The 144,179-nt window shown below is 34.7% G+C and overlaps 3 protein-coding genes across 3 annotated transcripts; 2 read left to right on the top strand and 1 right to left on the bottom strand.

Moving 5' to 3' along the window:
* The first annotated feature begins 37,269 nt into the window (after positions 1-37,269).
* Positions 37,270-80,026, top strand: LOC142341589 (ephrin type-B receptor 4a-like). Its single transcript, XM_075392639.1, has 16 exons — positions 37,270-38,067; positions 41,994-42,070; positions 46,346-46,488; positions 50,437-51,078; positions 53,012-53,313; positions 55,218-55,427; positions 58,463-58,552; positions 63,164-63,370; positions 65,352-65,486; positions 67,630-67,777; positions 68,381-68,499; positions 73,124-73,253; positions 73,604-73,742; positions 74,259-74,414; positions 76,246-76,439; positions 79,081-80,026. Exons 1-16 carry the CDS (start codon positions 37,986-37,988, stop codon positions 79,556-79,558), a joined length of 3,252 nt encoding a protein of 1,083 aa, XP_075248754.1. The 5' UTR covers positions 37,270-37,985; the 3' UTR covers positions 79,559-80,026.
* A 2,297-nt stretch (positions 80,027-82,323) lies between these two features.
* Positions 82,324-132,940, top strand: LOC142340886 (uncharacterized). The gene is made up of 5 exons (XM_075391654.1): positions 82,324-83,087; positions 84,505-84,679; positions 100,723-101,375; positions 112,393-113,138; positions 131,929-132,940. Exons 1-5 carry the CDS (start codon positions 82,433-82,435, stop codon positions 132,796-132,798), a joined length of 3,099 nt encoding a protein of 1,032 aa, XP_075247769.1. The 5' UTR covers positions 82,324-82,432; the 3' UTR covers positions 132,799-132,940.
* On the bottom strand, positions 116,801-131,402 carry LOC142340632 (uncharacterized). The gene is made up of 8 exons (XM_075391326.1): positions 131,246-131,402; positions 128,931-129,341; positions 126,421-126,572; positions 123,940-124,095; positions 123,213-123,413; positions 122,754-122,910; positions 121,901-122,043; positions 116,801-117,026 (listed from the first exon to the last, which is right to left on the bottom strand). The coding sequence occupies exons 1-8, from the start codon at positions 131,384-131,386 to the stop codon at positions 116,801-116,803; spliced, it is 1,587 nt and encodes a 528-aa protein (XP_075247441.1). The 5' UTR covers positions 131,387-131,402.
* Positions 132,941-144,179: the final 11,239 nt, after the last annotated feature.

The following is a 144,179-nucleotide window of genomic DNA, read 5'->3' as shown; positions in this document are numbered from 1 at the left end:
AGATCTTTAGTTATATCCTTATCTAGATCCTTATCATTTAAACTGCTTCGCAGATCTTTACCCTCAACATTATCCAGATGCATCTTTGTTTTTAAATGTTGGTCAACACTATATTGACTCAGACTTGTCTTACATATCACACAATCAAAATTACTCCCGTTCTTTACCATTTCCCCATTAACCAATCTTACATTATTCCTATGTTTTAATGTTGTTACATGTTTATTAAATGCAGTATTATTATCAAGATTCATATCACAACTATCACAAAACTTTATTCCATCTGGTTCAGAGTACTGCTCATCCAACTTTCGTTCTATATCTTCATCAGTGACTTTTATTCCATCTTCATTGGCACTCTCAATAATTTTATTTCTATTATACAATCGCTCATTCTTTTTATGTTTAAGTGATTGAAAGTGACGGTTATAATACTTTAGAGTTAATTCTTCATTACATTCTTCGCAATTAAACTTATTTGTTTTAGGCTTAGATGTGGTAAAATCTATTGATGAATCTGTATCCGAACCCGAATCCTTATCCTTATCGGAACCTAAATCCTCATTGGTGTAACCACTTAATGGATCTGAATCTACATCTATATATTTAGACTGATCTAAATCTGGATGATATTTACAGCCTCAGCCTCACGCATTATATTTTTCATATCCTCACCCCTTTGTTTTGTTTTAGCAACATATTCATCATATGACTTCTTTGCATCCTCATTTTTAAGATTAAACCTTCTGATTGACTATAAAGGATCTTCTTCTTTTTTATCTACTAGTTTGATTTCTCCCCCTACTATATTTTTATTTTTTAACATTCGGACCGCCTTGCTTGTGGAACTACATTGAATTTCATAAAATTTATCTTGTTCACTTTGAACTTGTTCGCTTTGAGATTGAGCTTGTCCCCCACCAAATTGAAATTGAGATTGAGATTGGACTTGTCCATGGGTTTGGACTTGTCCATTTCCACTCAGAATGTTTCCGTTGTTTTCCTGAGCATTCATTTTTTTGGACAAGTTTTGAATAAAATATTATTTATACAAGTTTTCACCAATATAAATTGATTAGTTCCAAATGCGATAAATGTAAAAATAAAGCTTGGTGTTGGAGTTGTGATGAATGCCAAAGTAAACCTTTATCATGTTTTGTATCTGATGAAATTATAACATATAGAGAAAGACATAATCATATGAGTAAGCATTATAATGATCCAGATCAATATTTAGTATGTAAAAAGTGCAATGTAAATAAACATATCTCTCACTATAGATTCAAACATTACACTTTTAGGATATGCTTATATCTCAATAGATATAGATTTGGTCGCACTAAAGAAAGATTTAAAGAACATGCAAATAAATACAATATCCATGAAGCGGTTCAACGGAGTTGTTTTGCAAATTCACCGATAGTGAAATATCTGCGAAGCAGGTTCCTTGATGGGCGAAGCCCTATCTGCGAAGCAGTTCCCTCTGATTGGGGTCTAATCAGATCAGAATTTCATTCTGAAGTTTAGTACAATGAAACGTTATTTTTATTCCTTATATAATCATTTACCTATGGTAAACCAAGAAGTTTGGGAATTGGCTAAGCCTTTGTTTCACCAACCAAAGATTTTGTCTCCTCCCTGATTATTTAACTATAAAAAATGGCTAAGTTAGATAAACTTATAGAATCAAACAGTCTAGAAAAACAAAACAGAAGAAATAGATTGAAGATAAATTAAAACATTAAGAATATTATGGTGAAAAAGAAGAGTTATTTGATCCTTTAATTAAAACACTAAATGCAATCAATGAACACAATCTAGCATTAATTGAACAAACCTTAAGAGCAATTGATTGGAAAAATCAAGAGTTAGATAAACAAACTAAGATGATAGAGCAAACTAGATACAGGGCATTAATGAAGCCCGATTGGTCCAATGAAGCCGTGGAGGAAACTCAAGATATAGCACCAGTTTATGTTGATACAAAAACAGCCAAACTTCCTCTTGACATTGGGGCTCAAACTAATCCTCAATTAAAATTAAATCTTGTAGATTTGCCTACTAGAAGACATAAAATGATTGATGTTGATATAACCTTAGAGCAAGGTGCATTTTTAGTTAAGGATAATATATATGAATTTTCAGATGGATTTATTAACTTTCTTACTAAATCAAATGTAAGATATGATGATAATATTGAGGAAGATGAAAACAATATTAAAAGATTTTTAAAGGATATTAGATATGATGTAGGAAAACGGGATGAGAAAAGCGCTAGATATAGAACAATAAAACGTATAATGGGGGTAAAAGATGATGTATTTGGCAGTGGTTTTAATAGCAACCCTAACCCAAATAACTTAGTAGAAAGATTAAAATTATTAATACAAGAAACAAAAGCTGGTCATGATGGACTATATGATGAACTGCTAGATATATCTAAGCAACTATTATCTATGAATATTATTAATCAAGAGCAACTAGATAATTTTTTTTTCGCTATGGTAAACAGGTGAAACCATGACTACGTCCATGAGCAAGCTCACAACTTCGTTGATCAGGGAACCTTTTTTGCAGATAGGTGAAACCATGACTACATCCATAAAAAATGTGGAAAAACAACAACAACAACAACAAATTTTAGCTAAAGAAGTATTTAGTCCTCAAATAACAAAGTTTATAAGAGAAAGAACAATACCATCATATAAAGATGAAACATGGTCAGCTGATTTAATTGATAAGTCATCTCTGAGTAAATACAATAATAATTATAAGTTTATATTAACTGTTATAGAAATATTCACAAAATATGCATGGGCTATTCCATTAAAGAATAAATCTGGTTTATCTATAACTAATGGTTTTAAAATCGTTTTAAGTGAACATCCACAAGGTGGCTCTGAACCTAGAAAACCAGAAAAGTTATGGGTAGAAAGAGGTAGCGAGTTGTACAATAAAACATTTAAATCTTTACTTAAAGAATATGAAATAAAACTATATTCTACTTATAGTGATTTAAAAGCTGTGATTATAGAGAGATTCAATAGAACAATATTACATATAATAAATAAACCTATGATCATCAATGGCGATGGTAATTGGGTAAATATATTAAATGATGCTGTTGTAACATATATCAATAACATTTACTCAACAATTAATATGACAACAGCTGACGCTTCTAATAAAATTGATAAAGTTAAATACACTTTTAGTTTTAAGAATATTAAACCTAAAGATAAAGTTGGTGATTATGTTAGAAATGCAGATATCGTAATATCTTCTCTAAGAGATACACTTCTAATTGGAATAGAGAATTGTTTAAAGTTATTGAAGTTCTAAAAACACAACCACCAACATGTAAAATAGAAGATATTAATGGTGAGACAATAGAAGGTAAATATTACAAACAGGAATTATTAAAATTCGAGTTTGATTTTGAATATAATAATTAGGTTTTAGAATCATTAAGTATAAATCTTTCTGTAAACAAATACAAAGACGACAAGAAATAGATTCAATCAAGCTAAACATCAATGGCGAAGCATGACCGGAGGTCCATCAGGGCACCCGCTTCTCGGAATAACATTAACATCAACAAACAACTTAACACTAAGTAAGGCTCGTGGGTTATTCCTAGAAGATAATGATAAAATTGATATGAAGGACACCTATAAAATTACAAATGTACATCCTCTGATAGATGAAAAAGATGTTGTTAATAAAGAGTATTGTGACAATAACTTGTTATCTTCTTCTAATAAAATAGACATTTTACGTAGAAAGATAACTGAACTAAGAAAAGGTGAATTTGATAAAGTCAGAACTGAAACATTACAACTAAATGAAAAACAAGTTAATGATGAACTAATCAATGAGTTTATTGAATCAACAAATGAAGTCACAAATACTGTTAAGTTGTGTAATAAAGTTGCTGCTGATACTATCTCTAAATATAATCAATTAAAACAAGAATTTTATAATAATAAGTTTAATCAGAATATCACTAACTTACAACTAGATGAAATGTTTACTACTGGGCTAAAATAATTTAAAGAAGTTAATAAAAAGACTAATTCTTTTATAGATGAAACCCATTGAAAGAATAAAAGGACAATAGTACAATATATAACTGCTATACTTTTACGAAGTACGTTAGATGATAATAAAGAACAAGAAAAACTAGAGAAGCATTATGGTTTTAAACAAAGAGATATAACGAAAGAAATAGAAAGAATTTTTACTAATTAAAATAACCTAAAATATGACAAACCCAACAGCACCAAGTGAGAGATTACTATATTCCAACTTGTCAACCGTTAATGAACAATACATAAACGAAAAGATTCAAGCTAATAATAAATTTAACAAGAATATTAACTTTCTAAAAGATATTAGAAATTATTATGAAACTGAAACTAATAACTATAATAAGAAGTTAAGTAGATATAAAAATTATATTAACGTAGCTGAGATAACAGAAATACTATTATCATCATTCGCAACAACGGCCACAACAACATCAGTTGCACTAACAGGTATAAGATTACCTTATTCTATACCAACAGCTTTTGCTACAGCAACTGTTTGTGGTTCATTATCACAAACAATTATTACTAAAATAAGAAATAAAATTATAAAGTGTTCACAAATGTATATTTTAAGTAAACAGTTTAGCGACAAGTTTAATAGACTATATACTAAATCAATGAATGATAATAAAATAGATAATGATGAGTATAATGAATTATTTAAGGTATATGAGGATTATAAGAAGAACAAGAAAAACAAGCTGAGTGTTTTTTTAAACTAAAGTTGTTAGTGTTTAGTTATTATAATGTTTTTAGTAATAATAATATTAGTATTAATATTTATCGATAATCATAAACATAATATAAATATAATCATAATCATAATCATAATCATAAATATAATATAATCATAATCATAAACATAATTATAAACATAATATAATCATAATCATAATCAAATATTTATCTCCTTTTAGTACCTAAGTATAACCCTCTTCCTTTTTGTACTAACTTTGTACCTTCACCAGTAGTTGCAAATTTACTTAAATCAGGTGTGGCTGATAAAGCAGCTCTAGGGTTTCTAGATGCAGCTGCACTTCCTATTTTACTTGCTTTTTCAAATGCTCTTACCGGATTATTGGCAACCTTCTTTCCAAAGTTAACTACAGCCCTACCAACACTTTTAAAGAAATCCTTCAATCCCTCTGCTTCTATTGTTGCTTCACTAACAGTCATTGACTTATTTCTCTGACACTTAACACAATTAGCCTTTAACATTTTAGTACCTTTTGAAGTAATTAAACCTCTTATGTTATTAGTACCACAATAATGTCTACCTCGAACACAATATGAATTAGTTTTAAATTTCTGTAAAAGACTCATTTCTATATATAAAAAATAATGGAAGTTAAAAAGTATAATCCTTTTGTTGTTATTAAGCCTAAACCTAAGCCTACGGGTTCCACCCGCGAGCGAAGTTCGAATGCTAGGCCCAAGGCTAAGATTAAGCTTGAAGCTGGAGGCTTATCTCTAGAGAATAAAAAGAAACTAGACATTTTTTATGCAAGGGGTTTTGTTAAGACAAGTAAGAAATAGTTATCAGGAAGAGCTTGGCAGATAATTATAATTATGATATAATATCAACCATATTATTACAATCACTATTCACAGTAATAACCTTCTAATTAATACTAATGCATGACATAAAACATCGGCAGCTGCAGCACTAAATTTAAAATTAAGTTGTATTGGTTGTGGATCTATATGATCACTTTGATATCTAGTATCGAATACATATATTCTATAATGACTTTTGAAGGTTCTATGATTTGTATACGGTTTTATATTATGTGGTAACCCATTATAATCTTTAATAAAGCTAACAATCTCTTTAAAAGCCTCATTATAATTATTAGTACCATAATTAATATTCATTCTATCCTCAGGATAAAACTCGCTACCAATCGTACAATAACATTCAGTAACATTCATTATATCAAATGTACTTGCATTATGAGTTTGTTCATTAACTTTTTTCTTTTCAAATTCAACTATTATATATTGTGGTCTTTCATCGCACTTTCCATACCTAGATCAAACGAGAAGTTAGTTGCATTTGGTACATGCTTATAAAATGTCTATCTTTCATAATAACTAAAGTCTACATTATTCTTTTTACTTAATACTTTCTGTACAATAATCCTATTATCATTACTGGGATCAATACTAGGTACACACCATGATATATCTCTAATTTTTATATTAGCATCATTACCAACTGCACCAGGATTAGCATTAACTCTATATAGAGCATTATCATTATTATTTCTTTTTAATATTAGTTTAAATCTTAAACCATATATAATCTTTTCTAAATCATTTACGAAACCAAATAGATCACTCATCTTAATCATCATATACATATCACCTCACTGTGCATCAATATGGTCACCTTTAAGTTGGCTCTATTACCTGATTTCTAACAAAACTACTCTCATATCCATCATCAGTACTAATTAATAACTTAGACATCAATAGATTAGGATGACAATGATCTATATATTCAATAGTCCTACCACCACTAGTTTCAAGCTTAATTGAACTAAACAATGCCATCATACCATAATTAACTAATCTGATATTAGCATCGTTAGCAAATACACCACCAGCATCATCTGATACAACAAACTCTATCTCTAGATATGAATCATGCAAATTTAAATGATTCTCTTCTCTATTGAGAATGATATTAATGTTAGTATTGATTGTATTCATTGCTGCCAGGTTATTTGGTTTATATTTTATAATCTTACTTTTGTGTATAACATTTTTATAACCATAAGTTGTATCCAAATTAAAATCCATTTTTTTAGATGAAAATTGACAGACAATTTAATCTTAAGGGAACTACAAATTATACATGAAGCTTTAACTGAAACAAAAGAAGAGCATACACTTAACTTTAGAATGATAAAACCAACAGAAAAGTTTAACTTCAGTGAACCTATACTTAACTCATCAAAATTCCGTTTAATTAGATTATCTGTTTATAATTCGGTATTTAATGTGAATAGAAGGGAAAATCAATTCATATATGATATCAAGGGTGAAACATGGTCAGATACCCGTATTTTAGCTATTATACCAGGAGCATATGAATTATTCGAAATAGCAGAGTTAATAAAAGAAGAAACTAATGGTAATGTTATATGAGAAAATGATAAGAATACAATGAAAAGTTTAATGGAAGTAAAACAAGGTGCAGTTAACTTTGACATAGAAAATTCAATGGCCCCATTACTGGGCTTTAGAAAAATGTATATGAACAAGGTAAATATACATCTCAGAAAATTGATGATATTATGGGTTTTAGTGCTATTAACATTCATTGTAATGTGATATCTGGTGTTAAAGGTAATGGGAATAACACAGACATACTATATACGTTTACTCTAACAGAACCACCAGGCCATCTAATAAATATTATACCAACTAATATCTTATATCAGAATATAACTAAAGATAGAATAGAATATATAGAGTTTCATATTAAAGATGAGCATGGAAGAGCTATAGACTTTAATGGTGATGTATTAAGTTTTACTTTACATCTGGTGTAACCAGCAACAACTTCGTTGATCTGACGTAGTCAGCTGACCAAAGGTCCATCTGCTGTAGATATAAACTTAAACTTAAACTAAACTACAAAACTCTCCGATCCCAATTAGTTCTTAGTTTACCATTAATATATTTTTTAGTTATATCAATGACAATATAATTATAAGGCTCTTTCCATACCTTATTACATATATTAGCAAAATCATTATAACTAATTCGACATTATTGAAGAAATTTTGATATATAGATATGAGGATTTTACCTCTTTGTTCAAATAAAATAAATAGATTACAGTTCTCTCTAACACTCTGCCTATCCAGAGAGAACAGGTTTTGATTAAGATATATCATAGGGCAATTATTATGTCTACCTCTACAAAAGTATTCATTAATAACTGGTTTTTTGGCTCTGACATCGTCAAATATCAATAGTTTCTTTAAGTCTTTGGGTAGTTTATCAGGAGATGGTAAATCGTTTATATCTTTAATAAATTCTATAATTGCTTTTTGGGTTTATTCTTTCTAATCATTGTATTGATCACCAGTAGGTCCAATGATGTATAGCTTATCAAAATATATATTAGCTAGAATTAGTTTTTTTAATAAGAATGTCTTACCACATTCATTAGGACCAGATATTATACATCTGATGTTATCTGGGAATGTGGCTTCAGTAATTATATCATCATCATTTAGCCATGATTGTAGATCTTCATTTATATTTAAAGAGATATTGTTAGTAGGACTATTAGGTTTACCCTTTTGATAGGACTGCGTCCATGCTTCGCCATGGGGCTTGGCTTGCCATGTTTCACCATGTTTTTCATCAAATAGATCTGCCAAGCAGGTTCCCTGATATATAAAATTATCTTTATCATCATTATGATTATCTTTATCATTATCATTATCATTAACATTATCATTATCATTATCATTAACATTATCATTATCATTAATTTTACATTATCATTATCATTATCATTAACATTATCTTTATCATTAACTTTATCTTTAACAATATCATTAACAATATCATTAACATTATCATTAACATTATCACTATTAGCAAAGCTACTTCGTAGATCATTAACATTATCATTAAAATTATCATTACAATTAAAAGTATCTTTATCATTATCATTATCATTAACATTATCATTATCATTAGCATTATCATTATTAGCAAAACTACTTCGTAGATCATCTGCGAACGAGCTCTGCTCGTGGCTAGCCAAGCAGATTCACTGATTATGATTATCATTAACATTACAACCTAAACAAAAACACTCATTATATATTCCTGGATATTTACATTGATTAACTAGAATATTCAAAGCACTTTTAGTTCTAAGTCCTCTATCAATAAGATAGATCATATATAAACAATAAGCCACACAATAAGATTGATTTTTCATATTGCTGTATTCTCTCATTAGAGCCTAGATGAACATATTCTTCTAAAAATAATGGTGGGGTCTCAACACCAAAACTACCAAAGTAATACACAGGACCACCTTCTCTTCTTATAACTAAAACCCAATGTGTACCATCAGTTGGATGTAGATTGACAATAATGTTGAAGTTAGGTTCATTAATCAGGTAACCTGCTTCGCAGATACTATCTGGAGTCTCATCTTTCATTACTATTTCAATTGGTGTTAGACTTATATCTCTTCTTTTCCTATATCTTTTATTCTGATATCACTCATAGCATTATTATCAATATTGAATTCCTCGAAGGTCAGGATAAGCATTTTTATATAATAAATTTTATATATAAAAATGGATAAAGGTGGTATATATTTTTTTCTTATTATTATAATTGGATTTTGTTATATAATATATGATTCAATACCGAGTAAATATACAAAACTAGAAGAAAACTTTGGTGGGTTTATGAATAGGAGTCTAGTTAGATTTGAATATGAAAAGTCACCATTACATACTATTGTTTATGGTGGAACTGGAACAGGTAAAACATATTTTATTAGACCATACTTAAAATTATACTCAGTCCAAAACCAGTATCTGCGAACGGACGAAGTCCGTGGCAAGCCAAGCAGTTTGGTAAACCACGAACAGAGCTCGGTCACTGATCAAAACCAAAACCGGGACCAAAATCAAAACCAAGACCAAAACCAAAACCCAGACAAAGCTAAAAATATAGTTATAGTGTGTAAAGATCATAGAGACTGGATAAATCCTGAGTCTAATAAGTTTTATACTGGGTTTAATAAATGTGATATAAATATGATCACAAAAAATAATATGCATAAATTTCAAATTTGTGTAATAGTACTTGATGATATGGGTGATAGGTTAAATAAGGATATAGCTTATTATTTTACTGAAGGTAGACATTATAATATTCAAATGATTGTAATGTGTCATAAACCAGCTCAAATATTTATTACAGCAGAAATGAGTTGTGATACTATTTATTTAACAACTTAAAATGGACCTGATTTATTTAAAAACTTTAATGAGATATATGAATTTGAACATGACTTTAGTAAAAAAAAATTAGTGAGTTAAATAGTAACCCTTATAATCGTACAGATGGAATGTCAGATGAACTCCGTTATGGTATAATTAAAAATAATAAGAAGGAAAATACTTTTATTATTATTAATAGTAATAGAACAATGATATATGATTCAAGAGTTGGTTTCCTTGATTTAAAAGCTCTTAGTTTAAGAGATGAATTAGAAAGAGAAGATATAAATAAACTTATAGCATATATGAAACCACTCATGATAAATGCAACAGATAGAAATGTTATTTATCACGATAACTATATATTCTATTTTAATAAATTTCTTAAATTAAATAATATTAAAATTCAGAATGATGTTCTAACTAAAGAAATGATAGGGTATAAAAAGTTTATCAACTATTGGTGGAATTATAAGCTCTGGTTTAATTATGTTTAGTTATATTTATCCCGATATGATATCAAGAAATGCTGGGAGTGTAGCAATGGGAGCAAGCACAATGTTGAGTATAGTAAATACATTGGTTAACGTTGGATATGGAGAAGAGTTGGATAATGATCTACGAAGTAGCTTTGCTAATAGTGAAACATGGGCAAAGCCCAATCTACGAAATACAATACAAGAAGAATGAAGAGATGGGAATTTTGAATAGAAAGGAGGAAAATTTTAACTAGACTATATGGAAATAATGGAGAATTTAGAGAAGAGATTATAAATTTTGTTAGAGATAAAAAAAAATTAGACCTTGAATTGATTTTAGCAATACGTTAAGAAATAAATATTTAGCACATCTAAAGATAATACTAGAGATTTAATTGGAATCATAGTTAAATATAACCCCGCGAAATGATTAGGTGAATATTAAAGTTTACCCTATTATAAATGTTTTTAAAATGTTTAGAGTGTAACTATAAATATGGAAACATTGCTGTTTTAAGATATCATTATGAATCATATCATAAAGATAAAACTGATAAATGTATGTGTGGTAATATAATACTAAGTGCTATTTGTGCTAATAATTTTTCTCCATGGGGTTGTTCTTTAAAAAATGAATCTAGTTCTAGTTCTAGTTCTAGTTCTAGCTCTAGTTCTAGTTCTGGTTCTGGTTTTAGTTCTATCTATGACTCTATCTCTAACTCAGACCCTAACCCAAACCCTAACCCTAAACTTAACCCTAACCCTAACCCTAACCTTAACCCTAACCTTAGCCCCAACCCTAACCCTAACCCTAACCTTAGCCCAGAAGTCTTAAGTAGAAGTTGTAATAAATTTAATTATATAAAACCACTAACTGATTTTGAAGAGAGTAAGTAAACATGTAGAAGTTGTACTTCAGCTAAAGTTAATTGTCCATATTGTGCTTCTGTTGTGAGATATGATGGGATACGGGCTCATGTAAAGAAACAACATTCAGATGTAGAATTAACTAGAGGATTTAGCAGAAATCTGCTAAACAGGTTCCCTGATTTGAGTGAGAAAACAATTAATGCTAGTTGGCAAAGCAAGACTGTAAGTCCTTTAGTTATTAGCGAAACTGAGGAAAGTTGTTGGTGTAACAAGACCGAAGGTCCTTCATGTAAATATTATAATTTTGTATCATTTCTTGTTAATACTAGGTTAAATATAGAAAAAATAAAAGAAAATATAAATTTATTGAAGAGTATAGATAATTTGAAATAAAAGCATGAAAAAATTTTTAAAAAAACATCAAAAAGAGTGATTCGCTCTTAAAGAGTGAAAAAGAGCAATCTCCCTACTCAGGAATCACCCCGAAAAGAGTGAATCGCTCTTAAAGAGTGATTCGCAAAATAATAGCAAAATTTAGAAAATTATAAAAGAGTAAAGCTGTTTTTTTTATTCAAGTTATCCACAAATTGGTTACAACAATTTTCGCAAGTTGTTTTTACGTGCTTGTTACACGGTCTCACTAGTTTTATACTAGTATCTGGGATACGTCCACTGCAGTCAGTGGGATAGAACCCGAACTCTCCGTCTGATAATGGTTAATTACCAGCATAACTCTGTACTAGTGGCTTGCACTAAGTGAGACAAGAAATGATAGATTTTAAATATAAAAGAAGTGAATATAGAGTAGTGGATATATAAAGGGAATTAGAGTAATGTGTATATGGTGACCGTATCGCGACCCTATGTTGCGGAGGTCACCATATACACATTACTTTCTTCTACGGAAATTTTTAGTTCTTCCATTGTAAACCTTTGATTAACAGCACCTCACAGTACTGGACAATCAGTGACAAAATCTCAAATAAATGCCTTGGTACCTTTGCTTCAAAAGATTGGTGGGTAAATCATATAAAGGACCTACAGTATTGTTGATACAACCAATTTATTGAAAACAAATCTATGAAACTCTACTCATCGGTCTCTTCAACAAGAAACAGCATAATGGTACATTTGTTATTATTATGGTAACGGTGAAAATCATAGTTTCTGTCAAATCAAAGGCTGCTTCATTTTTTACTACACTTTTACCTTTGCAGGTGCAGACGTTGCAGGAAACCTATTTTGTCCACAGACAACATCTTGGATTGCAAATCACTTCTGTTCCAAAATATAAAAATTGAAATTTGTCATAGTAGCCACCCTCATTTCTCATTTCAGAAAGAAATTCATATTTCTTAAGAATACTTGGGTTTGCATCCCTCACAGAAATAATAATCATCGAAAAAACAGCAGCGATCTACAACCGAATTCCAACCTCAATTACAAACGCTAAAAAGGTTTATTAGGTGACAAAATTGCCTCAGACCTGTGACGTCCCTGTTTTCGAATTACGGGATAATCAATTTTTACCCTATATTATTTGACCACAATTTTCCTAACCATGGTTTTTTGTTTTATGCTTCAGAATTGTGTTTCAACTCATTTCTACGTTATATTCTTAATTCAACCAATGCTCCTACTCTGAAATAAGTCAGTTTTTTGTACCACCTCTCATAAATTTGTCGTTTTTTAATCCGAGGCGCCCTTTTAAATTGTATGAAGCATTTTAGACTGGTTTAGGAGAATCAAAAAATTCAATATCTTTTAGAAGTTGCTGTTGTTGTTGTTGTTGTTGTGGCTTGTGAAGGGGATCTTCAGTCCCTTAGTGAACGGTCCCCCCTCTATTGCACAGTCGCGGCTCAGCAACCAACTACATTGGGATGACTCATGATAACCGCTCAAGTTCTTGTACATATGGGTCAGAACGCATTTCTTCAAGATTTGCGAGTTCATAATGTTCACGCTCACCGGATGGTTTTTCACCATTTTCCCCGTTCTAAAGAAGACGGAGGAGCAAGAGGAGGCTGATTTACGCTGGGGCAAAACAAAAATCTCATTGAACACACGACCAGGTTTGTTACTCAGAGATATATAGTCCGAGAATTCGACCACGCATTTCTGAGTGACAAAAGAGGATAGATAAAGAATGTCCAGTAACTGTAGACACATGGGAATAGGCAGTAAGTTTTTTTGAAAAGTTGTTTTTTTGTAGCAGAGCTCATTCTCAAGTATCCATTTGGTAACCCTCAGTCGCTTTTTTTTCTAAAATTCTATAGTCTGTTCTAGACATCATCCAACATGGAAAAACGTAGTTCAAAATTTTCAGGATAATTGACTTGTAGAAACTCAGTTTCACATTATGGCTCAGATAAGGATGACAGTTTCCTTTCAGTTTCCCAGAGACGCTTAGAGTTTTTTTCAGGCGGTTTTTGATAGGTTCAGAAAATTAGTTTTTAAAAAGCTGAGTATTTTATAGTTGTAAGGGTTATTATAAGGGTTTATTGTAAGTTATTGTAAGTTATTGTAAGGGTTTCTATTTATAATACAACTGTTTTCGCTATATCTAGCATCATCAAGTAAAATGTAACTTAATTCAAATTACTATTAAAATGATTTAACTTCACAGTAAACAAAACGGTAATATGACAGGTTTTCGGAAAATAGTTTATTGGTAAAAACAAAAAATTCTGTTTCTTTGTTCTCTAGTTCGTTTTTTAATGAAGATAATTAAATTTAGATATTTTGATGTTCTTTTCTAGCATTTCAGTATCTTTTTGGAATATTTCATTATTTTGTTTTGCTAACATGTAACTTTTGAAATGAGCAACATGAAAACTGTTGACTAGTATTTCAACGTCAACACATGGCTACGGTACTCATCGCGCTTGATCAGCAATGGCTTCTTTTGTGCAATATGTAGCGCTTCGATAGTCAAGAGTTTTTGTTGCATATTGCACTGATCTTTCAAGCGCCAATGAAAGCGCCTGATGTGCCACAACATTCACTTACAAGCTAACCTACTGATGATGCTCTGCCATCCGCTGGGCTATATGATTGCAAGTTTGCCCGACATAGGTGGAATTCCATCCATCATTTCTTATACCACGTGCGGTTTTAGATGCTGGTCAAAACCAGTCAATTTTGATGGTAAACAGTTTTCTAATTTCCGTGTTGTGTAGATCGCTGTAAGATACGTTTTTTTTTGCAGCTTTTCCTAGAGTCTAAAGCTTAATTGGCTCTTATACTGTAAGAAAATTGGGAGTATGTCCCTCAGGTCCAGTTTATTGTTTGAATTGTATTCCGCTGCTGTTTTTGCGGTCTTTTATAGTCACCTAATGTTTCTCCATTTGTGTGATTGACATTACTTCACCACCAACTTTCCGGATATTGATTTTCTCGCCAAAAATTTTCATTAAATGGAAGGTTTTCATCAAAGTAATGCCAGTTGCTTGTAGATCTTGTAGAAAAATCTAAGGATAGCACCCTCTATTGTATTTCTTATATGCTGGAGGCGAGCGCAGCTACGGAAGTTTAGAATTGTTCCAGTAGTCGTTGGCTTCCTGTACTATTTACAAGAGACTTTTTCTTCATAAACGTAGACTGCCATAGCCAGGAGGTCGTTTTCAAGATTTTCATGCCTTTTTTCCCTTTGGATTTTCAAATTTTTATGCAAATTGTTTCCTAGTTGAAGCAAATTATTGGAATCGTATTTTACTGTCCAGATTATGCTTTTCATTATAATCTAAAAGTGTAACATTTTCAAAGAACATCATTGTTTTTTGCATTTCTAGGGCTTTTTCCAATCTATTGATTGAAACATTAGTTGTTAAAAAAAGAAGTTTTTTTTAAAACCTCATGTAGGTTATTCCATTTACTGCATCTCGCTAATTATTAGTAGTTCAATTAAATTAAGTAGTCTAAGAATGTAATAGTTTAAGATTTAACAGTTTAGTGAATGGGTACTTGTCCCACTATTTTAACTTAGAAGTTAACTAATTAGTTACAAAAGAATCGAATATTGTAAAAAAAATACATCCATTCGGCAGAGCAATACACCTACATGAGCTTCAAAAAGTACGATGACCTCTTTTTTTCGTACAGTTTTTGTATATAAACATTCTCTAGCTCAGCTTTCGGCTGCACTGAATCACTTGCTTACAAGACTTGATAAAGCAAAGAGTTGTCGTCTCATATAGAGAAAATCTCTCTCTAAAACTGTTTGCAACATTTAGAGGCAAAATCAAGTTTCGTTTTCGACAGAGCTTAGCGAAGAACATCCACGCCTACGATCTTGTAAATGCTCACAATGAACGCACATTTATACAGAAAGCTTCAAACACGTTGCCCTTTAATGTTGCACAAATCTCCTCTCTAGTAGCGAAAGCAAAAAAATGCCCCCAAACATTGCAAGGTCGGTATAATTACCTATTCAGATGAATGTCTCATCAACCACACGCTAATCATTTTTTTACTCCTACATTTTTTTGGATTTGTAATGACACACATAAAAAATGCAATAAGCATCTCAGTCACTGTTATCAAAAAAGAGTTGTAGCGGACATCTCAATCAATTCGAAAGATGCTGAGAAGAAGGCATTTTTCATTTAAAAATTAAGTTGATTCAAAAAAACAAACGTTTTCGAAAATTGCGTTCATCGTCAAGTTTAACAATCAAATAAAAACAAATTATTCACAAAGTATATAAACTTGTCTTTGACTCTAATTTTAGGAAATGACTTAAAATAACAAAGAATTTTTCGAAATTATATAGAGTTAAAATCAGATTTACAACAGTTTATAAAAACTTGTTGCACAAAAATTACTTCAATCCTTATTCTGGAGTTTTCGAAAATCCTGGTTGTATTGTTTTCTCTTCCTGAAATGCTGTTTTTGTTTTCATTGCTATCTGTTGTTAGTTTTTATTGGTTGGAGTGATGACACTTCAAATTAACTTGCACCAAAACAATTTTCGAATTTCAAAGTTCAAATACGAAGAAATATTTCAACTACAGCTGGACTGAAAACTTACGTCATTAGCGATACTGGCGTAAAATTACACCCTCAGGCCAAAAATCACGCTAAAACAGTTCTTTGTGTCCTGCAAGATAAAGTTGGCGCACAAGACTGGGCCATTATGTGGCACGACGTGATTAATAATACAATCGCAAAACATCCCCACAATACACGAACACCCCTGATTCCCGTTCAACTTCTAAATGAAATACGTGCACTACAAAAAATAACCGGAATTGTCTACTGTAACAGAGAAGGAGCAGCAAACATATTACACGAGCACAAGCGGCTGAGTTTCCCGATGGTTGAAGTAAAAACGAACCTTTTTTCCAGAAAGAAACAACAAACCCGTGAATTTGTTGCCACTTAACAGCATCTACATCAAACGGATTTCTTCGAGCTTCACACTTTAGGAATTGTCATAAACAACAACTGTGATCTGTTTTCGATTTTGGGTGAGAAGAGAAAACAGAAATTGTCACAAAAGCAATGTCAAAAACAGAGAAGAACAAAAAAACACATTGAAAACGAATTCAAATAAGTGAGTGCTTGCAGTAGTAGTGGTAGTAGAGGTAGTAGTGGTAGGACTTGACTTTGTTGTCTACCTATCTGCAATTTCTACTAGCCAACCGTGTTGCTTATATCACCCTTTGCCTTGATGGGTAGAACCCGACTGGGATCTCAGTCAGAGAAGGCTGACAAATGTCCCAAATGTCTGCAAAAGTTCAGCCCAAAAAACACAAACGTCATCGGATGCAGTGGATGCGACCTCTGGCGGCACAATGATTGCACAGAGATAGACACTGCAGACATCAAAGTCTTAGCAAAATACAGAGCAGTCCATTGGTTCTGCGACTCATGCAATATGAAACAGCAATAACGCGGTCAAAACAAGATACTTCAACATGTTGACTAAACGATCAACGAAATTGCGATGCCACTCCAATTCGATTTATCGGGAAAATTACTCAAGATGCAGGAAGACATCGGCGAATTAAGGCAGGATATACCCAAACATCGGAAAACCTCATAAGCAGAAGCAGTTGGTCCCATTCCTTGGGTGGCAGAAAGGGAGCCGATCACCAGTAAACTCACAAAACCGCTTCGCGACCCAGATAAAATAGTAACGCACTGCAAATTACGCGAACAGCATCCAGATCAAAGCAAAACTTGCGAAACATTTTCCACTAAGAAAACTGGTCTACGCATTCAATACTGCAATAGGAAACATCCACTTAGAATTTCTAACAGCCTGAGAAGTCTTTCAGAACTGAAAACCAGAGTGCTTAGGACAAGCTAGCCAAGCCCGAAGGGTTAGTTCAATCAATCAAAGCACCAATGGAAGCGGTACTGATACAGGGGGTACCAACTGATATCGAAGAAAAAGAAATTGAACAAATGCTGTCATCAAACTACGCAGGAATAAAAACGATCAGATTCGTGAAAAAATGGGGGCGATGCCCTCTCCACTATCAATCTAGTTTTCCCTACTGCTGCTAAACGGAGGAGGTACTGACTGCAGGTGTCTTCCTTGACTCTTCCTTCTATCGACCCATACTATTGGAACAACAAGGCATCAAAATTATACAATGCTTCAAATGACGGGGATTGAAAGATTTTTATCAAACAGTCATTGACTGTGTATCAACCTCGAGGTGTCGATCCTCCAAACAAACTGCAGAGAACATCATATAAAACCCAAACAAATTATGGGTGACTCCTCAATTATACAGATCAATACGTGTAGAATCAGTAATCATGCAAAAACTGCCCTCGAAAGATACTTCTATGAAAACTAAACAAAAAAGTTGCATTGAACTAGACCTGAAAAACTTTAGACAACAACCACTTTGAAAATTGTTCCACTGAATATTCTTGTCACAAACTTGGAGTTACGATGCTCATTTAAAAATCAGTTTCAAATGCCCGCATAACAGAGCTAGAAATCAAATTTTTTGATTCTCTGAGGATAGCTATCCTCTTGGATAACACCAAGCTGCTAATGTTGACTGCCTACGTTCAGCCACAATCCAAAGACCGCATGTAGATGTGGATTGAACAAATGAAGAAGGCATTCGGCTATGCAAACAAGAACAAACTTGAAGGCATCATCTTCCCAGGGGAATGCAATGCTCGACATTGGTTCTGGGGAGACTCGAAGTACAATTCCCTTGGCAATTTTTATAAGATAACCTCAACCATCTCGTAACAAACCTCAACGACGGACAACCCACCTTTCTCTTCGAAAATGGGAACAGTGTGATCAACCTATGGTTTCTTCAAGGCAGAATCAGCAACTCAAATAACATATCCTTGACAACAAATGACGAAACACAACTGTTCACCTGTGCCCCCTTGAGGGGATATGTCCCAATAATTGCTACATTACGCAGAAACGTCAAACGAATCCAAACAATTCAAAACCATGGTTTCAAAAAGGCGACTGGAAAATTGGTCACAAGCACTCGAGGCTTTGACAGAAACAGTTCAATTCAAGGGCAACGTTGTCCACACCTTGAACAGCATCAATGAAGCTCTTCAGACTGCAACCAGAGAACTCATACCGACAAAGAAGTTTTGCACACACAATAAACCGTTCTGGAATAAGCTACTCACAGAAATCAGCAAGTATTTACGGAACCTACGTAAAGTATTTAAATACAACTCCTCTATTCGGAATGGCATCGCTCTGGAAAAAGCGATAAAAAACTTTCAAGTATCTGTTACGAGAAACTGCTGCAGTCTGGATGAGTGAACATCTAGGGGATCTAAGTCAACAGAAAGGTAAACGTATCTGGTTTTCCTTCAAGAAAATTGTTGGCAATCAACGAGCTGGAGTTGGACCAGTTAACATCCAGAACGAAGAAGTACTCACTGCAAGGGAGGACATAGCTATGAAACTCAGAAGGACGTTCTTTGAGACGAGGCATCTGCAGAACCAAATTTTTGACAACAACCATTTCATTGAGGTTAATCATGATGCGAAAAACTTCCAGAATGCTCGCAACACGCCTTACTTGAAGATGATATAAAAAAAACGAAATTGATACAGCTCTCCGTAATGGCGCTAAATGCTCCTTAATGGACAATGACGAATTCCATCCTAGAAAGTTCAAGCATATCCCAAATTCAAGAATTTACTTCGGCAGCTTTTTAACGGACGTTGGCAGAAATCTAATTGGCCGTGGATGAAAGCAAGTATATCGTTCATAAGAAAACCGAACAATAAATCTTTTCTTCTGGGATCTAGCTTCAGACCACTGTCTAACGGCAGTCATAATGGTAAATTTTTTGAGAGAAAAGTTGAACAACGAATGAGGAAGTGGCCAGAAGAAAACAATTGAATAAGGCCTACCCAGGAAGGCTTCCGACCCAAGAAAATTACTATGAAGTCACTTTACCGTCTCAATTTTTTGACAAAAAAATTAACTCGGAAACGTAAACTGGCAGCCCTGCTAAACATTGACATAGAGAAAGCGTTCGATAGCGTTTGGATAAACGGAATGATCTAAAAATTGAAAGAGAAGGGAGTGATTGGAAAACTGATCTTGCACAATTTTCTAACAAAAAAAAACAAAATTGCTCTCATACAGATTGATAAAGAGGACACTTTTGAAATCAAGATTGAAACGGCATTACCAAAAGGCAGTGTACTCTCACCTGTGCTATTCGTCCTTTACATTGACCACTTCTTGAAAGACTGGAAATCACACTTCAAAATTGCGCATGACAGTTCGGTACTAATAGAAGCAGAGACAACTGAAAATTTTAACGCTTATCTCAACAATGCCTGTCGTGAAATTGAGAACTGGTGTTCCAAATGGATAATGGCCGTGAACGGCTCAAAGACGGAGCAGCTGATGCTATGATACTGCTCACCAACAGCCATTGATGTACCCACTGTGACAGGTGACAGCAGTGCAGTTAAACAACAGACCAAACCGCTTCGCCTGATTATAGACGACAGACTTGACTACAAAGAGCATGCCAAGTCAATCATCACTGAAACAATGGGGACCTAGAACCACTTCAGAAGCACTTTTCAAAAGAAGTTCCTTCGATCCATACTATAAAATTGCCTTTCACCATTAATTCCAGCAGCCGAGTTTCTCCTCGGTATACTACCGGTGGACATCTTTGGCAAAAGCTTGAAGTTCATGTTCCTCATCAAAGCAAGTCAGAATGGCCCAGACCTGACCTCTACTGCCCATGATGAAGCACTTCAATTACAAGGGAGCACATTTCATATCCTCCAGAGAGATCTAGAAAGATTTCAAGAGTAAATGCCCGCAAACAAGGATCCACTACAATACTCCTCGAAATCAATAACAGATTTTTTCAACAAAGAATAGACCAATCATGGAGGAGTCAATACTCATTGCGATTTTTAAAGAATTTATCGAGATCTGTCCGAGAGATAGGAACAACAAGCCCACTGCTCCTCGGAAATCTATACAAAGCAATCAAGTTTGCTGGACTTTTGTTTTGAAACTCCTTAGAATACAAGGAGATGAATTGGAAATTAAGCTAAGAAGCTTCTCGCAATTGCGAATGTAAAAGTTCAGAGGAAAATGCCTAGCAATTTTTCTTCGTTTGCAAGAAGCACGACCGTGCGCGGTCCTCGCAACCACAGCTACTGGATTTCCGGTCCTATCAGGATTGTCAGCAATTCGACCTTCATCACTAACTCCGGTAATGTATGTATATATATATATATATATATATATATATATATATATATATATCCGAGTATGTTGTCTGTTTCATAACACAAAATTATCCCATCGAAAGATAGAAATTAGAAAGTAAACAAAGTAGTGCCTGAATTTGCTGAAATTTTCAGTCCTTCCATTATATACTTTTTGCCAGTGCACTTCACAGTACGATACAATCAATTACGCAAACTGAAAAACTGCTTTCGTCTCTTTACTTCAAAAGGTGGTTGGTTAAATCATTTTAATTGATAAGGCCAATTTATTGAACACGAAACTCTCCTCTTTGCCCTCGTCAACAGAAAACAGCGACGGTACATGGGTTATTATTATGATAGCGGATCACATCACAATTTGTCAAATCGAAGGCTGCTTCAGTTTCAATTAGTTTTTCCTTTGCAGGTGCAGATGGTGCAATAAACCTATCTTGAACACAGACCCTATCCTGAATTGCAAATCAATTCTAATCCAAAATATCAAATCTTAAATGTCTTTGTAGCAACCCTCATTTCCCGTTTCAGACAAAAATACAGATAAGAAGAATACCTGTGTTTCCATCCCTCACAGAAATAAAAATAATCGAAAAACGACAGCAATCTGCAACAGACACTCAACCTCACTTTCCATCAGGAAGCTGAGTTTTTCGATGACGAAGCTGCATCAGATTTTCTTCAGACAGAAGCTGTACCAAGCATTTAACCAAATTTACTCTGATGAATTAAAAAGACTTCTTCACAGATTTTTTGAGAGGATGTCACCTCTTATCAGATCAACAATTGAAGATAGTTGTCAATATTTGGGAAGGACATTGTCGCTCCGAATTTTTGTATTACGAATCGGATAACAGAAAGAAGTTTTTCCAAGTAGAAAATATCAGCTGGTAAATTTGGGGGCAAGTCGCATGTGAATTTCCGCGAGCACCTGGCTCATAGTCTGACTTCTAGAAGTGCAGATTTAGAAAAGCAAATTTCTTAATAATCCAACACTTGAGACTGCTCAACCTTTGCTGAGAAATTGTAGTAGTTCAATCACAAAGTAAATCACATTCTTGTACCAAACAATAAAGAATAAAGGAACCTATCCTACATATTGGAAAGTAAACCAAGTAAGTCCCATTTTAAAGACGGTAGTAAATCAGATGTAACTTGCTACCGACCCATAAGTCTTTTAAACTACACATCCAAGGTACTCGAGAAAACTATTTTTGATGAAATATACGAACTAGTAAGACAAAAATTCTGTGCAAATCAATTTGGCTTCAGGAAAAATTGATCGGCAACTTTGCAGTTACTACTATTTCTAGACACGGTGTACAAAAAGTTTGATAATGAAGCGATCAACTACCTAAGTATCTTATATCTTGACTTTGCCAAAGCTTTTGGTACTGTACCACATAATATTCTGATACAAAAGCTTTAAAACATTGGCGTTGGAAGGAAATTAATTCAATTGATATCGTCGTATCTAACGAATCGCAAACAATATGTGAAAATCAACAATGAGGTATTTGATTTGATAGAAGTCACCAGTGGTGTCCCACAGGGTTCTAAATTTGGACCTCTTTTCTTCATTATTTTCATCAACGACTTACCTGACCATCTAACTGAAGTAATTTGCTATGGCTTTGCTGACGATATGAAACTGATAAGTGAGAAGCAATGCAATACTGAAACCGCAGTTTCTAGTTTGTCAAGTTGGTGCAAAGAAAACCAAATGAGACTAAATTATAACAAAACTCACCTCCTGAACATCAAGGGAAATATAACGGCGTCTATTGACAACCATGAGCCAGATCAAGTAAAAAATCAGCGAGACCTTGGGCTCCAAGTTTCAGAAAACCTATATTGGAGTGAAAACTGCTCCTTTAGAAAACGAAAAGGTTTGTGCTTTTTTCAATCTTAAAATAAATATTTCTCAAAAATGTGAACAAAAATCTAAACTGAACGCTTATTTAGGTTACGTTGTACCGGTAATTACCTATTCATCACAGGCATGGTTTCCGAATAAGTCGCAAAGGAAAGAAATTGAAAAGGTTTAAAAAATTGTCACAAAATGGATTTTGAGCGGAAAGCAGAGCTAAAAACAGCGATTTGTTACCTTGAATTGGTTGCCTCTCAGCCTTTATATTGAAAAGCACGACTTATTATACCTTATTGCTTTAAAACAAGGTAAATACGACGTTGAACTATCGAACTTAGACAGTATTCAGGAAAGTACCACTCGTCAACATAGCCGAGGAGAACTACAAAAAAACAAAAATCGATTAGTAAGAAGAGACGGAAATTTTTTTTCCACCGGACAAAAATTCTCTACAATTTAGTGCTCAAAGTTTATTCAAATTATGGTAGAAGCTTAAATAAAAATACAGAGTCAAAAGTTTTTTGGCATTATTTCTGCACTTAGTACACAGAGGAAAACAAATGCACTTGGCGCATTGTATGCAAGTGTGGATACTGCAACATTAATCAGAAACTTATGCATCTGGACAATTGAATGGGAGCAATACCCAGAAGAACGAACTTCGAAGCCTAATCTACTACTACTAAATTCATATAAGTAGAATCCTTTTAATTTATTTAAGCAGTTATTTTGGGATAAACCGAGTTCTTCTTGTGGCGTCATTAGTGGTCAGAAAAACAAATTTCTGCCATTTTTGAGTCCTTTTCTGTGGAACTCATGAAGCGTTTCTTTTTCTGCTGATTTCTGACACAATTTCATTAGAATCAAATGATCAAACAATTTTTTTGTTAGTACCCAGTTTCTTGGATGCACCCTAGTTTGTGTTAGACAGGTTTAGAGCAGTCGTTGAAAGATTAGATTTTCTTGTTTGGCAAAAAGTGGCGTTTATTCTGTTTCGGTCCTGCAGCTTAGTAGGCTTATAACTTTCACGCCCCAAGGCACATGTGCTATTTTGGATCTTTTCAGTGTGTGCCCCCTGCTGAGTGGGTGCATATTATTTGCAACCCCAGATGTGCCATATTTTTACATAATTGATTATTATGTAATGACACGTGCTCTGTAATGGGGGGCAAACCGAAAAAAATCCGGTATTTTTTTACAACTTAAGCATTAAATAGTCCAAATAGTAGTTTAAGGAGCCTAATTAATCAATACTTTGTTTAAGAGTGTTTTACGTTTGCAAAGCTGAACGGATCAAAACTATTTCGTCCCGCAGCTTAGTTGGCATATAACGCTCCCCCAGTCACAACAACAATGTGCTAAATAACTACATTTGTAACTGGGGTTTCAAGTCTTTTTTCTCAATAAAGACGTTTTGCAACATCAGCTAAAATCACAAGCGAACGCATCGGCGTCTACAAAGTTGAATGCCAAATTTAATGTGTACGCGCAATACATACGCAACTGAAGCCTGGTTTGCTAACAAAACAGAAGCGAAGTAGGTTGGGAGATTTCAAAAGAAGGCTGCATCTTCGAGTTCTCAGTATCTAGGAAATGCGCTACAAGAAAAGGTTAGATAAACCCAACCTGCTACCTCTCTCGCTCTATGTAGAGCTACACACTCTACTTCTTCTGATTGCTTTTCTCACGGGAAACTAAAATATCAGCATACCAATCAGTAAAAACCAAAATTGTGGTGACCAACCAAATACCAGACAATGTGAGCTAATAAATATAAACCAAGCAAGAACAAAAAAGCAGATAAAATTTTCTGGAGACGTTCCAGTTAACTGTTGAATGTTGTATGTAGAAGCGCAAATACGAAATTAGAAAGCTTGAACAAGAAATACTTCTCTAGGCATTATTCTGAAGCAAATTCTTGTACTTGAACCATTTTGTTCAACTGCAATTCAGTTCAGAAGTTCAAATTAGCCAATCAGTGAGGCGACACAGATCCCAGTGACTTGACACTGAGGCCTAAACTACCACTACTGCTGTTATATGTTTCATAGATAACTATAATATAACCGTTTTTGACTCAATTTTTAGCTGTACAGAATTAATTTAGTGGAGCTAAGCTGTTTGCACGGTAGGGATTTAAAGCAGATTGTAATGAATCAACTGTCATTTCAAGTACTCTAATGAATACTATCCACTGTACTTCAAGTTTTCAATAGCCTTTGAGTTACGAATTTCAACATTTCATCCAGCATTCTACCTGACACCGTTAAGGTAATGTAGATCTGTGAATCTTGGCTCATTCAAAATATTGATCTCTCAGAACTACTGCTCTATAACTTTGACAATTATAAGGTGACTTGAACATGCAAGAAATAGCAATGGAGGAGCTCTATTTGCGTTTAAACGCGGTATAGACGCTGAATTGATATCAAATCAAATAATCATTTGTGGCCCCCCTGAGGGCCACGTGTTCTATGACACGTTTCGCCTCACGGCAAACTCAGGTGTTTGAATCCGCTCACCGTAGTTCGTTCAACTGACTTCGGCTTGTTGAATTTGTCTAATTGCAAATGGTCTTTGACAACAGTTGATCATCGGTTACAAAAAAGATAAGAAAAATTGATTATTTTTGCCATATTATGAGCGCTCATTTTATAAGCGCAATACGCCAAGCAACAAAAACCGATTTTCAATCTTTTCAAGGCATGGCTAAAGACAATCTTTTTTAAAACATTCTAATCTTACTGTGATTGTTTAAATTCCCAATACAAAACGGAGATTTTCTGTTAGCACTGAAAGTGGCGAATAAGTAATTTTAGATTTAATTGAGGTAAATCTTTTCAACATTTGAGTTTCCAAGCTGTTACAAAATTTCTTAGTGGACGCCTTGCATAGAAAACTTAACACTCGCATTAAAAGTTTATTTAGGTTTAACAATATCTTAGACTGTTCATATCAAACGAAAGAATGCCGAAGTACATCTAGCCAAGTACATCTAGCCAAGTACATCTAACCAAGTACATCTAACATAGCAAAGAAATTGGTAGCTCAAGAAATACTTGTAAGCTTACACCTGGTTGACGAAAGAAAAAAAGGACGCAATGAGATTACTGGTTACGGAAACGACTTAAAATGACAAGTTGGATTATTGGGAGGAATGCATAGGATTTCGCATTACTAGCACGATCTTCAAGAATATCAAAAGCCTCAGCAAAAAAATAAAGCCTTTTTGAAAGTTCTCGTTACTAATGTAAAACTATTACAAGCTTCTATCAAAGAGTCAATATGCTTAAAAATCTTCCAAGAAGAGCCCAGTTTTGTTAACTTGAGTGTCTCTAACCCATTACTCAGAGGTATACCTGCTTCGACGAATCCAAGAGAACCTATAGGCGCTGATGGTCTGCATTCCCGATTTTTCCCTAAAACTTAGCTGGACATTGACAGAATTCAGACAGGTGGTTAGACACTACACTCTTGAGTATTGTGAGCAATGTTTTTGATAAATTTCTCCACGCTGCGTTATATTACCAACTTCAACAATACACCAACATTCTTCGCAAACATACTTTCTTTCTTGAAGAATATGAAACGATGATAAAAATTCTTCTGCTGAAATATTAGCGTATGCTCAGATTTTTTCAAGGCATCCGACTTTTTCGTGCATCAAAAATTGTTGAAGAAAATAAGCAGTAATGGAGCATGAGGATGTATCTCTCTGAATTTTTGTTTTACTAATTAGATAACAGAAATTTGTCCGTGGAGACAACCGCTTTGAAAGTCATCATTGAATCTTTACTTAATTTCATCTGCTTTATCTGTCATCAATGATCTGCACGAAGCTCGAGACTTCTGATTGCTATGTGTTTTTCACAAGTGTGCTGCGGTCTAATTTAGTGAAAAACTAGAAGTTTTTGCAAATTAGAGGTGCAAATTGACAAATCTAAATAACGAATAAAATAAAAATAATTATGATGATGTGTAGACATCAATCTTTCTTCGATCACTCTCTTTTAAAACATAATGAAGAAATCAAATGGTGTGTTTTATATTCGCAGCATTACTTAATACTCAATATGTTCGTGAAACTGTCTGTACAATTAAGACGCTGCAACTGCCTGTTTTAACTTGCGGTTTCTCTTGCATTACACTATGTAAATGTGACTTACAGTCCATCTCAAAATGTGGAAACAACAGGAATCCCTTATGCATATCATAGTACCTAATCATAATTGTTAATCTGCTGTCGTTATCAATTTTTTTTGATATAAATGATTTTAATTGCTCTCCAAGAGAAGCTATTATTGTAAACGCGTGTATATTTTACAACTCTAAGAGGAGTATTGAGATTCTACAGGTTTTTAAAGCTAAAGTCATGACTTGAACTTTTGATTTCTGTTTTCGAACATTGACTTCTGTTCTAGAACGTTTACTTACATTTTCGAACATTGGACTTTAAAGCGGTTTAGTTTGTAATTTATATAATAAGAACTGATGGTAATTTTCACGGTGAAAAGGCTATTTTGAGAATTTCAACCCTATATGTCCCAAACTAATCTAACGTAAGCGCTCCCCCCCGAGTAGCCTCCATCACCCAGTTGCCCCACACTTACCCCAAACCCCCCACCACACACACACCTGCCCCCCACCCACACACCTACCCCCCCCCCCCCCCCCACCTACCGCCCCCGACCTACCCCCATCCCCACCTTCCTACCCACATTCTCATTAAAAATTGATTTTCGCGCTCTATATTGCCTTTTAGTTCTTTTATATTTCTGAAATAGTTAGGGCTTGATAAGAGTTTATTGCACGACTCTTCGAGTCGTTTCCGGTGTTCTTTTATTTTTGAGTAATCCTAGTTGCTCGATTTCTGAAATAAAGTTTGTTGCTAAAATAAAAACAATTGCGAGGGAAAGCCGTTTGGGAGTGATTCATCCGACGTCAGTCGGTTAATGTTTTTTCTTTGATATATGTAAAATAGATATGGCTATTGAAGAGATTTTTTCCACGACTCTTGGAGTTGTTTCCGGGGTTCTACCGGCTATGTTTTCTTAAGCTGACGTCATGGCTTGAACTTTTGTTTTTGTAAATTGACTTCTGATGTAGAACGCTGACTTCTGGTTTCTAATTAAGAACTGATGATATAATATTCGAAATTGAAACCTATCGAACCTACCCCCTCCCCCCAACTACCCCACCCACCACACACACACATCCTTACACACCTACCTGCCAACATTTTTTTCTCACTGTGTATTGCTTTTTATTTCTTTCGTCATGTTTCTCAAATAGGTAGGGTTAGATAGGTTTTTATTGCACGACTCTTTGAGTCGTTTGCGGCATTCTGCAGAATTTTTGCTTGACCGTTTTTTGAATTGTCTAGTCATTTTGCGGCCCGTTTCGCGTGATCTAAAGTTCTCTCGGTCACAATTTCAAGAAGCTTGACTCAATTGGCGGCAATTCAATACTAAAAATTGAAAGACAAGTGCGCCGAAACTGGAGCCATTTTTTCACTTGTTGAATATTATTAGTTGTATATATATATTAGCCGCTAATGAGGTTATTTGAAGCCCCCTAGTAAATTTCTTAGTTGCATTGCCCCCCCCCCCACACACACTGAAGCTGGCTGCAATTGATTACAGCTCCCATTAGCCGTTTGAGAGCATTTCGACGTCGTTAGTTGGTTATGTTTGTTTTAAAAAATGCCTTATCGAAAAAATGCAACTTGAAAATATCTCAATAATCAAAGCACAGTAGCACACCTGAATACTTAACTCTCCAGAAACAAAAAAAATGGATAGGTTTGTATTTCGGAGGGCTCGAGTTGTGAATAACTCTAGTCAAAAATTGTTACGGCACTTACTTTATAAGTGCCGAGGCCTCAAAAATGGTATTATTTTTGGAAAATAACGAAGTCTACACATAGAAAATCGACGAAGAAATTTGACTTGCAGATTTTATTTTGTTTTTACTTTTATTTATATTTGCCAGGAATCAGCGTTACTCTCGGAAATCAAGACACAGCATACAGTGATAGCGTAGTAGGTATAGAGTTCAAAAAATAGAATTGTTTTGGAGCTTAAAAACCGTTTTTTTTTCTGTTTTCAGCATCAAAAATATTAGTTATCGTTTTTTCTCTTCTTAACTATTTAAGTTTAGCCAGGGCAGATACTAGGTGGGTTTAATAGCCCCGTCTTTCTGTCGTCTCCGAGATATCTTTTGTTATTATGATGTATAATAATGTTGATAATAATCTAAGTAATTAAATTGTTGATTTAAATTGATTTATCATATAAAGGAGAAATTTATTCTTTCTTTCTTTCTTTCTTTCTTTAATAGAAGTGATAGATTCGTATACCTCTCCAGTGATAGGCTTGAAAAGACAAAATTGCTGACACCTGGAAATATTCCAGCAATCGGTATTCCTTTAGCTGCACATGGCTAATTGTTTGTGACTGCCACGGGTGCAGGTAAACAAAGGTGAAGTTCTTCAGAAACCTAATGGGTGTGAGACCCGTCAGCCTAAACTCTGAATTCACAACACCAACAGAATAGGCATTCCTCAAGAATACGTTCATTGCAGAATGCACGTATTCTCGAGGAATGCGTATTCTGTTGGTGTTATGAATTTGCAGCTTAGGCTGATGGGTCTCACACCCATGCACAACTTGTGACATGAACATAGTGCAGGACATCCTAAAAAACAGAATGTCTACTGATTCAGCGCTGATTTGCTCTGCCACCAACCTCTGGGTGCATACTTAAAATGTCCAGATATGCCTTAGTATGAGAGACTTTAGTTCATCTCTCTTTAAGCAGGGGAGAGGGGACTGGAAACTCAGGTACGGTTTCGGGATTTTTTTTTATCAAAGAGAAATTATCGCGGAGATTGGGTAATGATTGTAGCACATAAACTTCAACCGTAAGATCCTTGTTTGACAGATGCTTTATTCCTGGGCTCCAAGAGTTGTCAGATAGCATGCAGGGTCACCAAAATTTTTCTGCGGCTTCATTTAAGTTTTTCATATGTTTGCTTGGTTGGAATTTTTTGAAAAAAATCAAAAGATGCTCGAATTTTCTACAGGACTGTGTGCAACTGCTCACATAGATTTTTTAGTTTCACAGAACCTGTAAATCAATGTTCGTTTGTTTTTTGTCTCTTAAAATTATACAATGACTCGTTATCAGAAGATGACTTAACAAATTGAAATAGTTCCTGCAATCTTCGATATTTCTTTTCGAATTTGTTGAATTGACTAGCTGTTTGTTCTTTATTACTTAAGGTACTTTAATTTTTTTATAACAGTTGGTATTTCCTTCGATTTATGCAAATCACTCATCCATTTCGTTGATATACTGCAGCTTATCTTGCTTGCTTTTTTAAAAAACTTTATGTGAGAATTTTTTCGATACATCTTTTGTTTGAATGTTCTGTATCAAAATTCTCTGATAACGCAAACTTATTTTGTAGTTAATTATTAATTGCTCTCAAAAGAAGTTTTAGGCAATTATATTACTCCTGTTGGTCTTTTTAATGCAATTTTTTGCTTGACCGATTTTTCATCTGACGTATTTGACTTTTCGTCCTCAAAAACAGGATAAACAGGTAGATAAACTTATGGTATGAAGGGCGGTTCTTAGAGGTTCTTGACCCCCCCCCCCCCCCGTGGCTACTGACGAACAACCGATCGCTAAAAACACGTAATTTTATACTAATTTTCCCATTTTTTCGAACTTTTTGAAATTGTTTGTCATTTTTTTACTTTTAGATGTCAAGGAACCTCCTGTAGGATTTTATAATAGGTTACTGCATAGTTTCTAGTGGAAGTGGAATGGTTTCATTCTTTTAACATCACGAATTTAATTTTTTTAACATTTTTTCTACAAAATTTTTTCATTTTTTTGACATTTGTTTCATTATTCACGTCTTTCCTGACGTTTGGGCCGGAAAACGTCTTTAAGGGTTTGATAATCAGTTACCGAAAGTTTTGCCATGGAATAGCTTTCAATTTTTTAATATGACAAGTTTTTGCAATTTTTTGATTAAATTTGAATTTTTTAAAGTTTTTGGAAAATTTTTGTCGGTTTTTAGGTTTCTTCAGTCTCAAGAGCCGACGAACTTCCTCTAGGGTCTGACAATAGGTTACTGTATAGTTTCTAAATGTAATGGATTGTTTTTCAAGATTTTCACCAAACTTGCGTTTTTTTTTTCATTTTTTTGACATTTATTTTTATTATTCAGGTTTTTCAGCCTAACAGAAAACCTCCGTTAGGTTTTTAAAAATAAGTTATTGGAAAATGTTTTTTGGCCATGGATTAGTTTTCAACTTCTTTATCACAAATTTTAGCAGGTTTTTTATTCAGCAACTCTTTTCAAGTTTTTTTTGAAATTTGGTCATTTTTTAGGTTTCTCCAGCCTCAAGAGCCACATAACCTCCTCTAGGATTTGATTATAGGTGACTGCATAGCTTCTAGATGTAATGGAATGTGTTTCAAGATTTTAATTGCAGCAATTTTAAAAAATATTTGCATTTTTTTCAAGTTTTTTAATTTCTTTTTGAATATTTTTCCGGCACCAGGATTCTAGGCACCTCCTGCAAGGTTTGATGATAAGCTGTCGTATAGTTTCTAGAGTTGATGGAAGGGTTATCAATATTTTAATGACTCCAGCTTTAGAAATTTTTTGATAAAATTCAATTTTTCAGGAATTGTTATCATGTTCCAAGTTTATGGATCTCTATGAGCCAGTGAAACTATTTAAAGCTTGAAGTAGGGATACTAGATGATGGTTTTGAAGATTCTAATATCTTGAATTTTAACAAGTTTTTGTTATAATTTGCGGTTGCTCTCAAAATTTTTGAATTTTTTGTCCTTTTCTGAGTATAACGATCATTACTGGCCAACGAAGCTTTTTAAGTCTTGCAGATGGGTTACTTGAGATAACTCCAGAGACAAAAAATAGTTTTTAACGTTTTCACTGCGAAATTTGGAAGCTTTTCTTCTAAATTTTGCAATATAGCAAATTTTTAAAATATCAGTTTTTTTATTTACTAACAAGGCTAGAAAACTAAAGTTTGCCGAGTTGAATCAAGCTAAAGCTAGCCTCTCTTAACTGTGGCTAGCTACTGACAAAGCCAATCGCTCGCTGGTCGTTTGAGAGCAATTCGTCCGACGTTAGTCTGGTTATGTTTTGTTTGGACCAATTTGTTGGACCAATTTGTCTGTGTGTGTGCGTGCGCGTGCGTGCGTGCTTGTGTGTATGCGTGTGTGTGGGAGCACGCATGTGCTGTTGCGTGCGTATTTCTTTTTCCGTAAAGTAATTTGTTCATTAGATCTGTTAAGATTTAGTTAATAGCTATATCTAAAGGTCTCTTGTAGGAGTTTCCATGGATCTCCCCACATCAAATTTTTGTCAACATGACTCTTCTCAGTTACATTGTGAGCATAACCTCATTTTTTACTCATGACTTACCTGGCTCTCAGACTTATCTTCTTCTATCGGCTTAAATGAGGAGGCATAGAGGTCAACTTATGATCTGTAAATCTAATATGAATGTTACTACTGATCAACTTTGAAAAGTGTTTCACTTTTGAGGCAAACTTTTATAAATTAACTCAGGACATCCCAGTCAATTGTAATTATACAGAAAGGTTCTGATAGGTTCCTTAAGACTTAGTTTTCCAAATTAGTTTTCGAATTAACTGTTGGTCTAAAAACCTTTGGTCTGCGCAAATCTGATCAAAATTTTCAAATAGCTTCAACTAGTAATTACTTTAAAGAATCGTTATCAAACGGCAATTACTCGTTCGCTTTAATTTTTGTTATCGCGCAGTTTTAATTTGTTTTGCAATAGGAGTAAAAAGCTTTTGCTAGGCGAGGGACATTTTTGTTCTTGTGCGCAATTTTAGGACAAATGTTTTAATAATCGAAAAATGTTTTCTCGCTTATGTTTTGCATTTGTTCACACAGAAAAGATGAAAACGTTAATTTTTCATATTTAACTTCTTCCTCTTATTACCAGCTTTTGGGCTCACGGCTTCATCTATTAGTTTCTCTAGTGACAGTTTTGAGGTTATTTGCGTGACTAGATTTGATCACTCGTCACTTACTGCAGTCAATAAAAAAATTTTGAACTTTAAACTAAGTTATTTCAATTTAGTTTGAGGTCCAAGAAACTTTTATTTGTAATAAAGGTCCCTGATTTGTAATGAAGGTCTAATAATTTGAATAAAAAGTATTTGAGGAATAAATTTGAACAGGCCATATCAATTTGTCGCTGAATATTTTTTATAGGTTTTTAGTGACGTCGATAGCTTCATCAACTCATTGCTGTATCTGTTTCTCTGTAGGCTGAGTTTGCAAGTCTATTTCGCTGCTGTTCCGCCAGTTTTCTGTTTTTGTTTTAGATAGTTGTTCCTTTTTGACAATAGGATTTTTAGCTAGCCATAGGGTGAAAAATGTTTTTTTTTGTTTTCTAAACTGCGAGTGCTTACTCCAAAACTATTTTTTGAAAATAATTTGATAATTTTAGGAGTCAAATAGGAGGTCTTGTAGTGGCGCTGAAGTAGTGCGACGTTTTCCGATACTTGGCTGAGCCTTTAGTTGATACTTAACTACTTCCCTCAGTGGTTAATTGAGCACCAATATTTTTAAGTCAATTCTTTGATGATTCAGGTTATAAATGAGTGTTTTGAGCGTTTCAGGAATTTTTGACGCGTTTCAAGAATTAGATATAGCTTTGCGTCAAATTATGGTTGTGATGAGTTTTTAAATTTCGTTATTCAGCTTCTTGAATTGAAATTTTTGAAATATCAGTCTATCAGTTCTTTTTTTTTGGTTTCGAATTCTGACATTTCCCATATTTGAGTTTTTGTCAGCCACTTAAGGATGTTTACGGTTATTCTTGTAGTTTTTAGGTTATGGTACGTTATGCTCAGCATTAAATGTTCCCACCCCCTGGAATGGAAATTAGGGAACTCTATGACCAGCTTTGCTTTTCAATGAGTCAGTAATGGGCAGTTGATAAGTTTTGGGGACATATATCAAGTAGCAGCCTTGGAAAGCTTGTTAACAAATTTCGGTTAGTGCTGGAAGGTATTTTTCTCCGATGGTAAAGTGATTTTCTCCAGACAGAGAAAACACTGTTTGGGGCACTTAAACTTTTTTTTTGCTGTTTATACTAAGTTGTCAGATATTGAAACAAGTTATACATTTTTTTATCGCTTTTCTATATAAAGGGTTTGCCATAACTTTTGTTCCATGAAAACCTTTTGTTCCATGAAAAGTGTGTTAAATTTTTAATATAGAATCAGTTCCCGAATGAATGTTGAAAGCTTTGTTTCCAGCCAGATTCTCAATCATCAACATAAAACGGAATTATCTATAAGAATATGTATCAGTTATTGTTGTTTTTATAATTTTCGCACTTGTGACCAACAATAAACAAATCTGACCAAGAATTTTTGCCTATGGCATGTATGTTTTTACGACTAAAAGTTAAGATTGTTTTCTATCGGTTTTTTTTTCTAATCGAAAGGATTTGGATTGTATTTGGGTGCTCATTTGAATATATTTTCACAATTTTTCGGCTTCTCCTTGACAATAAGAAGTCAAATTACAGTGGAGATTTTCACGCTGAAGTAGTAAAGGAAGTTTGAAAGAGCTAAATTTTTCAATCCGATTTTAAAAGGGGGTGGGAAATTGGTGGTTGGATAAATTTTCGGATTTTGAGAGATTTTTTACGCGCCGCATTTTGTCTTCTGTCACTGTTCTTGCTCTTGAATCCATACATGTTCTCTAAAGGTATTTCGTTGTATTTTTTGAGTACCTCACTGGGAAGGTGATGGTTTTATGGCTTCGGAGTTCCTTTTCGAAAAAAGTGTTAGTCTTTTTTGTTTCATGCCAATTTTTCTGTGTCCTCGCGCATTTAGTTGCTCGTCCAATGTTTTCAGTTGATAGCTAAAGGTTGGTTTTCATAAAGTATAAAGTAATTTTTCAAATTTGTCCTTTTCAGTTATTCTTTTTGTTGTCTCATCGCTTAGTCTTAATAGAAAAATGTCCCATAAGATTTTTAAAACAAAACAGTTTAGCCTATTTGTTGTCTTTGGTTAATAGCTAATAGTTTTTTAAACTTTGACAATGTGGTGTTCATATATTATTCATATATTATATGTTTTTAAATTTTGCCCGGATTTGTTGTATTAGTCTCATTAATAACATGTCCAGTTGGATTTTCGATAAAGCATACGCAAACCTATTTAGTGTTTTCAGAGAATAGAAAATCTTTTTTTCATAAAGTATTAATGATTTTTTTTCAATTTTGCGCATTTGTTCTTTTTGTCGTGTAGGCCTTTTTTCTCATTACTCAGGTAACATTGGGTATGTAATAAGGCAAAAGTAACCTTATTTAACAAATACATTTGATTATTGTGTTATACGATTTCGACAATTTGCTTCTGTAAAATATTGGTCTTTTTTAGTTTTTCACTCACTTGTTATTTTTACTGTCTTGTCTCTAATTCTCAATGATAACACATTTCAATGGCAATCTTTTTCTATAAGACTTTGAGTCTTTTAACGAATATTGCGCAGCTTGTAGTTTTCATGCTTCATGGCCATTTGTTGAATTGAATCACCGCCCCTTTATTACATCAATATTTGATCTATTTAAATTCTTCAGTTTGCTGCTAGTAGTTATCATGCTCAGACAGCACTGGTTTCCAAACAGTTAATGTGATTATTTTTCATAATTTATTTGCCTGTGGGTATTTGTGTCACTATTTCCCCTCAGTGTAATTAATAAAGGAATTAATCTGCTTTTTTAGCGTTGATTGGTATGATGTGCTTAAAGATTTCGGTATATAGTTGCGTGTTTTAATTCCACGTGAAAAAATGAAAATGTTTTTCTGCTCTGCTGGTTTTTGTGTTTGTGGGGTCATTGGCTTAGGTTTTGAATTAATTCATTTTTTTTGGATTGTAAGTCAGGACTTGTCCTGCTCTTTTTTGTATGGTTAACGCTTTTCATCCAAGAGCCAAAGAAGCTTTTTATCCCGTTTTTATGAAGCAATGGCGGGAGATAGTTGAATAAGTTCACATATTGACTTGATGAATGAAAATGGACTAATATGAATGAAAATGGAAAATGTGATAAAGGTAATTTTTATGAAATTCAAGCTGAAAAAATACTCGTGAATTATTTTGAGAGCTCAGATGTTGAGACGACAACAGATCACTATTGGTTTGAACTTTATGTGCGAACGAGCATAATTGATCACTTTAGTTTTTATGTGAGTCGACTCTGTAGAAATAGTTAGCCTTGCTGGACTGACTACCTTGTTGTACTGCGTTGGCTTGTAGTGCGTTAGGTTTTTTCTGTCGTTTAATTTTCGACTTTTCGTTTTTGACCATATAAGCAAGGTCGGTTGGTCATGCAGCACAATGTTTGAAACTTGGTTATGTAATCGTCTCGTTGACTCATTCAGATCATTTGACAATTCCTGATCGGATATTTTGTCTTTTGTAGCGTGTCTCTACAACAGCCAAGAGCAACCTTGCATTTCTAACTGTTTACTCCGAGGCAAGCAATGCTGGACCGCTTTAGATGCAATTTGATTGCCCTGGTTATGAGGTTGAATGACTATAAAAGCGTCTTGTGCTATTCTACAATTTGGTATAGGATGTCATCATTTAATTGTTAAGAGTTCATAACTCGTTGGATAAGCCGAAGCTAAAATTTGTTGTGACTGGTAATTGAAATGTAATGAAGGTAATAAATTGTTGACGCGAAGTCACGATGGTAGAAATATTTCTGGCGCGTCGTCTGACTGAATGTGCTTCGTAATAATCTATTTTGAAATCATAGGTTTATCTACTACTCTGTTAATGTTGAATATTAATTTAATCAAAAGAGATATTTGTTGAGAATTATTGTTGAGAACGCTCGTTATTTCTAGCTGACCCGTTTTCTCTATTAAATGAACGGCCTTTATATAACTGTACCTTTTGATTGTTGAATATTAAAAGAGGTTAAAATGTTGGAATTTCTTGAAAAAAATTAGGTCACGTGGAATAAAACATGGCGGGTTGCTTATTTTGCATTGTGAAGAGACAAGCGATCATTCAAATAAAAAATGACGATTCTTTCAGTATTTGCAGCTCTGTTTTGGGGGACTGAACACCCCCGTTGATTGTCTTTTAGTTGCTTAATTTCAGCCAATCACAAAGCCGTATATGATAGAGATAGATTGTTCGTATACGTTGTGTGTATATTTGAAAGAGCGGCCGGCCGTCTTTTATTAACTTAGTTGAGAAAATATATAATCCCGATTAGAGAGCAAGCTAGAGTTAGAGATATTGCATTTGAGATATACTTACTGAGAAGTTGAATAGAGATCCGAAGACTATTTTAGATATCATTCTAAACTTCAATTTGTTATCAGTTATCGAAATAGAGTTTAAAGCCAAATTTGGAACTTAGCCCGATTGTTATGAATGGATTGGATTGCCTACCCGTACTTAATTGTGAAACTGTTTAATTAATATGGTCGCCATTCTAATTTAGATTGCTCAACTTTAAATTACACAAACTGTTATCTGCAGTTATTCTGTTATTTTGCAACGTTGCCAACTCTAACATTTCTTTTGCACTTTCTCAGTTTTGTAAATTAGTGAAAGTCAGAAATTAAACTTAAATTTTATCTTGAAATTATCAAATTTTGGGCAACTTAATGTTTTGGTGAGATTGTCAAACTGACCTTAATTTGAAACGCACGTGTGAAACCAATTTCTACCCATTCACTGCTTAAATAAATTGTTCACATACTTTGGAACCTTGTTCAATTAAAATCGCGAAAGAATAAATCTACTTTAATTATTCAAAAATTGATTTCCGCCTCTTTTGGCAGAGTAATAATTACATCCTTTTTATATTGCAACAAAGTGTAAATTTAGGGCTATAATTCGGGGAAATGTTTTCAAATCAGTTCCTTCTGTTTTGCCTATTTTTATCAACTTTTGGGGTGCTAATCATCAAATCTTCAGCCGATGAGCGTGAGTATCTTATATCTTCATCTCTTATCTCAAACTTCGTCCACCGTGAGGCTTCGTACTTATTCCAACTCAAAATATGCTTTAAGTTTTGTTTAGAACCGTTTTTGAAAGTGCCATGTTCAGACTTTTGAACCATTTTTTTTTGCTAAGAATTAACTAGTGGCTGTATTTTGAGGTTACTATTGTGAGGCGTAAGGGAAATTTCCGCTCTTAAAATTGAATCTGATGATTTTGAGGTTTGCTCAGATTTGATTTTCTGAGTATAAACTTTTGATAACCTCTTTCTTTTTTTTTCGTTTGCATTTCTTCTACCATTTCGAGTATGGTAATTAGGCGCATTAGGAGCTTGGTTTCATTTCAGTACAGCAAAACGAGTTCAAAGTTTGAAGATTTAAGTCGAATGGTTCGATTTTTCCCATAAATTCCCGTTTTTGTGGGCTGCTACTTATATACCCTAACTTTTTACCGTGATTGTGCTAAAACGTCAGTTATATTTTTGTTGTATGTTAAAATGAGCTCAAGTGGGAACGAGCCGGCAGTTCTCAAAAAAAATTGTCGTTTTGATTCAGTGAAGTGGTTGGTTGAAATTTCTCTAATAACGTTTGGAAATCCGACATCATGACCGCTTATAAGGCTATGCCCTTTTGTGAACCTTACAAATGGACCAATTGTTGATTTGTTTGTGGGGGGTCATTTCTCTTATTCACGCACAATTTTGCTTGGTGTGATTGCTCATTCACTCGCAACACTGGACCAATAAAAGGTAAAATGGTTTCGAGGTAATGTTTTGTTGAGTTTACTGAAGGAAGGAATTTTTTTCATCTAATTAAATGAAGCTGCTTTAGTAGAGTATATCACATTCAAATCGTAAAGGTTATTGCAGAACACTATGTAATACTCTTTATCCGTTTATTTTGCAGAAACACAAAATTTTAGTCATTGCTACATAAGTGTTCGAGTGTTCTTTTTGAATGTTGCCGAAATTTTTATTGGAAAATTGATTCATGTAGAAAAAAATCATGTTCGGCGGAGAACTCCAGCCAGGAAAAATCAGAATTTTGCTTTCTCACAGCAAGTCTGCTAACTTATATTTTCACCAGTTATCAAAAGGAATTTATGATCGGTTCTTTTCCCATAAATCAATTCTTCATGTTTGTGTGAACAAATTACCGTTTGTTAGCAGGAAGCAGGTTGTAAATTTGCAAACGGATTGCCCAAAGATAGATAATACATGGCATGCAATTTTAACTACTACAAAATACTGCAACACTTCGCTAATATCTGAACAAAAGACCTTCATATTTTGTTTCTGTTTCGGTCGACATAGGAACAGCGTGTTATTTCTACCCGTCAATGACAAGCAACTAGAGAAAAGTGTGTTCTGATCAGGATTTGTCAAATAAACTGACAAACGTCAGATATTGTCATTCAAATCGAAAAATATAAAAATATTATTGCTCCTCTAACTAGCTGTGCATTTGTCACTCAACATGTTTTCAATTTTAATAGCGTCCCCAACTGGGCTATTATGTATAAACGCGGGTTGTATTTGTTTGGAAAACTTAATCCACTCTTTATTATAAGTTGATAATTTCAATTAGAAGTATAAGCTGCTGTTACTATAACCCGAATCCCTTCCCATACCCTTATAATTAGAGGCAGTCTTTAAACTGATCATCCAAATGTCATTATTTGAAGCAATACAAAAAGCGAGAGGGGCTATGTATATCCCTTTTTGAATAGGGAAATATTGACGGAACAAAGGTTTTCCTTATCTCCTTTTCCCTTTTTTCCCCAGTTTGCCTTTTTCACTCTTGCCAAATTGTAATTTCCTGAGCGGTGTGACGCTTTTACAAGATCAAAATGTGTAAAAATATGAATTTAATTTGCCTCTGTTTTAAATCATTTTGTGGAAAATTGATTTATCTGGGCCAGGCGAATTGTGTAATCGCCTGTATATATGTGTGGGTATGTATGTGTATATGTGAAAAGATTGCAGGAAACGCCCACAGTTTTTCCGCCAGGGTAAAATTAGAAAAGATTTTACCCTTACAAAGCTCAAATGAGGCTTGAAAACTAGTTAGCCGTTCGAGCATAACTTGAAATTTTTAAGTGCAGAAAATTTTGGCTTTTAAGCGTTTGGAAAACGCAAACAACCGTGTATTAGTCGCAAAATTAGCGTTATAAAAGTTAGAGTTATAAAACCTGTGGTTATATGCAAATTTAAGGCTTAGCCGAAGAAAGCTCATTTGAAAGAAGTTTTTTTTCGTTTTGAATATTTCTATCTCGTTTAAAACACCCGATTGTTCCTCTGTAAATTAGGAGGATTTTTAATGACTGCGAGCACGCAGTTATAATAAACGACATAAGCAATAATTTATTTCTCTCGCCGTCAGTTTTCACTCATTTTTATTAAGCAAAAGACCACTGTTTGTTATACGTTAATGAATGTGAACAAATAGAAACAAATTACTTTCTTTACTTTGACAAATTTTTCATGTTTTTAAAATTTTGTTGAAAATTTAGGTGGAATAGATTTTGTCCTGCTATGAAACTGGCGCTTAATTTTACAACTGAATGTTGTTTCAGTAATCTCAAATTACACTGAAAGCACTCGAATTTACACGGTAGAACTATTATTTTCTTGCGCCTATTCTACCCAACCATGACGACCTAAAAATATTTAGCTCTGGGAAAGTCGTTAATTGTGGTTGAACATGGCTAATTTTTGTTACATGGATAATGGTGTTCTTTTTAATTCACACGCTTGAGGTTGGTATGTTTCTACCACCTTGAACAAAAACTGTCTTTTTTATTAGTCTCGCTTGGATACAGTATAGTATCTTTTTTACCAATAATAAATGTCTGTATAGTGCAATAGGTGTGATTAGGTATTACAATTTATGCATACCCCAATAAGGGTGTTAAATTATTGGGTTTTATAACCCAAACCCCCTGGTCATATAACGTGTAAATGTCTTAGTTGTGCGATTTGACTTGTATTGTACCACTATGAAATAAAAATATTTTCAAACCTTTTCAAATGATTTGGGATAAACTTTCAAATGAGCAACTTAATTGACTTCCGAAATTTATGGGCGTCGTTCTTATACACCTTGATGCGGATCTCTGAAAAAGATTCATTCCAAGCTTTTCAAAGAAAGCGTGATTTCTTTTGCTGTTATCTGTGAATTTATCTAAAACGGACCGAACTAAGAATAGAGTTTGTTTGATGTAGAATTATTATACATAGCGGTATCGCTATTCAAAGAGTTGAGTTTAGAATTCCATCCCAATAATAATATCCCTTTTCCAAACTCAAATTCCATGCTATAAAAACATCAATTAGCTGCTGGGGAAATTCTAGCCCACTTATTTTACTCAATTCCCAGTTGGGATCATTTTATCTGCTTGCAACTCTTTTCTGAAAGGAACACATCAAAAAGTCCTGGAATTTAAAAGAAAAAAGTTAAAATTAGGGCTGAAGAAATCAAAGTTCTTTAAAAGTCCATTTTTATGACATAAGTTGTCGCCTCATCTATCTGGCAGTTTCAAATAGTTCATCGCTTTCTTATGTTTGCACAAAAGTTACAATAAACTACGATTGAAGTTTTTTAAAAGGTCTAAAATATGATCATGGTCAGAGTAAAAATACGGAATTGTTTCAGTACTGATTCTGTCTGGAGGTCAAGTCCAGGTGCTAATGAACAATTAACGTGTTCGTTGGCTAGCCCTTTCTGCATAAGCTAAAATGTATTGATTATTTCTGAAAACGAATGAGGATGCGCAATCGCAAAGTCACTTGGACAATCTTGCATTAATATTTAATAACTGATCGGAACACTAAAAAATAAATGGCAGTTTTGCATTCAGCTTTATAAATCAATCAAAATGACGCTTTGTTTATTTGTTTGTCTATTTTTCAGGTGTGTTGTACCAATCTGACTTCAGCAATGCGAAGGACTGGACTCCGGAGAGGTCGCCCGGACGATCCAAAGAAGGGGTAAGACATGATGCAATGTGTCACTATTGAACTGTAATATTATTGCTATTCAGGCAATTTTGGATCTGTTTCCCCCTTGGACCAAAACATTTTCCAATTGAACTTTTGATTAAACTAATTCGAGTTTCTGCGGAAGTTATGGTTGAAGTAGCCAGATGAGAGGTATGACTAGCCATATAGCCATCACAATCTCAAATAAAAATGCGTCAAAAATTTAAATGATCACTTGTACTCGACTGCTTGTTCGACAATGAATTTTAACTCCCTCATTCGTTTGACCTTTTCGATGCTCTAATACGCCCTTCTGTCAGTTCAAAGAATTTCCTCAGACATCATTTGGTTAAGTTTATAATATTATTATAGCTGTTAAGTACGGTAATAAGTTCGGTAATTTTCGCGTCTCATGTCAAGTAACAGAACAAAGAAAATATCAAAATGTATCATTAAGTTTACAGTTATTTTTTCTGGTTCTCTGTTTTAATTGACATTTTGTAGGTGCATAAAAAGCCTTATAGAGACAGATCATAATGCAGTTTCTTTTGATATTGGTTTTGAATATATTTTTTAACAAGGCGGCTCGGTAATGTGCAATGGCACATAAGGTTCCGACCCCGCCCATCCACAATTTTGGCATAATTGTCTACCAAATGAGGAACAGATAGAAAAACCCAAAAATTATTTTTTGCGAATCCCAAAAAAGCCCAAGTCTTTTTCAAAAAATTCTGTATGAACGATAAGATAACCTCCAAAACAAATAACTCAGTGGAGTAAAAATTGATGCATTAGATTGCTGTAATATGTCAATATTAAGAAAGCGAGTCAAAACGAACAGCAAAATCAAACAACAACAACAACAACAAACATTAATTACATCAAAAAATTTATGTCCCTCTTAAAAACTAAATTTAATAACAAAGTCAACATACCGTCAGATAAACCTGAAACTAAACAAAAATAACTTATAAATCACCAGAAAACATATGCGACCAGTCCATAAAAAGGTTTGGTAACAATTATACAAAAAAGAACAAAAACAGAAAAAAAAATTAACTTATTTTTTTGAAACAATTAACTTCAAAGTAATAAATACCATTAGGAATAAATTAATATTACCACAAATTTGCGATTACCACTGCTTCTATAGAAGGGCATTAGGACCTGACCTTATTCATTTTTTAGAGCGGCTAAAAAGAACAACAAAGAACAAACAAAATTTCAATTGAAACTTGCCAGAAAACGCTGTCAAAACCGTCAAGCCAAATTTTGGCACTCAAAATATATTTGATTGCGCCTTCTTCAAACAGCTATAATGTAGTACGTGGCCATTCATTAGTAAGACTAGGTAACAAGTAGACAAAAAAGCGAAGTGCTAAAGTATGTAATACTTTTAATTTTTTTTTTCGAAACAAAATTACATTCAATGTCATGAAAGGCATTAATTACAAAAAGAGCTATTTAAATATCGTCGTTTTTTCATGAAAAGGAAACCCTCGAGACCTGTAATTATCCAGAATATTTCTTGCATCTACAAAAAGAACGTCAAATATGACAAAAATCAAATTAATTTAATTTTTTTTTGTGAAAAAGCGGTGTCGAAGCCAGTAAGGTCATAACAAAATCTTTAAAAAAAAGATTTTGGGACACCAATCCCATTTATTCCCTTGACACCCATAATGTCATATTTGACCTGTAATCAACTAACGAGATTAGGTAACAAAAAGAAACATAAAAAGAACAAAATTGCGAAGTTAAAAAGGTTTTTTTTTAATTTTGGAAAACGATGGGTTTGAAAGTCATAAAAGCCATCAGCTATCTGCTAATATCAGAATATCGGTTTTTCTATTCTTCCATGAAAAGCCAATGAAAGCTATCACTATACAGGAAATTTCATACGACCGAAACGACAAAGTATAAATGACAGAGGCGTCGAGGCCATTAAAACGATTTATATCTTTCAGGATTTTAATATGTTCAATTGTGTTTTAATTTGAATTCCAATAAGGTGACATGAGAACTGTCAATAATGTGATAATGTGACAAAATTAGAAAACGTGAAAAACTGGCAAATATCAAAACAAACAAAAATCTAAAATCTTGTAGTATCAAAGCCAGAAAACAATAATTTCAGGCTTAAAACTGCAACCGAGAATAAATGTTAACTCAGTAGAAAGAAGAAGCAGTCTTTTTTTGCTGACACTAAGCTGGAAGTTGAACAAATTAAGAAAAAAATAGAGGAAAAGTTAATTAAGCCATTATTTATTGAAAAGTCAATTATTTTTAAAAAAGAAACGACCACAAACTTTCAATTAAAAAACTAAATGCATTAGCCTGGAGCTGTTTAGCAAGCGAATTGGTTGGACCTATCACTCCTGAGCTTTGATTTGATATGTTCTGTTCTTTATTATTAAAAAAAAAGTCTTTTTTTTTTAAAAAAAAGACCGACTGATTACAACCCGATTTTTTTTGGATTGTAACAGTCCAAGAATGGCCCAAAACTACCCCTGTTAATACTTATTTTCCGTTAAGAACAATTGATTTTTCGAATGTTGTAGATATAGATAATTTCTGAGTTGAAACTCAAAATAAATTCTGCATTTTTGATTATCAACGAGTAAAGTTAGCAAAAAACGGCGAAGTTTTAACTACAAGGCACTCTCTGCGGACTCTGAAGTAGAAATAGCCCCCCTCTGAGTCTACAAAGATTGTATGAGTGTTGTTTGGGGGTGTACTGTAGGCAAATTTAATCAAAGTGGACTAAAGTAGCTTATTTCGTGCTGTTGTTGATGAAAAAGGCTAAATTTTGAAATGTTTATCCAGATTTTTTGACCAAAAAATTAAATCAAAACAATCAAAAATGCTTGTTCGTCTTCAAAAATAAAATCAACGACACTTTTCTTAAAAATTATAACAAATATTAGCAAAATTGACGAAAATTTAGGCAAAAATTCCGGAAAATGTGAATAAAAACAACGTGAATTCACTCTTCTTTTCTCAGAAGTTTAAGCCTCGATAACTCCCTGTAGAAAACGAAAATTAAAAAAATCTTTTTAATTCCATATTCTACGCTGGACGAGCTTTCTAATGATACCAGTCTCAACTCTCTACGATGAATATATCGAGCGGCGAAAATTCACGGAACAAAAAAAAACCCAGTTGAGTATATAGTTCCTCCCCCCTCAAGAGGGTCGGAACAAAAAACTTGTTAAGTTCTCCATTTTGTTCAATCGGAAATGGGGATATATTGGTAGTAACGTCTATTCCTAAAAATGCTGAATTGGATCTGAAATTTAGGCGATGAAGAATTAGTATTTTTGAAGTCACATTTGTTTTTCAAAAGTTTTGGTACACACTCAAATTCAAAATTTTTTAATCCTTTTGGCAAGTTTTGGCATAGTTGTAAGAAAACTGTTTTGATTGTCAATTTCAGTTAAGCCGAGAAATAAATAAAAAAATGTTATCATTTATTTAATTTGCTGATTTTTCAAAAAGAACATTGATAACTTTTGTCGGTTTAAACAACATCATTGGCGTCGGTAACTGAGTTCAAGTGTTGTCAAGAGCTACAAAACATCACTTGATCGGGAGATACAACGTATTCAAACAAAATTAGTTTAGATAAGTTACATTAAGCTGTTTGTTCATCGGATTTTTTTGAACTTTGCTGTGAAGTCATACTGATTAGAACAAACTTTCGACTCCGTGTTACATTGGCTTTATTGTTTTCACTTTGTTGTGGTTTGAATTAAGAGTGTTCAATTAAAAACAATGCAAAGCCACTCAACTTTGAAACAGGTCGATTAGTTAGCTCTCAAATGAATTAATTAAACTACGGCGAAAAAGGTTTTTTATGATCGCGCCAATTGGCACACGAGGAAATGTTTTTAGCACGTATTAGCAAGTTATAAGTCTCAAGAGTTGGTTGTTTTTTTAAATACAAATAATGATTTTTGTAATTTTGACTACAAATGCAGTGAGAAACTGAAAATTTCTGAAATCTTAGCTGTCAAATATGGGAATGATTGGAATATTATTTTAATCATGACATTCAAACTTTTTTACAAGGCTTTCAAGCTTTTAAAGGGGCGAGGGATTCATTTTTTTCTCGACCAAGGCTAAATGATTCAGAATTCGGTGTCATGGTCTCTAAACTATTTGAACCCTAGATCAAAAATGGTGACAATGATTCATCTGAATTCGTACTTTTTTCGCTTAAAAGTTTTTTGACAGAAACTGTGTAACTAGCCATAATGTCGATTTGTCCTTATCGTGTTTTAGTGGAGTTTGGACCAGGAGGAGGGAGTGTACAGAACGTGTGACGTAGACAGCTCAAGTCTCACCACAGCTACCAACCTCAGAAATGTACTCTCCAAAAATTTCACAAAGTCTGCAGAGTTCACCAAAATTCACATCGAAGCTACGTCAGTTCATTTTAAATAATAGTAGATAAGAAATTATGTATTTAGATTAATTGCATACGAATAACCGCAAAATGTTTTTAAAATTTTTATTTTTGGATTAATTGTAGGACGTTTCGTCGGTACTATTAGGGCAAGTTCCGGGCTGCAACTTTATTGCTAGTGCTTGCTAAAAAAGTTGGTTAGAAACTGTGTGGGCATCCAAAATTGTGCGCATTTCTTGGATCGTTGGAGGTTTTATTAACTGTTGTAGAAAATCATACATTAAAATAACGGTTTCGTTATGAGTTTAGTTAGTCCGTATACATATTATTTTTGAGAAAATAAATATTTGATAAAGCAGTGATGTGTTCAAAATGGGAATATTTTATTAGAACGTTGGGTCTCGGTGACGAACTGAGTCAAGCCGTAACAGAATCCATTTGTGTTTATTTCCACGTCGTCTCTTGTGAATCCCCAAAAGTCATTCCCTATAAATATCCAGAGACGCAATTAACTGTAATTATGTCTCTAAAAATAGCCTCCTCTAATTTCCCCTCTCGCCCTGTATATTTAAAAGGCCCTTTGATATAAATTATAATTTCTCCTTAACTCTGGAATATTGGTCTCAGGGTCTGATAACAACATCCGGCATTTTTTGAAGTGAGAACTCTTAACAATGAGCACTGCTGTCAGGATATTAAAATTTAAATTTAACCCAATTTTTTCACTCTTTAGATAAAAGGGCTTCATTTAATATACACAACGTGACACAACTTGTATTACAAAAAAGTTGTTTGGTTTCTCTGTAGACGCTGCTATTCATGCTCTTGTTTTTTAAAACAAAAGATTCTTTGAGAAGTGGAAAATGGGAGCTCGGAAATATATTTTTTATGTTGAGCTAGAATGAAAACATTTTGAGAACATCTGCGCATAGCCTCAAGTGTTGAGCATTTGGTCTTTTGAAAAGTGTGAAAATATTGTCATTGTCACAAAATTTTCCTTAGCTTTGTTATCCTTTGTTGTTTTTAAAGGAATACGCTCTGGTTAAAAATAAACAAAGTGCAGAGGCAACTTTTGGGGATTTCTTTGAAAAATAAAGTTGAGAATAGCTGCTGAGAATAGAGGGGTGCTTAATGTTTTGATTGAGCAGGTGAAAATGGTTCAAAATTTTGTGGGGAAAACTCGTTTGCTTTCGAGAGGAAAGCGGCCTAAAGGGAACTTGCAAGATTGAATAATTTAAACACTTTTTAAGACCACTCCATTTGAGTAATTGAGAATTTGTTTTACTTTAATTAATATCAAAATAACCAACAAATATTCAAGCTTAAATTTAGGAGGGTTTTAGAAATTGGTCGAGACTAATTGGAGATCTCGATTTCACTCTCACTGCCTAATTGTTTGTAAGAGATAAGTAGTTGAAGAAACTGCAAGCTCAGATAAGAGAGGAGAGGTTAAAATCAGTTTGTTTCAAGTAACAATCAATGCAATTGTAAATGGAACTGTAATTTGATGAGGATCACATGCAATTTTTTGAAAAAAACTGAAACAGTCTGAAAACGATTCTTGCCTCTTGTTAATTCCCACCCTCCTTATTCACAACAAATATTGCACACATTTTGTGTATCCTTTTGGCATTGCTGAAATCTAAATAAATCAACTGCTTTTTTGGCAATAAAACCATTGAGAATCTCCAAATTTTTTCAGTATGATCCAGCTAACCGGTTTAATTTATAGCAGAGCGTTTGTTTCTGGAACGCCATTTTTGATTGTTCAATTTTGTTATTGATTTCATATTCGTCGCAAGGATAACTTAAGGAGACTCCACAATTTTCAAAGGGGTTCCAGAAACAAACGCTTTGATATAAATTAAGCCGGTTGGCTGGACCATGCTGAAAGAATTTTGTAATTATCAAAAAATTAAACTGTAGGCGAAAAATAGCTATTCCGGATATCAAGTAGCTTTAATAAGCAGATATGCGCTTAAGCTATTACTCTCTCGGACTTTCCAATCATCGTTTTGTGTATTGATCTCAAACAAAGTTTACGAGAACTTTACTGGTCGGTACATTATTGAAACAGACAAATTTTGTTCCCCTATCCTATTTTCTTAACCAATTAGAGCTTTTAATGAGGCGTACGAGTTTTTTCGCGCAATCTCAGCACTGCTTCTATTCATGGCTGATTTCCGAAGTCATTTCAAAGAGAACCAAAACTGTAGTTTTTTTAATGAATTGTTTAATTTTTTAAATTGTTTGAAATTTCTGGTCGATAGGGTCAAATTGTTGTTTCTTTTTTGTAGCCTCTAAAGCAATAGCTGAGCAAGCTATTGATGTACCATTGTGTTTTTTTTATTTCCTCATTTCCTCATTAATATTGTGTTACGAATTGTGATGCAGTGCTCACTTGCGATCAGTTTTTTCATTCATGAAATTTTTTGAAAATGTTTGACCGACTCTATTTATCACTCTTCTTAGAGGACATATTCTTGAAGATATTACAATTTAGTCGATTGTTGTATGAGGAAGTTTTAGAAACAATTTACAGGTCTAAATCAAGTTCATAAACCACCGGAATTAAAAGAAAGCCCCAGCTTTTCCCGCATAGGTTTTTAGGTCTTTAATTTTCAGGAAAATTTTGAGGCTTCAGGTCTACAAAGAAATCACACCTTTTTTCTTACATGGGGTTAGATTTTTGTTTTTTGCCAATTGAATTGATATTGGAGTTGTTTAGTTTTATCGTGGAGTTTTGTTTTATTGGAGTTGTTTCGTTTTAATCTTTTTCACTTACACATTATCTGAGCTCAAACGCTCTCTAAGTGATTCAAAATATAAGATACTATGAATTATGTTTGAAGTAACCAACTGTGTTAAATAAAATGTCGACTGATCTTTAAAGTATTACCACGGAAGAAATCAAATATAAAAATGAAATTTTTCATGTCAGGTTTTGTCTGCTCGCTTTTTAACTGTTATTTAAAATGAATATATAAAAGTCAATACTTGATTATCTGCAGATAATGGGTCTCTTTAGGTTGATACCTAATTCAAATGTTCATTCTATGGTATTGTATTCTGGTTACAAGTCATCACTCCAGTTTTTTTTTTATTTTTTTGGTATTTGGATTTTCAAAAATTACTCAATTCCTACTTCGCATTTTCTTCAAGCTGTATACGAAGAAAATTAGGCACTTCGAGCTTTTCGTTAGTTTTTCTGTGCAACCAACTATTTTATTCTCTTTGTTCTACTTCATACTTTTTTCTGAAAAGATCCGTAAAGTTTTAGATTGATGCTGAAGATCAACTTTTGCTTTTTGCAGCCTATCGATGTTTTATCGACGTGAACGCGTAAAGTTTTATAAACTTTTTAAATTAGTTTTCTACTGGTTGTGTCTTGTGATCTGACCAGCGGAGCATAATTGAATTGGAAAGTTAATTTGAATTACAATCTGGCGGTCTTTACTAATAGTTTTCGAGCGTTAGTCACAATTGTGATTTATTATTTATCAAAGTGGGCCCTTAAGTTACTAGTGCTGGTAAAAGTGTACTAAGTTGTATTGAATACTTGTGTCAATTCTATTAATTTAACCAGCAATGTTCTGATAATTGTGATAATTAGACTCTGAAAAATGTACCTTTGTCTCTCAGTTGTTTCGCGTTTCAGTCTGTCATATGAAATAAAGATCTTCAAATCTTGCGATTTCTTAGAGAAATGTACTCATAAGTAAAATGACTAAATGTAAATAATTCTGCAAAAGTCGTCTCCCAGAGTAAATTGTTAATTTCTTGGTTTAAATCATTAGTTTAATACCGATCTTTATATTAAGTTAATCGTACATCATATCACCGCAGATAGGGAAAATTATGTACTCAACTATAGAGATCTAAGTTACCTCTAAAAAAATTTAAAAAAATTATTTAGTATACCTAGTTAACGTATTTGTAACTAGCTAATGTATTTTGTGCATTACAGGCTTCTGATCAAACCTTGTGCTGAAATGACGGCCAGTGGATCAGTAAAACCCGGGTGTAAGGAAGTGGTCAGTGTTGAGATTGGCTACAATTCACCCTCCGAGTCGCGTCCTCAAAAAAAAGTTCTATCCTTGGAGTCCGACCTTAACGTCAAAGCCGTCGAATTTCCTCCAGACGTGACTAAGTTTTCTATCAGCTTGGTGGACGAAGGCGTCTGCGCTGACCTCTCAAAGTTCAAGATTTCGGTTTTCGTTTGCAAAGCTAAAATTGTGAACTTAATCGAGTTCTCAGAGACTGTTTCGAAGGATGACATTGTTCGAACAACTGAAAAATGTGTCGACAATGCACTTAGCGAGAAACCTGTCAAAGGGTTTTGCTTCCAAGGTGGAGTGTGGAAACAACCGGACAAGAATCTATGTCGCTGCAAACCCGGATTTGAGCCCGACTCGAATCTGATGTCATGCAAGTCGTGTGAGCCGGGTTCCTACAAGTCAGAGACAAGTAATGGAGTGTGTCAGCGTTGCCCGTTGAATTCAAATGCCTATTACAGCTCATTTACTGAGTGTGTCTGTTCTGATAATTTCGCCCGGAAAGATCCAAAAGACGCTTCCCTTCCTTGTTTACCTCAACCGAACAAACCAAGGTGAGATAATTTATTGTCTGCGTTTTTCCGTTGAATTTATTTTTCGTTTCTTACGTATATTGTGTAGTTTTTTTCTGACACGATTTTGATTGTTAGTTTGAAAATAGGTGATAAGTTTCAAGAGACGAAAACGATTAAGTTTATTTGAAGTAGGCAGTATTTAAAAATAAACGTTTTGTTATTTTTCATCAACGTGTTTATTGGCTTGCTAAATAATCGATTATTCTTTTTCTGCATTTGTGATACAGACATTAGTCAACAGTAAACAAACACGAGTCTGTTCACGTTGAATTGTGAAATCATAATGGCTCAATAGGGGGTCCCTATTCGGGGAAGGGGTTGGCTAGGATCAGCTTTTTCAACTACTGGCGCACCCTTTCATTTGCTGTGAGGCCCCCAGATCCAATTTGTGATTAACTGTCAGAGGGAAATTGAAACTATTCCTTGTTCTGAGAGCCAAAAGGCAAATAACGGTTAGCTGAGTCCAATTTTTGACCTTAGCTTTTAGATTAGCTTTGCGAGTTATAATTAGATTGCTAATAAAATGTCTATGAGGAAAACTTGAAATATTTTCAGAAACTATTTGAGCAAAAAGTTGATTTGGGTTATGGGGCAAATTTTGCGTGATAAGTGTATTGGTGGGCTAATCCGCGAGTTATTGTTGGATTATAAGTTGACATAGATAGTTTACCTAGTGAGTTATGTTTCATAATAAGGGATTACTTACCAAATCCAGTATTGTATTATGAGCCAGACCCAAGTCAGTTAGTTATAGTTATAACTAGTTTACTACGCCAGCTGTTTTACAGAGCTCGCAAGAACTTTCGTGTAGGGATTGATAAATATCTTCGGGCTATTGTCTAAATAAACTCAACTAGCCTAAAAGTGCGAGTAATATTCGTCTGCTTGTAAAGCTGTCTGCTAGTTATTGTTCGGTTTGGGGTCGTAAATTTTGTCGACGGCCGAGCCCTTCCCCAAAACCCACCGCATGCTTTTCGCTCCTCGCCTATATCTGCTATTTTTACCCCAGAACCGGGGGATTAAATGTCAAAAATAACTACAAAACAAGCTTAGAAGTATAGCTATAATACATGGCATTAGCTTTGATTTGACTGTCAAATGAGACACCGGCTATTAACATTTACGTTTGCTGCAATTTGCAAAATGCAGTCCCAAAAATCACTAACAGCCACACACGCTTTAGTTTGACCTCAGGGCTCCAGACAATAACATGAAACTTAATATTTGTCTTAGCGAGAAAAAGTTTTCCATTTGCAAGTTTAAATATTTGTCGCTACCCGAAAATGTTCATGGTTTCGTGTGACGTTCCTTTTGCATAATTTAATTGCCTGAAAGTGTTTAAGAACTCACAACGTTAATGTTTGGTTGAGTTTGCACCGTGTAGTTCTTTATTCTGCAGTTCTGAGACATTTTCTGAAAAGATGTTTACAGTGAGATTTTCCAGTTTACAGTGTTTACAGTGAGATTGACTAGCGAGCAGCCATACATCTCGGTTGTAAAATCAAAACTATAAAAATAAAATATTGCACTCTGACTCTTGCTATTCTCAATTGAACACAGTTTTTCTTATTGAACTCTGCCCATTTTCTGCACAAGTTGAGAGTCTGTCGGTTTTTTCTGAGATTTCTTCTACGTTTTTATCCATATGTTTTAAGAAGATCGATATTTCTATTTCCGGGTTTATTCGCATAAGCTTCTCAATTTTTTTGACGCTTTGTTATGATATGATATGATATGACATGCATATGATCAAGTGTAAAACAGCTCTGAATCTTGCACTGTTCTATGATTGCAAATAATCTTGTTTGACAAACTCTATTACATTTTGTGCCCTAATCATATCTGATCATGTCTCTGTTTTGATGTGAATGAAATGTTTAGTTCTCAATGTGCTTCAACATATGTGTTTCAGATCTCTTAAAACAACCTTGACAACCCACAGTCAAATTGAGCTGTCGTGGGATCAACCTATAATGACGTCATATCAGATAGATCCTAATCCTGGTCCTATTTGGTACACTGTTCACTGCAGCCAGCCGCAGCCCCAGTGCAATGGGTTGCAATACATTGAGACTAACGAGACGAGAATCACCATTGATAAGTTGCAAGCTGACACTTCGTTCACGTGGCGCGTGTGTGCGGAGAATGCGGTGTCAAAGTTTATACAGTCAATGTCGAATTGTGAAACACTCAAAGTTGCGACACTTAAAATGGGTGAGTGTGTTTGTGTTAGTAATATCTTAAGATTTGGGGTTTAAGTGGTAATCTGTTTATTTTGCTTTGTTTGTTCAAGAGCCTATCTTATTTGATAATATGGTGCACAAGCTTACATTTTATAATGAAAAATGGAGCCAGCAAATTTTGATCACTCGATTTTTTTTGAAAATTGAAACAATTACTTTTGTGAACTGAAAAATGATTCCATGCTGTTTTGGTAATTATGTTTTGTTCTATGCGCCACGGAGAAAGGCTATATATAGATCGGTTATGTAGATTTAAAATAACTTAAGTAATCTAGAAATGCACGAAATGAACACACCGGGATATATGCAGTATGCTTGCGTTACAATTGAGGCATTTTTATTAAATCTTTGATCTTGAAAAATGAAAATGACAAAATCGACATTTTGAGACAATTGTGGCTTTGCGTGTTATTGGATAGCCATTTCTAATTCCTTAAAAATGCGAATACGTAACTGGTTCTTTTTAAAGTAGCCAGACACATATTTACATTACATCAAAGAACGTGTCAAAACAACCTCTAGCGAAAGGGTCATTTATAATGCACACCAAGTCAGGGTCTGTAGCCTTGTGAAATACATACCCTGTGCTATTTATTACGCGTGAAATAACAGAGATACCGAGAAATTGTTGCTTGGTTTATGGGGTTATTTCATCACTTGAACTTTGTCTGCTTATTAGTATACGGACCCTTACGTATGAGTGGGGTTGATTGGTTAGCATACGCCCAGTTTGGAAGAATTTTTAGATACTCTCTTTTCCTGTTCAATAAAATATGATCATTAATAATTCAATTGTTTTGCAACTAGTCAAGGATTAAATAGTTATGGAAATTGCTCGCTAGGTTCTAAAGTCATTTGGCATATAGAAACCATTACCACTAGAGCTATCCCTGCTATTCTTATATTAGTAAATGAATGTGCTAAAATTGAGCATCGCGGATTTGAAGTTACACTTTCGCCATGTTTAACCAAGAATGTCAGCTATGAAAGAATTTTGGTCCTGTTTTTGATGGGAAAAATTTGAAAGATAAAAGCTACTTTTTTGTTGATAGTTGTTGTATCTGAATGAAATACCCGTATATCCATTAAAATTAATATTTAGCATATCTAATTAAGATATAAAAATATGAATTATATATGAGAATGTTGTGCCATGGGAAATTAAACAGATCCGGATGTGTTGAAATGTTCTATTTAGGCTTACTAAGATGTATGTTCACTGTCCCTCCCTCCCACAGTCCGGCCCCTTTGTGTATGTGTGTATATTCTTTATATATTTATGTATATATGTCTAAAGTAAGGCGAGCTCTCTCTTATCGCCAGGTGGCATCTCTTCTCCTTCCACTCCACAACTCACCTCAATCAATTGGGAACTGCCAATCAACTCCTTAAATATATTATACCCCTTCATTCTCCCATATTTATCTCCAATCTTAACCTGCGCGCAGGGGGCTGGTTAGGAATGGTCGTATCCGGGGTACCAAAAGGGGTGGAATATTAATTGTTTTGATGACGAGCAATGTGAAAAATAAACAAAATTGAACTGTCCCTTTTGTGGAAATTTTTCTGTTTGTTCGTATTTTGTTGGTTACTAACAAATAATAACCAGAATGTTTAAATGCTTATCTTAGCATTTTTTAATATGGAACAATACACAATTAAAATGGCTCGCTTAAAATAAATTGAAGTTTTTCAAAAAATATCCCGAAAATTTCGGTTTATGCTGAGAATTCATCCGTTCAATGTCAGCTTCGCATGTTTAATAAAGGGGAACAAACATCAATAAGTTTAGATATTTTAATTTTAACTTTTTCGATACGAAGTCTTTGTTTTTAAGAATTAGACTTGATATTTGAACGAGTTGTAAATTTTCAGTGAAAGTGACAAGTTTGAAAGCTGATGTGAGTGACAACATGCAACTGATGCTGTACTGGTCGGAACCCGACAGTGTGGCAGACTCCTCTCGTGTTAGAGGGGGCAACTCGTACAGAATAAAATTCATCAGTCCTGGCAACAGTGTAGTCGTCACTATTGTCAATGGAACCACCAATTGTGTGGACAGATTCTGTTCATACATTATACCACGTTAGTTTAGACAATCTCAATCGGTATTGAAAAAGTTGTGATCAATTCAACCTTGAGATGGTTACAGAAAAACTTTAAAGGACTTGCTGTTAAAAAATGCCACATAATTTCTATCATTCACGTAGTTTTTTAGCACCTCATCCTTAAACTCAGAAGTGCGCTTCTTATTTACTGATATAATTGTTTTTTGAAATGTTTTAAACCCATTAACCTAGTGCTATCTCTGATTATAACAACATTAAATTCTTAAGTAAAAAAATATGCAAAATCGGTTCTTATAAGTTTTAGAGCTCCGGCTTAGCATCACGGTCATTAATCTACAGTTGTTCCTTATAACCACTGTAATTAATTTTGCCAGGTGTTTTTCTACCAATAAAAAATCCACAGCATACATTTTATTGTTTGAAACGTTTTGAAGCACGAATTATGGGACCATAAAGTTCTGGCTGAGTTCAAAGTTTTTTAACCGTGTTTTAACGAAATTTAGTTTTTCATTAGTTACCAATTTGCGGCCATTCAAGCACTGAAGTGTTTTTTATTGCATCAAGTCATTTCCTAAAATTTTGTAATAATTAAAAATTTTTCAGGTATATTTTTGCGGCAGTTGCTGTTAAATTAACGTTTTGTCAATACCGACTGAAATCAATTGAAGAGCTTACCTGTAATAAAGTGCGCAATTATGTGGCTATGGTTGCTTTTGTGACGTAACGCCTGCAATTGATTGAGTTCAAAATTGTATTCTTCTGTGATCAAAATCAATTTCTTCAAATCAAGGTCAATTTAAAAACGTCTATTGATAACAAAATTTGGAAAAAATGATAAAAAAAAGGTCATTAAGCGATGTGAAAAAGCCTTTGAAAAACTTGTTCTTAAACTGTTTTTTTAAAGTTTGATCAAATTGTGTAAATTTTTTTTGAATTAATCAAAACTTTTATGAAAAATTGTGATGTTTCCGTTATTTTTTTTGAACTACCACAGAAAACAATTGGAATTTTTTGGAAACTCCTTTGAAAGAACATAATCTTTTTCATATTTGAACAAGAGGAATATTTTGTTTGACTTCAGCACAGGTTATTTACTTAAAGATTTCTCAATCTTTTAGCCCTTTCGCACCCTTTGGAAGCAAAAAATATTAAATTGTGTGCCAGATTGAATTAAATGTGGGAAAGGACCCTGAATAAGTTGTGTTTGTTTTAGTGATTTTGCGGCCTCGAGGCAGAAGGGTGAAGAGATAAAACAGTGTAAATTTTGGGAGAGTTAACTGGGATAAACACTTGTGTTTGTTATCACTCTTGGGAGTTAAACAGTCACTTCTTTACTTTTGCCCCCAACTCTTAACTGTTTTGGCCCGGGGCTGTTTCGACTTTAAAAGCCCCCACAAGGAATTGATACGGCTTGCAAGTTAAGTGCTGGTCAATTTTTACTCAGATGATAAAATTCCCAATTTTCCTAGATTCTCTTTTCCCTTTAATCCAAATCTAGCCATCGAGTTCTATAAAAATATGAATTTTATGCGCATTGTAGATTTATCCTAATCTTCTCTTTTGAATAGTTTGCTAAAATTTCCATTTTGCGCCATGGAGATTCGCGTTAGGAAATATGCTAACTAGGTTTTAACGGGGCTTTAATTACAAATCGGTACCTTTGATGTTTAAGTGCTCGTTAAGGAGGAAAAATAATCAAGTGCTCAGTTTAAAAATTTCCCGCTTTGAACAAATTTCATAATTGGGTCTTTGTAATAAAGGGGCTAAAAATACCGTCTCAGTTGAAATTACTACTGGGCTATTTTGAATGCTGTTTAATATCTAGAGCTCTTTAACAATAGCCGCTTTTAACAATAGAGTTGCGCAATTTTGCGCATCCGCCATCGTAATTAATCCCAGGAGGGTTTATGAAATTTGTAGAAAAGTAAACTGTTCCGAACAAGCATGACAAAAGTGAGCAAACAGTTTTTTTAGTGCGTAGTGGCAATTGGGAGTTGCCTTTTTATTTGCTAATTAAAGCAGTGTTCACGCCCTTCAATTTTATTCATTCAGTAGAAATTGTAAACTGAAGTTCAAGTGGTTATTTTTGCGTTATATGTTCACGCCTTGTTTTGATTGAAATTTGCAAAATCTGAGGGAAAATTTGATTTTCAATCGCATTTCCAGAGTGATTTCTATTTTGAGAAAAATTTTGTCAATTGATCGAAGGAATATCAAAAGTTTTCTAACGTGCTTTTTATTTTTCCACGCTTTCCGCCCCGTTAGCGTTTATAGACAGTAGCAATAAAAGTTGAATTATGCTCAACTGTAAAAAGTGTCAATTCTCTTCATTAAAAGTCAACAATTCGTAAATTGGACTGTAAATTTACGTTGCTTCCTTCCTACCTTTTCCATTCTCTATTGCGTACGTTCAAGAAAGTCATGGAATAATCATGGAGAAATGAACCAGAGTATAGGAAACCTTAGCGCGGAAATGAAATTGGATGAATTTATTGGAAAGTGTCTCCTAGCGTCATTAATTGCAAATAGAAAGGGTACCCGAATGCTTTGGGTTTATTAGGCAAATAACATCTTCCTGAAATAAGACTATCGACTTATTCTAATTTTCCTGAGGGTAAATTGCGTTTTTAACCTGAGTCGTTTAATCGCTTGTGATAAAAATGTCTGCGCTCTAATTGAAGGAAACATGAACTGTGTTTGCCCTGTCAGTTTTAAAATGCAACTAACTCGGATGTGAAATCTTCCTTGCAAAATTTTGCCTCAAAATTTTGTCTCCTTGAATTCTTCTGTTTGAAACAGCCATCATTTATTTAAAAATTTGCATTTCGTGCATTTGATTGCCATGTATTGCTTCTCTACGACGCATAGGCAATAACGGTTGTTAATCAGGTTGTTTTGAAAACTCGATTATTTGGTTATCGTAAAGCGTTTAAATGGTCTCAAACTAACTTTGTATCAGTCATTGTAGTTGCTTGTTTCCTATTGTTCGAGATCCAAGCCCCAAAAGCAAATTGAGCCCTGGACAATATAACCTTGATGTTTTCGTTTCAGCAACTTTGCAGCCTGGCACGTATCAGTTTCAAGTGGGATTTGGATCTCCTGCCATCTTCTCTGATCCGATTCAAGTTCCGATTGATTCAAGTAAGCTTTTCAAAAGGGTAACATCCATTTTCTCCCCTTAACAAGTTTTTTTTTCAGAAAGTATGTGAGGAAAATTAGTATGCGCTTTTATTGGAAAAATTATCGCGCGTTTTTATATTGACAAGGGTTTTGTAGCCTTACAAAAGGTGAAACTAGACACTATAGTTAATATCTTAATAAGGTTCAAAAGTATCAGTAATGTTTCATCGAATTTCTCCTTTTACCGGGAAAAGAAGAATTTTAGAATTTCATTCACAGTATTTAGAGTAAGTTATGTATTTACAATCCCTAAATAACTCTTCAGTTTCTCGTTTGTTAAGTTTAGTCCAAGAAGAATAGTAATCGCCTCTTAAACACTATGGTATCTTGGTTGTTAGTCATTCGGGGGTTTCTTAGAAAGTCGCTATCTAAAAGAGCCTTATATTTGCATTCTCACAAAAGTTTTGATAGCAAAATTGCTCGAATGAGAAGTTATATCGTTTTGATCAATTTTGGTGGAATTCATTGGTAGAGCTCATTCATAAATTTGTTCATTCAAAGTCTTTATAGCAAACAAAGGCTTCTTATCAAATCTGAACAAATATGTCGCCGTCTTATTACTCCAAATCCAATCACAAAGTCAAATATTCAAACTATAAGCGTTTTGTTTGTAGTTGATTCAACCTATTTATCTCAACCTGATTTCTTGTAGTGTCTTATGAAAGAACTCACACTCGCTTTCTTTTTATCTATATTTTGCTCGCTTGTGCTCACTTGGGACCTTTGTTTGGATCAGATAAGATTCTTGATAAATGTCGTTCCGGATTAAAGTTGGGCCCAGGCGCCCGAGTTTTAAATCAATCTCGGCAAATGTGACTCCGGTTGTTTGTGGTCAGGCTATCAGAACACTCCTGTAGTACTCTGTTGTAATCCCTCTACTCTGATTGGTTGACCTGTCACATTGGAATGTCGACATTTGAAACTGAACATTTACAAATTAGTTTCGTAGGTTTTCGTATTATAGCGCAGTGTTTTCATGCAGTTAGTAAGCTTTGAAGAAACTAAAATCAATGTTTATTATAGCTGCGAAGCTGTAAGCTGAGCGTAGCTATATTGCGGTGCTCTTGGTTTTTTACAATTCAAAGAATTTGAATTGTATTGGGGCGCTGTCTTTTTTACGACTCGAAGAGGAGTATTGGAGAAGTCCTTTTTTTAATCAATTTTTGGAGTGAATTTTGAAGCGGGAAATGAAACGCGTGAAAAAATTTGGAGTGATTTTGGTGCTGAACAAAAGTGAAGAGCGGAGCGAAAAGAGAGTGGTTTTTGTTCATACGGCTGTTTTTGAGAGAGCGAGAAATTGATGTGTGAAAGAATTTTTTCTAAGCGAGCGAAATTTTTTTGTTCATGTGCGGCTTTTAAAAGCAGTTTTTTGCAACTTTTGATGGTTATGAGGTTTGATTATGATATTGTACTTGTTTTGGGTTTGTTTTGATAGGAATTGAATGTTTGAGGTGGTTAATTTGATTTTTAATACTAATTTGCAGGTTTTTGGTAAGTTTTGCTGATTTTTAGACGAAATTTAATGATTTTTTACCTGTTTTTTTTTGTTTTTCTGCTTTAAGTGGGATTTGAATAGAAGCTTGTTACTTAAGGAATTTTCAGACACCAAGTGACTAAGGTTTTGTTGCTGTAAATCATTTTTTTCTAAGGAAGAATGACGGAAAAATTGAGAACTTTTAAACCATTTTTCTCATTTTTTGCAGTTTTTCTTTTTTTTAATCTTATAAAGTGTCTTACCCACCCTTTTATAACTTGCCCGTTGTTTTGCGAGCTTTTCGTTGCTCTAATTGCAAAGGAATCTTATTCGGCTTTATGTTTCCTTGTACTTTTAAAAAAACTCATTTAGTTTCTATAGTTTTTTTTGTTGAATTTGTTTTTGAATGCCGTTTCTTTTCCTCAATTTTTTGTGGAATTTGTGGAAGTTTAGGGCTCATAATAGTTGTTCTAGTTGTTTAGTAATAAATATGGGCAATTTTGGATATGACTCATTTTTGTTGAGAAATATGACAGAAAATGGCGAAAATTGGAACCTTTTTTCTTAATTTTTTCTTTGCAGTTTTTCGGGTTTTTCTGTTTTTTGAGACAAGGTTCTTAGACTATTATGACTAGTCTATTGTTTTGCGAGCATCTGGATGCCCTATTGGCTGAAAAGATTTTTTCTTTGGATTTATATGCTTTTGTAAAATTAAGAAATTTACTAACTTTTTCCAGTTTTTTAGTGCAAGTTGTTTTTTAGAGCTTTTTTTCATAATTTGGCCTCCATTATTTTTAAAACATTCTCATAAGTGGTTTTAGTAAGTACTAGTTGTTTTGATGAAGTAATTTTGGCAGAGGGGATCTCAATTTATGACAAAAATTGATCAGATTTTTTTATCATATTTTAACAGATTTGATTTTTTTGTTTTTACTTTTTTGTTTTATGGTTTGGTTTCGGGAAACTCATAAAATAGTGGAGGCAAGTTTTTTCTGATGAGTAGTTGGACTGCGGTTAAATAGATTTTCACTTCGAGTCGTTTCCGGAATTCTTCCGGCTATGTTTTTTTAAGATCTGTTCAGACATTTTCATTATTTTGAAGTCAAATTGGAGTAGTGATTTTGGTCACGCCGAAACAGGAAATGGAGCGAAAAAGCGAGTGGTTTTGCGGCGTGAAATTTTTTCACTCTAATTTTAAAGTAGAGTGAGAATACGGTGTTTGAACAAAAATTCGCTTTCTCGCTAGTGGTTTTTTGTTCACATGCGGCAATTTCACTTTGATTTTTACTGTTTTTTCGATTTTTTAGATCGGATTTTTTTCTAAATGGTTTTTCCAATACATTCATAGTCCGTTCTAGGTCTAGTTTTCTGTTTAGTCAATGAAAATTCTTTGAATTGTCCGTCAGGACTTGTCCTGCTATGTTTTTTTTTTGTTTCGTCGTCTGACGCTATTTTTCGTTTTACATTTGTTCACAGAGCAAAGCTGAAAAAGTCAAATTTTCTGAATGACTTCTTCCTCTCACTAAGGGCATTTGCGCGCGTGACGTCATTTCTCACTCGCTTTAGCGAAAGCTTTTAGGTTATTTGCGTGATTAGATTTTGATCATACGTGACTTACCTCACTCAATAAAATGACTTTTGCACTTTAAAACTCAACTTTAATTTGAATTTGTTTAAGGTCAAAGGAACTCATATGTGCAGTAAAGGTCCCTAATAAGAGGGTTCTGTGGAATGAATTTTAACAAGCTTTATTAATTTATCGCTGAATGTTTTTTAGCCTAGTTTTTTGAACGGCGTCGATTTTTTTTCAATTTAGATCTGTATCTGTTTCTATCTCTATTATATGGCACGCAGGTCTATTCTTTCGCAGCTATTCCGGCAATCTGCCGGCTATGTTTTTTCAAGAAATCTATTGTTTTTCTCTTGGTTTTTGTAGCTTTGTTTTATTTAAAAAAAATGTGCCCTATGTTGTTTTAAAATCCCATTTAACGTTTTCTAATGAAGTATAGTTTTGAATGTAATTAAATTTAATCCTATGTGGGGCTCGAAAGTGAGGTGGTTTCAATTGTCAAAGGACTTCAATTGACTCAACTTGTGTTATTTGAAAGTCTTCAAATATAGAAAAGAAGTTAAAACATGCTTTTTTCGGCCTAGTGAGCGTGCGAGTATGTTTCGGTTTTGCGAGTAGAGCATCACATCCTTTATCATCATTATCGTCTGCGTGGTAAAGTAGCAGTAGTCAGTTGGAATTCAGGGTTGTGCGATAAACAGCAGGTGTCTGGAGCTCACGGGGATAGGGGGACTTGTGTTCGACACTTTTTTACCAAGCAAACAAAGGGGTCTTGAAAAGTGGGAATTTGTTCAAATATGCTCAGCAAGATAAACAAAATAATATACTTTGCTAAGTCGACTCAATCTGTCTTGAGTCTGGAAATTATCATGGAAATATGAAATTGAGGGAGTGTGTGTGTGTTCGGGAAGGTTTTGAAGGTTCATAGAGAACTATGAAGTAACTGGATCCCTTTAAGTCATTTCTCTCTGTGTAATCTCAAAATGACATTTTCTCAAACTGACAGCAAAATGTTAGTTTTTAAAACTTTGAACCGCTAGCTCTTTGCTCAAATATCACAATATCCTAAAATATAAAATTTCTAATATCAGAAGATTTTGGAATATTTCTTCGGGTATTGCCTGGCAGAAAAATGGTAGTTAAAATAAGCGTGGAAATGTAGGAAAAAATAGTGATAATGGTAAAAATTTGTTTCAATCATATTAACGTTTTCAAAAAGTATTAGGTTTGGTATGATGAACATCGAAAATATTTCCTTTCACTGCGGTAGATTATAGTCATCCATATTTGATATTTTAACACCTTTATAATGGCATATATAAATTATAATAGATAGTCCCGCCTCTTATTGGGTTAAAGAAACCATTATCAGCGCAAAAAAACAAACTTGAGTTTCCTGACAATTGGTAATGTAATGAAGGCAAGCAAAGATTCTTGAATAACCAGAAGCTTCCCGTGGTAACATTTTCTGGTGGTAACATTGGCTTTATGTAATAATATTAAATATTGCTTGACTATTGGTGTTTAGATCTTCCAATGAGCGAAGAGATCAGACGTTTGATGATTACAGTTGGGCTGTTGTTCGCAGTTCTTCTCATGATATTAGCGTCCTGCATTGCAATCTTCTGCTGCTGTAGACAGAAAATAGAACAGACGCACCCCAGAATCAAAACTACCCTCACTAGCAACTTCTACGAACAGTACACTACTATTGCACCTCCTACTATACAAGACTGTAAGTCTGTCTGCTATCTGGCACTTTCATGAGTTTAACTTATTTTAAGCAATTGATATAAGCTGCGGGTAAGCTATGTTTTAAGGTAAAGTTGGAGATCTAAGAGTACATTTACATCTAGGTTTTAGCTAGAGAAATTTTACATTTTTACATGTTCTAATTGTTTATTGAACTGCGCACGGTTGAAAGATGGCGTGAAGAGTTCAGATGATTATTTGCTTACTTAATACCAACAATTTTAACTTGTGATTATGAAGTTTGGCAGCAAATTTACAACATAGGCATTTTTCTCGAATTGCTAAAACTAAAAAAATATTAGATGGGAAGAAACCTGGGAAGTTATGGTAAAAAACCGTGGGCATTACTATTTAGCGATTTTGTTGAAAAACGTAAACGCAGGCGGAGAAAGGTATGATTTTTGCTCTAATGCGGGACGATTTTTTATTGGTTTTTGTTATGTGGGCGGTTTAGTCAAATGGACTCATTAAAATGAAAGCAAATGATCAGCATTGACGTTATGTGGAAAAGATATCACTTTAGCTGTAGTTTCCTATCAAAGCAGTACGTTTTAATATTGACGGTTTTCGCAAATGATTACCATTATACAAATTAAGTTGGACTTTTAAAAAAACGATGAATAAACTTTTCTCATTTTCAACTTTAATTGGTAATTAGAGAAGATCTCAAAAGTTGAACATCCATATTTTTTCTGTTCTAATCCATTTATTGATTTTTTAAATCTTTACTTAGCTCACTATTCAACATTGCTTAGAGTAGCAGTGAATTTTTTTAGATTGGTCGGAAGCTAATTTTTCAATTTAAATCGCGCAAGAATTAAGAATTGATCCAAATTAACTGTATTTTAGCAGATAGCTATAAAACAATGGCTATTGAAGGTTGAAGTGTACAATTTTAATGAAAGTTACAGCTGTGCGAGTTTAGTTGGGTCAGTAATTTGTATTAACAACGGGACTAATTAGCGTTTACGGGGGGCTTTTCAAACACTTTGGACCCCTCTCGAAGATTGAAGACTTTCAAGACGTGTCAAATCATTGTTGAACCACTTATACCTTTGAATACCTGTGTTGTTTTTCAAACTTATATCGCCCGAAGCTGTTTGATTGTACCTTTCCAGAAATGCACAGCCTATTTAATGAGTACTTTCTATTAATTGGCATTTATTATGATTTCTCTGACCATTAATTGCTATCAATTTGTTCGTAAAATTGAGTTTGACAAAAAAGTTCTTGTTGCTCTGTATATCGAGTTAGTTGAAAGAAAATTTCTGACAATCTTGTATAAAACGTGTGATTTTTAACCTAGTTGTCTAGCGTTAAACTTTTTTGTTGGTAACATAAGCGTATAAAGATGGACCGTCCGGAAACGCCCACAAATATTGTCATAAATGAATCAAATACAATCGAGCACCTATGAAAAATGTGGTTTATGAATTTGCCATGAATCTGTATTGTGTATGCGTGTCGTGGCGTTTAAAGAGTTTCTCATGATAGTACAAATGTAAAGTTCGCAAATGTAAAGTGATGTTCGCTCTTAACTATTGGCGTTAATCTACTTCGTAAATACTTCATAAGTTTGTTCAACGAAGCGTGGATGAATTAAAAAGTGTAATTAGAATTTAATGAACTTGGTAAGTTGTAGATCATAAATCCTGGTCTACATTATTTTCTCGTACTTAATGTTTGTGGGTTATGGTCAAACTATAATCTTTCAATGTTTCCAACTGATAGGTATATTTATAATTTGAAAGACTATAAAAAGATGTAAAACTGAATGATATGACATGAAAGATTAGAGTTCGAAAACTCAACAATTTATTTTCCAAATTCATTTTTTTTGGAAAATTGAAAATTATACAAGGTAGATAAAACTAAAGTGATGTTTCATCTATGTTGTATAAACTGGAAGTGAGTTACATATCTATATTTATTCAAGGGTATCATTTGTCTGTGCAATGTTTCAGATTCGTTCAAAGTGGCAGGTTTCGAAGGTGGATTCGAAGAGCCGACACTTCATCCCGACCCAGAAGCGCTCTTGGCAAAGTACACACGTGAACTAAACGAGAACCAAGTCCTCTGCAGTTACCAAAAGCTAAAAGGTCAGCTAAATTTTGGATACATGCATTTGGAGTTAGCTCAGATTCGGATTTTGCTTACATTACAAAAACAAGTCAAGTCAAATAAGCCAACTTTGATTGAGGTATAACTGAGCGTGGTCATGACTTTCATTTGAAAATTAAAATCTTGGACACATATTTAAGCACGCGTGTGAAGAAAAACAGCCGTTCTTTTCTGAACATTATGGCGACCTTAAAACTATTCATAACAAGCCTGAGTCGATTAATAATAAATGAGTTAAAATCTAACTGTCGACAGGAAAAACTTCACACTGACTACAACTGATATTTTTTGTTTTTGTCTTCTTACTGAAAGCTGTTGAAGTAACATTAAATGTTTCGCATGAGTACTTGAATGTTACTCACAGTCTTTAAGAGTCCTCAGACCTTGTAATGTCGGGTATCGAGAATCAGTCTGAGAAAAATATTACAAGCGCCTGATTAATTTTTTATTCCTTATTTGGATGACCTAACAAGTCATTTTGCGATTCCATTTTCTGAAGTTGACTGTTTCGTGTGAAAGAGTATAACTGTCTACAATTATGACTTAGTTTGTTGTTTTTTCCCAGTCTTCATATTGTAATTTTTAATTTTTAACTAATCTTTTTTCCGAGAGTTAAATATCATGCCAATGTCAATGCTTTCTGCGGTGAAAAAGTTCAGCTAATTTTTGTGGTAAACTCAATGTTGTTTGAGTTACTGCACATTTTTGAAGTGTTTGAGATTTTTTTGCTTTTGTTTGATATGAAAAGGAAATTGGCAGAAATCCTTGTCTTTTGTTTATGGCTTTATTAGACTCAAATAGCGTATAATTTGTTTTGTACTGGGGTGCCTTATTGTAGGATTATATTGTCGAGTGTTTACACGGAATATAAACTAACCAAGGATAGGTTCTGGACAACCACGACGTTTCACGGATAAACTAGGATTTGCTTTGCCCAACTTCGGGAGATTTGCCTTCCAAGAAACTTCAGACTATCTCCAATTTCAGGATTGAGGTGTAATTTATGTTTATGGTGGGTGCTTCTCCGTACGGAGCAAAGCCCTCAATCAAAATAGTTCAATCGTCTCCCCAAATTTTATGCAGTGAAAAGTTTGTGTTGTGAAACGACTGGTCATAGTTTTTGATCATAATTTTCGTGTCTCCAGTGAAAATATGTACATTTTTAAAAGCGTATTTGTAAAATTATTAAAATGTATTTAGGCGACTTGTGTCTTTTGTCATTTGTGTCTTCTCAAAATGTGTTTCTCATTTTTGCTTTTCGTTAGTCTCGAACAGTCATAATTTATCAGACTGTTCTGTGTAAATTTAGAAGTTTTGCTTGCGTGCCCGCCCCAGCCTATAATAGTGACTCTTTGATCAAGAGCTAATTTGAGAAATCCCGAGTATACGATTCAAAAGGATGGTTTTTTGGGGGGTTGCTGGTCATTTTTTGTCCTAATGCACAAACTTTTCTCAAACACTTGACTTGCTTTCAGAGGCCAACCTTTGAATTTTAAATGTAGACTTGGAGCCTTTGTAATAAATAACAGATATAACGTAACAGAGCAAATAAAAGAGACAACGAAGAAACAGAGACAAAACATTGGTCTAACTTTTTTTTCTGAAGACGATATTGTTTTATGAATAGCTTTTACAAGCGCTTCAAAATTGATGGACAGTAGATCAAAAAGTCTTATTACCATAAATTGATTGTAATTTTGGCAACGCTTAAGCACTCTGCTGTTCACTTAGTTGTTACAACAAATAAAAAATAAAACTATTATTCAAAATATCCCTAAAAAAGTTAAAAAATTATATCGGAGATGGAATTAAAGAAATTTGTAAATGCGCAAAATTTTTCAGGCATCGACTGAGTTAAAAGGACTAAACGACAGACGCTTGTAATTTAATAGAACACCGTTGATTTCCGCTAAGTATACTTTTCAGTTTAAGTTTGTGGTCATGTAGGGAGAGACTGATTTCAATCAATTGCCGACTGTGGGATCGTTAGAAACTTGTATTAAACTTCAGGTTCAGTTAACCAGGCAGTGAATCAACACCCACGCTGATCTAGTATACGCTTTAATTAATAGATTACAATATTGGTGATTTTACAGAATTAAATAAAGCTCGTATTTTCAGGTAAATACAACGAGGCGGTTGAGCTGGGCACATTTTGCGAAGAATCGGGTGGGTCCGAGTGCAAAATGTCAGTTGGACTTCAGCATTTTGTGCCTTTAGAAACAGCACCCAACTGTGCCGGCAGTGTCGACTCTATGTCCATGAACGGGTTAGTGACGTCACAATTCGTTCAAGTGTAATTTGGTCCCAACGTACATATTTAAGTATATTTTTTTAGCTAGATGTTATTGTACATGTTAGCTTTTTCGTTCTGTTTAAATATCGGACATAGCTTCAACGATGCTTCAACATTTTATGTGACCTGTAAGAAGAGCTCTTATAAAATCAGTGCTCTAAGAGATCTTCAAGTGCGCAAGTACATGTGTGGTCTAAAAAGTTGGAATAATTTTCAAAGCTGCCTATTTCCTCGCTTGTTCTCGATTTGAAGTATTTAGTATTTCTGATAAAGATACAGCCTAAGAAAAAGGTAATTGAAAGCTCTTTTCACAATTTTTGTTTTTGGGTCTCTCTTTTGAAGTGAGCCACAATCAAAATCTGAATTTTCACAGAAATCAAAAGGAATGAGTTGCTGTTTTTGAAAATCAAAAAGAAAGGCTGCGTTTGTGAAAATCAAAAAGAAAGGCTGCGTTTGTGAAACCATGCTGGTTAAATGGAAACTTGGAGCCATAATATTTTGGAAACATTAATTTCTTAGGGAAAACTGAGTTTCATGAAAACACGATTGTTTTGTTTAGTGAAGCTGTTTTTTCAGGTATACAGATTTGGAACAGTTCAATCAACAGACGAGAAGGGAGTTGATGATAGCAGCTGCTACTTGTGCTCAGCTGATACACCCCAACGTGCTTAGTCTCAAGGGATTCGTCAAGAGAGGTAAAACATTGAAGATCCATTCTTTAGTTCCTTGATTCCTTGGTATACTTTGCCGGAACTATCTGTTTCGTGCCCAATTCCTGTCGCCCTCCCGGTTCTTAATGGCTCCCAATTACAAATTAGGTGCTGTTAAATTGCATGCTACTGTGTAAAAAAACAGCACGTGTATTGAGGGCATAAAAGTTTAATGCCCATCAATCTGGGGAGTGGTGGCGATATGATTTGTTTCTTTTAGAATTTTGTTTAGATGAAACCGATAGATAAACTAAAGAGTGTTTTAAGCTGGCAGTTCATTGTTGTAACAAAATAGTCATTACAATTATTGCATACTTTCATAACGCTTTACATGATCAGTTTCGATTATTTTTTTAAATATTCCTTAAAAAATTTAATACATCATTTTTGACCTTAAACAAATTTGTCCTTAGAAAAATTGCAGTTTGTTAATATTGTTTTTGTCAAATCGCTATTCTCAAACAAATGTCATTTTTGAACCTCTCAGATCTGTTGATTGTATACATAATCCATTGATCTTTAGCCTTGGAATCGAAGGCGTAACTATTAGTATTGTTCCTTTTATTTTTAGAGCAAACATTTTGGATAACCAATTGGACAAACTAATTGTTAAAAGTGTTTCTGAAAAACGCAAATAGATACTTTCAAAATTAACTCAACCTCTTTTTAGTTTTCAAGGCACACACTCACTGTGTGTATCTAATTTAACAAACAGAAACAACAAGGCTGTCTTTTTGGCTCTGAAGACTTTCTCATAGGCGCCCATTTTTTAATTTCATTTGCAATTTGTCTGATGAAATTTCATCACTAAAGTGCTACCGCACATTTACTTTATTATTAGCGACAAAATGTCTATCTATTTTTTTGAATTGCTGTCTTAAACTGTTTATAACTTTTGTAATGGAAATAGCATTTTTAATCCTTGCGCAAAAATATGCAAATTGTCTCCCGAAAAAATGTTTTGTGCATTTTTGACTGCCTGTGGGGGAACAAGAATGACATTTTGAATTCTAAGTCGGAAATGTCACCCGATTTGAATGTTTGTGTTATTGTCGCGTAATTGAAGAGCCTGAAATATTTTGCTTTTTCCCCATTTTTCGATGAAAGTTTTCGTTTGCGTGGGAATTATCATGTGCGGGAAATTTAGGCTAATTTAAACACTGTTATTAGGACAAATAGCTCCTCTTTTAATGAAAGAACTCATTCTCAGCCTATTTTTTCTGAAGTTTCACAATAATGGAGTGAAATTTCTTTTATGACAGAGAAAGTCCTGAAAATTTCAAACAGATGTTTCAAAAGGCTCTTCAGTTCTTTTCTAGCGTGAGTTAAATTGAGTGAAATGTTTCACTCAAGTGTAAACAAATCGTGTTTAAAAACCTCTGAAGTATACACATTATGATGAATGGTTCGTTTAATGCAAAGGGTTTCCCGTGGTTATCTCCTGCTTATAAATAACGCTATTTATCGCTAGGTTAATTCTTGAGTTATTATAATCGCTCCCTTTTGAATTTCAAGTAGAAATTGAGCAATAATGCCAGCTTGATTTAAATGAGTTTAGAAATCCCTCAGGTTATGGGAAGTTTAGAAGCCGAAGCGTTAAAGCTTTTATAATCTCACAGCTAAAACGCACACGTTATGATACATCAAAGTTTCTACTGGAATTGCCTAGGGATTAGGAAAATATACTGCAAATTAGAAATTGCTTGGTCGCTTTGTAAAGCCACTTTCCCCCGTCCCCCACCGGAAATGCTTAGGCGAGGTGATAGTTATGAGAGAATGGGTCCTATAACCCTCAGCGCTGATCCCCCAGTCGAGGGCGAAGCCACGAAATGGTATAATTGTAATTTTGGTCGTAAAATTGAGAGAAAGTATTCAAAAAGTTGTGTCTGAAATGAAGTACTATTTATTTTGAAATAGAATCGGAAGAGTTTAAGATTAACTCACAGGTTTGTGCTAATTAGTCTGCCCAAATAAAAACGGTTACTTAATCAAAAGCTATCACTTGAGCGTCTGCAGAGCTTTAACAAAACTGTACTAGTTGTGAGCCTGTTGATTTCTCGGGACTTTAAAGTTTCAGTTTATAGCCCCACGTTGGTGTTCATTCCAATTTTAGTACATGTTATTTTGACACATTCTACGTGCATTTTTGGTGGTTAAGTACGGACTAACAAATTTGGAAATAATTCAGATAATCGAAATGCGTTTCATATGAGCCCAAAATGGAAAAGTTACTTTGAAGTAAAAATTCTTGATCTATGTGTTCATTAAAGTTATGACAATTCAAAAAGTGAGCTTTAGTGGTTTGCGATCTCTTTATAGATTGAAAGAAGGCAATTGATCGAAAGGGTGAATTTTCGACCAAATATGAGACTGGATTTAAGTTAATAAAAGTGACTTTGGATTTATCGATCAGTGTATGAAACGGTATGACTATTTGTTACTCATAAAGTTGGCAAATTTTGCTGATTTGTAGTTATTTCGACGTTCTCGTCAAATTACATTTGTAAAAATATTTTTTTAGATATCAACTTGATCAGCAATTGGCCTCAAAATGTCTTGAAATTTTACTATAATGTAAGCAGTTTCAGCTAAGTAATCAAATACGGCAATAAATTTGAAAGTCATTTTCAAAATAAAATCTAGGGTTTTTGTTACACCTGTTTTCTTTATCTCTCAGATTGAAGTAAAATCTTTTCATAAGCTGGCTAGACGCATTTCATGTATGGTATCAAATTTGTGATGGAACTGATCAATTGTTATAAATATAAATAATTGAGGCAATTGTCATTTTCTTTCACTTTTCTTCGAGTTTGAAGAAATTTGGGGCTTTTCCCATTATAGCCCCAGCTGAGTGGTCATATAACGTATATTACCCCCAATTACCCTATCATTATGGGGGGCTATAATGAGAAAGACCCGAAATTTGTATTATAATATTTACTGAGTGATATTTCTGGTCGCAAGACTGGAGCAATGCAACAAATTTGACAAATTAAACAGCAATGTATTGTGTATGGAAGTTAGGGAAGATTCTTTATCCATGGATAAAAGCGCAATCAAAACAGCCTTGTGGACGGTGGGGGGTATGTAAGATACGTGTTTATACGGGGGTAACGTGTTTTACTTTTACCTGGTCTTAATTGGGTCCAAATTTGAGAACAAGTGGGCTTTATTTAAGCACTTAGAACATTGGACGAAGCTTGTCAAATGGTTTAATTCGTTAATGTTTTCACCATAACTGCAATTTGTTTTTGCTAATGAAATAAATGTTTTGACTCAAATGTTGCCTGAAATACAGGTTACATTTGTATGCGACAATCTTATGGAAGCGTTAAGTATAGAAGAGCTTAATTCCCCAAAAGTTGTGCTAGGATTTCGGGTAACAGGAACTCCGCGAGAATTTTAATCATTTGTGTTTTGAGCGCTAACGAACCGATACTTGAGAGGCATTTAAGACCGTTTCTCGCAACCTACTTCAGTTCGAATTTTATGCAGATATTCAGAATTGTTCAGATTAGGGATAATTTATGCTAAAGACCGAAATAAGTTTGTTCAAATGGAATAGTTGAATTGAATAAAATCTTGTTTATAAATTAGCAAAGTTGAGATAAGAGTGTTAAGTGATGAAGGAGTTTAATCACCGTTTTCGTTATTGCGTTAACATTGTAAAAGTAATAAACTTAAAAGGTTGGGCGGTGCACATGCGTTTGGGGTGGGGTATGTCGATGTTTAGACGACTGCTAAAGTGAGGAAATTTCCTCCGGTTTTCAGAGTGCTATTTTGATTTGGCTGAATCTTGATAGACGAAATTTCACTAACGCATTTTAAAAATTTGGTTAATAGTTTGTTTTATCTTTAGCGTTGATACTGCTTTTGCAGGGCACTATGGATTTGATTTTTAATTGCTCTGAACGAAGTTCATAGCAATTATTGTAAACGTGTTGGTCTTTTTTATGCAAATTTTTTGCTTGACCATTTTGCGCTTTTCTTCTAGAACTTTTTTTGAGTGCTCAAGTGACTTTTTCACGCTTTCGTTCTTCATTTCATTTTTGAGTGATCTCTATTGCTCTCACTTATTAGCTTGTTGCTAATATAAAGTCGGTTGGAGCGTAGCAAAATTAAGGGCCAAACAGCAGAGTCGGCAGTGCATATGGTTATGAATGATTCGAATCCCGGTGGGGTCAAATGTTTTTCCACCCGTCTGTCGTTCGAGAAGTATTTTTCCGACATTAATCGGTTTATGTTTCATTTGGTAAAGTTGTCTTCATACGGTTTTTGTTTCATAAAAGTTATAATTGGAAACATTTTAGGCAAAATATGAAGAGAAATACAGACTTTGCAAGAGAAGCGCTCAAATGGTGCTTTTTTGAGGATTTACAATGGTGTACTTTGAGCTTCTGTTGTTTGTCTTCATTTTACAAAAAACGTTACCCATGTCTAAAAGAAAAGAAAATCTCCAAAAAATTTTCAGATGAGTCATGATGGGAAATTTTGGTCTTTCTCTGGGCATTCAAAGTTACAGATCGCTTTTTTAAAAAAATTAGAACTCTTACTATTATTGTAACTTTCCCCAAGTGTTGCGAATTTATTAAATGTATGATCGTTTCAGATGACGAATCGTTCACAGTGGTGACAGAACACGCGGAATTGGGATCTCTGCTAATTCTGTTGCAGCAGGGTCACGTGACCAATGTGTCTACAATTATCCACATGGCCAGGGGTGTCGCCTGCGGAATGAGGTACTACGTCAATTAATTCAACATGCATCCTTTTCTAAATGAAAAGTCAAGACTTCAACCATAGTTTCCTTAAGACAGATATCAGTTAAAGTTTTTAAGATCCTTGAACGAAGCAGCTGTGAAGTTATTTGGTTTCAGTTAGGCTAACCAGGTCTTGAGCTGACCTTTGATATAGGGGACACTCTGGTCAGGAACTAACTATTACAGTAAAAAGTTTTTTCATTGAATTTGCCGTGTTTATTATATTGAAATTGTCTCATTTGCTGATATAGGATCTGTTAATTACATGATAGTTATTTGTGCGACCCATTTGCTAAATGTCAATGGCTAACGTGAGTGTTTACTTTCAGGTATCTCCAAGAGGAGGGTTACATCCACAAGGTGCTCAAGACTAGCAATATCCTCGTTAGTCAGAATCTCGTCTGCAAGATCTCTGGTTTTTCACAACGTGCAAAGATTGAGAACCAGGAGAAGAACGCTAGTCTCATGGTAAGCAACTGCTTCTCCATTACTTTCTGTCATCAAACAAGTTTTAATGATTTATAGAGCCGTAAAAACGAAGAGCAGATGCAACAGATATTTGAGATGAATTGATGCTAATGTCACGGCATTGTGTCTATGAGTTATAAAGTTACATATGACTTGAAGTTAAATTTTTTGATGATTGCTTTCTCATTAACTATCAATAATTTTATACGAACTAAAATTGCCTGAGGGTGCCCATGAATAAGAGTTTTGGGAGTTTTATCGGCTCTATCCCATTATAGCACCCCATTATGGTATGCTTACCATGATTGGGGGGCTATAGATTATCTGACCACTAAGCTGGGGCGGGGGGGGGGGTGCTATAATGGGAAAGACCCGTTTTTGCTTTGTGCCATCCTTGTTGTCTTGTGATCTTTTGTGAGATCATATAAGGTGCTAATATCGTCTACCTCATCATCATCTTGACGCAGTGTGTCAAGAAATCTTTTCACAGTTTTTTAAATGAGATGTTTGTGATAGATCCCAGAGGACCTGGTTCCATGGACTGCTCCTGAAGTGCTCCTCTACCAACAGTTCAGCTGGGCATCAGATGTGTGGTCCTTCGGAGTGCTACTCTGGGAGATGCTATCTCAGGGCAGTATGCCCTACTATGACCAGGAGATACCTGCCACACAGGTACTGTTCACAATTTATAGGAAAACAAAATTGGAGCCCAGTATAAAAGCAAACAGAAAATGTCAGTTAATTCACATTTTTGCAACACACGTTTTGCTTTAGGCTTGCTCTAAATTGCCACCAGTTTGTGGTGCAAATATTTTCAAACATTTAATAGAAATATTTGCCGAGTTTTAGTTTGTAACAATCATTCATCTTAGGAGCAATTTTTATACTTGACTTTTCTGTCCCCATGTAAGGGCCGATCTTGTTCAAAACATTTCATGTCTCAGCAGTGTATATTTTCCAGTTTTGTGTGCTCTGTCATTCGAACCAGATAGTTTAAGCTCCCTGGAATTGAAACAACTATTCTTCTGTCAAATTCATTGCCACTTTTTTTTAACCTAAAAATGAAAAATCGCTGGGCAAATTGTACAACTGTTTGCATCTAGGGCAATTGGTGCTATATTTACAAGTGACTTGAGCAGTAGAAAATCTGCCGAATTGTTACTGATACAGAATGTTGGATTTTAATTACAGTTCCGACAAGCTTTGGAACTTGTTTGCATTCTTGTTGGCCTTCTTGTTTAAAAATATCTGCAAACATTGCTCTCACGCAAGATTTGATTGTGTTAGAGGATATTGCTCATCTTACAGTTTAACCAAGTCAAACAAAGTTGTCATAATAGCGGAATATTATTGTCATATTCATCTTATCTGTAACACGGCTCATTATTTACTAATTCAGGTAGCTTGTAATTTCTGGCGACGTTTAGATCTCATTTCATTTGACTTCTTTTATCAGATACATCAGCTTGTCTACTTGCAATTTCTCGAGTTTATTAACTTCATTTTGGTTGTGTCAATTTGCTCAGCAAATTGAAAAGGTCATCAGATTACTGTTTGGCTCATTGTTACGTGGTTAAGTGCCTCCCCTTATCTGTGGCTTCTAATTTTAGTATTATCATAAGGTAAATAGTGAATATTAGTAAACAGAATCTGGCTAATAAGTTATACACAACCAACATAACAAGTGTGATAAAATTTTGGTTCCTGCTTTGTGAGAAGATACGTTTGATCTTCACATGTGTTTAATTTCTTGTTATTTGTTTGAATTGAAAGCTGGATTTATCGATATATATGTCACACGCGCAGAATTATACAAACACACTTAAATCTCTATTTGTTTTTGAGTTAATTTTGTAGGTCGATGAATCTTTGTAACGTATACCTTGATTTAAGAATGAACTATCACGCGGTTATATGAAAATCCTGAAATAGAAGGAAGGGGTGTTGCTATTTATAACGAATTCCTGACCAGCATGACATTTGAGAAAGTTTATGAACTATAAAATAATATTCTTGAACATTTCTGAATGACAGATTGTAGTTTAAGAGAGCTGTTAGTTCTAATTCTGGCCATTTTCCCAGAATGTTATATGAGGTTGTGAAATAGAAAGTTAAATTTTCAAATGCAAAGTTCCTCTTCAAGGGTTAAAAAGGTAGTTCTAAAAAACTATAATTGAAACTCCTCGAATCCGTATTTGTTTACAATGTTTTTGAAAGGGTGTTGTTGATCAATTGAATTAATTTATTTTCGATAATTCAATTTTTCAGTCTTGTTGATGTAACATGAAACATCCAGGTAGACGTCTCAGTCATAAAGTTAAAGGCTTGCATTTCTGTGTTTAATTGGAATGTCATAAATAATATAGCAGCATTTGCGGGGTCATAGCGGGGTGTTTTTTGGATCTGGTCGCCAAGAAGTGTCAAACTGAAATTCGAGATCGTAACTTTCTTCTATAACAGTCCATACTCGAACAATATTTACATGTTCATGTCAATGTTTCAGATTCTGAGAGTTCTGGAAGCTGGTTACAGATTGCCAATGCCCCCTAACTCCCCCTCTCTGGCTTATGACCTCATGACTCGCTGCTGGTGTGGGGAGGGCAATGGTCGACCACAGTTCGCCAGTGTAGTTGAGGTGCTGGAGACTTTGATGAAGAAACCTCTGGATTTTGGCCCCGATTTCGACACTAGTCAATGGTGAGTTTATTTCACCACCTTTTAATTTATATCTTCCATCGCAAAGTGATGTATCAAGTCAAATTTACTGACTTACATTAATGAGTTCTGAAGAGAATTTAAAGTGGATTTTTGTTGAGATTTACTACTGGTTTAATTATTTTCTGAAAGTGCTCATTTTTTCATATCAAATTTGTGCACCCAATTATACAAGTAATTAATTGCTCTCAAACGAAGTTTGTAGCAATTATATTAGTCCTGTTGGTCTTTTTTATAAGATTTTTCGATTGACCCATTTTTCGTCTGACCCATTTGACTTTTCGTCCTCAAAAACGGGATAAACAGGCAGCGGGCATTAAGTGCTCTTTCAGCTCACCCGTTGCACCCCCCCCCCCGCTGCGCTCACCTCACACCCCTTCAATTAATCTAAAGCTAGCCTCACTAAACAGTAGCTATCTACTGACGAAGACAACCCCTCGCCGGTCGCTTAAGAGCAATTCTCTGCGACGTTTGTCGGTTATGTTTTAATTGAATTAAATGCGTTCTTTTGCCTCCGCTCTTAAAGTTTGTTTATTTCTTATTCTTCATTTTTGTTTGGAATTTAATTAAAATGACCCTTTTCGATTATTCCTCAAACTGAAAAACGCTGTCACTTTTTATATCATCAAAATTTTATACCATGTCAAAAAATGGATTACATTAACAGCGATTAAATGCAAATATGGAAGTAATAAAAAGAAATCAAATATAAAAATAGACGTAATAAAATCATATATTTTAAGGTAATCAGATCGATCAAATTTTTCATTATTGTCAAAACTACTTGACCTTTGTTATTCTTGTCGTTTTGGTGTATTATAAGTTGTTTTGTTCCGCAGACGTCAATAAACTTGGCTACCACTTAATATATTACAAATTTCCCCCTTTCTCTTCTCGTGCACTCTATTATAATCCAGATGATTGGATTAATTTTATGGGGAATAACATCACTATAGCTGATGTGCCTTTGTTACCCCACACGATAATCCGCACAAAAGCCCGCCCTTTTGTCATACCATTCAAATTGTCTGACAATATGATTCGAGTTCGGGATTAAGACAGCAGCAAAGTAGAAATACTAGTGTTATGTGTACTACAAATACACAACCAGTATAGTCAATCTGAACCACTAAATGAACAAAATCATGAACAAGTTTACTATTTTTTTTTGCATTTAGTATCATGTTGGCCGATTTTTTATATAGACTAAAGACTGCAAGTTGAAATTATTGCGTTTCCAATAAGTTGCCTTTTTATAAGAAAATTATAACTCTGATTTGTAGTTCAATATTTTTTGAACTAAATTGCTCAATTTTTTATTCGTTTAGTCTGTCACATTTTTCGGCCAATGGAGCTGTTTGATTCTTTTGACCTATATTGACTTTGAAAAATATTCATAAATATTTCACACCCCCAGTATCTTAGAGCGTCTCAGACAAAAATGAGAGTTGAGGGTGTTTAAAATGAAAAAATCAATGAAATAGCTTTCATGAAGCTTCATATTTTTCTGGCGAATAAGAGGGAAATTTCAAAGGAGATGTATATGAATATATTTTTTCAATTCAAAGTTATTATAGTTTAACTCCTTTTTAAAGCAAACAAACAAATTTTAAATGGGAAAGTTTTTATAGTTAAACTGTGTGATTGTAATGCTGCTTATAAAGGACCCTCTTGATAATGACGCTTTGATTGGCTGAACAAGTCTGTCTCGTGTTGCGGGCGCCGCCAAGAGTCAAATTGATTATTTCTAAGTTGACTTTTTGTCACACAAGCTCTAAATCGCATTAGCCTTTTTTGTTCACGTTTTCCATAATACCGTTCACAAGTTACAAACGCAACAGTGATGCGTGTAATACTCTCTTTTGAAAAATCTATTCCTGCTTTCTGTTTTGCCAAGTAGTGGAATCTTTTACTAGGCGAATTAGAACAAGATACAAAGTCAAAAGGGATGCAACAAAAGAAGGAGGATAATGTTTCATTGTAGCACAGTTTTGCCCTCAATTTTGTATTTGAATTAAGCACACAAAAATAGGCTTAGAGCAATTATTTCTTGTTTTGTTTTATTATGCCTCAAATTTGATCTGGAAAACAATGACGGTCAATGTTAATAAAGAAAGCATTGTGAAATTAAAAGGGGTTGAATGTTTAGTTAATGCGAAAAGGTTAACTAACTTATACGGTCTATAACTAATATATACGGTTTGATTCAAACATTTGTTTTGGCACAAATTTTCATGTACCTCGCTCTAGTTTGAGTTATAACAGCTTTCAGGAGTTTGAAGTTGCAAAAACTTGGAAGTGATCTCCATAAATTTGTGAGCACTTTTTGCTTGTGTCATAAAAGTTCAGAACTAACGTTTAGAGAAAAGTTCTATTCTCCATGTAATGGGTCAATTTGCTATGGCTACTTTTTGCAGCCGAGCGTTTAAAGAATGCAATAAAAATTTTGACTAAAAAGTTAAGGTCTCTGGAAAAAAATCAGATGCAAATCTGTGAAATTAATGCAACTAAAAATGGTATCAAATCTTAGAGCTTTTATTGCGAACTTCCTCCACAAATGAGAGTTGCGATTGATTTCAACGCATTAAAATGAAATTTGGATCAGAATTTGACTTGATTTCAGGCTCGGCCCAGCTAACTATGCAATGTACAACGCAGCCGCTGCAAGTAAACAACCGGGGGGCATGTACACCCCAGGGGGCACTACATTCAGAGCCCACCAGCAGTTATCACCACCCCCTACCTCGGCCCCAGGGAGCCACCCCTACCAGAACACACTACCCACCCCAGTTTCAACCTTATTAGCCCAGATTAACATGCACCAGTACGAGAGTCTATTTTTAATGACAGGAATCCAAACCATCGAAGACTTGTCTCGCCTCTCAGTCCACGACTTGAAAGCTATCGGTGTTACGTCATCAAAACACAGAAAACGAATCGTCCAATCATGTTCGAGATTGACAGCCGCGGCCAGTAAGCAGAATGTTGAATTAGACTACTCAGTTGCCTACGGAACATCAGCTAGTGTGAACGGTAAAAATTGGAACACAAGTCAGTTATCGCCGGGTCCACGCGAACAGTTAATGAGTCAGTATGTCTAATTAGCAGAACACTAAAACTGCCGAATTGCCATCCGAGTCAAAGATGCGAGAAAGCTGAATACTTTAAATTTATCAGAGGCTGTCAGAGGTTACTGAAAGTTTTCAAACTCCAGGACCAAAAGTTCAGGCGTAAACCAGAAAACTGTTTTCAAAAACTCAATCATAATAAACTTGGTGGTACTGCTGAAAGTGCAATAGATTTTAGCAATTGCTTCAAACCTCAAAAGCACGGGCTCTTGATCATGCCATTTTTAGAGGGGTGGGGGGTCTGCCATGGAGATTGGAACATAAACATAAAACATCCAATTTTTCAACGTAGAGCGACCAGCGCATCTTTTTTGCAAAGGAGATACAGTTTGAAGCAATTTCCGATGGAAATCGGGTATTTTAATTAATGACTAAACCATTCATAATTAGCTTTACTTTTCGATTTAATTTTGTATTTGAAATTCATTTTTAATTGTTGTAGTTTCTTTGATACTGCAGCGATACTAAAAATAGGTCAGCTAAAATTTAACTTAAGACACGTTAACATCTTTAAGTGAATAGTTTTTAAGACTAATTCTAGTTGACTTGAACCGCCCCTTCCCAGTGAAGAAAGTTTTGCTTGTTTTTGCTCTGACTAATGATGGTTCGTATGGCCTAATATAAAGTGGGATGATATTTTACCACTTCTATACACCATAATAAAGATAAAATTATCATTAATGGAGGGGGAGTTGACAGTTTTCTTTAAATTCTGCAGAGCTTCAGAACTATCCAAACAGAAGCAGCTGATCAGTAATCTGCACTTAAAATTGGGCTTTGAGCCAAGCGATGGAATCGTTTAGGAACATGTATTAACTATTGTTTCGGCGAAAATGCTTTAAGAGAAACCAAATGATTTTCAAAATCTAACTAAGTTAAAAATTTTATTGCAGCAAAATGTTTGTTAAACGTCAATTGCACTTCTAACAGAGCGGAGAGCATTAATGGTCATAAATGAACAACGAAAAGGGAACTCTCTTTGAATAGCAATCAATTTTTTTTTGGTAGCAAAAATGTATAGGTAACAAAATATTACTGTTTGGTTCCCACAGTAGACATAATTCTTTTCCATTTAGCGCCCCTTTTTAAGAACGCCCCTTTTTGTAGACCCGGCCGTTATCTGGAAACGGTAAGATCGAAGATGGTTTGATTGGGAAAATTGGATTCAAAATTTCATTTTGCTAAGATGTTTCACTGCCGAGGTCAATATTTAGGAAAATTTTCAGTGTTTTTCAAGGGAAATTGCAGTGAATCAAGCGAAAAAAAAGAAAGTTGATTTTTAATTGCTCTCAAACAAAGTTTAGCAATTTATTAGTCATGTGGTCTTGTTTAATGCGGTTTTTGCCGGACCAATTTTTTGCCTGAGCTAATTGATTTTTCGTCCTCAAAAACGGGATAACAGGTAGCGTCCAGAGGGCATGAAGTTCTCTTACAGCCTTTCTAATCACTAGTGTCCAATTATGCGATTCTCAGAAATTTTTTTGGAGACGCATACTCATGTTGTGAATGGTGTGAAGATTGACACCTCCAACCCCCTTTCACCCCTCTCCCGCAGCCCCTCACTTCACCCCCCCCCCCATCCCCACCCCTAAATATCATTTAGGCCGTAAGGACATGGCCCCGTGCAGCCAATCCCCTCCCCCACCGTTGCCCCCTCCCATCGAATACCTACCCCCCCCCCACCCCCGGTGCACCCCCTCCCGCTGTGCTCACCTAGCGCCCCAGCAATTGAGCTGAAGCTAGCATCACTAAACCGTACTTAGCTCTTGACGAAGCCAACCGCTCGACAGTCGTTTGAGATCGATTCGCCCAACGTTAGTCGACTAGGATCAACTTAGCAGTTAGTTGAACCAGAATTGTTCTCATTCCTTTAATTAACCAGAGTGAAGAAGCGTTACTGTTCTTTATCTCATTTGTTTGTACACTCTATTTAAATTTTGGAGAAAACCCAATTTTTGGTTAACTTTTCAAAATATTCAAAAAAAAATCAGAATTAAAATAGCAAAAAACGAAGTATTTTGCAGCCCATTTTGAACCCAGTTGAACTTTGCACAGTTTTGACATTTTTTAGTTTTGCTTTTTAAATTTTAGCTAACGCTGACAGCTGATGAGTTATTTGAGGTAGCTTGGTTGGTCCTTAATTCCTACCTAGGGCATTGTTTCCCAAACATCTTGACAGAATCAGGTCTAGAGGAGCCTGGATAACTCCCAAGATAAAAAATATCAGGATTGAAATGAATGGCGTTATGATTAGAATTAAATTCAATATTAAATTAAACGCTATTTAGTCAGCGTATGAGAGCGGATAATTAGAGGATTTATGATTCGATATGGTGGTTTCATGAATCAATGCAGGGGGCTTGTGACTCGAAACAGTGTGCTTATAACTCAAATTAGCGCTACATAAAGGATTTGTTAAGATGGTGTACTCATTACAGGTATTTGGGTATTTTTTCAACAAGCATTGAAAACCAACCCAAAATGGTGAGGAAATTTCAAGAAAGCACAATGGAGAGATATAAAAAGGAAAGATCCACAATTTAAGATCTCTGAGAGAAGCTTAATTTTGCATTGTTTTGTGAAACTAAACTTGTTATTTCAGCAATTTTTTCAAGTAAAAGACGTGGTCATTAAAAATCTTATCAGAAGCGTATAATCAGGTTACGGGTGAATTTACAAAAATCTCGGTTTTGTGGAGAAACTAAATTTTCTGTTCGAAGTGGTCGCATTCACCGTAAAACACGCGTGCAAAATAAACTAAAATAATGGCAGAATAGATGATGACTTTTTGATTTAAGTCATATCAAAACAACTGTACAGTAATTGACAAAGGCAACCAAGATAACAATGAATTCAGGCTCAAGACGGACTGGTTCTAGAAGACCATTTGCATCATCTTACCAGGGAAACCTCCCCCAAAGTGCACCCTCAAGACCAGAAGCGGCGCCAAAAACGACTCCAGGGTCGGCCAGTCATGCTCAACCGGTCTCATCCAGCTTTAACCAAACGCCAACTCAAGTGACTGATAATTCTTTCACTCGAACCCCATCGCATCAATCTCAACAGTCGGGTTCCCGGGTACCCACTTCCTCGGCTCCAAGACAATCGTACAGACCTGAAGCTACCTCGCAAGCGGCAAATCAATCGCGACAAAATGTGAATACTTCGCCAGCGGCCGGACAATCTTATGCAGCTGCGACTGCTGCACCAGCAGCAAATCGGTCTGGACAAACTGTGACTACTTCACCAGCGACAGGACAATCATTTAGGACTGCGACTGCTTCACCAGCAGCAACTAGATCTCGACAAACTGTGACTACTTCGCCAGCGGCAGGACAATCTTATGCAACTGGGACTGCTTCACCAGCAGCAAATGGGTCGCGTCAAACTGTGACTACTTTGCCAGCGGCAGGACAGTCGCGAGAAAATGTGAATACTTTGTCAGGTAGAAGTCAATCACATGCACCCTTGCAAGATGAGCAACAGCTAAATACTGCGCAAGGTATATCACAAACATGTGTTTTTATGCATCGAGTTGGCTTCAATTCCGTTGCAGCTCCTGTGCACTATTATCGAGTCATTCCCATCATAGCTCTCCCCCGCTTAATGGTCAGATATAACAAATAGCCCCCTCCCAATAATGGTATACATACCAAAGACCCCAATAATCTATATACCCACACTATAAATAAAGTTCAGGTAAATTTACCTGAAAAAAAAAACTCCTGGATCTACCTGAATTGTTCAGGCAAATTGTTCCCACCTGAACAACACCTGAACTTCACCTGAAAATTTCAGGCGTCACCGGCTGAACTTTTACCCGAACTTGCCTGAAATTACTTGAACTTTTTTTAGAGTGCATTGAAGCCCCTCCCATCCCCCCCCCCCCCCAAGAGGCTTACAATTGTAGAGTTATTTTTTAAACCTTTTGATAATTTTTTTTGTTTTGCGAAGCAATTTTTCTTCCTTTTATCATTTATATTCTTTCGATAAAACTTGGTATTTAAAGCGTTGAAAGAACCAAAAAGGTTAAGTAATTTATTGAACTGTTCATTTTTTCATAAATTTTGTTGTATTTCCGTTTCTCTTTTTGGGCTTTAAAAGGTCACAAAATTTTTTTAGCTTTTTAAAATTTACTTTAAAGACATCACAATTTTGCCGTGAAAATTTTCTCTTGACTCTGATAGTACTTATTGTACTATCAGAAAAACATAATTCTGATAGTACTTATTGGTTGTTAAAAACATCAACACCAATTATTTTGATGAAATTCTGGTGATTTTTGCATTCTTTTTTGAGTTTTATCAAAAATTGTATTTATTTCCGAAACCAGGGTTTGGCTGGTTAAATGTTTTTTTGTGGATTGCAGATGTGTTATTACTTGTAGTTATTACTACTCTGGAAGATAATGGCAGCACATTAAGGTAACCAGATAGAAATTTTTGTAATTTTTTCCATTCTCCGACTGTTTTTGCGCTGTATTTGATTTTGTTTTCAGCGGAGTAGAGCTTTTTTGCAGAGTTTTGTATATACAACTTTGATTTATAGCTTTCGATATTTAGAATATTTATGAAAAACGATTTGAGTGAAATTCTCTGACCAAATTTTCTCAGTTTTTATCTCCTGATTCACTAATTTTTCCCTTCATACAAAAAAATGAATCCATTATGTCAGCAGCTTTTTTATTTTGAATTATTTTCTATTGAAATGGGCCCGTTGTTTTGGTTTTGATCAATTTAATTTCTTTCTTTCTCTTTTTAAAAATTAAATTTACTGTTTTTTGGTTGCTGGGCTATGTTTTTGCTTTCGGTCTAACCGTGACTTCTGGAACTTCCCACTTTCTTCGATTGTATTCCAGGACTTACCCTCCTAATTTTTGTCAACTTGGTTCATCTTAGCGTCCCTTTTTTGTTTTTTAGATGGACCTCAAGTAATAGGGCACAGATCTTATACACGCAGCCAAACAGTGGGTGGTCAGACAACAACGACAAGATACAACGAACCAATCTTGGCTGACCAACAATCCAATATTGGGGAGATAATGAGCAGGGCCAGTGCTTCTCTCGGGGAATCACAAGATATGTTTATCAGGCCGTAAGTTGAAGTGTCACGTGCATGTAAGCCGGGCTATTAGATCTGACAATTATAAAAGCTTTGAAAATGCGTCGCTATTACTTTGAAACTCTTTAAGGTTATTCCCAGCTTTAGCTTAGAGCAAAGAAATAAGCATAAGAAGAGATCGGCCATAAAAAGAGGGCAGAACCATTGAGATTGCAAATGGTTGAATAACGTGATGCTCTTTTGAGAGGCGAATAAAATAATTCCTTCTGTATTCACTATTCCTTCTGAAAAAAAAAACGGTTAATTCTTTCTGAAGCAACGATTAACCAACAAAACATAACTGAGAAGCATTGTGGTTCCGAAGTCGAATTATTATGAACAGACAGTGTATTATTAGGGAAAACAGCAAATATCACCGGGACAGAATGAAAACATATGAGGGTTTGCGTTTTAGGTAAATTTCCGGAAAAGGGCAACCGTGAAACCAATACTTTTTTCTAAAAAAAATAATTTGATACTCCATATTGATCTGATTTTATGTTCTTTTTTTCTTTGCATTATAACAGTAAAATTCTACACAAATTATTGTATATTGTGACTTCATCTTTTTTAACGATGGTTTCTAGGTGTGTTATAAAATAATCAAAGGCAATAGGTGTTGGTTTATGTATTTTCGCAAGCGGAATAAAAAGCGTTTTTAACTAAGTAGCGGAATTAAATTCTCAAAAATGAGAGAAAAACAAAAACAACATTTTACAGAACAACTTAGAAATTTGCAGGAAAGATTATTAGATCACGATGATGATTTGATTTTGGGGATGAAAAAAGGCTCAAAAATCAGCTGTATATGCCCATTATTAGAGCGAAAAGACCAAGATACAAGACTAATCTCAGCACAATGATTTATAGTGGGGGTTGCAATGATTACCCACTCCTACAAATCAGTCGCTTGCGATACCATAAATAGTATGCATTTACACTTTTCTGAGAATTTGTTCACGTTTCGTGTGGTATCATAATCATTCAATAAATGATGGGAACATTTTACATCAAATAGTCTCAAAAATTTTATCTCAATGCGCTTGCTCCTCTTGTGTATGACGGAGTTTTGGCACTATTTGATACAAATCTGGTTGTCCTCTCTAATAGCTGTTGGATGTTTTGGTTGGATGCTGAAATCCTCCAAAAAATGTATGAGATGCAATATTTTTTAAACTGCTGCTGCCATGCCTTGATATTCCGCTTCTGATGAAGCAAAAGCAACTGCGGCCTGCTTCTTGACACCCCAATTGAGTGCTGCGCCACGTCTGTTGAGCTTGATGTAAAAGCGTTTCGTTGACTTTCTGTCGTTCAAATCACCAGACAAGTCTGCATCCTTTTCCCCCACTAAATCATATTTAGCTTCTTTCGTGTAAATAAGTTTTATACTTTTTGAGCCTTGCAGTTATTGCAGAAGTCGTTTTCCGCTTAACTAGTGTTGATAAATACGTGCGTTCAGGTTTCTGGACGTAATTTTGACTGTGAACATGACGTCTGTCCTCGTCTCGTTGGCCAGATACAGAAGTAGTCCAACCAAGCTTCTGTAGATCCTTTGATAGTTTCTTCGTCTCTGTTTCGTGTTGCCTGATTTTTCAAATTCAATTCAGCTGGAATTCTTTAGGGTTTGCATTGATCCATTTGAAACCGCTCAAGCATCTTCTCTATGTAGCCTTCTTGGTCAACTGTGACTTTGCCTTCTTACCGTCTGACTCTTAGACTCAGAAACCAGTTTTGTCTCCATCTGCCTTCCATGTGGAATGTTACCTAGAGTGCCTCTGCGACATCGTAGATTTTTGTCTTGCTTCTCGATGCTACTATGATGTCGTCAACACATACCAAGAGGAAGGTGTGAACATCTGTCTCTGCTCTTGCGAACAATCAATCAACTTTTCTGCTTCTGGTGAAGCCCGGTCTCATCAGGAAAATTTCCACTGCCTCATACCAGTTGTTAGCAGCCTCTTTTAAAGCATTATTTTATTTATTAAGTCGAAATGTTAACATCTCTCGATCTGATCCTTGTTTTACAAACTCATGTAGCTGTTACAGATAAACTTCTTCCTCTATTGCTGAGTGCAGGAAAGCAGTCTTGACATCAGACTGGTGCATCACGTGGCCCTGCTTCGCTTATAGTTTGAGTAGAATCCCGAATGTCTCTGACTTACCGGTAGGCGCAAAATTCTTAAAGTAGTCCAGTCTTTCCTCTTGTTTGAAACCCTTTGCCACAAAGTGTTCTTTGTATTTTTCCACCTGACCACAGGGTCCCATTTTCACATTGTGGACCCATTTGCCCGGTATGGCGAGTCTGCTTGTGGGTGGTCGCACTAAGTTTCAAGTCTTGTTGTCTTGGATTGTTTTGTCTTCGTCCTTCTTCGCCCGGTGCCACTGGTCCCAAGCGTCACCTTGCTTAGCTTTGTAGACTGTTTTGGGTTCCGCATAGTCCCCTCAGTCACAGGAAGATGGGTCCGCATTTCTCAAAAAGAATCGGGGAAAATTCCTGCTCGTGTCCCTCGTCTGGTCTCTTTTCTCTCCGCTTGCTCCAGTGGCTCTTCATAGAAGCCAATTTTTTCTGACTGTGAGAAGTCTTCTGTGTCACTGTCTTCCAGTGACTCTAAGTATCTGAAATTTTCTATTGTTGTTGTAGATCCTTCATCTATTGCAGCCTCTTCAACATCCGGGGATTCTCGCCTCAGTGTCGCTTCTTGAGGCTTCTCGGCGTCATGCCACTCCTCTTTTACCACAGTGGATATAGCCTGTTTCTTTTTGTTGCCATCGTCTTGATGACCATCATCTGAGTGCCAGATTCCCAGCTGCTATGGTCCCTCATCTGGTAAGGTAGGCTTGCCGTCTCTGTATTGTCAGGGATTGAGCCCACTTCAGAATCTTTGATAATCAAAGCTCGAAATGCCAACACCTGGCGTGATTTGGGCACATGCACCAGTTGTCCGCTGTCTCCTTCAGTGAAACCCTTAAATTTCCTCCCAGTGACTTTGGTTCACGTTTGCTAGCGTTGGCAAGCTTAGGTTTCATTCCTCGCATCAGCTCTGCGGAGCTTTTTCTCCTTGTCTTAACACAAAGTTTTTGATCCCTATTGCGTGAAGATATGGTGCTCCCCAAATCATATTGGGACGTCCCAAGTCAATCAACAGGCATCTTGTCATCTCCAGTAGTGTATTGTTGCAGCTCACAGCCCGCCCTTTCGGTTGTGGCGTCTAGAGTAGATTCTTCTCCTGTAAAATGCCTGCATCTGAGCATCATATCTTGAACTGCTCTGTGAAAAATTGTTTTGCGTTATCTTTCCTCAGCTTCTTGAGCGTGCCACACTGTGCACAAACTTCCCATCAAAACTCCCATCACCTCTGTGAACACAAAGGTCCCATCACGTTTGATTTCCCCGATTTCTCTGGTGGATTCCTGACAATATCCTTTTGGTTCGAACAACCCAATCGTTTGTTCCACCTCCTTGCACTGTCAAGTTTTACGCTGTTGGAACCCATCTTGATTTTTAGAATGCTGCAGGATTAGTAAAACATAGTGTCACGAAGCTACGAAGCTGTTTCCTTTGCCAGAAATGAAGCTGTGCACCCAATCCTTGCATCTGGAAACTGACAAGAGGTTAGAGGAACAGTCAGGCACTCTCAAAACACTTGAAATTTCATTGGGATTCCCCTTTGTTTGAGGTTATGCAGATGCCCACACAGCCTCTGCCCACCACTCTGGAAGCCTCTCTGTTAATTGAACGGGTTCAAAATCTAGAAACGCTCCGTTTTTGTTACTATCTATTCTGTTCATCAGCATTTCTGCTGTCTTTCACTTAGTAAGAGCTGGGACCCTTGCCACTAATGTTTGACACACTGCACTGACTCATGTTTGACTTCATCGTTTGTATGCCCTATCTAGGTGACCCTTCTCACCACATTTAACGCATTATGCTGTCTTCTTCCTCCTGCAGTTCCTTGAAAAGTGTCCAGGGATCCAACACACAAAACATCTTCCTCTCTTGGGTCCATTCTTCAAGTCACCTTTTACTGCCAGTTCCACTGATTCATTTTGTCACTTCCTTTGTACTGTGCTCTTATGGAAATTCTGCAGCTTTTTCGTGAACTCTGTGAAAAATGTTGCAGGTCTAAAGCTTTCTTGTATAAAAAAACCGGCGTCTCCACACTCTGAACCGGTGTCTCCCTTCAACACTATCGGCGTCTCCACACTCTGAATTTTCTCTTCCAAAACTTTCCTAGCTTTTGCTCCATCGCCGGTCCCGTCATCTCCCACGCAGTCATTTTTCACCGGCATGAGGTTTCTTGAATGTAGAGTAAGTGCCAGATGGCCCCGCACATTGTTTGTTTTTTTTTTCCTGAATGTCTGCAACTTCCTTCAGTAACTTGAAGTTCACCATCCGATCATTGCTCGCCCAATTGGCTAGTGGTGCAGGCTCATTGGGTTGCTCCTCTGTCCCAAGTAATGGTTTGTAGAGTCCCTTCGTCTGCATCATTGCCATAAATTTTGTGCTCCAGATTGGAAAGTCCTGTGCCTTACCTGTGTAGATTAGCAGCTTCACTGTCTGTTGGTCCACCGTAGTTTGAGTTGGTAAAACCGTTTTGAAAAGAAAAATAAAGTACTAGGCAGAAAAAGATTATGATTGTTAACAAAAAATGAATTTTGTTTCAGAAATTAATGTTTACTTCCAAAAGTGCCGGGCCCATAAATTGTTGTGTTGTGTATTTTTGCCAGCGGAATGAAAAAACGTTTTTAACAAATTAGAACAATCATTTTCTCAAAAATGAAATAATAACCAAAAAGATATTTCGCAGTAGAATATAGAGATTTACAGAAGAGATCTGAATACTAGATCAAGAAGGTAATTTAATTTTGGGAAGAAAAATCTCAAAAATCAGCTTTTATAAGCCCATTATCAGTGGAAAAAAATCAAGATACAAAATTAATCTTAGCACTTGATTCAAAATGGGGGTCGCAAGGGCTACCTAATTTGATTTTCTTCCAAAATTTCCTAGAAATCTGTAGCAAGGGATGCCATTCGTTGTCTGCATTTAAACTTTTCTGAGAATTTCTTCATGTTTCCACTGGCATCATAATCAGTCAAAACTTGCTCCGAAAATTTTACATCAAATCGTCTCACTCCAATAATAGTTATCTAGATTCATCAGTTTTAACCACTTTTTTCCAAGGACCATTTATTGACTAGAAAATCTTACAATAGGTTGCTCCAATATGAAAGAATAATAATGCAATCATCAAGATACTGTTGCATAAATGAACAAAGAATTACGTCAGATTTAATATTCGAAATTCTTGGATTAATTTTATATGAACTACGTGAATTGAAAATTTTGACAGCCAATCAGATCTTTTTTATTTAGACGCGCATTGCGACAACTTTTCGCTGATATTTGACAGATGTTATATTATAATATTTGTATGACAGATGTAAAATATTAGTGCAAACTAGAGAAAAACTGAATGATAACTTGGTGGAGTTTTAAGATACCTAAAAATCTGGTGATGTATAATGATAAGGTTAAAAAATTTATTACAATTCCATACAACCGAATCCCGGAAAATTACAAACCAAAGTTTAGGCTATTTGTTGCGCGTAAAGTAGCCCTTTTCGATCAATGCAATACAATTTTACCAAGTTTGCGCTAAAAGTCTATGGTTGATTTGTTACTATGGTTTTTTTAAATGGACCACATGCCTCATTATTTGAACAGCTAAAGACAACTATCTCAAAGTTGGTTAGTACAAATCAGACGTCGAAAATTGTTTGTCTCTTTCCGAAGAGCTGCTCTTTTTCTGTACACGTTCGTTTTTGGTTCAGGGCATCTGTTCAGTTTTTTCGCTGATTGTTCTGATTCTTGTACCGTCTTCATCAGGGATAAAATGCGACTCAATGCAAGAGATGTCCAGGACTGACCATTTGGTTTTTAACCATTACTTCGCATGATGTGTCGCTTCATTTAGGTTGTATCTCTACTTAATGACACTGTCATTCTTTCCATTTATCAAATTTCTGCATCTGTTTTTACTTGATTCGGAGGAGTTGCTTCAGGTTGAACTGTCCAGGGTTTTTTATTAGAACTCCAGGGGTTTACATTCGAACTCGTGAATTTTGACGAAGAGTTTGACGAACCCAATTAATGAGAAAATAATTCGAATGTTTGAAAAGTGGCATTGCATGAACCTGGAGTTTTTGTCTGGATTTAGTAGTGAGAGGTGCTTTTTTGATCTCAATCGACAAGGTAGTTTTTCTTTTTCGGCGAGAATTAGGTTTTATGATCCCTGATAGTCCTTCATTCTCAATTGCAATTGCTTTCGTTGACTATCACGGTTCTTGCCCAGTACTGGTTCAGGTTCTTGAAAATTTGTTCTCTGTTTATGGCCTCTTTGGGAAGTTTGTCGGTTAGTTTGCCTCTTCTGTGACTGTGGTCTCCGTTTTTTTTGTGTTCAGGGTTTCTCATTTTGCAAAGGGTTTGTCTGACTCTTTGGTAGAAGTTGTATGATCCCATCTATTATCCATGACTTTTTTCCCCATTTTTTGACCATCAAGAATTAATCTATTTTAATCCTTTGTTTTAACCAACTAAGCTGTACTCCGTTGTACCTAGTAGATTTGAAACCAATACAAGTTCTTGACGTTTCAGATTTTTGACAGTTTGAAGTCTTTTCAGGCTAATGGAGATTTTCGTGTTGCTTTGATAATCCTCGTTGTTTCTGTTTTTTTAGGGGAATGGCTCTTCATTTTAGAGTTCCAGCTCAATTAAGTGCAAATATATTCTTGTTTTAACAAATTATGACTATCGGACCGGACAGTTATTTTTTCCAATTTAGAGTTTTTTTACTTCAGGAATACGCTTTAAATGGAGCTGTAACCATTGTGCCTTTTGGTGACATTTCTCCTTTGTTACCCAGCTTTCCTTTGATTGTTCTCGTTGCTCTTTTTGTCTTTCCGATAGCTCTATGTTTCTCTGCCGGTTAATGGTTCAGTTGTACGTTTTTATCCCAACACTTTGAATTTTTTTTTTGATGATTGGACTACCTTGTCATATTTGAATTGTACTTGGAAATTACTGTGTTTCTGAGTAAATTATTATTAATTTTGTGCGTTAGTGCCGATTGCATTATTGAATACTTCGACCGTTTTATACACTAAACAACGATTAAAACGCATATTAGCCTTGCACAATATGTATTGATGTCCTAATATCTGTTAATAAGTACTGCTTTGAATGTGCTAAAGGTGTTGTACCTCCTTTTGGTCATTAATAGCCGCACAGCGATAGCTGGGGCTATTATTGGCCTTCTCTTGGTTTTTTTTTTTATTTCGTCGTCATGATTTTTGTTACGACCATATGACGTCACAGCCACTTTTTGTTCATTCGTTCATGCAATTTCAACTGAATTGCATGTGAGACGTCATTTTTCGCTCTTAGTGGAGCGAGTTCTTTTGTTCATGCGCGTGATTAAATTTTTGGTCACACTTGACTTACCTCACTCTCAAAATTGACTTCCTCACTTTGAAATTGACTTTTATTTACTTTAATTCAAAGAGATGAGGTCAAATGGGTGTGTGTCACTCTAAATGAAGGTTATTTGAGACCAGCTAATAGAGGCAGCAATAACTTTACAGATTTTTAATCAAAATATAACAGATCAGCCTTCAATGAAAAGACGAATTTTTTTGGTCTGTCTTTTTACTGTTTTTTTTAGACTGCCGATCTACGAATCTATTGCGGCTATTTTCTGGCAATCTGCCAGCTATGTTTGAATTTTGGGCCTGCGCATTTCATATAAATATCTTGAGTTGAGTGCAGAAGTGTTAAGTTTTGAAGCTTTGACAGTGAACGGCTTAAGACTTTTACCGATATCCGTACAAGGCTTTCACGCGATTCTGCAATTGCGATGAATTTAGTTTTTTCAATAGTCCGCTTTGTTCGGTGAGATACATCAACAATCCCAATCTGAACTGGATAAACGGCGTGGGGTACCTCTAGATATGTAAGGCACAAAATGGACCGAAGTGCTAAAGGTTCATCAATACAAAGACAATCGTCAACGGTATGTAATTCGTTACACAATTCAAACAACCGCCCGGATTAAACAACCAGTATAACGCAGAAATTAAACATGATTTTTCCATTCGGGAATATATTCTTATTCATGCACTGTTCATGACAAATTATATCATGGCCATTATTGTAAAACATGAAAACCTGATTCAACACTTCACCGCGCAAAAACATTACTGCAGTTGTAAACATTTGTTTCAAGTGCCTTTATATCACGCCGGCTTAGGTTTCTATGACCTTTGAAGATAAGCCGCATGCAGCAATAATTACCCGCGTAAAAGCTTAATTGATTTCCTATGAGCTTTGTACATGTAATACGGCCTTTCAACTGTGCGCAATTCCATCCGCTTTTACAGAAGGGCTCATAAATGCTGCAATAACCCCAATTCGAAGGGGAATAGTGTACTTGGCACGGTGCACGAATGATGAATGCTGGCATTAAACTAAGATTCTTTTTGTAATTTTCAACATGAGGCTATAGGGGGCTATAATGGGAAAGACCCAATTACATATACCCAATAACAAAGACCCAGTTACAAAGACTTAATAGTCATTACATTGTTATTCAATTTTCACCGCCGATTCACCATTAACAACTCTGAAATAGCTATAACACAGAACAGTTATAACAGATCCCGTTATCAGTCCCCGGATCGTTTCGGTTTGTGCCCCCCCCCCCCCCCCCTCCAGTACGTTATGCAAATAGTTAATCGCAGCTCTCGGAATTCGAAGCAGAAGATTGAAGTATTCAACTGAATAACTATCTGAATTAACCATCTGAGAAGAGAGAAGATTGAATTAAACATCAGATCACACTGACAAATTGTCCCAATTATTTACTGAAATAGCTATTTACTGAAATTAACCATCTGAGAATTGAATATTCATATTGTTTTTATTCTCATGTGAGTTGGTCGAAATTTTCGAATTGAATAGCATGAATTTTTGATGTGAAGCTTAACAATCGCGTTTACATGCAATTTGTACTGGGAATTCAATTTTCATACTTCCCTTTCACTTCAAATTCAAAGGTCATGATCGCATTATAACTGCGCATCTTGAGGTAAGTCTGGCAAAAATGAGACCAGACGGAGGGAAGAGTATAACTCAGGGAGGAGTTTTTATAAACCTGGGTTTCTGCTCTAAAAACGATTATACAGCACTGCAACTAGTCAGTGATAATTCAAAAAACCTGAGACAGCTCTGATTTACTATGACCCGACACTCCGGGCGTTTTCTTGGTTTTCCGTCCTTCTTTTTCACTTTTACATACACAATTTCAAAGTTCTCGGCGAAAGTTTTCTTTTCAAGTGAGTGTTAACTTGTTCTTTGCTTTTTCGCGTAGTTAGATTTCCGACGTCATTTTTCGATTTTTTTTGTATTACATAAATTTAATTCTTCAGCATAATTCTATTATTATAAACAGTCTATTTGTCCATTTTTGTTTGTTAAAGTCTGTAGAACTCTATACAATTTTAAATAATGTGGAGCGGCTTGCTTTATCTAGAGTTTTTAAGTTTGTATGTGCTATTGAGTTGTGTTGGGAGAGTAATGTTTGCTGTACCATGCCTATGTTTTTCATCGAATTTGGTTGTTTGGTGTTGTTGTTGTCTTCTTTCAAGTTTGCAGTTAAAAAATATTCAGCATCTAGATGAATGTTATCTGCGGACAAATTGGGCTATGTGGAAATAGATTCTACAAAACTCATTTCGATAGCAATAATATTTTGAATGGAAGGATAAAAAAAACAGTAATCTGTCCTTTCGTCCTGTTAAGCGTCTCCGATAGGTTTATTAGACTTGTGTGAAGTTTCGTTATTGATAATAAAGGTTGGTTCAAATTTGGAATCGTATTCTGAATAAACAGTGTTCTACAACCCTTATTAGTCGTAATAAGTTGTATTCGTTTATACTGTTATTTTCATGGAGAATGTTAGAGAATCTCAATGCGAATGCTGCACTCTTCCAGCAATCTCGGTAACTGTTCCATCGATGCCCCTATATTCTCAAATGATGCGTCACATTCGAGTTTGCCTTGAAATTCCTTGTCGATATACGTGTTTTCCATTATGTTTATTGTCTCATCTTGTTTCAATTTAAAGTTCAAGTTGTCTTCTTCGGGGAAAAAAGGTTTCACTTTTCTCCAAGAATCAATCATCTTGTTTTTTTAGTTTTTTTTATGAGGTGATTGAATAAACCTAAAAATTGAATTCCTGTCTTCGCTTGTAGATGGAGACTTCAGTTCCTAGATAGCAGCTATTTTGAATTTTAAAGGTTTTTCCAGTTTTTAAAATTTTCTGGCCAAAAGTTTGAACTTGTTGTGCAGAGAATTTGATTTCCTTTATTGACATTTCGGTTTTCTGTCGTCAAATTTCTTACGGCGTTTATCTATTATAGCCAGAAATTTTTTGATGCTATTATGATTCATCTAAAAAAAACAATATGTTATGGCAGCTCCCATCAAGGTATTTAAAATTTTACAGGCATGTCCGTAAGGGCGTAAAATTTTTCTAGAAATCCTTATAATCCAGTTGTTTTTCTGCCATCAGTTTGATTCGCATAGGCCTTTTGTGTTTTGAGCTACGTTACCCAGTAGGACAGCGATTGATGGCATTCGAACCTTTTTTTATTCAGTACTGATCTGTTTATCACTTTTGAATCACGTCTTATTTTTTTTTACTCTTTTGTCTTTTTACCGCAACAAGGTGGCTCGGTAATGTGCGATGGCACATAAGGTTCCGACCCCGCTCATCCACAATTTTGGCATAATTGTCTACCAAATGAGGAACAGATAGAAAAACCCAAAAATTATTTTTTGCGAATCCCAAAAATGTCCAAGTCTTTTTCAAAAAATTCTGTATGAACGATAAGATAGCCTCCAAAGCAAATAACTCAGTGGAGAAAAAATTGATGCTTTAGATTGCTGTAATATGTCAATATTAAGAAAGCGAGTCAAGACGAACAGCAAAATCAAACAACAACAACAACAAACATTAATTACATCAAAAAATTTATGTCCCTCTAAAAAACAAAATTTAATAACAAAGTCAACATACCGTCAGATAAACCTAAAACTAAACAAAAATAACTTATAAATGACCAGAAAACATTTGCGACCAGTCCATAAAAAGGTTTGGTAACAATTATACAAAAAAGAACAAAAACAGTAAAGTAAAAAAAATTAATTTATCTTTTTGAAACAGTTAACTTCAAAGTAATAAATACCATTAGGAATCAATTAATATTACCACAAATTTACGATTACCACTGTTTCTATAGAAGGGCATTAGGACCTGTCCTTATTCATTTTTTAAAGCGGCTAAAAAGAACAACAAAGAACAAACAAAATTTCAATTATAACTTGCCAGAAAACGCTGTCAAAACCGTCAAGCCAAATTTTGGCCTTAAAAATATATTTGATTGCGCCTTCTTCAAACAGCTATAATTTAGTACGTGGCCATTCATTAGTAAGACTAGGTAACAAGTAGACAAAAAAAGCGAAGTGCTAAATTATGTAATACTTTAAATTTTTTTTTCGAAACAAAATTACATTCAATGTCATGAAAGGCATTAATTACAAAAAGAGCTTTTTAAATAGGGTCGTTTATTCATGAAAAGGACGCCCTCGAGACCTGTAATTATCCAGAATTTTTCTTGCATCTACAAAAAGAACGTCAAATATGACAAAAAGCAAATTAATTTACTTTTTTTTGTGAAAAAAAAAGTCGAAGCCAGTAAGGTCATAACAAATTCTTTTAAAAAAAAGATTTTGGGACACCAATCCCTTTTATTCCCTTGATACCCATAAATTCATATTTGACCTGTAATTAAATAACGAGATTAGGTAACAAAAAGAAACATAAAAAGAACAAAATTGCGAAGTTAAAAAGTTTTTTTTTAAATATTGGAAAACGATTGTTTTCAAAGTCATGAAAGCCATCAGCTATCTACTAATATCAGAATATCCGTTCTTCTATTCTTCCATGAAAATCCAATGAAAGCTATCACTATACAGGAAATTTCATACGACCGAAACGACAAAGTATAAATGACAGTTAGAGACAAAATTAAAAAATTCAATTGATTTCTTCAAGAAAGAGGCGTCGAGGCCGTTAAAACGATGATGTATATCTTTCAAGATTTTAATATGTTCAATTGTGCCTCATTTTGAATGCTAATAAGGTGACATGAGAACTGTCAATAATGTGATAATGTGACAAAATTAGAAAACGTGAAAAACTGGCAAATATCAAAACAAACAGAAATCTGAAATCTTGTAGTATCAAAGCCAGAAAACAATAACTTCAGGCTTAAAACTGCAACCGAGCTTAAATGTTAAATCAGTAGAAAGAAGAAGCAGTCTTTCTTTGCTGACACTAAGCTGGAAGTTGAACAAATTAAGAAAAAAATAGAGGAAAAGTTAAATAAGACATTATTTATTGAAAAGTCAATTATTTTTAAAAAAAAGAAACGACCATAAACTTTCAATTAAAAAACTAAATGCATTCGCTTAGAGCTGCTTAGCAAGCGAATTGGTTGGACCTATCACTCCTGAGCTTTGATTTGATATGTTCCGTTCTTTATTATTAAAAAAAAAGTCTTTTTTTTTTTAAAAAAAAAAGACCGACTGATTTAAACCCAATTTTTTTTGGATTATAATAGTCCAAGAATGGCCCAAAACTAGCCCTGCTAAAACTTATTGTCCGTTAGGAACAATTGATTTTTCCAATGTTGTAGATATAGATAATTTGTTAGTTGAAAACTCAAAATAAATTCTGCGTTTTTGATATTCAACTAGTAAAGTTAGCAGAAAACGGCAACGTTTTAACTACAGTGCACTCTCAGCAGACTCTGAAGTAGAAATAGCCCCCATCTGAGTCTACAAAGATTGTATGAGTGTTGTTTGGGGGTGTACTGTCGGCAAATTTAATCAAAGTGGACTAAAGTAGCTTATTTCGTACTGTTTTTGATGAAAAAGGCTAAATTTTGAAATGTTTATCCAGATTTTTTGACCAAAAAAATTAAATCAAAACAATCAACAATGCTTGTTCGTCTTCAAAAATAATCAACGACACTATTCTTAAAAATTATAGCAAATGTTAGCAAAATTGACGAAAATTTAGGCAAAAATTCCGGAAAATGTGAATAAAAACAACGTGAATTCACTCTTCTTTTCTCAGAAGTTTAAACCTCGATAACTTCCTGTAGAAAACGAAAATTAGAAAAATCTGTTTAATTCCATTTTCTACGCTGGACGAGCTTTCTAATGATACCAGTCTCAACTCTCTACGATGAATATATCGAGCGGCGAAAATTCACGGAACAAAAAAAAACCCATTTGAGTATATAGTTCCTCCCCCCTCAAGAGGGTCGGAACAATTACTGAGTGCAGTGAAATATTGGTCGGAACAATTATCCAGTGTTTTGATATGACCTATATCGTTTAGGTGCTTTGAGTCTTTTTATACTGTTCTTTCTCTAATGTTCTTGACTGATAGCAATTATTCTTCTCTTTTGCTGTAAGATTTCAAATTTTTAATGAAATTGGTAGTACTCAATGATTTTTTTTCTGTTTTTTCGCGTCTCGATCTTTGTTTTTTAAAATCTGTTCAAAGTTTTTTTTCAGCGGGGAAAATAGTATCATGAAAATTAAGAATTGTGGCTTGACTTTTGTGTTTTTGTGAAATTGCATTTTCCAAACTCTGAATTTGGTCAAGCTTCAAAATCGCTCTCTTTGTACATTTGACTACCAGTAATGGTTCAAATTGGGGATACCCAATTTTTGCGTGTGAGGTTGTAAAAAACTTGCCAATATTTTGACATTAATATTGAATGTAAATTCCTGCGTGCCTTGATTTGTTCTATTGTGTGATTTTTTCTGGCATATTTCTTCTGGCGCTTTGATGGAGGCTGTTTACATTGGGAATTAGAGCTACTAAACTTCCTGAGTCCATTAGGATTTTTGCTGGAATCTAATTGTCTGTAATACTAGCATTTTTTAGATCAATCGTTTTATCTCCAATGTCATTACCAAATTTTTTCCTCATTTACTGGACTTCGGAAAAATGCTAGCTAAATTTTGATCCAAATTATAGTTGTAGTTGGTTAAATTGGTAATTCCAGACATTTCCTTTTGTTCCGCCATGCTAAAGTTCCTCTATGTAGTTTTGTTTTGTTTTTTTTTCTTGTATTTTGCCTATTTGCGCAAACTGATTGTTCAAACCGCACGTTCTGCACTTCTGTTATATTCCTGTACATATTGCTCAATTTTCTTTTTTCAAATACTTTTGAATGTGTGGTACAATTGGTTGTTTCGTTGGATAAAAAACCTGGTCCTTAATATCTTAATTTATCACCTCTCTACAACGTTTGTTTTAAATGATGTTTGAATAGGTAAAGGGCTTTCAAAGAATGTAGTTTATGTAATCGTTCTTCTCGCAGAATTTGTCTCATTGCTAGTTCTAGTGAATCTTTTGAGCCCATTGATTCCTTCAGAAACATCTTTTGAATGTCTTTGCTCAACTTGTTTAGTGTACAAACTTCTTTTTAGCTGCTTGTCTTCAATTGTTTAGAGGTCAAGTTCTTCTAGATCTCTAAGATATCAAGGAAATCATTCAAATTGGTTGGTTTTTGTTGAATGTGTTTATCATGTCTGATATGTGAATAATCATTGAACAGTTTAAATGAAAGAGTTTGTAGTTTATTACACTTCTATTTCCGACATGATCTGTGCTCATTTTTCAGTTTTTTTGTACAAACAGGTTTTAAAAATCAGTTAAATTAACTCAGTTAAACTGTCGTCATCGGTATTCCAGCCTTACGAGACCTAATTCGTTATGAGTTCTTTTAAAGAAATTTTGATTTCGGAGTCAAAATTTGTTGGTATTGAATTTGAATTGGCGACATGATATCAAGGCCTGTAGTCTGTATTTTAGTTTGTATTAAAAAGTTTTCTGGCTTTGAATACTGGTTAGTCCAACTTGCTGGTGGCTTTGGTTAGAAATTTAGTGTCCCAATTGAATTGGTAACCTCAGGTGTCTGGTTTATTTTCGTTTAACCGAATTTGCTTTACAATATGGGCTTGATTTTCCGTTCGAAACAACACCTTTTATATAAAATCATACTATTTTTTGTTTTGCTTGATTTCACATGCAATTACATTGAGCTTTTGTTCCTTAATTCAGTGCTTGTAGTTTTTTTTCAAGATGACATACTAATATATCTATTTCGATTTCTTAGGAAGAGTTTTCCCTAGCTCCACATCTCTCTGATCATTCGTATCCATACAGTGAGTTCAAACAGAATAGCAAAAGCTGATGTGTTACCGTATGTCGTACTGATTGGACGTTGCGGCTCCGTATCAATTCTATATCTGTGAGCTCTGACTCTTTGGTAGATTGTATTTAGTTCTTTGGTAGATGTGTCTAGTTCCATTTGTGCTGAAGTGCTCCTTTAGCCGGCATGGTCAGTATTAGTTGCGCCCGAATAGCCCCGTTTTTGTCAGAATTTTTTTGATGTCATAAACTGCTATTTGTTTGCTTTAAAAACAATTTGTTCTTTAACCCATGAAGAGAAACAATCAGTTGCTTCTGTTGTGTATCTATTTTTCCTATTTTAACGTCTCCTCGATGATTGATTTCGTGATTTTAGTGGCACAGATATTTTTCCAATATTTTGAGCAGGGATGTCACTTTTAAAAAAGAATGAAGACCTTTGACACATTTTTTGGTTTTTGACACTGAAGTAGTTGCAAGGCTGCGGTCGAACTATTTTCATTTTGCAACACAATATCTTAGTGCATTCTTGAGATTGTAATATGATATTTTCGGAGTTTTTAAATTCAATGATGTCCGAGAGGGCTCACCTAAATTTCTGTGTTCTTTGAGTTGTCAAATTAGGTATCAATTCTACTCCCAGCGTTAATAAATTTAATTCATAAGAGTTATTTATTTTTCAGAATACAGGAACAACAGAGACAACCAGAACAAGGAAAACCTTCATCCTCACAAGAAATGTTACCTCCACCAGTACCCTCCCAACAAATGCTACCCCCACCAGTACCCTCCCAACAAATGCTACCCCCACCAGTACCCTCCCAACAAATGCTACCCCCACCGACACCCTCGCAACAAATGCTACCCCCACCAGTACCCTCCCAACAAATGCTACCCCCACCGACACCCTCGCAACAAATGCTACCCCCACCAGTACCCTCCCAACAAATGCTACCTCCACCGACACCCTCGCAACAAATGCTACCCCCACCAGTACCCTCCCAACAAATGCTACCCCCTATAACACCCCCACTCACTCGACAAACGTTTTTCCCAACAACGCCACCACCGCCACAACAACCATTGCACCTACTACCACAACAGTATCTCGGCGTTCGACCCCGAAGGCAGTCGAGGCTACTACAGTATCAAAATCGTCCACCCTCAGCTATGACTGAAGGAGGAAGTGCCTCTCTAGGTGCTCAGGCATCTACCAGTTTATCTCAGAGGCCAGCTTCTTCATTGGGCAGTGGAGATAATCAACTCGGTCAGGATCTTGGCAGAAGAGAGTTGACTAATATGGAAGAGTGGACAGAAAGATTTGAAGCAGAGCCAGGTAGACCAAGTCCAGATAAAGTATCAGCTTGTGCTTCATACAATTCGGCGTAACTCTTTTTTCTTAAACACTCCAATGTTTTTCGATACCTTGATTTACCTTAATACCTTGATACTTTGATTTTATCCGATACCTACTTTCCACTCATTATTTTTCTTTCTTGCTTTATATTCCGCTTTATTTGTCTCAATAACATGATTTTATTGTTTTGTAAACTCGAGGAAACCATTTTCACTCCAGACTGATAAATAACTTTCATTTAGCGGCATTAAAGAAGAATTTTCTTTGCGCTCAAAGTTAATTGTTCCGACCCCCACTTTAGTGGGGAGGGAGGAACTATATACTCAAATAAGTTCTTTTGTTCAGTCAATTTTGAACGCCGATCGATGTATTCATCGTAGAGAAGCACGTACATCATAGAATATGGAGTTAAACAGATTTTTTCGAATTTCGTTTTTTACATGGATTTATCGATGTTTAAAATTTTGTGAATATTCGGCAGTTTTTTTTTTCACATTTTCCGTAACTTTTGCTAAAATTTGGCACAATTTTTCTAATATAATTAATAGCCGCCTCAGCTTCTCAGCAGGCTATTATAGCGCTCCTATTTCTTTACGATTCAAAGAATTTGAATTGCATTGGGGCGCTGTCTTTTTTACGACTCTAAGAGGAGTATTGGTTTTCTTAAGTTTTTTTAAGCGGAAGCAATGTTCGTTGAGACGCTGTTTTGACCTATAAGTGAAAGTGAGTAAAATTGTCTTGTGAACTAATTGAGCAAGAGAAATTTTTTGATCAAGCGCTGCGTTTAGTGAATAACATCTTGAATTTGAAAAGTGTATTTTGACAAAATGGCACATATAGATAGCAGTTTTTAGCCGTTTTTTCGTCTGATGAGTGGCCGTTTTTTGCTTACAGTTTGGTTTTTTGTAGAAATGACTTTTATTCAATTTAATGAAAATAATTGATACCACAGTGTTTTTCAGAGCCTGAAAATGCGTTTCAAGTTCAAAACGGGCACATATTTTTTAATTTTTGCTTTTTTCTATTAATTTCTTCATTTTTGGATTATTCAGCCGTCTTGTTTTGCAAAATTAGTTACTAAGGCGTTTTCCCCTTGATAATTCAATTGCTTAATGCCCCTTTCTACCTCAATGAAATTTTGTTTTATAAAATTGTGCATATGCTCATGCAATTTTTGCAGTTTTTTTCCAATTTATCTGTATTTGTTTTTTTGGTTTTATTTACTAGAAAAAGTCTTCTTATGCAACATCAGTTATGTAATCTTTTTTCTTGATTTATAAATTGGAAACTCAAAAATTAGTATCAAGAATTAGTTTTATTGTTACCGTGTTTCTTACCTTGTGTCCATATTCTTCGCATTTTAGTTCGTATCATTTTAGCATTGTCCTGGCAACTAAATTTATATTTGTTTTATTGATAAAGTTGTTAAAAAATTGAATGATTTCAGCTTTTTATTAGATTTTTGTCATTTTCGTTTGCAATGGAATTCTTTTAACACAAGGTAATATTGACAGCTTCTTTCCAAAATTTTTACTTGCTACTATATATTATACTTTTCTTGCGGCCTTAGTTATTGTTTTTAAACTATTTTTTGCCTTTGAATATTATTCTGTTGCTCATGTCTCTTCTGTGATTAATTTTTTTTGAATTAGTTGGAAAGGAAGAATTATGTGTTGTTTTTGTCTCAATTGCCGTTATAAGAAATCTAATTGTTGTCGTATTCTGATTCTTAAATTTGAGCATTATTTTTTGAAAAATTTAATTTAATTTCTAAGATTTTTCTGCCGTTTGCTTTCGCGATCTTTTTGGGAGTAGAATCATGAATGATTTGATGGCAATTGAAAGCCCTGTCAGCTTTTTCAGCCAAACTGCATTTTGACCATTCGAGTCATTATAGAGTTTTTTAACGTTACCAAACGTTTTCAATAATAAAAAATTTTGCTGCATTTTGTTTCTCATGGTGACAGGGTTTTATATTTCACCAGTTTTTAGATCTGAACTGAGGAGGTAATGAGTTTATGGTTCACTAAGAAAGGTAAAGGCTTCAGCTGCAAATACATTTTTCCGTGAAGTTGTGATGCTTCGAGTTGCTTCCGGAATCCTTCTGGCTAGATTTTTAAGATCTGTTCACACACTTCTATAATTTTTGAAGTCAACTTAGAGTAGTGATTTAGGTCACGCGGAAACATTTGAGTGAAAACGCGAGGGGTTACGCGGCGTGAATGATTTTTGCTTCAATTTTAAAGTAGATTGAGAAAACGGAGATTTAACAAAAACTCGATTTTTTGCTAGTTTTTTTTCGTTCACATGCGGCAATTTCACTTTGACTTTTACTGTTTTTTCAATTTTTTGGATCGAGTTTTTTCTCAATGGCTTTTCTCATTCCATTCATAGTTCGTTCTAGGCCAAATTTTGTGATTGAACCAAGTTTTCATTTCTCATTAGTGGTTTTTTGTTCACATGCGGCGTTTTGGCCTTAAATTTCTGTTTTTTTTTTATTTTTATCCGATTTTTTTAGAAACTGTTTTTCCAAATCACTCATAGTTCCCTCTACGTCTAGTTTTTTGATTCGTCAAGGAAATTTTTTTGAATTGTACGTCAGGATTTGTCCTGCTTTGTTTTTTTATTTCGTCAAATAAAAATTTTTCGCTTTAACTTGGTTCGCAGCTGGTTCAACATTTTGCGTGAAATCTTTTTGACTTCTCTAGGTTAGTTGCACTCTTCTCTCATTAGGACAAAAGTGTTATAATACAGCAGTTCCTTAGCAATGCAACTCAAAATGAATAGAGTCAGTATCAAAAAATTAAACTCAGAACTAGAGACGATAGGAACCCATAGAGCGCAGTTTTATATGCTCTTTACTCGAACTTGGTTCTTATAAGTCCTAGTTACCACCTCTAATGCTTTGAATATTGATACCAGCGCCTGTATTGTGTCACTATGAAACAAGAGTATGATCAACTAGAAAATGATATCAATTTAGTTTGCGCTATTGAATTGTTTTTCTACGAAATCAATTTTATTCATGTTTTTTCTTCTTTCAATCCCAATCGTGGCTATGGGAATCAACGGCGGCTATTTTTCGGCAATCTGCCGTGCATGTGTTAATATTGGTAAAAACAATAGAGTAGTGCTTTATCGTTATAGGTAGAAAAGCGGTGCTAAAATGTTTGATTGGAGTTTTTTTGGCTGAAAATTTTAATAAATTTTTCAAATTTCAGACCTTTTCTATCAAAATCTGCACAAAATACGCGTTTTTGGTCCACTTTGTTTAAGTTTGCCAAAATCTGACATAGAAACCGCTAACACAATCTCCGTAAACTCCAAAATAGAGTTAGTTCAAATTCGACGCACTTTAAACGTCTTTAAAATTCGTCGCCCTATATTAAAATTTGCCGTTTTTTTGCAAATATAGCTCGATATTTATACAACATGCAAAATTGTTTTTTAATTTTGAAATATTTTACTTTGCATTTAGTGTTATTTGCAAACATTTGGAACACTGGGGTGGTTTGTAGGGCGGGAGGCAAACTCAGGGATAGGTTTGATATCCTCTACATTTTGGTGATGTCAATCTTTTCAAAATTTTTTTTTCAATTTATTTTTTATGTTAATTACTGTCAGATTTTTCAATTCATAGCTCAACTAATCCGACCTCCTGTTTATTTGAAAATGAGGCCAATTGTAGATATAGTTTGTTATCAGAGAATATAACGGTTTTTAAAGACCTTTAGTAGGAGTTTTAGTAAAGCTTAACTGAGTTATTGTTTTTTGCCCTAAATTGTTCCTGTTTTGCAGTCTGATTACTAAGTCTAACCAATCAAAGATCGCCATAGCTTCTTCAAAAACTCTAAGTGAGCTTATACGAGGAATTCAGTTTGGTTACCAAATATCTCCTATGACATTTGAATATATCTGTTTTTAAAAAATCTTTGAGATTTTTTGAACCTGTCAATTTTTTCTTCGGTCATTTTTTGTTTTATTTATCAGTAAAAACAGATCAAAACTTATTATAAAAGATGCAATTCTTTGTTGTGGAACTTTGAAAATGTCAGCTTCTAGGTTTCGGTACTACAAGTTTTCATGCAAAAATTTGTGATTATCGTGCATGATTGCCATTTTTTGCTGTTCCTTTCTGTTTCGTCTGTAAATTAAGACAGTATTTAACAATATTTTGCTGCATTTTGTTTCTCACGGTGACAGGGTTTTATATTTCACCAGTTTTTAGATCTGACCTGGGGAGGTAATGAGTTTATGGTTTACTAAGAAAGGTAAAGGCTTCAGCTGCAAATACATTTTTCCGTGAAGTTTTGATGCTTCGAGTTGCTTCCGGAACTCTTCCGGCTATATTTTTAAGATCTGTTCACACATTTTTATAATTTTTGAAGTCAAATTGCAGTAGTGATTTTGGGCACGCCGAAACATTGGAGCGAAAAAGCGAGTGGTTATGCGGCGTGAATGATTTTTGCTTCAATTTTCAAGCAGAGCGAGAAAACGGAGGTTTAACAAAAACTCGCTTTTTTGCTAGTTTTTTTCGTTCAAATGCGGCAATTTTACTTGAAAATGTCAGCTTCTAGGCTTCGGTACTACAAGTTTTCATGCAAAAATTTGTGATTATTGTGCATGAGTGCCATTTTTCGCTGTTCCTTTCCGTTTCGTTTGTAAATTAAGACAGTATTTAGCAATATAAAAGAAAAAAGCGTTTTAAATTTAGTATCTGAACATATTTTTTGTTTCCATAACGTTTGATTTTAAGGGCTGCGACACCCTTCTCTCGCAACGTCTGTTTACAGATTTGTTTGGGTAGAGGATTGTTTTTTTGTCCCGTATTTGTTGTTACTTTTTGTTACGTATGCCAAATAATTGGGCAACAAAAAGCCGCAATTGTCAACTATAGATGTATAAATCAACTTAATAACTGATATCGCTATATAAATAATGGCTTTATTGACTTTTCAAATTAATTTTTTTCCAAAAGTGTCCGAGTATTCTTCAAGGTATCCCTTTTTGTTCTTGCTTTCGTCTCCCTTTTCATATTTTTAAAGTCGTATTATTTTCTCAATCTAGCCTCACTGCTGAATGAGCTCGTTAATATTTCTGTTGTTAAAACGTTATGACTGATGTCTTTAGGGCTTAGACAAAAGTTTCAGAAGAATTTTGTGAGTTTTAGATACCTCTAATTTTCTGGTTTCCTGTTGTAATTGTCAGATTGTCTTTTTACAGAAAGACTTCATGGTGCTCAAAGGAGACGCGGGTGACGCTTCAATTTTCTGGCAATTAACAGGTGACAAACTTAAGGGTTACGAGACTGGTTCCGACATTTGTTTGTGAAATTTGTTAGTTCTGCTTGCATTTAATGATATTTTATAGGCTTAAACTTTATAGTCTGCCCAATAATAGACGCAATTCGTTTTGAAGGAAATTGAATAATAAATTGTCTACTCTTAATCGAAAGCTGATTGTGACCATGAATTTTGAAATTATTTGTTTTTGAAAAAAGTCAATGTATTCTGGGCTTAGACAATCTTATTTCTGTTAACTTGTAGCGTAATATCTCCATAGAGAGGTCACATCTCCTAACTTTTTAACTACAATTTGCTCTTTGTAACAATTTTGTCTTCTTCAAATGGTCTTTTTCTTGGTACAACAAGTTTTCCTAAAGTATTAATGATTTTTGCTGATTCACACATTTGTATGGGTTTTTGATTTAATTTCACAGTAACTAAATGGGCGGACCTGAGGCCAGCTGAAAATAAAGCAATCCAAAATTGTTATTGTTGTGGAATGAGGAAAATCGCATTGAGGAGAAGTTCCGTATTTTTTCTAAGAAGGTACAACTAATCTTCTTTAGAGTTTAATCTGACGCCATTTCAAGTTGGTTATTAATGGTTTTAAAAAATTGAACGGAGAGTTTTGTTCGTGATTACTTTTGTTACTATTTAATTTTTGTCGTGTTTTCTGGTAGTCATAATAATGACAGGCCTCATCGGTCCTCTAAGGTAGATTGTTATATTCATTTAGTAGTCTGTTGAAAGATAGGTTAATGTCTTTAATCTCTTCCTAATTAAAAGCAAAATCATCGAGATTTGAATCTGTTGCAGAATATCTTTATTTACTTTAGTTTTGTGAGATTATTATAGACAAGGAGGCTCGGTTATATGCGTACGCACATAATGTTCCGACCCCGCTCATCCACATTCTTGACTTAATTGGCTACCAAATGATGAAGAGATAGAAAACTTTCAAAAACATACACATCGTTCAATAAACAATGAATAAAATACGATAACGCCTTGCCGGAGGGCCGATGAAAATTGATGATAATAGGACTATTTGAAACAACAAAATAAAAACCAATTAACAAACATCATCTACGGTCAAAACTTTAAAAAACTCTATGATAAATTAAAATAACCAAATAATAATAATAATAAATTGTTTTTGGAACAGACAAACTAAAAATATGTTTATATTTTTACACTTTTTGTATACACACATACTGAACCGAGAGAACACCAAAAGGCAGTGTTGCCTCGTCATGTGGTGCCTTATGTGGTGCCTCATGTGGTGCCTCATGTGATGCCTCATGTAAATCTATAATAAAAAAACATAAAATCAAACTCGCATCAGATAAAAACTAAAACAATTTAGCCTATACTTCATTACAAAAGATATGGCACCTGTCATTAATGCAACTGGTTAACAGCCGACAAAAAAGAGCAAATAGGTGCGAAGTTCCAAAATACTTTTTCATTTTTGAAAACAATTAATTTCACAATTATTAATGTCGTAAGATATCAATTGAAACCACTAAAACGTTCATTAATATCCAAATAATTTGAGAGATTTCATTATCCAGGTTTTGATTGCGCAAAATTTCAAAGATATTATTCGGATCAACAATTTTTGTTATAATTTAAAAAGAAACCAAAAATCAATTCAAATGTACAAATATATAAAAATCTAAAATTTTATGAAATCCTGTATTAACAGTAGTAACAAAGCCGGGAAACAAATAATTGAAAATAAAACAGTTATAAATAATAGCTCACTGTAAACGAGTTGTGACCTGTGTTTACTGAGACTGAGCCACAAATCGACCGAAAAACTATTCAAAAAAGACGGAGCTTAAAAACCCAAATTATTTTTGAAAACAAAACAAAAGTCACAACAGGCTTCGGATTAAAAAAATTGACGGATAAAGTTTCAACACCTCAGGAAGCCAATTAATAACGAGATTAAGTCACGAGCCCCCAAAAAAAAACAAATTCAAAAAGTAGCCAAAACCTGAAACAATTTTAAGACATGACAATGTTCCAGGCAGTATAATTGCAAGATGTTACCTGCAAGAAATCTTAATCATCATTTTCGTTTCATCTTAAAATTAAAGATTTTTCCTTATAAGCGGACTACTAATATATGACACCAAAAAGAAACCCAGCAATTGAACAGTATAGAATTCTCGAACATTTTTTGAAGCAATCTGTCACAATATATTACCAAGCGCGAAAAAAATGTTCGAATCAAAAAAGCAATTAAGACTTCTTATGGTTGAGGTTGAGTTACATGGTGGCGAAAATAAAAACAAAAAGGAGATAGATGAAAAAAAATCTTTTTTTAAAAAATTTAGTTTGAAAGTCATTGAAATAAACAGCTATAAATAAAATCTCTAACTAAGTTGATTTTTACTTTTTGGTAAAGCAATCAAGAGCTATCATTGGTTATATGGAGTACAACAACAAAAAGGTAGAAAAATTTAGGCAAAATTAAAAAATCCAAGACGAAGTTTTGCGAGGTAACTGTGTCTCAACCCGAAAAGCATGAACTATCCAAAAAAAATAATTAACATATCCAGCTACGACTTTTTCGAACGTTCTAATTTTTCCCTACAATGCCTTCTCATGATTGGAGTTGTCAATAATGTGATTAATCGACAAAGAAACAAAATGAACTCAAAAAAGTGCAATTATGATAAAAAGATAAAAAAGACGAATTGAAATCGCGTGATACCAAATTAAAGAAACCATTAGTTAAAAATAAAAAATCGTTCCGGATTTTAATTCAAAAATATCAGGAAATTCGTCTATGTTTATGCCTTTTTTACTAAGACTGCGCCCAAAGTTGAGAGACATGAGAAAAATAGTTGCATAGTTCAGAAATTCATCGACATTTTCTCAATGAAATATATTTAAAGTCATAACAGAAATTAGATAACAATTGAAAAAAATTTACAGGCTCTTTTATAATTTTTAAAACTATCTGGATCTTTGATTGAGGACACTAAGCCATTGAACTACAAAAATCGTAAGAATTGAAAACAAAACGCAAGAAATTCATTTTATTTTTTCGAAAACTATTGGTCAGAGCCATAAAATCCATGAGCTTAATTCTGAAACCATAACTTAATCGTGTTGGGTCTTGTTTACTGTAAATAGTATCTGTCATTAATTGAGCCCTAATTTGAAGTTCTCGTCCGTAATTTACATAAAAAACATTTACACAGCGGAAATTTTCCGAAAAAAATGCGCCCCATTAAAATCTAAAAAAATTTATCATAAGGATCCATGTTGAGATCGAGATCGGCCCAGATATTGCTGAGCGTCTAACAAAACAGTCAATTATTGAAATGGTTGCGAAATAGAACAAATGTGGACAAAACTTTTCCGTTTGTTTAAAATAAATAAAGCTTTTTGTATAATTATCGACTTTAAGTTTGCAAAAAAAATTGGAAAAATTATGGTTCCAGAAGACTCGTAAAGCCAACGGGAGTACAAATAGCTTTTGTTTGGGCTTAAGAAGGATATGGCCGCAGTTTAAAGGTGTCTATTTTCGGCAATTTTGAAGCAAGTGAGCTAAAAAAGCCATTTCTTAGACAAAGCAGCCCTCCTCTATCTTTAGAGATAAGATCAATAACATTACAGTTGACAATTTTAACATACCACAGTAATATTGGCAAAAAATTGGTCAAAAATGACGATAATTTGGTAAAAATATGAATAAAAACAGCTGAATTACGTCTAATATTCACAAAATTTAAACCTCGATGACTCCCTATAAAAAGTGAAAACTGAAAAAAAAATTTAATTCCATATTCTACGTTGGACGGGCTTTCTAATCATACGACTCACAACTCTCTTCGATTATTACATCGATCGGCCAAAATTGTCAGAACAAAAAAAATCATTTGAGTATATAGTTCCTCCCCCCTCAGAGATCGGTCGGAAAAATTAAGTTAAAAGATGTAGATAAGCGGGATTGGAACCTCAATTGCATTACCGAACCTCCTTATATGTTTTCAATTTTAGTGTTTAAGAGTAGTCACTTGTTGTTTTTTCCTTTTTGCTTACAAACTAGGACATGAAAGGAAAAACTGTGTCGATTGCAATAATGAAACAACGAAAACTGTATTAGTTTCATGAATTGTGTGTAGAAGATCATAAGTAATAACAAAAAAGAGTAACTAAAAACTCAAAATCATATTATAGTATGGTATTTTTGTATTTTTTAGTTTTGTGAACATTGCCAATGTCGATGATCTACCCCTAGAGTCGTGATAATTAGTGTCTTATTAGTTTATCTTTACGTCAGCTTCAATTAAAGCAACCTTAACGTTTGACTTCATTTTTACCACTATTTTTTTTAAAGAGCTTACCTTAAATTCGTGGCGCAGCCAGTGGTCTCTATTTGCGGTCGGGGGTAATGCAACTCCACAGTTGAGGGCAAGAAATCCACTATGGAGCCGTTTCCGCACTCAACGTCGCCCAACCAGCCTCTTGAATGTGAGCAGTGGTCGGAACTTGTATTTTACAATGGAAGCCGAGGGCAATTTTTTTCAACTGACGTCTAATATGATCATAGAGGTAGCCGGACCTACTGCACGAACTAAGAGCGGCAAACATTTGAGCGTTATAAATGTCTATCTCTCAAAAGCACAGATAAGCAATTCCAAACAATTCATTCAAATGCCTGGCATAAAATTGTGGAATTTTTGTCAGAGACATCTTCATAGGCAATTTGCGCAAACAGTTCATCCAGCGGGAACTTCATGTGCAAATCGTGAGGCAACTCAAGCTCTGCTAAAAACTCTTGCTTCCGAAAAATGGTACGAGAAGTTGAGCTGAAGTTTGCAACGACTTTGAGATGTACAGGAGACATAAAAGCTCTCATAAGGTTTTAAAGCTGTTGAATAAATCGAAGGAAAGTTTTTATACTATGGGCTTTGACTTCAGATTTGAAAGCTTTAAGACTTGATTTCAGACATCAGCTTTAAGACTTGATTTCCTCAAAAAATTGTTAAATAAAAAATTTGGCCAAAACGGGCATGCCTATGGCAAAGAAAATTTTTAAAATTTGTTAACTGTCAGTCGTACCTGCTACATTTTGGGAGCCGGGGACTAACATTGAAGTAGGTAAAATTAGACCGACTTTTTTTTATGATTAACTGTAACTTTATTTGAAAATACGTTTAGTTTTTAATGGAGATATGAAACACAGTATCAACACAAGTGTCGATGATATGGTTCATGCAAACATTTATTGATTATATCAGTTGCTGCATGCTCAGCTGACACGATATTAAGGCTTGCGGTATAGTTTTAATGTCAAGACATTTTTCGTTTCAAACTTTTCAGTTCGGGGCAAAAAAGGACCAGGAAAATACACTTGTACTGATCAATCGTCAGATGGTTATTGATCAGACGCACTCAGAAGATAGCTATGAGCCATGACCAGATGATATCTCGTAATTATCATCTGATACGGGGTCAATAAACAGCAGATAACCAGGGAGAGGTTCCACCTTTAATGGCAGGCTCTAACGATTGTCTCAACACCGTCTAATAAGATCCCACCCTATTTTACTGGTTAAATACGGGTTGGCTTCATCATAAGCAAGGAACTGAGGACCTCACTATACGTACTGAAAAAACATTCTCAAAATTCTAGCTTTTGCATTCCTAAGAAAAGCTAACCAAATTTTAGACAGATTCTGCTGTAGGTCCATATGATATCACGCCCTCTCCTATGCCTTCGCCCTCTCAACAGATGACTTATGGAGCTGCTGGTCAGCAAGGGCAAGCGGGCTCTACAAGCTACACTTTGGGTGCTTCTGTCAGAGTCCCTCCCCTCAGTTTGCTCCTCCCACTTCCCAGAGATGATCCCAGACAACTTTTAATGAACCAATTTTCCCCACAGGTTATGAGAGAATATCATGAAATGAGACGTTTTCAACCTGATGGAAGTTTCCCTTTGATGCCTACAAATTTTAACGGAATAACGAATGATTACACGTCACAGATCGGACCTTATAACGTAGTTGAAAACGAGTTTTTAAGTATGGCCTTTAGTTTACGAGAAAAACAGGCAAACTTGATGTTTCCGTTGTACGCCATTGAATCGGATTGTGCTGTTCTTCGACTGTCAAGAAACGACGAGCCTAACAGACCTCGACCTTTGATGTTTCTTCCGTGTGGATTCTACAAACCCTTTCTGTACCCAACTAATGTCAACCATGCCAAGTACATGGGTCCGATTGAAATTCACCCGGGTGAGTTTTGGGGTGCTTATCAAATGCAGTTTGGGTTCTACTTCCTGCATTCGGTGGTCTATTTCTTTGATGAATGTATTCTCATTGCAAGGCAACCCCCGAGAAGGATGCACGTGATGATTGATTTTCACAATTTGTTCACGGAGTCAGACCGGAACCCGTTTTTGTGGCTGCAAAGAAAGTTCAATTCTGCTGAGGTAAGTTGGCAATACTGTTTGTAGTACTTTTCATATCATAAAACATAATTAGGAACTACTAGGCTAGACTACTTTTCCCAGACCTGTGCGAAATCCATAATGGTTTGATCCCACTTTTGCGGCTAATATTAAGGCTACACTTTTGAAAATGCAGCATCTTTAGATAAAGATATGGCTGCAAAACGGCTGTTTTGTAATCCCATTATATCGAAATGTGAGAAATAACAGACCTAATATCTGACATAGGGTTTCTAATTTCAAATAAGTTTAATTTTACTGCCACTTCAAAAGAAAGTTTTCGGGAATTAGTGTTTTCTCTATTTTTTATTAATTTATTTCTTTATTTACCCAAATTGCATTTTAACTCTGATTAAAATGCTTCGTTTTTTCTGCTGCTCAATTAGTGATGAGAAAATGAGCTAGTGGTCAGGCCAAAGGTTTTCATGCTTTTCGTTGGATTGTTTTTCAGGTTTTGTCCTGATATGCTTTGCCCAAGAATTATTCATACTTCTTTCCCCAAATTTTTTATTTCAATTAGAAACCAAATTGGAGCAATGGTTTTAGTTATTTTCGAATTTTCGAGCAGTAGAAAACTCATAAGTTAGTCACGTTCAAAACGTTAAAATTTTTCACACTGTTTTTACAGCAAAAGAGACATTGTTTGAACTCATTTTCAGATTTTAGATAGAGTTCTGCTTTAAATCCTACATTTTGATCAATGTCTTCTGAAGCCGAAGCACTTGATTTACTGGTGCATGCGTTCTTTTTTTAATCAATCAATCGAAAGCTATTTTTTTAGCGCTTTGATGAAATTTTTCATACAATTCTGATTGTTGGAGGTTGTCTGAGAATTGTTAATGTAAGTCTTATTACTTAAACAAACAGTTCCCATTGACGTGATAATAAATACTAAAAGTCTTCAACTTTAGTCCAATTTTAGATCATTGCTTTCCTGACCTTCACACAACATTTTTGTAGAATTTGTTAATGACTCTCACAATGTTTTCGTTTGATAGCTAACTTTTTGCATGTCTTAAACATTATATGTTTTGATAGTTTTTGCATTTTGCGCCATTTTTATTTGCCCTATTGTTGAACTGTACCCGAGTTTCAACTGTATCCTTGGCTATCATTTGTTTTGAATCAAATGTAATGATTTTGCGGTTATCGTTAATCACTTGCTACGTTGTTGTATCGGTGTTGTTTTGTTTCTCCGTTGAAATATGAAACGATTCTCTATTCTTTGACTCTGATGGAATTCTCAGCAAAACTGGCCTCCTAGAAACGCTATCTCGAATTTGGTCAATGCGCTATTAATTACGTTAGCATTAAAATCACTAATTTTTGAAGAAAAAGGAGTTTTCTGCTTTCCAAATTCCCATAAATTTCCTACCTGTACTTTGCAGATGCAGGGTCATATGTTTTAAGACAGTCAAAAGCTGTTTGCTGATTTTTTTTTAAAAAAATTCCTGATTCTTTTTAACCTCAAATATTTGGAATGTTTTCTTTTCTTACATATCTGCTCGGATTTTTTCGATGAGAAATCAAGTCGCAATTATGAATTCAATCAAGTCGGGACAAAAAACAGTACGAAAAACGACTGGTTTAGAGCCGGATTTTATTCAAACCTATTCCATATTGCAATTGACAGCTTATGATTTTCAGTTCAAAGCTATGTGTATTCATAACATAATAGTGAAATCTTGGATTCTGCTCAATTTACTGATATTTTTATGGTTTTTTATACTCATATTAATAACAGGAGGGGTAGAAAAAACCTAATTGATGTTTCATATTGACAGACACGGTTCTCGTTTATACTAAGAACTCATTTTAGAAGGTTTTTAGTCTCGCTTTTGTTTGATCATTTTTTGTCTTATCATCTAGTCTAAAACTTGAAAAAAGTGTCAATATTTGGCTAGTTTTGTTTGCTATTTAACAAACCTTTTTCATAATTACTTTTGACAGCTTTTGGTTTTCATCTCTTCATCACTGTGTATTCAAACAACTTTTAAAGAAAAACTGAGTTGTGCCCGCTATTTTGCTCTACTTGTTGGCTTCATCCATAACAGAGTTTAATCATTTGAATGATGCGGTTTTAGCCAGTTGTCGCTTTTTTTTAATGTTTGAGTTTTTGTTCTGCTGTAAATAAGTTATATTAATGGCAGTTATTATGGACTATCTCGTGAAGCATATATTTAGTTTTTCACGGTCTTAGAATGTATGGATTGTGCTCTGAAATTTAAAGTTTGTTTTTTTTTATTAAAAATCAGTGGGGTTTTAGCGTTGTCAGCTTTTACAATAATTTTGATGTCATCTCACTTAGATTTAATAACAACAGCTCTTGTTGTATCACCAATGAAGCATTATTGAATTTTCTCATTTGTTTTATTACAGTTTTAATGGTTTCGACAAATTATGAACTAGTGTATTCCTTATAATTAAGTAGCAATTAGAGTAGCATTTTTGTATCTCATTTTGCTGCCTTCACAGTCTTTCGTTTTGTTGCCTTCTCAGTCTCTTTGTTGACATGTCGGCAAGACCATTTAATTAAATAAAATTGTCTTTTTGTGGTGTTTTGAGTTCGAATTGGGAATTTTGTTATCAAAATTTATTTTTTTTCGATTCACTCATGTTTTTTCTTTTTATTTTCTTGGTAGACCCAATATGTTTCGTTGAAATTTACGTAATCATATAATCAGTCTATTTATTGTCCAAATAGCTCTAGTCTGAACTTTTGTGGCTCCTTTATATGGATAAAGATAAAAATGCAAAAAAGAGCCTTTATAAAATAAATTTAATTGATCTTTACTTTTGTATGTTTTTTTTGGTGTGTGCATTGTTGACTATAAAAGACTTTTCGTCTAATCAGGATGGGAGCTGGGCTTTGATTTTTGAAGTTTTTGAGATTATATTTCAAGACTGTTTTTTTTACTTTGTCAAGCGCCGAGAAATTAACAAGTGATCTTTTTCATTAGTTTCTAAAAATCCGCAATTGAATGTTTGTGCCGCCAAAATTATGTGTTTTCTTAATAAAAATGATTTTTAATAAGATTTAGTGTCAGAAAGATCTGTTTCCTTTTCTTGTACCAAACATTCTGACCAGTTAAATTATTTTCTTGTCCATTCTGAAGATTAAAAAAAATTAAATTCCTTCTACGAGAGGAGCTTGAATACTCTGTTTCATATGGTACACAATTAAGCAAAAAATTATAGCGGGGTCAGAACAATATGTGCAAAAGCACATTAACGAGCCTCAGTATTGAGTTAAAATCTTCAATCTAAGTAATGATAATTTAAGAATTGAGTGTATTCAGTGATATTAAATCAAAAAATTTCAACCCAGATTTACTATCAAATTTACCATCAATTATATATTCTAAATTGTAATTTTTACAGGGTCAAAATAAAGCCGTTAAGATAGCGAGCGTTAAAAGACTGGATCTTTTTGAGGAACAGCAGTAAAATGTTTTGGTTCAGGCGACCGTTTTTTGATGGACTCATTTTTTAGCTGTTCACTTTCTGTTAATTTTTCAAGTTGAAAAATTATCACATAATTATCTCGTATGCTCACTTTTTCTCGTGGGGATAAACGGAGTTATAAAGGAGTCAATTAACTATAAAGAAAATAGTATACAGAAATAGTGTAATCTACATTTTTTCTATTGTCTCAACAACTTTTTGACAACCTTAACTCTATTTCCAATCTCCATCAAACCTTCTAAATTGTTCCTATTAACTTTCCACTGTTGAGATCGTGCGTTAATTTCGGAGCAGAATTGGCGCAGTTGATTCTGATTGGCTCGTTCTCCACCCCCTCTCACCCCATTCACCTGTCTGTAATGATGAATTGCAAACTTTTCAAGGTGTAGAAGGTGACGCTTAGACCTAAATTGAAATAAAGTTTCCGAATTTGATTCACATTATTTATGTTTCCTCATTCCTAATTGTTCCAGCATTTCTTCAGAATAGGGGGAATATATATTCCAAGCTATCTTTTTCTCTTCTTCAGTTGAAAGTTGAAAGACTAAAAAAAATAAAATCTTTTAAGCAATTTAAGCTAGAAGGGCCGGGCAACAAATTAAAGCTCTTGAAGTGCAGATTTCATTATCAGATTTAATTTAGCAAAAAAGTAAAAATTACAACATTTTTGAAATGTCAAAAATTTATTTTCTTTTAAGATATGTGATCAATATCTAGCATTAGGTGGTCCCCAGGATCAGGAGTTTCCCCCATGTCAATCATTTGCACTTGACTTTTTTTGTTTCGCACTATTTTTTGTCTCTTTTCGCCTGCAGTAATCACCGCTTCTACGGACAACAGCTCAGACTTCATCATTTCCGTAAACAAAGCCTGATGGAAAGGGCAAGGGACGCCTACGCGGCGCGTGGATTGGTGGTAAACTCTTGGTTGTCTTACAAATATTGCCTATTGTTGGGACTGTTCTGATGAACAAGCCACCAAACAGTCAAAATTTTGTTTAAAGGTTGCAAAAAGACACATCTCAATTTGGCCCAGTGTCCATATTGTCCCATGATCAAGGTCACGGCTAAGAACTTCTCACAAAATTAAATTGTTAGGCCGATAAAAGAACTGTTTGACAAAGTTTCGATCCAAAAGCTCCTTACTCTTAGTCAGCAGCTGTCCATACTGTGCCACAATCACCTGACTTGATTAAATGCTTGAAGAAAGTATTAATCGCTTACATCTAAACAATTGGTTTGCTTAATCACATAGAACGTTGATTGAGTTTCCTATAAACGACAAGGATGCTCGTTAATGTGCGTTTGCACATGATATTCCGACCCGAGCTCATCTACACTTTTGACTTAATTGTCAACCAAATGAAGAGATAACAAAAGTAGATGTTTGAGTTTGAAGAAAACGTTTAAAAACTTTACTACTTATTGAATTACATAATGCCATGCCTCATTACAGCGCAGACGAGATCTTTCAATGACAAAACTATGAGAAAAAAAAGAAACAATAAAAGAAGTAAAAAAAATTTAACGGCAAAAACTAAGTATCTAAATTTGAACGCACCAAGTAAAAACGCCATAATGCAATTGTATAAAACCTTAACTGCACAAATTGACTTTGTCCATACTATACAGCAGATGGCAATTTTCCTTGTTGAGACTAGGTAACAAAGCGGTTAAAAGGAAATAAAAGCGCTCGATGGGAGCATAAGAGTTATGGCTCCATGGGACGACAACGATGTTGGTCATTGACAATTCATCGATACGATAAGACATTACAATAAGTCATTTACTAAGAACACAGCAACAATTTTCTGTAGAAAAGTGCGAGAAGAAAGTGTCGAAGCCATTTAAATTATAAACTTTTCTTTGAAAACTTCATTTATGATCATTTGAACGTCCTTTCTAAGTCAATTGGAACTAACACTAATAGGATAATATCATGCGATTTCAGAAGAACCAAAAACAAATCCAAAAATTTTCCAAAAATCCAAAAACTTAGGAAAACTCGCGCATCGATTTTTATCAAACCATTAAGTAGAAGATAAAGCCACAAATTAGAATATTTTTGTTGAAGTAGGAAAGACGGAGTGTCTGTAATTACTGAGACGATCGTACAGTTCACGAAGATAAATTTACGATTGGTTAATTTTCAAAAAAAATTTTCGAGAAATTATTTTTGATGTCTTAACAGCCATTAAATTCCATAGCTTTCAAGAGAATGCAACAAATCCGCTCAGTCAAGAATTGATAGAACGTCAAAGATGTTTGTCATGCATGGGTAGTCAATAAGATATCACAATAAGTCTTATGACTATCAAAACAACAACAAATGCAGGCAATAACCAAAAAATCAGTAGAAAAGTGCGAGAAGAAAGTGTCGAAGCCATTTAAACAATAAGTTTTTCGCTGAAAACTTTATCTGTGATCCATTGAACGACTTCCTTGAACAAACGGAAGCTATCTTAATTAGGATAATGTTATAAAATTTCAAAAGTATTGAAAAATACAAAATTATCCAAAAATTTTAAAATTGTTTTTGAAATCTTGTGGCATCGAAGTCACAAACCGCTAAACAGATTAATTTAGGTTGCAGTAGAAAGGAAGGGGATACTGTCAGTACTCAGGTTGACAAGTTTACAAAAATATGATCGCTTAATGTATTTAAAAAAATTTCGAAAAACTATTTATAAAATCTTAACAGCCATTAGCTGTCCAGTCAAAGCACTGAGTAGCTTCACTAATGCTAATTACAAAACCAGTTTCACTTTTTGTCAACAATTTTTTGCCATAGTTCTCAAAGTTCAGTGAAACTTCAAAAAGAAAATCAAAATATCATTAAAAAATACAAAAGCTCAGAGTCGAAGCCATGTGCGATTCCTTGAAACTTGTTTTTATTTCATTAGGCTTTATTTTACTGCAAATCAATTGTATCATTAAACAAACATCAATGTGCAAAGTGACCAGTCTCGAGGTTACCCAACAAAGCTGAAATTTTCCAAAAAAACAGCTCTCACATAAAATTCGAATTTTTTTGGAGTAAACTTCCCTATGAGACCAGACTAGTCTTTTATCACCTTTCGTGTGTTAGGAAAACGAAATTGATTCCCTTTGTGGCGTGAAAATTAATTTTGAAGGAAAAATTTTTTTAAAAAAAGATCATAATTTGAAGAACAATTACACTAAAAGTGAACGAAATCATACCAAATATCACGTGTTCACACAAAACTTCAGTCCTGAGTTCACTATTTATTAAACAGTTTTGATAATAAGATAACAAAGCCTATGGAAATTGCAAATCTTCTAAATTACAGATTTTCTACTCTAGGAGAGTTTATTGGCTTACAACAAACAAACAACATTCCTCCTAAAACTGCTCCGAGAAAGTGTTTCACATTCCAATATATAACAGCCAAGGAAACAAATGTGCTCATAGATTCATTAAGTAAACCACTTGGTCCTACACAAATACCAGCTTTGGCAATAAGAAATGTTAAAGCAGCGCTAGCAGAACCACTATGTTATCTAATTAATCAGTTCATTACAGAAGGAAAAATTCCAGGGTATCTTAAAAAAACTTGTGTAACTCCACTCTTCAAAAAAGGAAATCCCGAAGACCCACTCAATCGTAGACCAATCTCTGTCACTTCCGCTCTGTCAAAAATTTTTCAAAAGGCGTTCAATTCACAGATCACAAGTTTCCTAGAAAGTGAGCAATTATTGTCTATTAGTCAATTTGGTTATAGAAAACAAACTTCAATAAATGATGCTATCCTGCAATCGACAGAACAGATAGAATTTGAACTCAACAAGAACAAAAGTGTTACAGGTGCGTTTTTACATCTTTCAAAGGGCTTTTGATTCTATAAATCACAAAATACTGTTACGAAGACTTGAAAATATAGGTTTTGATGAACATGCTATCAATTTAATTGGAAAATTATTTGAGTGAAACATCTCTAAGAATTGTCCTAAATGGAATTGAATCAGATTGGATAAATTTGAAAAGAGGAGTTCCACAGGGTAATATTTTAGGACTCATGTTATTTAACATTTACGTCAACGATTTAGCAAAAATTTTAGAAAAGGATTGCACGGTCGTCCAGTATGCAGACGACACTTTTCTTTTTAAATCCGACACTGATGAAATATCGTCAATTTTTGCAAAGTCCCAGTTAGTTGTGAACAATAAAAAAAAACAGGATATATTGTGTTCAGCACCAGGAAGAGGTTAACAAGTACTGTTCTGAATATCGACAACGAAAGAATAGCAGAATCAAAAAGTGTGAAGTATCCTGGCGTAATTTTTGATAGCGAACTAAAAATTGATGCAGAAGTGAGAAAGATTCTTTAGAGAATGGCTTGTGGAATAAAAGTTTTAAATACACTAAGTAAAAGTTTACCAGAGAAAACGAAAATCTTATTGCTTAATGCAATAGTAATAAGTCATCTAAATTATTCCGCTTTAATTTTGATAGGGTTGCAACTTTAGAAAAACAATTGTATTGGGGAATAAAAACCATTTTTAATAGGAGAAAATACAATCGGTCCACAGATCTCAAACTTCGCAACAAAATATTACCAGTCTCTTTTCTCTTGAAATATCATTGCTCAAAATGTTTTTCTGCTTACTCAGCAACGGTCTTCCAGCTTATAAAACTGAACCTCTCTCTACCATGAGAATAAAACAACATGACAGGTCAAAAAATATAACGTTCGATATAAGAAAGAACAATAAATTTTTAATTGATTCTTTTATTGCACAAGCCATTCCAATTTATAATAGTCTGCCTTCTAATATTAGACTGAAAACAACATCGAAAGCTTCCTCAAAAAAAGAACTGAAAGAATTTTTGAAGAACCCAAAAGTAACTGATATGAAAGATGAAATTGAGAGCATTAGACTTTAATTTTTTTAAAAATCTTCATGATGTACATATAAAATTTTGAGAACATTTTATAATCGCATTTTATAATTTTACATAATGTTATATTCTTAACCTTACATTGCCTCTTCTACCATTTGTTTTTTATTCTAATGTGTACCGGAGGAAATTAGCAATGTTCTTTTTTTTTAAATTAACAAAGCATAGATCGAGAATTAGTCAAATTTCTCATATTACACGCATTTGTTATAACTTATCTCGTAAGCTTAAGCTTAACTCTTAAGTTTTACAAGTTGGCTAAAACTCTATGTCGGCAAACAAGGCAACCAACATACTGCTTGAAACTCAATTGATTTAAATTGTTTATCCCCTGATTTTGCCCAAAAAGTGAAGTTACCTTGTGAATATTGACTCATTTCTTTGCTGGGCAACATAATCTAGGTTCCGTTCACATGCATGTGCAGATACTCGTAAACAATTGACACCACTGATGAGAGATTTCCCTCTTGACACTCTCCATTTCTTTCTTTTTGCATCTATCTGGAAAAATGGTTGAGTATAAAAAATTAGCCGTTCAGTAAATTTTACCTGCATAATAACGAACAAATGAACCAAAGTTTAAATAATCAAAATTTCATTAAACTTCGTTGAAACATTTTTTGAGAGAAAATTGATCTGGCTGCAATTTAACCTCGCGCCAATGACATATTGAGCTAGCAAGATTCTAGCTCGGTTCTGGCAGATTTCTTAAAGGTTCTGACGAGAATGATTGATATCTTAGACCCATGTTTTATAATATTGTTGTAAAATTTCGATTATATTTTCTGGATCTTGCAAAAAATCTGGCAAGGCTTCAGGTACAATTATGTTGCTAGAGTCGGGCAAGATAAACATCGGGGTTTGAATTGGGCTTCTAAAAACCTGTAGTCTAATGCTGCTTCTTGACCACTCCAGTTGTTACACGCCTCTCTTTTACGATCTTGTAATAAGTTTGCAAGATCTTATACGAAATCTTTCAAGATCTTACATGAGGACAATTGTAATGCAAACGTTTTAAATGCTTATCTTGCAAGATCTTTCTACGCAACGAGAGTTCGTTTGCAAGATCTTACAATAAATGTGTTGGTATCCAGAATCTAAGATCTTAGAAATTGAGCATGTATATGATAGATTTTATGATTCTTGTAGTGCCATACTAGATTGGCATGTAAATTCGTCTAGTGAATAATGGATGTAGATGTAATACTGACCTTGAACTGCTTAGTGAAATTTCTGTGCTTTGTCAAGTAACTTGCTGAGATGTGATTGAATGACAAGTTCTGCTGTGAAATTTCACAGTTTGTGTAGAAGCGCCTTTCTCGGAAGGAAATATTGGGCGTGTCTTTTAAAAGCCACTTTTGAAATCCTCTGAAATGAAAGGCAATCGTTGTTAAATAAGTTTAAATAAGTTAAAAACACTTAACTCCACTTGCGGATAATTAAGTTTTTTGTTACTTTTTCTGAAATGTATTGAGCTTAATGTGCCGAGTAAAGAAAAACTAATCGATACAATAACTTTAAAAGACCCGTTTGACCTCAAAACACCGTATGACCTCTTATCCGGCATCAATCATGAAAGTTTACGCAGGCAAAAAATAAAACTAACTTAAGTGGAAAGCTAGGCAATGAAATGAAACTTCTTGTCATACATACAGTGCTGACTATCCTACCTCAAATGTCCGGTTAAGAATGTTTGGTTGATGACTGGAGTAACTATGAACTCATCTGGGTCTGAGATGAGGATCCAGTCGTACTTAAACATGTTGCGGTAGAGACAGTCATTCAACACCATCAGCTGAAGTGATTGTGACCTCTGCCAGATCTGACCAGAGCTCAAATTGGTCATATTTGAGGTTTTGGGGCGCTTAGTTCTAAGCAGGAGTTAAATTGTGGTATTTAAACTTAAAGCAGAAAAACGAAGCGTAAAGTAACATTACGAAAAACTCACAAAGAGATCTTCGCATAAGTTGTACATTTCAAAGTCTAGGTTCTCTCTCACACATTTTTCAGCTCATCCGTTTATAGCAAAGTTAGCCCTGATCAAACATTCTTATTCAAAACTTTTTCACGGCGCTGGGTTAGGATGAAATTCAAAACCGAACCAGAGTAAAAATGATCCGCATCACTACACTACGATCACAATCAATTATCGGATTGTATCATTACCGGATCTTTACTAATCATGGTATTTTTCACACGTTTTATATTGATATGTTACATTGGAGTACGAGATATAAATCAGCTCTGATTAGTTTTTTAGTAAGCAGACTTGAAAAAAATGCTTGATTAGGACTTGGAAATTTTTATTTAAGTTATTGATTTTCTGGGACGCATCCTTTTAATGCCAAAATTTATTCTGAAAAGAGAACTTCTTCTTGTAATGTTAAGACTTCTTACACAGTTGGAGCAGGGAGTCCCGGTAGCACGTCAACTAAGCCTGATTTTTGGTAGAAGTTGATAATTTTCAGAGTCTCTGAGGTCAATGAAGATAACTCATCTGAGAAAACTCGAAGGTGGAATTTAGACACTCCAAGGTATCTGTGATGTTCAAACCTAAGAAATAGAATTGATGGTTCTGTAAAAATCTGGAAATTTTCAGATTGCTTTTATCTTTGAATACAGTAATTTGTATTTTTTTAAATTATATCTAACAGAGAAATTCAATGCTAATTAATTGCTCTTGAACGAAGTTCATAGCAATTATTGCAAACGTGTGTGTCTTTTTTATGCAAATTTTTCGCTTGACAATTTTGCGCTTTTCTTCTAGAACATTCTTTGACTTCTCAAGTGACTTTTTCACGCTTTCGTTCTTCATTTTTGAGTGATCTATATTGCTCCGAAGTAAAGCTAATATAAAATCGGTTGCAGAAGATCAGAGGTCAGTGATTTGTAGCACAGTGGTTAGTGCTTGAGGCTGTGGAGCGTGAAGTCAGTGGTTCGAATCACGGCGGGGGAGAGGTTTTTTGATCCCATAAAGAAAAATTGATCTAGGCTACAGCTACTGAATAAAATTGCCTCGCCTGTCGTTCAAGAGCAATTCTTCCGACATTTGTCGGTTTATGTTTATCAATGCAACTGAAGGTAGTCTAGAATATTGATAGTATTTTTTAGTAGTTTTGTACATTTACTATTGATATATGCCTCAGCGCATTTTTTGTGCGACTGCAGCAGTTGAATTTTTCAATTGTCTAATGACCTCTGTGACTTTGATTTGCACTAAAAATGTAAAACACTCTAGTAAAGAAGCAATTTTCCTCAGGGACGAGCGTTAACAAAAATTGCTTTGTTATTTGTGGCATAGTGTGAATATAAGTCTTTAAGTTTGGTTTTTGTCTTTTGGGTCTTACCGGCACACAATTGTGTTTCGCATAAAGCAGAAAAGCTTTACTGTGCAGACGCATTGATGTGCTTAGGATTGATCTAATACAGATCAAAGTAAGTGAGTTTTTCTTAATTTAATTTCTTTCAAAAGTTTCCTAAAGTTTCGGTGACAAACAAATTGAATTGCCTGACGTCCTCATACAGAATATAATGAGTTTTTGTGCACGTAAAATGTTCGGTATATGACTACTACGAAGTAAAAACTTTATATTTGTTATTTAGGACAAGCAAAATGTTTTGACGAATTTCATGGTCCCGATAAAATTTTATGGTTTGTTTATGTTTTCTAATAACAATTAACAACTTTAGTATGATTGCTATGATTCTGTAAAATTACAGATGACTTACTAATATTTTCTGGTATCATATACGACTTAGTATGATAACTAAGGTTATTTGTTAGCGTTCAAACAGGGAAGTGAAATAACACGGCTGCCATATTTTGCAACAAAAATGAAAATTTGCGTAAAATTTGTATGAAAAAATTCTCAAGTTAAGCTGGAGGAAAAAAGGTTGGAACGTCAAGACTGTTTCTGGTAAGAGTTTTTTGAGTCAAAATTTTTGCCTGTTTAAAACTTCTTAAACATTTTTTGTTCGTCCAAAGATAATTTAAGCCCCGACGGAACCATTTCAAAGGTACTCAAGTCCAGTCTTGTGGGCGTTCTGAGTCAAATTAGCACGCTCTAAATTATTAAATGAGCGCTTTTTTTTTGTTTACAGTCAACTTTTTCTCTTGCCAATTAAATTTCAGAATTTCTTGCGTTAACCGTGCCAAAAAATTAATCTGAGGGAGACAGTTCTTCATAGAGGGAGAAATTAGGCGGTTTAACTTTTTCTTAAGTTGAGAATGTTTGTGCATAATTTCAACTAAGACTCCTTTAACGTGTCATCAAAATTAGAAAGGCGTGGATTGGTTTTCTATTTGCTTCGATATTAGCATTCATGGCGCAAATTTCAACTACTGCAATAGCCTTCGTTTCCGTCTGCTTGTCATTAGCGTCGCCTGTAGATTGGATTTTGCTTAGAGCACCTTTTTTCAAGGGATGACTTTTATATTTTCCATTAGCTGTCATAAATTTGGGAACCATTTTTCAATTATGCGAAAATTTTTGGCATCCCCGTTTTGTCACTGAATGTTTTCGGTCTCTGCTATCTCAGAGCTTGGCGTGATATGAAATCTCTATAGAAAGATGGGTTGAACGTCGCCCATTAATTGGTTTGGCCTAGACTCGTATGAGATCTTTTTCGGGGGTGCATCTGAAATCACTTGAGCCGTAACTTATGCTTAATGCGTTCCCGGTTAAATTAAATTTCAGACGCTCCAGCGCACAAAATGTTTTTTTTTGGTCCAGAAAATTTAATTCAAAGAATCTTTTCGATAGGTTCAACCAGTTATGGATCCTGCAATCTGTTATCACTCTATTATTTGATAGCTTATTTGAGCGTGGTCTCTCGAAGGTCAAAGCCTGGAATAGCAAAGGTACAGAAATTTCTCACCATTCGATCAGGTGTTGTGGGTCGGTTACAGTTTGGCCCTTAATGTGATACCAGTTGGATCCACAGAACCCAATTGACTGTCTGTTTGCCCAGTCTCTTTTCATCGGGGTTACGGGTAAAGAGTCTATTGAAGTCTGATTCAGGAACTTTAGCTGAAGCAGTAGTATATGGCAAAACCAAATCGGAGTATCTTATTGATAACTTTCCTGTAGACGACTAACACTGATCTAAATTTTAAAATGCGATTTAGACTTTAAGTTGAAAAATACTAGAAAGTTACAGTTCGACTGCAGTTTGTTGGTACACATAAGACGCAAAAAAATGCAGAAATTTTATGTGGGCAAATAAATTTAAACCATGAGTTTCTCATTAAACATTCTCTTTTTTCTTAATTCACATCTAAATGCCACAAATCGAGACAGCAAAATTGGGAAACTATATCTCTGTATATTGATTGAACAAATAAACAATTATTTCAACAATTGAGAAAAAAGAAGCAGATGAGATAATAGATCATCAAAGCTATGCTTTTCAACAAATTTCATTTTTCGAAACAGTCAAAGCTGTTTGTAAGTCGCGAATTTTCATTGTCCAAAAAACTGTCCAAAAAAGATTGGTCCCGTTACGTAGAAATTATTCAAGCCAAGAAAAGTTTCGGTTATTAAGCATCTTGCCCAGGTGTTAAAACTCTGTTCAGCATTATAAAAAATGGTTATGCTATATCAAAAAAAAACTATATCTAATTTTCTATATATTTTTGAAAAATTATCAAGAACATATTTTAAAAACCTTTAAGCGCTTTTTTGTGACTTTTCCTCAAAATGAATAAAAATTCTGTTTAAACACAACCACGGAAGAAGCTGAAAATTGTGATGAGTGAAGGATTTATATCTCTTCCATCTTCAACTTCTTAGAAATTTGTACAAAAGCTATAACTTAGAAAGAGTATTATAATTCGGTTTCAAACTATTAGTTTTTGAAAAAAAATTGTCTGATACTACAGGAGGTTTAAGTTCATTAACTTGTCCAGACATTGTTTGACAATTACAATCTGAAAAATTTTTCATTTTTTTCGTTGATAGATATTTTGGAGAAAATTTACTTCTCATTTCTGCCCCTTTTCATTTCATTTTCAAGAAACAGTTATGTTAATATTTATGAGAAAAAATTAATTTTTTAATCGTTTTAAAATCGTACCTGAGTTGAACTGACAATTAAAAAGTCTTACAATTTTACAATCTCCAACTATAGCGTCTGTGAAGAATAGTATTCATAAACTTTTCATAAAATTTTTATTAAAGTTTTTATTAATGAAATTTTTATAGAAATCCTTTAAAATGCTTCAGCCGAACGCAAAAATTAAAAAAAAAACAGATTAAAAAGCAAGTGTTTTTTAGTAGTTTGGTGTTTGTGGTTAAATTCATGACATCTAATTTTGTATAAAAAATTTCCGGCCGAGAATGGGAGATCAAAATTGAAATCTGATTCCTTGTCTATGGGTTCATGAAAAACGGGCAAATAATTTTCCCTTGTGGTTTAAGAACCTCAAAAGGCCTCACGTAGAAACCATGACTCGGAAAAATACAACCGTTGTGTTTTTATGGTGGAATAGTGTTCATAAAAGGTCCATTAGTGAAGAATTTTGTGGCTATAGAAGTTCAGTTATGACAAAATTTGTATAAAATTTACACACCTGAAGAAGTTTTTTATTGCTATCGTAGAGAAACAGTTATTGTAAACGTGTGTCTTTTTATGCAAAATTTTTGCTTGACCGTTTTGATTTTTCGAGTGATTTTACGTCCTTGACTTTTTGCGTTTTTCGTGATTTAAAATTCCCTGTCAATCACAATTTAGGGCAGCTGAAATCAATTGGCGGCAATTAAATACTTAAAGTCAAATGAAAAATGCGCCGAAACTGGTGCCATTTTTCACTTTGAATCTTAATAGTGGTATATATTAGCCTCTAATGCGGTTATTTGAAGCCCACTATTGAACTTCTTTGTCCCCCCCCCCCCGACTGCAGTGATTTAAAATTCCCTGTCAATCACAATTTAGGGCAGCTGAAATCAATTGGCGGCAATTAAATTCTTAAAGTCAAATGAAAAATGCGCCGAAACTGGTGCCATTTTTCACTTTAAATCTTAATAGTGGTATATATTAGCCTCTAATGCGGTTATTTGAAGCCCACTATTGAACTTCTTTGTCCCCCCCCCCCCCCAACTGCAGCAGGCTGCAATTGATTTGAGCTCCCATTAGTCGTTCCAGAGCAGTTCTTCCGACGTTTAGTCGGTTAGGTTTGTTATAGAACTTTCATATCCGAAAAAAATGTAGTTTTACCAGTGTTTTATATTTTTTTATAAAGTCAATTTAATAAAATCTAACCGCAAATCCTTGGAAAATGAGAAGAAAACAGTTATTAAAGTTTTACCTTTTTAAAACCGTAAAGTGACCTAAGATTTTAGACCGCTCAGCTTATTGTTTTCTTTGAAACATCGCTAACTCTCACTCACCTTGTATGCAGACACATCTGCGCCAGAGTATTTACTCTCTATAGAACATCTCATGAATATCTGACAAAAGTCTTGGCCGAGGTAGTCGAACTGGAAAAAGGCTCCCAGTCGTGACACCTCAGATTTGAGGTCGAACCCATTTCCAATCACACATTTCAAACTCTTCAATTCGGGTCGAAAGGGCAAATTGCTTTCCTGTGCGATTCTTTTGGGTTTTTCACAGTTTTCTATAAGTAAAAAAGCGACTAGGTATGAACTAGAGTCCAATGTGTATCTCGTATCGTGGTATGTTGACAGAACATGCACTCTCAATTGGTCAGAGATCTTCGGTGCTTGTTTTGACCTTGACGTGTCGGTGTTGCGAGTTTTGTAAGTAAATTTGACTGTTCTAAATAGAGGTTCGGGTAGAATCTAAAGAAAAGAGAAGATAAACGTTATTGTGAATAAAAAAAAATAAAAACGGATTTTGTATAATTTGGCGACGAATGGAGTGAAAGTGGTAAATGACCGCCACTCTTAGCGTTGAACTCAACTCTTTAATCTCAAGTGATTTTTGAGGATTCATAGAACTTTACCCCTGCTATCAACCCGAGTCGAACTACTTTTTATAGTAGCAAAACTGATTCCTGTTTGACTCGCGCTCTTTTGTTACGATTTACGAGTCTTTCCCATTATAGCCCCCCCCCCCACCTTAGTGGTCAGATAACCAATAGCGCCCTCTATAGATACCACATTACAGTGCAGAGGCATACCCAAATCGTCACGGGCGGATATGCCCGATGTGTGTATCTCGTGTTCGTTTTTACTATGTTAATACATTGAAAGTGGTACAATATTGCGGAAAATAGCTACTTTAGCAGAAACCGGCAAAATGGAAGGGAATATCGTATCCCGTGTTCGCAAAAGTGTCCTAATTTTAGCCGCAAAATACAAGTACAAACTCAATAACCTATTTTTCGCGCGAGTTGTATCACGCATCCGCTCAATTTACGTATCGATTTTTCGCACGCAATGTAGCTCGATTTCGCATATAATCCGCAATTAAGCCTAACTTAATTACTACTTATTTAATTAAGCCCTACTTATTACTACTAGTAGGACTTTATTACTACTTTATTACTACTTATAGTACTTTATTACTACTTATTACTACTTATTAGTACTATTTATTACTACTTATTAAAATTGGCCAGTCCCACATTGATAGACAAAGCCTTTGATGTGCGAGGGATTTTTCGGAAAAAAAGTCAGGTTTTGTAGTTGCATGTATTTAAAGCACTTTAAAGCTTTGAAAGCTTCAATTAAATCTTTATTAAAGTGCTTATTGCATGCTCAAAATACGCGCGAATAATAGATACCTAAATTGAGCGGAAACGTGCTACAAGATTTGTTACCTACTTTTCGCACCGAATGTTCTTTTATTTCGCGAAACCCCTTTTGCGAAAAGTAAGATACAAAGGATGTCATCTAATTTCTTTGATTTTATGTTTTTCATTTCCGAGCCAATTTTACTAAGGCGGAAATTTTGGGGTATACCTCTGCATCGTAATGCATAAGGGGGGGGGGTATAAATTTGTGTGGGGGGGAGGGGGCTATAATGGGAAAGACCCTGATTTACGTCAATGTTAATAAATAAGTATGCGCTGGGTCTTAGTGATTATTGGAAAAAATGAAAGTTATCCTACCCTGCCTCCTTCCCTGCCTAGATCTACCCCACCCCGCCTAGATTTCCCTCATTACAAGCCTCTTCCGCAACCGACATAAGAAAAGCTTCACAGACACTTACAGCAGAACAATTAAGGATTAAGTACGCGTAAGTGTAGTCTAGTTTCATAAAGTATTAATATAAACAAATTGAAATAACCAGCTATGGAATTGAATAAATTTATTCAAAAAACTTGGTACGCGTAGACGCCTGTTATGCTCCTTCCCACCTCCATCTGTCCAGGGGGCTTTTAGAACTCACCAGATGCCAACTAAGAATTGTCGGAAAGAGTGTTAGGATGTCTTTTGGGTGCGAAAAGATTAATGTAAACTTTAGGTCACGGGGAGTGAGAAGTACATAATAGATCCGAATCAAATTTTCAATAGTTTTCGAGAGCTGTACTTCGCGATCGAAACTTAACAACCCCTTTTTCTTTTTTACCGATAGTAGATAAGTTAATTATCTCAAATGTATCGTATGAAGTTGTAAGTTTCTGGTAGACAATTTTCACGGCTCTAATTGAAGAGATAAGCAAAATATTTATATAGTATTGGTCAATAATCCTAAACTGAACAAAAATTTTATTAGTTAAGGCAGACTGTATACTCACCGGTTTAGAGAATTCTTTTGTCAAATACAAAAGTGAAGATCTCGAGTGAGATTTAAAATCCCGATTGTGATTAAACATTAGTACTAAAAAAGGCAACGCAGTTATAAATAGTTTTAGGAATGACTTCAAACTTAGTTTCATTAGTATTGATTCGCTTTAGATGTTTTTATATGTATGGCTTAAACATTATCAACTTCACGGGAATCCAATAAGTGCAAATTTGTGAACATTAGCATTATGAAATGTTTTCGATTTCTATTGTTTATTTTTTTGTTTATTGTTTATTTTTCTGACCCCTCTCTGCGAATGAAGAAAACGATATTATTGTTTTCTTGATTCAATTTTTGATTTTTGTTACAGCATGGACTATCGTTATATCAATATTTGATCGTACCACAAACCTTAGAAATCAGAGCTCCGATAAAACAGCAAGCAAAATCTTAATCTAATTGAATTAGTTTCGTACTGTTATTTCAATCAACAAAAAATTACCCGGATCTCAGAATCATAGTAATTCAGTACTGAATCATAGAATTTCCATTATGATTTTTACTATGAGCAGAAATCTGATCAGAGTTGTTAAGGCCCCCAATGTCTACTCTTAATAATGATGATTCTTTTTATAATTAACCTAGTAGCCGCGCTATTAAAGGTTATGACCGAATTTTCACGTGTATTTTCAGGACTTTGCACCCAAACCATCGAACCGATACATGACACTGAATGAATTTGGTAGACAGCACCTCAATAGTGCAACATGCAATCGACATCTAGTTACAGTCGCCAGTTACCACAAACAATTTGTCAATCTCAACCATCCCTACCAGTACTTAAAAATGTTTTGCAAATTTCTGTTCCATATGTTGCAAAAACTTCCTTCTTATCGGGGATGGCAGGGACCTATTCACACGGACGACTTGGCTGACCTACTCGAGCTCTTTGCGTATAACATCCAGTTTAAACTTATGGGGTACTATCGCGGACCTGCGCCTGCTAAGGAAACACTACTTTTATTACATCAAAACTCAAATTTTGAACTGGTCGGAGCGCAGAACATTATGGACAAAAGACACAAGAAGAAGAGAATTCGACGGCGAAATCTTCGATCCGCTTGGCTAACAACTCCTTCAGGGGGAGAAGTTTCAAGCAACGACATAGTCGCCCGACGCGTTTCAACAAGTGAAAGCGAAAGCAGTGATCAGCTCAATCAAAGTAGTTCAAGCCTAGAGAACGTCTTTCAAGATCTAGGTACAAGCATAGCGTCCGATCAGGGACAAGGAGAGCCTCTTCCGACTTCTCCAGGAGTCCAATCAGAACCCGCATCGTCAAGTGTTCAACAACCCATAGGGTCTCGGGTTCGCCAGCCGACGGGCCCGAACCCGTACCCGATAACTCCAGACATCCAATCATCCGGATATGGCTTTCCAGTATTACAGTCGGTTGGGTTCCTGGGATTGCCTTCGAATGAGGCTTCGGGAGGTGCTCAAAGTGTGTCACCGCAGACGGATCAAGGTATGAATCTTCTACCATCAATTTTTTCAATGGATTTGTAGACAAGCATCAAGAAGTAGACAAGCATCTCTAAAAACGCAAAATGAACAACTTAGTAGAACCAAGCGCAGAATTAACAAAGTGTTAACGAAGAATTGTTCTAACATCAAATTCACGGAATGGAAAATATAAATGCGGAATAACCTATGATTAATTTTTAATTATGATAGGTGACTTCATTCTGTGTGGCTTTGCCCAATTCAGTACAGCATAGTAAAAGGTACAAGAAAGTTGAACTCTTTTTCAACTTACTTCGGTTTTTGTCTTCTCATAAATTAATCATTCATAAACTCGTTAATCTTGTTTCAAAATCAAGCAAGTCAATTTTTCTTCCAGAAGAGACTAACATTTCTTAGGTTGTCAGAAGAGTTATAACTGTGGTCCAAAATTTTCGTTGCACTTTATGATTTGTTATTAAGTTTTGACAACATATAACAGTGAAAATGGTAATCTGCATAAACCTTTTCAAGGCAGAGATTAAGAATCGCTGAAGAGACTGAGAATTGCAGAAGAGATTAGGAATAGAAAAATTGCAGATTTGCAAATTAAGGGTTGAAGAGGTTAAGAAATCACAATTTTCTCAACTATAGTTTTCTCCGCCATGAATAACCGAACTTTTAAGAGGAGTAATTTTTGTCAAAGTTGAAATGCTTCCAACACCGAGCAACCTATTACACAAAAACACTAAAAATTTCTAGACTAATAAATACTAAACAAGCAAATATGAATTAAAAAAGTATTAAATTAAAAAATTATTTGGGACTTAAAACAAACAAGGAAGCTCGGTAATGTGCGTCCGCACAAAATGTTCCGACCCCGCTTATTCACATTTTGACTTAATTGTCTACCAAATGAGGAAGAGATAGAAAACTTTCAAAACTTCACATGTCGTTCAACAAACAACTAAGGGAAAAATAATGCTGGGTTAGAGGGCCCATTAGACTTGCCATTAATGAGTGTATTGGACAAGGAAAACATAAAAATCAAATAAATGCAAACAATAATTACAACAAAAACTAGATGTCTTTATTTAAAAAACATTTAAGTATAACCTTCATAGGAAGCAATAGTGAACTGTCATTATCCATAATGTCAGGCAACTGCACAAAGAACGGCCAAAGCAAAAAACTCAAAAATTTAACAAGAAAGTGGTTTCGCAAGCGTTAAAACATAGTCTAATCACAGAAAATATTAAAAATCTGCAACTGCTTATTTTTCAACTCCAATTGGGTCACCCCATTTTTGTAATAATGTGGGGAGGGAACAAAAAACCCAAAAACTTGTAAAAATCCAAAAACCAATTTTTGGGAAAATGGGTAGTGCCAAAGCCAAGAAAACTTTAGTTCAAAAGAAAACCATTATAGAGATTGGATTTTGGTTCACTAGAAGGAGGACGCGACCTGTCGTTACGAAGACTAGGCTACAAAACTGACATAAACACCAAAAAATAGATAAAACTCAAAAACGAGTTGTAAAAATATTTTCAACTCAAACAACCATAAACCTTTAAGTGAACAAAGAACAGATTAACTTGCAACTACCTAGAAAGCCAGTTCTGCTCCTTATTAGTGAGACCAAATTAAAGAAGGAAAAAAACATAAAAAATATGGACTCAAAACTCCAAAAACATTTTATTGAAAAGAGTGTTCAGGCCACAAGTATGCCTTTAATGGTCTCAACAATGGGTTCCATTATTTATTGGAAACACTTAAAACTTTATAAAAGTGAGTTGAATTTTTCTTCTGGGTCTCCTTGGCTTTTGATTGGGTCTTATTTGTAAAAAGGTATTTTTGAAAAAAGACAACAAAAAGAAGCACAAATTTTGACAAGTATCGAAAACTCACATTTATGATAGCAATATTCTAAGCTCTAAAGACATCAGTCAAAACATAACTAACAGTAAAAATTTAACTGCGAAACTTTTAAAAAATAGTTAAAAGTCGTTCATTATTTGATCCTGTTAGCTATAAACTAAAATCAGCAAATGTATTCATTAAAACAACTATAGAAGCAGTTACGGCCTCTGATTGTCAAGAATGAACCGTATGACAACAAAAAGAAAAACAATACCGGGCAAGAGAGAAAATTTTCAGTAAATTTTGCGTGAGAAAAATTGCGCTGCTGTCAAATTTTAAAGTACTCACTGAAAACATTCTACGGTTCGTTAGCGCATTTTTTCAAAGCCAAATGGAGCTGTCTTTAATTGAATATTTTGAAAATGGAAAAACATAACAACCTCAAATAAAAGAAAATATGCAAAAATTACAAAACTTGCGAAATTTTGAAAAAAACCTAGAAACCATTAGTTAATTATAAAACCTCTAAAAAGAGTATTTGTTACTACAATTGGTGTAAATTTTGCCTTGCACATATTGAAACCAAGCTACATGTTGACAGAAATCGGATAAAAAATTGAAAATCTTTACTGACATTTTTTTAATTTATATATAGTCAAGAGGCATTGTATAACAACTAACAGCATTGTATCCTTTTTTCTATAGCTTTTATCGAGCCTAATTGGATTATTGGTAAATAGGGTGAAGTCACAAGACTGCAACAAGATCGACAAAAAGCAACACAATAGAAATTGGATAATGTTTACAGAAATATATTGCCAAAGCCAAAAAAATGAAGTTTTCTCGGAACACTTAATATATATTTTTTTGGCCTCATTTTGATGTCAACAGGATTTTTCAGCAATTGAATTTTGATTTCTAATCATTCTAGTCAGCAATCATTGTGAAAAAATCAAAATTTCGAAAACATGATGAAAACGACCGCGCCCACATATAATCCGAATTATTAAATGAAATTTATGAATGATTATATAAATCCAAGATGAGTTCAAACCTAGCCTGATTGTCAGCGCGTCCAATAACAACAATTAATTTTTCCATATGTTTTCAAAATAGATCAGTTAGCAAATGAAAAATTTCAATATAGCAAATGTAATTAATGCATTTTGTATAATTACTGAGTTACTTTTTCAAGCGACGGGCGAATTTTTACTTCCAGAAGACCATAATTGGAAGCGAAAGCACAACAAGTCTTTTTTGGAGTTTTGAAAGACTGTGACAGTAGATCTTACGTCTCTATTGCGGCCATTTCCAGATGATAAGGTACAAAGTGTGATAAGAATGTTTATTTGAAGCCAATAATGAGTAAAAAGAATCTGAAGTTCGAGAAATGTAGTCAAAACACTGAACAAAAGACTCGGATAAAAGCAATCGGTCAGCCGCCTCTATCTTTTAAAAAATCAATAACATTGCTATTAATTATTATAAGAAACGTTAGCAAAATTGACGAAAATTGTTTAGAAAAATACGGAAAATGCGAAGGAAAATTTCACAAAACCTTGTACCTTAATAACTCCTGTAAAAAACCCTAAAATCAAAAAAATTTTGTAAATTCAATGTTCTAGGCTGGACGAACTGTCTAATGGAGCCCATCGCAACTATCGATGAATATGTCGATCAGCACAAATTGACTGGAAAGAAAACCGTTCGAGTATGAAGTTCCCCCTCCCACAACTGAGTCGGAGCAAAAATCTCTACTTATGTATTTAACTCTGTTTATGACTTCAATTGGCAACTTTTCTAAAATTAAAGAGCACATTTAGTGTGCAAAACGACATCTGCACGTGCAGGCTCCAACGGTTTAGGCCCATCAAGCTGGAATTGGGTTCGGGCAAAGAATTTTATATAGCTAAAAAAAAGTAAAATTTTAGAAAAAATCAAATTAATTAAAGACCTAAGAAAATCAAAAGAACTTGAAACAGTTGAATATTTTCAATATCAACCTTAAATAATGCAACCCAATCTTTTTGTTTTATTTCTGGGACAGTTCTCCAGAACCTTGACAATAATGAAAAACAAAGCAAAAAAAGGACAAAAAAAGAAACACTAAGTGAAAGTGGTTGCCGCATTTACTTGTGTAAGCAGCGAAGTTTAAAAAGTCTCTTACATCCAATTTTTCATAAGACGAAGTATAAAAATTTGTAAAATTTAATAATCACACCTTAGACCAAACTAAAACATTTTTTGTTAACTTTTGAGAGAATCTTTTAGGAGCAACAGCTCATCGATTGAAATTACATATTAAAACACACGTTCAAAATATTATATGTCTTTATCATTCCATCGAAAGGATTGAAAGTAACGCTGACGAGGACAGCCAGCTCAAAGTAAATGCATTTGTTTTGTTTCTATTGAATTCGAAACCAATCAGTTCAAACCATAGCAATTGATAAAGTTATCATCAAAGTTAATGTACAGGGGTTAAGCAACCTCTTTCTAATAATAACACTGTTAAAAAAGGAGTACCTTAGCTTCCTTGAAAGATAACAGGATCGGTAGAATATTCAATTCGAAGTGAATGTGAACCATAGAACTATTATAGCTATTTAACGACCTCGTAGCATTTTGCAGTGAATAAAATGAAACTGCATTCTGCTTTGAATAGTAGCTTGCTTTAGTTCGCCAATGGTTTTTTGCAATGTAGACTCATCTGGTAGACTCGCTAACATCTCTGATATTTGAAAAAAATAGAGTTTTGCAAGCTATGCAAATTTGGTTAAATATGAAAACTTTTACAACTTGGGACCGAAATTTTCTACAGCCTAATATTGCAAAGCGGAAATGGCAGAGTCAAGCTGGGTTTGGAAACACCTTAAAACAATTCGAATCTATTTACATGCAAGAATTGTTAGTAACCGCTCTAATCGTTGGTTAGCTATGAAAACTTATAGTGGAAAAATATTAATCTTGGGTTAAAATCCAAAAACTCTCATTTCTGAGTTCCATGAACGCTACTGAAAATAGGGTGCAATGAGCCCCTTAGCTCATGGCCAGTTAAGCCGAATGCCAGCCATACCCTCAAACCGCTTTATGTAAACAAGAGACCCGGAAACGCATAATTGACAGAGAAATAAGTAAATATCAATTTGTCGGCCATTTTGGATTATTTCGATAATTGCGAGCTCTTAACGTGACCTAGCCGCAACCCTGCAACCACTGAATCAGAACATAATGACCACTCAGGATTTTGCCTTTGAAGACAACTTGCCCGTAACGCCGAAAAATTATAAATTTTTATGCGTGTCGATTTGTTGGCCCGCTTGACTGACAGTTATTAAGTACATTTGGTACTTACAGGCCACAGTATTTCAACATTGGTATTAAGGAACGTAAGTAAAGTAGCCAATAATAGAAGGCTGACTACTTGTGTCAGTTTGACGGTCGTTTTGTTTAAGCAAACAATTTGATTGCTCTGCTTAGTATGAAAGCGGCTTACATTCTAAAGGCAGCACAGAAATAGTTAACCATGAGCAAGTTGATGGCTGATCATTTGAAGGCGTTTATTGCTTTTGATGAAAGAGAGATTAGCGGCGCTTAGTTTTTTTAGCCTCCAGGGGTTGAGCACGAAGCTCTGAATAGTCGCTGCTATAGAGGTGTAGTTGTTGGGCAGAGTCGACTGATTGATAGAGCAGAAGCTCGTAGTTATTGTTATTGTTAGATTGCTGTTCGTCAGTCTGTTATTAACTGAAGGATATTAAATTATTGCAGTCTTTTATAAGTGTTGTTTAAATTAAGTGTTTACAATCAACACTTGTTAAAAACCAAGAGCAAAGTACGGGAATCAAATCGTTGAGAAGAAGTTACACCACCGAATTAAACCTTTTGGAATTGTGAGATCTGGGCGCTTTTCTTTTTCCGTGATAGGCAGCCTAATCAGAAATCAGAACCTTAGAGCGGCGCTCTAGGATGGGCTATCTTTTTGAAAATACACAATTGAAAGACAGATCCAGTTACATGGGCATGGATGCGATGTAACTAGGTAACAGCTGGAACGAATACGGTTGGTCTAATATATTGTCAAGATCATAACACGTGGTGAGCGAGTGTGGAGCCGAAGACGAAGAGAAAAAGAGACTGATGGAGTTGAACAAACAGCTTCGCAGTGCGTTGCGACTCTCGTCTGATAAAGATGATGTTGCATTGGAGCGACTAGTGCGCCAGATTGCGGCTTAGGGGCTAAACTCAACAGAAATGTTGTAGACGATGCGAGAACAAGTAGAGCACAACTCATCTATCAGTTGTCTCAAAGTTTGAGGAATTTTGAGAAACCAGATAACTTTCAAAACGCCATCGCAAGTAACAATGAAAAAAATTTTGAGCGGAATGCAGAGATGAACGTTACCAGTAAGAGCATGAAAATTATTGAGCGTGCCATGAGCGCATTTCTTGAGCAAAGTACCTACGAGATGTTAACAGAAAATTTTGAACGAGTGTGTTAGTGGACTTTGGAACTATAATGCCTTGAGGACGTGGAGAGGCACAAAATAACTATCGATACATTGTTTGCAAAAAATCTCGGGGGTTTGTTCAGAGAGATGGAAGCGAACTCAAGTTATGGTTACATCGAAGAAGTAGTGTACGCACTTTAGCAGGAAGAAGAAGAAGCGAACATCATCGAATCGCTACCGCAGAAAAATTCTGACAACGGAGATGGGAAGGCACATCAATAGCCACACGAGACGGCAGCTAGTAACTGCGGACCACTCAAAATTGAGAATTAACCGGAGCAATTAAGCACCACTTGGACTGCGAACTCTATGTTAGAGGCAACTTCTTCTAACAAAACCATCTATTCTGAAGAACAGCTAACACTAAATACTGTTAGCGAACTGGACAGGGCCATTGAGGTTGCTTTGAGAGATCTAAAACGCCCAAGAGGCAGTTGAATTGGTTGCGGAGTTCAGAGTTTGTGGTTCAAGTGAACAAGTGGTGAGAAAAACTAGAGCTGGACTAGATGAATGCAGATTACGCTAGAAAGTACGCACTGTGGCAAGTTGTCTCAGATGAGATTTGCCAGCGATTACCCGAAAATAGTTGCTGGAGCCCACTGTCTGTTATACTGACCGACATGCAGGGGTGTGGGTGAGCTGGAACTAAACCAAGTGATTGAACCCGATCCCCTGGAGAACAGAGTGGAAGTTTATTTACTGCAAAGCGTTTCAACGATGCCAAAAGAGAGGCGCATAACAAATAACTGACCCCGGACAAAACGATTGGCAACAAAAAAGCCCGCTCGATAGAGTTTTTTCCGAGAAAACGATATTTAGATGGCTTTTGGGTGATAGTTCTGATGCAACAACTGAAGTTTATGAAAATTTCACTGACATCCAGCTCGCTTCGAACCGTAAAATGCTCGAATTCTGACTGGCCGATTCTTCGCCAGGGTCAGTTAGAAGGAAAGAAGAAGAATCCTCAAAACCGAATGAATTTAATGAGACAACCCAATGGACGACGGAGGTTTCTCTTTATGCAATTGCGAATAGTGTATTTGTCGACTCTGAACAATTGGAAAATCTCTCAATTTTGCTCCGATCACAAAGCGAGACATTGCTGGAAGCTCCACTTTAGGCAAAGATGTACAGATTGCCCAAGGGATCGGATTTGTGTATTGAATTAGCTTACAGAAGTAAAAGGGTACGTTTTTGTTGGATCTTGATCTCAAGAAATCAACTGCAAATTTCCAGAATCAGATTTTGTCCCAGAAAAAGCCTTTTCAAACGGGATGCAGTTCTACCGAGACATCTACAGCAAGATATGGACAAGAAAGGACCACAACGATAAGGAGCAACAGCCCTAAATTTCGTGAAGAAGCTGCCTTATGTGAGACAGCGGACCATCAGAGGAGATTGCAGTAAACGTAATTTGGAGAAAGTCTTTGAGAATTTTCTCAGGAATTTTTGAGCCGATCAAATTCGAGATGAGTTCTGCCTGCAAACAACTTCCGTTTGACCCTGACTTGATCAACCACAGTCCGCGAGACTAGTCAGACTTCCTTCTCACTAATTTTCCTTCAATTCATGGTGATAAAGATGATTCCTTTTTGCTAAAAGATCCATGGAGTGCTTTTTTTGCTGCTTCATGAATAGTAAAACAAAACAAAACGCGAGCTTGGACTCAATTAAGACTAAAAAAATACAATAATAGCAAAGAAGTAGAGCTGTGATATTACAACGATGGTCAAGCAGTTTAGCTGCAATTGTTAGTTAGTTAAGATAAACATTTAATAAGGGAATGACATGCATAGAGTCTTATAAGACTCACAAGATTATAAGACTCAGTTAGCTAAGAGCAAGATTCGAAATAAGCCGATCATGATCATCTACATTGTCAATCAGCGACAAATGCTTGTGGAGGACGGAATTTTTTCTAAAGAAGAGATAGAAAACGCAGAGTTGTTTGTGTCGAGAGGTCTTTGAAGACACATAGAGCTCAGCAAATAAAAACCACTGCAGACATGGAAAGTAAAACAACCAAACCGAAATTTCTTTACAAGATTGGATTACTCAGCGCATCCAGTGTTCGCCTTTAAGGACAGATCTTATAAAAAATTCCTGTCTTGACGACTCATGAAGTGGCAAACTTGATGGCAGTTCGATGTAGTGGGTGTAAATGGAGAGCACCAACAAATATCAGTGGGTCTTCGAGCAAACGCTGTGTTTTGTGCGGTTCTTTGAGAGGAACGGCGGTGTTGATGCGCAACTCCTAAGAAAAGTTTTAAACACTTTGAAGAGTCAATCGGATGGAGAACTTTTTTGGGACATTTGTAAAACTCTCCGGGAGTGAAATATTACTACAACTCATTTGAGGAAGAAGAAATGAGGAGTTTGATCCCATACCAACCTATTAAGCGAGCCAACGGTCAGTTGAAGACTTACAACGACCAGGTGAAAGGAGCAAGACTGACACTGTGAACTAAACTGCCTTGAGATTAACATCGTGTAGATAACCCCTAAGAAACCTAAATTCATTAGGACTCGATTTTATGGTTGAGCATCACCCATTCTTACAATTTTACTGATAGTACTTTTGTCGTGATGTTGAATTTATGGAAAATCTAAACCAATGAGCTCAAACAATAGCGATTGATTAATAGGGAATGAAACTTTTTGAGGCTAACTAAAAGTTAGGCAATCTAATCTGAAATAACCTATTAGATAGGAGCATGTGACATCCTTAGGAAGCAGATGAAACTGTAGACAGGCAAACAATCAGCAATGCCTTGAACGAGAAACAAGAGCGAGAAGATTTAGCAATTACTGTTTCACACCGACCTCTTAAAATCTACCAAAATTCTACTTAAGATCAAGTGATTTAGCATGCGCTTATTGAGATGTGGTGAAACACACTTAGCGCACACTTTTATCACATGTATTGTTATCATAATAACTCGTCATTGAATTGCTTTCGTGATATTAATGTTGTCATTGAAGTCGCTGTAAATTGATTAAACAACCTCTTTCTATCAAGGGCACTATTGAAAAAAGAGTTCACTGGCTTCCTTAACACATTACAAGACCGGTAGAACAGCCAGTTCTCAGCGACCTATAATCATAGAACAATGATAGCGATTTGCCCGCCTCATTAATTTTTCCAGTGACTAAAATGAAATTGCGGTCTGTTTTGAGTAGTAGCTTGCTACAGTTCGCCAATAACTTTTTGAAGTGTAGAATCATCCGTTACTCGCTAACATTAATGATATTTGAAAGAAAGTAGAGTTTTGCAAGTTTCGCGATTTTGATCAAACGTGAAAGTTTTGACAAGTTGGGACCGAAAAACTGTACACCCCGATTTTGCGAAGCCGATATGGCACAATCAAGCTGGGATAAGCAAAAATCTAAGGCAACCCTAAGCTATTTACGTACAAGAATTGTTAGTGGCCGTTTTACCAGTTGGGTAGCCATTAACACTGAAAAGGGAAAAAATGATAATTTTAGGGTAAAATCCGAAATCGTTATTTTTTGAGTTATATGAACGCTACTGATTTTAGGGTGCAAATAGGCCAAATGCGAATCATTCCCCGCCAAAATTCCTTTTGTGATCAAAAGACCCGGAAACGCACAAGTGGCAGAGAACTAATTTAATATCCATTTGTCGGCCATTTTTTATCATTTTAGTAATTACGAGCGCACAACATGACCAAGTCGTAATCCTGCAACCGTTTAAAGGGTACATAGTCACCACCCCATGAATTCCCTTATAAAAACAACTTGTCCATAATGCCGGAAATTTTGGGAATTTGTATTCGAGTCGATTTGGTGGCCATCTTGACTGACATTTAATAAAAGCGTTTGGTATTTTGACGCCGCCGTATTTCAGCTTTGGTATTACGGAATGTAGCCAAAGCAGCCAAAAGCAGTATAAAAGGCCGAAAACTTCTTTTATAACGACGGTTGTTTTGTTTAGGCAAACAGTTGTTTTGTTTAAGAAAACAATTTGATTGCTCTCCTCAGTAAAAAAGCGGCTTACACTCGAAAGGCAGCGCTGAAATCATTAACCGTGAGCGAGTTGATAACTGATCGTTTGGTGGAGTTTACAAGTTCTAAAGAGCGAAAGGCTCTTGTAATTGTTATTAGCTGCGCTGTGTTTTTTTTGCCGGAGACGTTGAGCGCGAAGCTCTGAATAGTCACTGCCACAGAGGAATTGGCAGTTTCGAGGGAGCGATTGAGCGCCAAGCTCTGAATTTTCGCTGTTATAGAGCTATAGTTGTTGGGCAGAGTTGCCTAATTGATCGCTCAGAAGATGGGAGTTATTGTTGTTGTCAGAGTGTGGTTTGTCAGTCTGTTTTTAGCTGAGGATTATTTGCAGCTGTGTTGATTGCATTCGAGTACCGGGAGCAATCGGTATTACTATAGAGTTCAATTGAAATATAATTCATTTGTTATTGTTCCAAGCTTGCGGTTGCTCGATTTAGCTACAGTAGTTATTTTGATTGCATTGGTGCATATTACCTGATGCCTATTGAGTCATCGTAACTATTCATGATTGTTTTTTTTTAAGTTTTTTTACCATCAACACTTGTTTACAGCCAAGAGCAAAATATGGGTACTAAATCGTTAAGAAGAAGTCAAACCACCAAATTAAACCTTTCGGAATTGTGAGACATGGGTGCTCCTGTTTTCGCTCGATGGGCAGCCTAATAAAAATTCAGAATATTACATTTCTGGATAACTTTTTTGTATGTCTCTACTGTATGAAACCTGTAAAAATTATATATACGTAACAAGAGTTACACATAATTATAATTCAAAGAAACAACTTATAATTGTCTCAGATAAAAAATAAATAGAACGATGATAACCTGTGCAGTTCCTTCAAAAGTCACTGTTTATGAATGACATGTTATGAAAAATTCGCGTTGAGGAATACAAATTATTGTTTAATAAGTATAATCCTTTTCCATATCTCCTCATATATTTTCATACCTTAAATTAGATGTTTGATGAAAGGTATCTCAAAATCCTATTAAAAAACCAGAACACAATTTGACCATTTTGCCTCCCACTCAAATGTTTACATTTCAACCTTCA

Source organism: Convolutriloba macropyga, chromosome 6 (assembly GCF_964194025.1).
Source record: "Convolutriloba macropyga chromosome 6, txConMacr16.3, whole genome shotgun sequence".
In the NCBI taxonomy this organism is placed as follows: domain Eukaryota; kingdom Metazoa; phylum Xenacoelomorpha; order Acoela; family Convolutidae; genus Convolutriloba; species Convolutriloba macropyga.
Note: the sequence above shows the minus strand (reverse complement) of the source record. Positions and strands in the feature narration are given on the sequence as shown.

Bases quoted from the DNA above. Each gene is read 5' to 3' on its own strand.
- LOC142341589 (XM_075392639.1), top strand. From the start codon at position 37,986: ATGTTTTCAAATCAGTTCCTTCTGTTTTGCCTATTTTTATCAACTTTT. The intron at 46,489-50,436 runs GTCAGTTCATTT...TGTGCATTACAG, and splicing joins AAAATTCACATCGAAGCTAC to GCTTCTGATCAAACCTTGTG. The intron at 68,500-73,123 runs GTAAAACATTGA...TGATCGTTTCAG, and splicing joins CAAGGGATTCGTCAAGAGAG to ATGACGAATCGTTCACAGTG.
- LOC142340886 (XM_075391654.1), top strand. From the start codon at position 82,433: ATGAATTCAGGCTCAAGACGGACTGGTTCTAGAAGACCATTTGCATCA. The intron at 83,088-84,504 runs GTATATCACAAA...TTTGTTTTTTAG, and splicing joins ACAGCTAAATACTGCGCAAG to ATGGACCTCAAGTAATAGGG. The intron at 84,680-100,722 runs GTAAGTTGAAGT...TTTATTTTTCAG, and splicing joins CAAGATATGTTTATCAGGCC to AATACAGGAACAACAGAGAC.
- LOC142340632 (XM_075391326.1), bottom strand. From the start codon at position 131,386: ATGAAACTAAGTTTGAAGTCATTCCTAAAACTATTTATAACTGCGTTG. The intron at 126,573-128,930 runs GTGAGTGAGAGT...CTACTGCTTCAG, and splicing joins CAGATGTGTCTGCATACAAG to CTAAAGTTCCTGAATCAGAC. The intron at 122,911-123,212 runs GTAGGATAGTCA...CTTTCATTTCAG, and splicing joins TTCTTAACCGGACATTTGAG to AGGATTTCAAAAGTGGCTTT.